General features: G+C 42.1%; 1 protein-coding gene across 5 annotated transcripts; it reads left to right on the top strand.

The window, feature by feature from the left end:
- The first annotated feature begins 11,264 nt into the window (after window positions 1-11,264).
- On the top strand, window positions 11,265-117,168 carry CHN1 (chimerin 1). Of its 5 annotated transcripts, none has more exons than XM_072874894.1 (14): window positions 11,265-11,281; window positions 11,718-11,839; window positions 34,049-34,087; window positions 39,107-39,162; window positions 46,784-46,815; window positions 47,711-47,824; window positions 63,902-64,190; window positions 84,805-84,882; window positions 97,995-98,079; window positions 110,068-110,241; window positions 110,951-111,028; window positions 112,197-112,334; window positions 113,363-113,468; window positions 116,286-117,168. In XM_072874894.1, the coding sequence occupies exons 2-14, from the start codon at window positions 11,734-11,736 to the stop codon at window positions 116,455-116,457; spliced, it is 1,467 nt and encodes a 488-aa protein (XP_072730995.1). In that variant the 5' UTR covers window positions 11,265-11,281; window positions 11,718-11,733; the 3' UTR covers window positions 116,458-117,168. The 5 variants fall into 5 exon arrangements, with proteins under 5 accessions (XP_072730995.1, XP_072730994.1, XP_072730998.1 ...); XM_072874893.1 differs by lacking the exon at window positions 11,265-11,281 and adding an exon at window positions 11,390-11,496; XM_072874895.1 differs by lacking the exons at window positions 11,265-11,281; window positions 11,718-11,839 and adding an exon at window positions 22,117-22,224.
- Window positions 117,169-127,228: the final 10,060 nt, after the last annotated feature.

Raw genomic sequence — 127,228 nt, 5'->3', positions numbered from 1 at the left:
AAAGTTAATAGTTCACTTCTCAGTCTCCTGTTTTGCTGCAGAGTAAGGGAAATCCTCTTGCTTGGTTTTAATCTGACATTGAGAGGCTTAATGGATGTTTAACAGGCTACCTACGTGTCACCCCAGGATGTGCCCAGTAGAACTTCATTGCCCCTCTGGGTACGATACATTGTGCCCTGCAAAGATTAAGAATGGAAATGTCATCTTCTACATTACAGCTCATACAAGCTGAAATTAAAATGAACCGGTGCAAAGTATAATATTCAGAAGTGAATATTATGAAACTATTATTTATACAAATTATACAAGTTATTATTTCATAATAATCAAATTGTAACAGCTCTTTTCCTGAATGGGAATTATTTTTTGTACTGCAATCTGTATTAAAGATTTATCCAAAAATAACACAGGAAATACTGTGTACACTTGCTGGAGCAAGGCATTTCTGGCAGATTTCCATGGCATGCTCAAAGTCTGTGAACTGGCCTACATTTGTCTTTCACTTAAAAATGTGGAAAAGATTTTTGGTAAGTGCTGACTACACTTACCCCTACCTACTGAGCAGAGGGCTGAAGAGAAGAGTCACAAGCTATAGTTAAATAAAGGGGATTTATAGATTTCCAAGAAAAAGTGTCTGTGTTAGTGATGTCTTGCTTATACAAGACAATGGATAATAAATTATTAACCTAATGAGGTAAGTAATTCCATTTCCTACTGTTTCCTGCTGTCTGCAACAAGTAATTCAAACCCTGGGAGTTTCTAATTTCTCAGGATCAAAATGCCATCTAGTGGTAACTGCTAAATTTTTTGACCGAATACATTCTTTATATTGTCATAAAGGTTCCCCCCCCAATATTCTACATTTTACAGCACATTAAGCTCTTGAGAGAGGAAGATAGAGAGGTTGCAGAAAGGTACAGCTTCCCCAGGTCGGCACCTGCAGTGGCTGCGATGCCGTGCTGCTGCTGCCCGACGGCTTGAGAACTCCCTCCCTTCCTCTGCTGCCAGCCTCGGGCACGTAGTGGAGTTTTCCACTGCTAAGCGTTGAATAAACTTCCAAACAGAGTTGGCAGGCTGCACCTTACTGTTACTTGATAATAAAACACAAAAATATTAATTTGGCCAGTGCCATATGAAGAGAAGCTGAAAGCCACCTCTGCTTCACTGACTGTTCAAGTGTCTCTCTCCTGGCAGGAGGCTTTTGCCTCTGGCTCGTCATTCTCCAGGGAGATAAGGGGAAACTATTCCCTCTGCTCTTCTGATGAACGACCAGAGAATGGTACAAGCCTCTTCATAGCACAATCTGCCTGCTCCACTCCTTAGAGAAGAATATAAGCTTTTAAAAAAATATCAAAATAAAAATTTGGCCTTCAGAATAGACTCTTGAAAAAGTAACTGCCATAAACCAGCTTCTAGAGTTGAATAACAGACTTTGCTTGTACAGCAAAAACAAATAATTTTTAAAAAAACCCCACTGAAACTATATTTAAATGAATTCATCAATGTAAACTGGGGATAGGAGACAGCAGTCACGCCCTGCATGTGGTTTGAGCCCGCTGATGGAGATACTCCCACTCCAGAAACAGAGCTGACTGAAGAGAGCTCTGCAGCGTTTCATCTTTCTATAGTTTCGCTCTCCATTGTGATAGGGGGTTTGTTGTTGTTGTTTATTCTGCTTTTTCTGCTTTTTCCATGCGCTATTTGAATTTGTCCATCTACTGGCCCATGTTACCCTGTTCCATTGCAAGATGCTCGCAGCAGCCGTCGCCAGGGCTGTAATTAGCCCGGGGGTCTCTGACAGGTATTCTCCAGACTGGTGCAGAAATCTAATCCGCCCTGCTGACGTGCCTGTAGAAGTCGATGAAGATGGCATGACATGGATTTGATGGGCTGTGAAGGAGTTTGTGGATGGATAAAGAAATCCTTCATTTTGATTCTTGTTTTCTATGATGTTTGAAGTAAACTGCAGCAGACTAAAGAGTCTGATTAACAGGGGCACTCACAGCACAGCTCGCCAAGAGGGTCATTTGAGGGTTCACGCTGCTGTGGGCTCACCGCCCTGGCTGCGAGGCCAGCACTGGCACTCCTGCCCTCCTCCGGCCCCCCAGAAGCTGCTGGCTATCTCCCTAGGCCACGGTGTCGGGCGACGGCCAGTGCAGCTGCGAAGAAAGAGGAGGGAGCAGAAGCAGGACTGGAGCAGCACTGGTTTAGGTGGGAGTAAATTGTCATGGAAGCACATTTTGGTAGACAGGACAGGAAGAGTTTGGGGAGTGTTGGCAAATGCAGTCTGAAAAGCATCAAGAAATCTGTCTTGTTTGTCCCAGCTAAAAATACATGAGGAAATCCCTAGATCTGGAACATTTCCTAAAGCTAGAATAGTGGCTTTCTCTAACAACTGTGGTATTGCAGGTGTTTGGCTGCATCTGCCCTTCACTCGCAAGTTTTCAGAGCAGCAGGATGCTTTGAAGAGAATACGATTCTTCGCAGGCAGAAGGAAGGTGTTCTGTTGTGCACACAGGAAAGAAAACAAATCTTAGGAGTAAATGGCCACGCGGTCAGACCTTGAAATAAAGGAGAAAGAAGAGTGAAAGCAATCTGATTAGTAATGATCCATCTGAACTTTGCATCTACGTTTTCTGAAGCTGTCAAGCTAAATACAAATGTAAGTGAATCAGTACATAGTGCCTACACAATGTTCTTCATTCCTTCAAAGAACTGGACAGAGCATAGGCAATGTTACTTTTAATGGTTTTTTTGTCTTTATATGGGTAATGATTATATGCTATAAAGAGGAAATTAATTTTAATGCTGTATAACATGATAATCTGGATTAACGCTTTTGATTTTGACGCTCTCAGAGAATAATTGGATTTCTTTGTCCCATGTACCCTTAAAACAGTTTAAGACACATTCTTCTTAAAAATATGTCCATTTGAGAGCAGAAAGGAGAGCAGTTTTCCCTTGGTGGACCGAAGAAGCTGTTTTCTAAGAACAAGCAGCAAATTGGCAGTTGAAACTTTGCTGCAGCCAACACGGAAATGGTGAGGGCCTACGTCCCCCTGCTCATGCACTACTGTACGGTGTTTGCCCACGAGCTTTGCTTGGTTGCATCTTTTCAACACATATTTCCTTGACTTACTGGGGTTCAAGGAAAAAAAAAGCAAGCTCTTTGGAAACTGCTCCTCTTATCAGTAAATTGTTCCTGCAGATAAACGCTGAATTCTGAAGTAATCATATTTGCACAGGCTGAAAGCATTGGTATCACATCGCTACTGCATGTAGAAAGCCACTAGGAACTGAATTTTGGAAGGACTAAACCAGGAATTAGTTTCCTGTATGTCTGTCTGATTGGAGATCGCATGAGTTTAGAATTGAATTTGTGAGATTGAATTCCAGATGTGAGGTTGGTGCGGCGATGTGCAAGTCAGATTGCAAGATCAGTTGTGTGATCTTTGATTTGTTTAAAATAGAACTGCTGCATGCACAGCTGAAAAGTCACCGAGTCTTAGTAATTGTCTCTGGCATTGCCAATTTAGGACCTGGATATCTGCTAATTTAGTTTTGCTTTGTTGAGGGGCTTTCCACGTGTCTTGGTTAACAATAAGCAAAATGTGCACAACCATGGGATGCAATTATTTTATTATTTAAGGAAGGGGAAATAACACTTTTTTCTCCCTTCCCCCTCCTCTCCTCCCCCAGAAAAAACAGTGACATCAGGTACAGGAAGGAGAATCATAGAATCATAGAATCATTAAGGTTGGAAAAGACCTCTAAGATAATCTAGTCCAACCGTCAAACCGTCAACCATCTCCCCACAGAGAGAATTTCTCTCTGTGGGGACCACATAATTTATTATGCTTTTTGGCACAGACAAAAGGGCTCAGAAGGGATCAGATAATTTTGTCCTTTCATAAGGAATCTTATTGCTGTAAACTTACAGTTCACTAAAACTATTGTGAGACTGGCAGATCAATTAATGAATAGTGAAAATCTCAAATTCTAATTAAATCCCACTATTACTTCCAGAATTGGTTTATCTCCTCTCCAGGAATATTTGATTTAAACAGCTTGTTTAACAGGAAAAGCTATTGATCCCTTCAATAACACTTTAGAATCATTAAGAGGAAAAACTTTCATCTCCTTCAGCTCTTTGAAGTTGCTTTGGTTAATGTCATCCCTCTGTGATCCTGGAGAGCTAATGCTGGTCTTGAAAGACATTTCCAGCGTTATTCTATGCTGCTTTTTGTGCCCTGCTGCCATTACCTGCCTGCTTGCAGTTAGCTGTGGTAAGTGCGGTAAAGCAGAAAGGTACCACTAGTGCATGTGTTTGCCTGCTCGCTCTGTTTGGGAGGTGTTATATTCTCCTTCAAACGTCTTGCTGGTGGAAGAAAATACGCCTTTCTTAGAGATTCGTTGAACTGCAAATTAGTTAACTGGTGCTTCTGCTATCTCAGCACTTTGAGACTTGGATGTAGAAGCATCTTCAGGTCATTAAAGTTCATTCTACAAAGGCACTTGAGAACTAGATTGCGTATGTCTATAAGGCAGGAAATTCTCAGAACATTTCCAAAGTTCACTTCTTATTCGTATAGTCCATTTTCTGAACTATCACATAAAATTCAACTTCAAATTTGATGCAGTTTGCCTTACCAGGGCACATACACCCTTGTTCACATAAAGCACATTACTGAGCTTTAAAATATCCTTAAATGTTTCGTGTGTTCTAAAACTTGGACATTCTTTCAAAGGACCCTAAGTATCCTAGAAGATGCAACTCTGTCTGAGAAGCAAGTTGCATGGGATAACTAATACCCTCATTAAAAACATTCTTTTTGAATGGCTTTAGTAACACCTACATTGGCTTCTCTAAGAAAGTAGAAATCACTTTGAGGGCTCTGGTATTAGAAAATCAAGTAATTGCACTAAGAGCGTGTAGGTGCTATATAGCACTTCAGAACTGCAGGTTTGGGTTGCTTGTGAGAAGGTTTAATTTCTTTAGCAATTCTTCAAAGCCATCCAGTCGATCTAGAAGTCTCAACTGACTGCATGAAGAACCACCGCCAATTCTGTGGCATAGCTCATGGCTTCAAGTAGGAGATCATCTGCTCAGGGTTAAAGACATTTTGAAAGTCAGGACTAGAAGTATCTTGCAGATTTCTTTTTGCTGGCTAGCTTGTTCTTAGTTTTTAGTGTTTATAGATTAAATTATACTCATAAGAGTTTATTCCTAAGACTATTTTGCCAATGGCTTGCCTTCTGTTTTTTTACTTGCAATTTTCAAATTTTTTTCAAATACATACAAGCACTACTTCAATTAATGCCTTAATATGTATTTCTAAGCATGGTATAAAAAGGAAATATTATGGAAGTTAAATAGAAGCTATAAGCTGCATTTTACAGCCAGTATAAACACACTTGGGTGTTTTATAGCCATCAGTATTATCTCCTTTGACACTTGAGGCTTGTCCCTAGGAGACAGAAAGCAGAAACTTCCTGGAATTTCTTTAATTAGGCTGTTCATTTCACTTAATAAAACAAGCAATCAAAAACATATTGTGTTTCATACGCAGGACTCTTAAAAATGTAACTTAGACTACGTAGCTCTTACATCTGAGCAAAAGTGCAAGCAATTTTGACATTTCCTAGTATTTTAATAATTTTATTAATAACCGATCTCGCATTATAAGTCTGTGCTGATGGGACATGCTAGTAAGTGTGCATGCAAGCAACAAGAAAGCTCATAAAAACTCTGGTGTTAAAGTAGAGTCAGACCAGCTGCAAATAAAAATGCCCTTGTGCAGTTATAAATAGTTTAGTCACTCGCCTATTTTGATATTGCTTGCTCTAAACATCACCTGGAACGTGTCGTGAGAGGAAAGCTCTGAGTGTCAGCATAAACCCCAACACGCTGAGTGACCACAATCCACAGTGAGAGTTAGGGTGACCAGCACCTTGTTTGCACGCTTGTACCCTCAGGAAGCTCACACCCTAATGGAAGGTAAGTCTCACTTAGTTTTGGTCAAATCTAGCAATTTATGTGACAGTGATTATCAAATAAATTTGGGTAGCTCTGCATTTTCCCTTTCCATACAGCACACTTCATTTTCTAATCCTTTTCCAGCCTCCGTCCTTAGACATGGGGGAGACAGGAAGACCAGTCCTTCCTCGGCACAACTGTAGTGCTGGAGGTACCTGTAAACTTGTGTTTGAAAGTATTAGAGGAGTTCATCAATGTTTATTAAATAAATAATAAGGTAAAGGTGAAAGCTTGGAAGGAAATAGGAATGAGGTAGTTCCTGACATGAAAGACAGGACAGGACACCTGTCAGAGAACCTGAAAGTAGCCACCTAATTCAGAGGAAAAGAAGGGGTACTTCAGATGTACCCAGCCCAGCATTTTCTGTTCTCCAGCCTACTTACGTCAGCAGCGTTAGAGAAGAGATGTTACCGAGGGGGGCAAAGGTGATGTTCTTGGAAAGTGCTGCTGGTTTGATCTGTTGCATTGGAAAAGCTGGCTATGAAGAGTAATTCAGGTGCAGGTTTTCTTTTTAATGGAAATTACATCAAAGATTAAGATCATTTGATTTTGCCAAGATATAGAGATAGCATCTACTGTATCCTATCCATAGTACCGGTTCATGACGTAATTCTCATCACATTCACGCACAAGTCTTGGAAACCCAATTACGTGGGAACCACAATGTAGAAGTCCTTACGAATTATTTTGGAAATTACTTTGCACAGGAAGCATAGGCAAGAGTGAGCTGTTTTCCTTTGATGCGGTTTCATTCAAAAATGGCATCACATCTCATAACATCAGTCTAAGCATAGCAAATTGTTTAGATGTTAAGCAAACAGCTTTAGTTTAGTTTAGTTTTAAAATTAAGATTGTGCTCCTGTGCTGCTTCCCCTTAGATCTTGTGGCATTCACTTCTAGTGTAACCAGGAAAAAACTCTAGCTCTAAAGGTTATCGTTGTCACCTATGTCTGTTAAACATTTTTTCATGACCCAGAGAGCCAAAAGCAGGCATGTTAAGCCCATTTTTTATTTCATTGATGTACGTCACCTACTGTGTACTAAACTGCTCTAAGTTATTATGGGATATAGAGCAATTCCTATTGATCAGGATAGGATGCCAAATGTGAGTTTATAATGTGGTAGTTGTGATTTAAAACTGAAGATATGGTGGATATGTTACACATATCTCGCTTTCTTTGGCAACGATCATAAAATTCAACACACAAGTTCCTCCTAGTAACTGTTACTTTGCTAGTCTGTACCCTATAGATAAGAGAAAAAAAAAAATTACCACCAAAATCTGCAGACTAGCATAGATCCCAGTAAAACACTGATCGTGTCTGGTTTGCAAAGGTTGCTCGTAGCTGCTCTACTTGATGCAGGGATTCTGTCTTCCTCTATGCCTGTACAGCGTTGGGTAATATTGTGGTTAAATGACTTTGCCATTAATAATGAACAACAACAGTGTCCAAAAGATAAGCTCAAATGCCAGTTCTCTCATCAAAGGGAGAAAGATTATCCAAAATGCTGGTAATGTGCAATGGCAATTCTGGGTTTGGTGATAGGCTTGGTGTTATGTTCAAATAGCTGTCATCTATATAAACATTAATTTTAATGAGCAAGCTTGGTAGTCAGTCTTCAAACTTTTTATTGATGACTTTTAAATTAGATAGAGCAATTAAATTTATCTTACTGAACAAGTGGTAGAGATCTGCCCTGCTGTTTTCCAAGGAGTAAATGTTCCGTTGCAAATACTGCGAACCCTGAATCTGCTCAGCAAGGCAGCCCTTGGCCACCTCCCCGTCTGCCCCACAAAGTCCCAGCAATTACGCAGTAGAAGCTAAATTGAATCCTGCACATGACAAAGCTTCTACGGTGCTTTTTTCCTGCTGTCAAGGGGGTCTGTTGCAGGAAGACACTAACTGTGATAAGATGCTACTCCCTTATTCATCAGGTAACATCTCACTGTGTCTTCACTTTTACTGCTTCCCATTAATACAGGACAGCTTTAATTTATGGGGTTTTTTTCTTCACACAACATTATATTTACTAGCTGAGAAGCTTTCTTTACAGTTGTGTATAAATCTTTAAAAATGTCAGTGATTAATTTTAAAATCTCATTTATCACTATATGATTAGTGAATTAGTTAAGGTTTGAAGAATAAATGTCTGGTAATTAGAAGCAATTTTGTACCAGAGCCTCAGACAAGGTGATGGATCAAAGAAAGGCCACTGTGGGAAATGGGCCATTGCTCCCGCAGTGCTCCGCACCAAGAGCAAGGGGGCAAAAGGAGAGAGGCTGAAATAAAAAAACCTGAACACTGGAAACCAACCCCAAATCCCAGTAATTACATTTTATGTGAAGAATGAAGCAGTAGCAACTGACTGCAGTATTTAAAGAGCCTTGAGCCTTGGGAGACAAGGCAAGAAACTTATTGAAGGACAACGAGCAGGCCAGAAAATTGCATGCTATGTATATATTTCTCTTCTGGAGACTTTCTTCTCGAGGTACACTTTGTAAATACACCCCCAAATATTCCTACCAGATGGCAAGTAGAAGAGTGCTTTTTCTACAGAATGTCACGCTAACAAACCAATTTTGAAAAGGAGAGCTTTTCAAGGGCTAAAGATCCAGGGGAATAAGACACCAAGCTCATCCTTGCTGCCATTTAAATCAAGGTTGTGCAAAACGGGGTCCTCTTTTGTGCTCTCCCCTGAAAAAGAGCAAACGTACGAGCTGGGGCCTCTCCGAAGGAACAGCCCCTCCGGCTGAACAGGGCCAGGCTGGGGCTTTGTGCTCGCTGCTCCGGAGCATCCGCGTTTCCTCCCCTCGCCCCTGCGCAAGGCGGCGGAGGGTTAGTGCTTGGTAAACTCCAGCTGTCTTCTAACGAAATTCCCAGAGTTGTAGTTGCATCATTGTTATTGCTGGTGCGCTAAGATGTGCTGGCCTGATAAGGCATTATGTAATTTAAAGATAATGTTGTTGTTAAACAGGAATCGCCATGAGGATTTCGGGCCCATTCAAAAAGCAGGGTGTGGGGGAAGGGACCTTCACCTAGTGAACTTCGGGCTAATTTTTTTTCTGATTTGCACCTTTGATTTCTTCCTGCTGTGTCAAGGCTATCAGCCTTTGTAAAAGCCAGAGTTGCCATCGGGTAAGATGGTACATACTGCGTACGGCCGCTCTCCTTGCTACCCCCAGCACCTTTCTTGTGCCAACACCTGCGAGGGCCAGTCGAGAGCTCTGCGTATGAGCCTGCCTGTGAAGTCCTTCCCAAATCTGCTGCTGTTCTCTGCAGGCTGCTGGAGCCCGAGCCAAAACATCCTCCCAAACCAAGCAAATAATCTAATCAGAAATAATGATTGAGCTCAGTTTGTTTTGAAAACTCAGATCAGCTGCAGAACTCTTCCTGGCACAGTAAAATACAACTCTAGTAACTCACTGTGAAATGACCAACACACTTCCCCAGGTTGTAGCCATAACTGCATTAATAGCAAAGGCATTATTAGACAATTGAAATGACTAATCAAATTACTCAGAGTGATCTTAACAACTCCAGCAGTGATAATGCCTATTATGAAAAATAGTGTTACTCTCTCCAGACAGGAAAACATTTCTAATGTAAATATGCAGTTCAGTAGATAGCAATAAAGATTTTGGAGTAGTGGAAGAGTAAAAGCTGGCTATTTAATTGAAGGAAGTTGGAGTGAAAGCTTGGGATTTAATTCCAGGAAATGTAAGAGAAAAAAAAGCTGTATGAAGATCCAACTTATTTCCAAAAGCAAAGCAAAACACTCCATGCACAAAAAGGTCAAATCACACGGGCAGAATGGCAAAGATTTTTTGGTGTTGTTTTTTTCCATTTTTCATCTATTTTTAACCTCCTTTTAGCCCTGCAATTAAAATACTATTTCTCAGTAGTGCAGCTGCTCAATAAACTTTTGCACTTTATACATGCAAAACAAAAATGTTTTGTGAAATCAGGTCCATCATGCTAGAATTCATTTGGGAAGGAATAAAATGAAGGAAACAATCACTCTGGGATAAAATGTTTATTTTTTTTAACTTTGCACACTAAGCAAAATATACCAACATAAAACCCTATGTTTTGAAATACTTGACAGACATAACAAACCCCCATGTTTTTCTTGTTGTATTAAACAAGACTTAAAGATGTTGAAAACTTTCCCACGCAATCTTTCCCTTTTGTTCTCTACAAAAAGATTAGGTAGAATTCAGAGTATGAAAACCCGTGCGCAGCTAACTACATAAACCACCCATTTTTCAGACAGACCTTTATGCTTTAGCTGCCTTGTTGAAAGAAAATGTATTCTATGTACTTGCTGACCCTGAGCTGCATTCATCCAACCGGAACCATTAATTGCAGTGGCTGTAGATGCAGCCTACGTACATGCTCTTCCTCCTTCAGGCTGTCCTATGGCAAAAACCTTGTCTTGAACGCATGCCTCCCACTGCACACCCACTGTGGCAGCCACCACAGTGCCCCAAGCGAAGGTGGGACAGGCTGTATGATGCTCATGAAAACACCTGCACAATCTGCTTGCCCTGGCTGATGCCTCCAAAGCCTCTGCTGAAGGTTGTGGATTTGCACAGCTGTAATGGATTACATTTGAGTAAACAATTTGTGTCGGTGGTGCTCAGGCTGCATTTGAATTCTCGGCACACAGCTCGCATCGGAGAGGCGAAGTAATGCTTGCAAGTGAAAAACTACTGTATCGCTAAACAAGGCGGGTCTGGTTATCCTACGTATGCTGGGGAAGACCTGCTGAGTACTAACCAATCTCTGTTTTAAATATCTGTTTTCAGGTTAAAAATGCAAACTGTGTAAGTGAGTTACAGCGGGCAGGATGCTGTCTTTTCAATTAAATGCTTTTAGCTCCGAAATTTACAGTCCTGGACAGCGAAAAGTGACGGCAGCTGGGCCGGCTGAAATTTCTCACACCAAAACATTTTGAGGGGAATTCCACAGTTTTGCTCTCTTCATGCTTGCTGGCATTTAAGTGGAAATTTTCATCTCGCTTTAAAAAGTCACGTTCCTCACAAGACCGTTGGCTCTTCTCCGGCACCAGGTAGGCGCGGGCCTGCCCTGCTAGGCCGCTCCCGGGGGGCAGCCCGCTCCGGGCCGGGGCAGCCCAGTGCCCCGATGCTGCTTTCCGCAGAGAAGCTCCCCAGCGGAGAGGAGTCGTCCGGGACGGCCCCGGCGGGTGCCCGAGGGACGAGCCGGGCGCTGCCGGTGCCACGTACGTGCGAGGAGGTGGGGGCCGGGGCCGCCGTCCCCTCCCGCGGCCGGGGGAGCCCCGCCGGCCGCCCCGCGTGAGGGGACGGCGCTTCCCTTTGTGCCCCGGCGGGCGGCGGGCCGGCCGCGTTGCCATGGGAACCGTCCCGCCGGCTGCGGCGGGAGGAAGGCGGGTCGTGTGGCGGCGCAAGATGGCTCCCCGAGGCGGCGGGCCGCAGCGTGAGCGCGGGCGGGAGGGGCGGGAGCGGGGAGCGCCCCGCCGGTGCCGCGCGTCCCCAGCCGTCGTGTCCCCCCCCCGCGTCCCTGCCCTGCCCTCCCCTCCGCTCCGCTGCGCCGCGACCTGCGGCCGCCCCGCTCCGCCCCGCCCCGCGGCAGCAAGTGGCAGCGGCCGCCGGTGCCGCGGGGCGCCCTGACAGCCCCGCGCCCAACTTGTGTTGCAGGTGCGCCCCGCCGCTGATGCGAGAGCTGCCGCGCCAATGCCAGCCCCGCGCCGCCCGGCCAGCCCCCGCCGCCCCCCGGGCCCGCCCCGCCGCTGCCGCCGCGATGGCTCTGACCTTGTTCGGTGAGTAACCGCCGCCTCAGCCCGGCGGGCGCGGGGCTGCCGGCCCCCATTGTCTGCCGCTCGGCAGCGCCTGGGCGTGGGCGCCGGCCCGGAGGGCTGCCGGAGGCCGGGGCCCGCTGTACCGCCCCACGCCCGGGAGCGGCTGTGGAGAATAACGCACCGCGGGGACAGCCCCCGGTGCCGGCCGCGGCGTGGGCTCGGGCTGCCAGCCGGCTGTGGGGCGTGATGGACGAATAAAAGTTACGGTGCCTCCGCGAGCCCCCCGGTCGCCTGAGGAGCTGCGCGGCGAAGCCGTGGGCTGGCTAACGAGGGACCCCGCTCTCCTGGGAGCGCTGGGGTACGGGGCTTAATTGCCCGTGACGATCAGATGCGTTTCGGTAGCTGTGTTTAATAGCAGAGGTTCGTGAAAGGACGGTTTCGGGAGGTTGGGAGCGTGGCTGTGGTTGGCTTCACAGCCTGAGACAGCACGGTGGGAACCAGCGTGTGAAAACTGTAGTTTTAACTGTTGAACATGTGGGTTCTTTTAAGGAAGGTTATTAAGCTTGCTTATGCTTAATACGCTTAATTTTACAGCGGGGGGAAAAAAAGCTACAAACTGCTTCTAGCAACATTAGGTAAATGCAACAATGCAAAGGAAAGCAGAAATTAGCATGACTAACATCAGTAGAGAATTAACAGGATAATCAGGATACTCTTTCTCCTAAGAAGCTCGTGCACCAGAAGAGATTTCTAGTGAATAGGTTTAAGTGATGATATGAAGGCTGTTGGTAGTGTTTAGGCTGTGGATTTTACTTCCCATGTAAACAAATTACTTGCTTTCATTCATCTCATGATTCTTGGGCTGGTACAATTTCTTAAAAGAATAAAAATGGTTTCCTGGGTTTTCTTCAAATTTGACACCTGTTCTATTATTGTGGCATATTAAGCCCTGTCTAAAAACAAGTGTAGCACGTGTTGCAAGATAGTTCTCTGAAGAGAAAATCTATGCGGTATTGGATTTAGCTACAGTGCTGTCACTTATATTTATATTTCCTGCCTGAGTTTTTCAGGATGCAAAAGGTGGTAAATCACAGTGGAGTAAACCGTCTCCGTCATTATAGGCCTCATCTTGTTATTGAGTTCACGTGAGCCCCCGGACTTCTGGAGGAGTCGGTGCAGGTACGGGAGCCCTGCACGTTATCAGTTGCAGGGTGACCATCAAGCTCTTTAATTTACAAGCACAAGCCAACATAAAGAGTGCTCAAATGGCAGATCTGCTTTTGTAAAATAGCCTACTGTGCATATTACATTGTATCATTGTAACTTCAGCTTGTTAAGAAAAGGTGTAGGTTGTTACACAGGTGCTCGAGGTAAACACTGTAGTTGTCCCTAATCAAAAAATCAAATTTTTAGGCTATTGAAAATACGCGCTTTTTCCATGGTGAGTAGTTAATGTGTTGTTACAATCTTTGGCTGCAAAAATTAAGAATATTTTAATTTCAGCTTTTAAATAAAGTGGCATTCCTAAGTCAGGTACCTGTTTTTTTAAGCTTAGGTGATTCTTTTTTAGTTCACGTGTATTTTATCTACTTAATGGCATTTTTCTATTAATATAAATTTGCATTACAAAGTAAATTGAATTAGACGATTTTGTGTGCTGTCACATCTGTTGTTGGAGTAAATGACATTGATACGTGTAAAAGATAAAAAGCAAAGAGAAGATAGAGTGGGGTACCCTGCTGTGTGTAGATTTTTAAAAATATCTTGCCAAGGGTAAAACCTCAAGATTTCACCCTTTTAAGAAAACACAAAGTGACAGTAAAACAATGCAACAAATGAGGCTAATGTGTGCCAACAAATGAATGTGGTGCCTTTCATAAACGTCAAAGCTTTATAGTATGTCTTAAACTATGAATGCAAGAGTGTGAGTGGGAGTTGTGTAAATGCAGAAAATGTGCAATAGGTTTGCAGATGAGGTTGTGATTAACTTACGGTTGAGTTAGCACAGCTTACTGTGGTGCTGTGTGTCCTCTGAGCTGAGGTAGCTTGCCACATTTTGTCTCTTAGCCTATAACAAAGACAGACCACAATATGCTTGCTTTGAACTTCAAGAACAGTGTTCAGCCTTTATCTTGAATTTTGGCTGCCTGTGGATGGTTGCATTTTCAGTTACTGCACCACAGCTGACCCATAGGAACTCATGAAATAGTGTTTTTCAATTTGTTTCAATGTAAGCCCCTACCAAAGCAACATCAGCAAACCTGGGGAAAGGCAGAATAAATGTGCCTGAATTAATGTATCTGTTTTGAGGGATTAAGCGGCTAAAATTGTTCTATTTTAAATTCACACCTACCTTATACCAGTAAGACTGTCCTGAGCAAACAGGTCCTGAGGGAGGTCTTTGCTTTGGTTCTGCTCACTTACATAAATTCTAGGCTCAATATTGCATTGTTTTTTCTAACCCATAATGGTATATCACACTGAACCAAATTTCACACATTCTAGGGCTGCTTCTAATAGGGTGTGCTGCAAAGCGTGTAAAACTTGAGATAAATTGCCATGTCAGCTTGGGGGGGAAAATCCAACAAGTTTGCTGGGTCCCTTTCAATTAATGTGTGTATGTGTGTGAGCACAGCAAGAGAGAAGAGAGGAATGGGAAGTGTCATAACATGTTTTCTCCGTGCTCTTGACGCTGTTTCATGGCTATTTTGGTGCATAGTCCAAAGACTGTACTAAAAGGGGATAGGACTAGAAAGCAGGGTGACGTCGTGGATTCTGGATTAAAACAGACATGCAGTTATCAGGCAGTTGAAAGGTCAGGTATGCCTTATTTTTTCTACTTGGCGGAGTGGCTGGGAGTTTCCCACTCCTGTTGGAGGTTGCCCTTTGCCGCTCTCCTCAGAGCAGCACCATGTAGCCACTGGAGCACTAACTGCAGTTTGCACCTTTGAGGTGGCACCTCGAGACTCTTTGGAAAGTTGGTTGGAGAAAAGAGCTTCTGGTATATCAGCAGCATTTTTCTGCTACAAAAAAAGGCTGTTACCCTTGGGGCTATATGCGTCTCCTGACTTCTTATTCCTTTTCCTTTACAGCTTATTGTCCAGATCATGATGCAACATTAGAGCACAAAGGAAGAAAATGTTGACTCTTCACTTTCTCAGTCTTAGTTGTTTTAAAATTATTTTCTTCATCTTGTCATATTCTCCCAGTCGTGACCTTCCAAGGTATCCTATGCTGACTGTTGGCTGTATGGAAAGTGGTAGGGAGCTGCCCATGTTTCCCCAGCACAGTGGTACAGCTGATGAGTCTGTGTGTGATGTGGGTTATGAGGGAGAGGAGGTCAACTGTTCCACAGAGATGGAGAGGAAGAGCAGTCCCTGTTGGAAGCAGAGGTGGGAGACCATGGAAGTTGTTGGCTGAAAACATACCTCTGTTACCTATCAACCACATTGGCCACTTCAGGCAAAAGTGTCATCCCAGCAGGGTTCATAGTTACACAAAGTTTTGGTGGCAGAAATGGCCTGTTGTGACCATAGGTGGTAACCCATATGTGACATGGCTTTTTGTGATACCAGTAGAAGTAGGGTTTCACCAGTACATTGAGTTTGTGTTCTAGTTGCCAAGCACTTAGAGTGCAGGTTTGATCTAACAGAGGAAAGCAGATCTTGTGCTAGGACTGCATCAGCAGAAGACTGGAAGACAGTCAATATATCCAAGAAGTGAAAAAGAAATGCTGCCTGATCCAGTTGTTTGTTGTAAATAATATATGCAATGAATTTGATATCCATATTTGTGAATTGCCTACCAAGAGTTGGCGGGGATTTTAAAAACATCTTTGTCCACAAAATGGTGCAGACTTTCACGCCTGGTGTGTATAAATGTCTAGAACTTGAGTAGATATTGAATTCTAGTGCTGTTTTTCGTCCTACAGCAGATTCACGTTCCCTTACAAAAGGTTGTGGTGATTGCAGGTGTAGCCTCTTTTTTCTCTCTAACCATTTCTTTCTGCCTGCTGCAGCAGCTGGAATGGCGTTTAAGCCGGTGTCCTTCTCTGCCTTTCAGCACAAAGTCCAGTGGCTTCATGCCCAGCCTTTGTGGAGCTGGGCTGAAGCCACTTGCCTGGTTTATCAGGGAAGCAGCTAAAGGATACCCACCAGTTCTGCTCTGCCGAATCCCTGCGAGGGGTAGCTGCTTCATAGAGACAGGAAGAGCAATCGGTTATGTTTCTATGGCTAGACTTCCTAGAGCCCATCTGTTAATACCCTAAGCTGTGAGATCTCGCAGTGACATGGCTGAGGTGTGTGCTGCCATTCCACTTGGCTGACTCAAGTATGGGAAAGATAACAAACAATGTGGAGGAAAAAGGAGGGGAAGTGCGAAGTTATCCCACTGCTACTGCTGTTTGCTTGTGTCTTTGAATGTCCTGAGAAGTATTTAAAGGAAGTCAGCATTGTACTTTGAAAGAAAAATAGTTTCATGTTATGTTTTAATGCTTATGAGCTGTCCTTACATTTTATGAATACCCTTTCTGTTCATTTGTTTGCTCATCAACTTTCTTGTGTGAACAAAGGAAGACATTTCAAAACAGCCAGGAGAGATCTTCATGGACATATTTGTCATTAGTTATTCATGTTCTTGCCTTCTTGCTCAGAGCCTGCCAATGGATGAAAACTCACCCTCCTGAATGTTGGTGGTTAAGAAATGACAAGTGAAGCAATTCTCTTTTAATCTTTGAAGTGCTTGCACTCTGAGTGGCTGCAAATGAATGGGATTAGAGGCAGAGCTGTACTCCACGTGACAGATACGTTTTTTTAAGGAGATGATGAACAAGGACAGTTTTTAGAGAAATTTATAAGGAAAATATCAGAGGAAAAGAAATAAGCAATACATTGCTACAGTCAGGAAGGGTAGGGACAAAAAAACCAATTATATCTCCATTTCAGGTGTCCATATGTTGCTGAAAGAGCACACAAATATTAATTTGCCCACTTAACAAAATTCCTTTCCACAGCTGCAAGCTCTGGTGTCGTAATGCACAGAAGTACTTTTCTATTAATCTATCTACTACTATGAGTATGAGACAAACCTTTTGAAATAAGTTCTTCCATACAGGAAATGCTAATTAACAGATTACTATTTTAAGTTCTACGCATCTGTGATTACTGTTCTCCATGCAAACCATACTTACTGTCTTGCAGCTGCTTCAAAAAGTAGGGTATGCTTATGTTGGTACAAACGGATATTTTCTAATGTGACAATCTTAAAGATATTGTAGAGAAATTAAATTAATTCATTGTTCCCTAAATAACTTTTGCTTGCTTAGGGAATGCTTTTAAATTTTACAGTGCTTGGTTGGCTTAGTCACAGGAACATAGAAAGTAAATGTTCCTCTAAAAAATGGCTCACAACAAGTAATGCCTGCGGATTCTCTGCAGGATAGGAAATACTCAAAAATTAATCCGCTTATTTCTTGTCTTATGTGCAGAGCCTTCTAAGAACAGGAGGTAAACAGATCACCTACTATTCAAGTTGCTCTTCTCTGAATTTTTGTATGTGGCCCTGAACTATGCTTAGAATTTGTGGCTAGCTGTGATGGTAAAAGTTTGCTGGCAGAGCCCCTTAACTAAAGAGTCAGGTTGTGCCAGAAAAGCGTTCTTTGAATCTGTTCCTTAATTGAAGTAGGTAATGGAAATTTGTTCATGGAATTGGGGCATTTATAGTAGGGCTTTTGTCGCTACAGGGAACATAAATGTGGAGTGCTATAGGAATGGTACCCACCACTGGTGCTTCTAGGTCAAAAAAAAGGCATAAAGAACTTCATTGCTCATCTTATGCTCTTGAAGCCGTTTTCAAAGTGAATACGGACCCCACGTTGCACTGCCTATGCTAGATCTTTTTCACCAGTAAAGCAGTGAATTCAAAGTGATCTTTTTAACCTGGTTACAGTAGATGCTCTTGAAGTGTTTAGCCCTTGCTTAAAATACTTGGGCTTCATTCAGTACCAACTGACACAGGCTAATTTTAAAGGAGATTTAAGCAATTCAACATCTAGTCACAATAGGAACTTCAAATAGTTTAACTAGACAAAACAATTTAGGGACATTAGTACAATGTTTGGGGGTTTTTTAACAAGATTTAAAAATGAAGATGATTTGTTAAAAATGGAAACCATGTTAGAGATGAACTCAATCTTCCGACTCTCATTCATGTATCTGGGAGGGAAAGTGTCCAAGTGCTGAGAATCATAAGATTATTTTCTCCTGGGTGCTGTGCTAACCTTATCTAATTTATAGAACCTAATGAAGCAAATAAGGAGAGCAACCTTGAAAAGGTTTTGCTGGCAATGCAATCTCAAGAAAAAATCTAAAGGGAAACCTGCATAGGAACTAGGAAACGAAGATGGATCTATTAACTAGTAAATTGGTATCAATTGATCAAAATATCAGAGAACTGACACTAACACTTACAAACGAGGATGAAAAAATTGCAGTTATGGCTTCTCAGCTAGCGCTTAGAAGTGTGCTTCATGCAGTGGCTGGTATAAAATTGTTTTCTATTAATTGTGAATATTGTATAAGAATCTTAAGAAATCAGAGGTTTGAGGATTGTTGTTGAAACTGGAAAGGTCAGGTCCAATTGTGTGCACAAGTAATGAATTCAGATGAGGTTTTAGAATTTTCTCTAGAGACATTCTCTTGCAATATCATCAGCTCAGGCACAGCATTGCACAAACGCATCCCATTCCTCCTTGGCTTCAAGTGACCCACTAGGAAGTGGAGACAGTCTGCATAGCACAGAATCTCATCCGATGGTGTTGAAGTGAAATACACTCTGGATCCGAGGATCCAGGAAGAGTTCCCAAGCTTTGCTGATGCACACTTCACATCAGCCAAGGACTGATGTTTCAGGTATAAATCTGAGTTTTCTTCTATTTGTTTTGGACTCAGCTGATCCTTTCTGCCTTGTTGGGTTTGGGGACTTTATTTTCTTCAGAACTCTTGGAGAGAGTTAGTAACTGTTTTTTTAGATGTACTGAAGGGTTTCCATGTGATAGAAAGCATGTCTCAGTGTCAAGAAAAGAATGTGTTTACATATAATGGCAGTACCATAGTTATGGCTTAAATACTACTTTAATCAGTAAACTCAAAGCATAAACCGACTAGAAGCCTTTTGGAAGAGTATGTTATTTTTGCCAAATACAAGCACAGTAATCGGCATCCTCCAAGGGTGCAGGCATGGGTAACTGCTCTGTGCAGTCTGACAGTCAGCTGTGCAGTGTTAGGCGATTCTTTTCCCTTTTTCTGAACTTGGGGCTTAGCATCTGCGTCTCCGGCTATTTAGCTGCTCCACCTTGTGGACAGAGATCGTACCGTTCTGCGGAAACGTGTCTTCAGGCGAAACGAAACCAAACCGACCCCAGACCTGGCCCAAGGGCACTTTTGTAGTTATGAACACAATATGAGATGCTTCCTGCTCCCTCGTAAAATCATAAACTGGCTCGGTTGTCATTTCAGTGGGGTGGATTGTATCTGCCTTGTACATCTTCATAAATGAGTGCAGAAAATTAAAAACCCTCTAGATTTTGCTTTTTTGAGTCTGTCTTGAAACAAGGAAAAGCGTCATTTAAAGTCACTGAAATATTTGGTCTTCTAAAGCATTTAGCAATACAGCTACGACTTTGTAATTGCATGCATCTGGGCCTCAAGCACCCTCGCTGGCCAGACCCAAGAAGACGCTGGGAAGAGTTCCCGCAGTTCTCATGCTGTTCCCGAGGCTTTAGCTGCACGGTGGAGTGGTGGGTCAATGTCCTGGTTCTAGTCAGGAGGAAGGTTGATCGAAGCCAGAGGTGTTCGCTGTGTCTGCAACAGCCTCTGGGAATGTGAAAGAGCCAACTGACATCTGACATTTCCAGCACTCAAAATATTTGTTCATCCTCTGTCTGAATGAAGAAGGTGACATTTCTGAAGTGATTTCATAGTTACTGGAAAATGTGCTCGTAAAATCCTATATATTCCTGTGGGAGTCTGATTTCCATGATATATTTTGATACACTCATCCCCAAATTTATTTTTGTGACTTTGTTAGCAGTTTTGTGATAAGCGTCGTGGAGAGATTATCAGAGCTGGTTAGCTTTTGGTTAAAATTTTGTTCAATGCTGACAGGATGTGATAATGTGGTCTGGTTTTTCACATGACCAAATCTTAGTCCCCTACGAGAACGCATTAGGAAAACTGCATCCTCTGGTTGTGGGCCACTGTCGAAGTTGCAAGCTAGACCTTGCTGCTCACAGTGAGCAGGTAACTGTACTTTTGGTGTCGGTCATCTCTGTGAGGAAGCCCACTGTCACATCCATCTTTGCGGGTGGCAGGATCTGGCTCTGTTGAATACATCACATGGTTGGGGATGGATGTTCCTGGTGCTGATAGGAGGTGGTGGTTCCCTCTCTACTGCACTCCTGCTCCCCATCTCCATCTCCTTCCTACTTCCTTTGTTGCAAGAGCAGCTGCTTATGGGTAGCCTTGCCATTTAAGAAGGCCATTTATGAAATAAAAACATAGTTTCTGACCTTGATCAGAAACTGAATGTCCTGGGGCAGCTTGCTTGTGGGAAATTCCTACTCCAAAAGTAAAGGTAAAACACTGTTTCCTAAATGCTGGAATTGTTTTGTTACCTACTGCATGGTGGTATGCTACAGTGGCCAGCAGAGCCACAAGTGCAACCAGTTAAATTATATAGCAAGTACAATAGAGCATCATGTAGCAAAGTCTTTGAGTACTGCTGCAGCAATGGAGAAGGAGGTATGGAGTTATTCCTTGTGCAGACTAAATGGGGGACTGTGAAAAATAGAGTAATAGTACCAGCTCTGAAAAACAAACCCAGTGCTTTAGTGCAGTACCTAACCGTTCCTTGCTTTCACATTGGCAGGGTACGAACCGGTCTCCTCAATGCTGAATTAGTATCTGATATGTATACAATCCAGAGCAGACTATAAAAGTTGCTGATAATTATTTGGTAGGGCCAGTCTTCCATACTTTTTCATCTGCGCTTTATGGTTTCCATATGAATCTGGACACAATGCTGCAGTGCAATCTTGGATCATTTTTCATTAAAAAAAAAAAAAAAATCCACAAAAATACCCCAAACAGGATGTAGCTCTTCCTCACCTCTGCCTTACTGGCTGAACATGCACACATGGGTATATCCTTCCAATAAAGGAAGCATGATTTTGACACAGCAATTAATTTTACTGATTTCCTTTTCAGGTTTTTCAAAGAGTATATTTATAAATGGGACATGAAAGTGTTGAAAAAATCTTAACTGGTTTAACAGAAGCAGAGAAGTATTTCAAAATAAAATAGTGATTCTTCCTGGTGAGAAAACATTCAGAAACTTTGTGTTGCCTATTATCTCAATGCCAAAATTTACATGGTAAAGGAATTACGTCAGGTACTTTTTTTACTGAGAAATGACATTTGTAGTATAACAAGGTAAATATTTGCAAGTATGTGAAGGAAAATTACCAACCCAAAAAACCAAGAGAAGGAGAGGAAAGTTATCATGGCGTTTCCAGTGGTGAGCTCATGTGCGTATAGCTGTGCTGTTGCTTTACTGTGGTCCTCGGGGAGCTCCTGGCTGCACTGCGTATGTGCCCACTTCCACGTGGTGTCAAAGCAAGCTGTGGTCACAGTCCCCTCCCAGCACCTTTGCCTGTCCCTCCTCAGTGGCAGAGCAGCAAGCTCATCGGTAACTCGGTGGAGCATCTCCTATTCCTTAGTTTTTATTGAAACTGTGCTGTGTAAGGAGATACCTTCCACCCCGGTCCACCTCTGACTGCATCAGACCAAAGCAAGATGATTGTTTTGTCCTAACTGGCTCTTCTGCAGGTTCAGAATTTGCAGGAGGTGAAACGTAGCCCCAGTGTCACTGCCACCCCGAAGCATGGCGAGCCCCGGGGCGGGACAGAGTATGCTGCGCTCCTGGGATGGTAACTCAGGGGGATGCTTCCAGGCAACCTCTGAGGTGAGAGAGCTGCAGACCCCTCTGTCTGAGGGAGAGCTCACGCTGCTGAACTCAGCTGCTAAGCTTGTTGGCATTCTTTTCCACTTAGTAGAAAGGTCTGTGAGAAGCAGGAAGAGCTTTTTTTCTGCTTCTTAAATGCTTTGCTGATGGGGTAGCCCTGCTGTTAGTCATGAGTCTTAAATGTAAAAACTCTGCCTTTTTTGGAAGGCATCTTCCTTCTCTCATTGCTGTGCAAGAGCAGCCGTGGAAGACACAGGCAGGGCTTGCAATGTCTCAGAGCTGTATTAGCATTTGCCCTTATTTCTGTATGCAAATCCTGTGTATCACAGTCTCTGACAATTGCTTGCAGCATTCTGCCTCCCAGCAGTTCCCATCTAGCCACGTAGGTAGGCCAGGACCATTTTGAAACTAAAAACTGGATTTTTGATCTGTCACATCCTATAACCCTCTGTGTGTCTGTCTGTATGAGTTTTCCTGTGCTGCTAGTTGCCACGACTGGGTTATTTTTATAACGTCAAAGTGGAGCTAAAGACACCAAAAGCTGTTACCGAGACAGGCAATGCTGGCTGGGGGATTATTGGGTTGGCAAGACTTGGGAATAGAGATACTGATCTTTGATCTGTAGGATGATCTCATCTACGTGGGCCTCTGCTTCTCTTGCCAGCAACTGTTCCTATTTTCTGTTTAGACGTCTCGTTCTGTAGGACAAAGTCTGCTTTTCACTTGTGGACATTCCCGTGGGATCTCAGTTCCAGTAAGGATGCATCAATATCCCAGAAATGCAGCTAATAATTGTTGAAAACCTCCTGTTTAACATAGTGCCATGACAAAGTGAGAGGTAATAAACCCAAGTTTCCATTATTTGCAGACCAATTTGTCTTTCTTCTAATTAGTGGGAAAAAAGGAGAAAGAACTTCAGAACAGAGACAAGAAAACCATCTGAATTAATTTCCTAGAGGGGGGAAAAAAAACCTATGGAGTTACCCAGAAAAGGTCTTGGAGGTTATCTCTGAGCATTGATCATATCGAGCTTTCTGGTCAGCTCTCCCATTCCTGCTGGGCGGTGACAAACCTTTGTGTTCAGCTCTCCTTCCAGTAGCCTGTTCCCAGCTCCCCTGCTCTGCTTTCATCCTTCCAAATACAGAGGGAACTGAGGACAAATGGGGAGCCCATGCAGAAAACCTCTCAGTGCTTGCAGAGCTGCTAAACCACCTTCGAGATGATCGTTTAGCTGTTGCTCCAGCCCCACAACGTGCTGGGTGGTGCAGGAGTGGACCTGGAACACAGCTTCTCCACGGACTGAACCTCACACCTGCTCTCTCTCCTTTCTCTCATTCCTGCCTAGTGCAGCAGATGAACGTGCTGAGGAGGAAAAGAGTTATGAAAAAAGATGGATTTAATGCTATAAACAGGGAGAGGCTGGTGGGTAAATATCTTTTGCCATAGTTCTTTGACTGCAGTTATAATAGTGAGCCATGGAATTGCCAAAAAGGAATGTGAAGTGTTCAGCTTTTCTAGCTTGAGCATCCTACTTTGTGCCATTGGAGACCTCTTGGATGTTTTATATGAGAACAGGAAGAGGTAAGGAATGACACTTGCAGCTTTCAGATTGGGGAAAAGCTCACAGCAACTGGAGAATGACTTTTGGAGTAAAAACTTAATTCCAATTCAAGAAAAGGCATCCTACCACATTGTGTCCATTTCCCTTTCCCTGACTCTGCCAGTAATGTGTTTTAGGAGTTTCCTTCATGACACTATAAAAAATGATCATGGTTCCAGACACGGGTACTTTACTTGGTAGTCTGTCCTCCTCCTTCCAACCATCAGTGTTGATGTATTGCATCTGTTCTGGAAATAAGGACGTAAATACAAGCCATATTTTTGCATGAGCAATGGCGTGTGTTATTGACGACTGTTTTAGAAAATGAAAAATCTGTTTCTAATAAGCATCTTAATAGGTTTGTTATAACTCTGATGGTCTAAGAATTTAATGGGTCAAGTTTGGGGACAGAGAGGCAACAGCATCTATTAGACCATCTGACCCAGTTAGAGAGAGACGTGCTTTGGAACATGTGAGTCCATCTTGAGGCCAGTTATAACAGCAGTCAGAAATCAGATCTGCTCTTAATTTTCTTCAGGTGACTCTGATTTTTGCCTGGCCTGCTAATGGGTGGTTTTGTTTTGTTTTTCCCCCAGGAGGCTAATGAATGCTCAGCAGCTATCTTGGTCTAAAATGCAAGGGAGGACAAGTTGTCAGCAGATTTTTACCAATGGATAGGGAGGCAGGGTCAGTGTTGTGCTCTTTTGTTGTGGTTCAGCTTTTGGTAAAACCACAACGCTCTATTTAAAAGTGGATTTTAGAGCAGGAAAGTTAATGTATGTTCATTATCTCAGTGCTGTGTGTGGAAAAAAAAAATTCAAAGCAACCAAGCGAACAGTGATAAAACATGCGTCCCCATTCAGCAAATTAGGGCATTATGCAATGGATGGAGGGGTTGTATTTCAAAAGTGCCTGAAAGCTCGTCCGTTCTTTAGGGTCTCTTCTGCTCAACCTTGACTGGACAGACTTCTTATTCATGGGAGGGGATTAATTTACAGCTAGAAGACACTTTTATGCCATATCATATTGTTCTCTTTCATTATTAGGGTGACTGCTCAGAATATTTGTGTAATCAAGCTCCAATCAATATTCCCTGTTGGATATGTTAGAGAAATCAAGACAAAAACGTATTTTTGTGAATGCCTTGAGACTGTGGCTATAACAGTTGTCACTGGCTTGAAGGCATGGTAAAACTGATGTACCCTTGTTGGTATTATTAATGTTTGGAAGAAGTAAAACAAGTGATGGGAAATGAGCTCAGTCTCTGTGCAGGCAGACTTTTAAAGTAGGAGACAAAGAAGGATTTGTGGAAACAAAAAATAGGAAAGGAAATGTCGAAGGGTAAATGTTTTCTCTTACATTATCCCATGCCATGGTTGGAGTGAGAGCAGTGTAGGAGTAATAGCCTCGACAGGTATTTCTCCTGGCTTCCAAGCAAACTTCACTGACCATGATCACAACAGTGTCTCCAATGAAAACCAGTCTGGATTTAAACCAGGGAAGTTTGGTTACAGTGTTCAGGCTTGTGTTACCCAATGTTACTCTGAATTGCTCTAAGACTTTACTGTACTGATATAGACGATACTTGGACAAATTATCTGTCAAATCTAAAAGATGCGATTCATACAATGAAGGCATATTTCTGTCAATTTTTAACTTACAAAATTAGTTTGCAAAAGACCTTTCAAATAACCCTGGGGAGGATGGGAAACTGCCTAACTCATTGATCCAGCACTTCAGGGCTGTAGCCAGCCACAGTCAGTTTTGCCACAATTAGTTTAAAAAAAAAAAAAAAGTGACAGGCTGTTTTTCTTTGAAATAGATAAATTAAAGAGGCATATTTGATTTTGACAACATTTTCAGTTGGAAGTTGTTTACTGTGTAAACCAGACATTTCGGGATACCTATGAGTCTGTAGAGCTATTGTAACTCCTATAGCGAGATAAATCAGAGGGTTACAGACAGCTGGTGGCCTGACTCTGTTGTATGTACAGCTAACTCACAGAGCCATGTGAGGCAGCAGTTCCCATCGTGTCTGTCTTTTCTCGGGAAGTGAAGATGGTGTTCCCAGAAATGCTGAAAATTGGCTGCAGCCTGTTGTCTGGAGCCTGAGATACCCCGCTGGAAACAAAAAGCAACATTAAATTCTGTCTTTGTTAAATGCCCACAAGGTGGCACTTGTAATCTTTTTACCTCTCTGAGGTCTAAATTTTTATACTTGCAGCAAAACTAAGAAATAATTTTAGAGGTTTTGAAACTTTTCTTAAACAGTAAGGTAACTGTGCTTTCATGGCATGGGCATTTTCCACCCCTCCATTAAACTACCATCAAGAAAAAGAGGACAACAGCTGTGTTTTGCTTGTTATCATTGCACATGTGAAAATTCCAGCTTAAAATTTTAATTTTTTTTGTTATAAAGGATTTTTAAAATTTTTATTTGTCATAATTCGTGTAGTCAGATGCCACTATTTATCTGGCAAAGAGGAAGAAAAATGAGTACTTGCTTCGCTTGCTTTGGTTAAATGAAAATCTAGAAACAGATCATTTGCAGCCTAGTCTAATCACTTAGAAGATGAATTCATTTAACAGCAGCAGTGCCTGTGATAGGCAAAATATTACTCATTAAAATTTTCTCATCATTCATAAAGAGGCAGTAATAGTAGACCTGCTAATAAAAGGCATTGAACTCTAGCTGTTTTCAGTGGGTCTCTCATTCAACCCCATTAGAAGCATTCCCACAGAATTTATTGTTGCCAGATCAGATGTTTGTAGAAACCAGGATGGTAGTGTGATCTTTTTTCTCTCTCCCCCTCAAGACTGATGCAATTATGCAGAGCATGCCCTTCTTTAAGCCCCTTCACTTTTGCTGGGAGTGCTTTCTTGTCTGCCACTTGGTCACATCAGAGAAATGGCAGTAGCCCTTGTAGCTTTCTGGGGCATTGTTCATACTAGGTTTCTCTTAACTATTTTTACTCCAGTAATAACTAGAAACCTAATTGTACTTGTTTGGAGTGGTATAAGCAAAACCATGTGAGGACAAAAGAACAGAGAAAAGTAAGTTTTGTCCCATTAAAAAATTCCTGGGACACAATGTGTGTGATGTAGTGCCATCTTGCAGCCAAAGGGATGCTTTTGTTATCTGTGCCTGTTTTCACTGGTTTGTATCTTTCCCTTAGATTGTATTGTACTCTTTTTCTCCTCCCAGATGGGAATGCCTTTGGAAAATGTGAAGAAAATACATTCTGCTGTTTTCATTTTCTTGCTTAAATAACTCAAATACAGTTTAATTTCAAAAGTCCAAAGCTGCCTAGGTGCATGGGTTTTTATGGGCATTGAGGAGTGTTGCAACCTGCACCAAAGGTCAAGGCAACTGAGTAAAACTTTGTGTAGGGAGAGCTGTTGCTGGTGTGACTGTGCCTTCTGCCCCGCAGGCTTGGGCATGTCCCTGTAGATGGATGGTTTTAGCGGTGGAGTGACTTAACTTGCGTGCCAGCTTCTCCAGGGCCAGCCTGGAAACAGTTGGGTGTGGTTGAGCTGGCTACCTGTAACCTCTGCCTGCCAGTTGCTGTCCCCTGGCAGGAGGTGAACTACGTAGGCGATAGCTCCTCTTTCGACCTAGAGGCCATTTGTCTCTGGGATCAGACTGGGCTGTAGTTTAACCCTTAGCAGCTGCCCCACTCCAGCTCCCCACCGGCGTGGGTTGTGTCAGCAGCACGGCAGGCTCGGAGCAGGGGATCCTCTGCTGGGAGGCTTAGCAGTCCGCATGCAGCCGGGATGCGTGCCGAGCTGTCACATCTGCCTGTATGTTAAAGCGGACGCCTGTCTGGCATCTTTTCTCCACCTGAAGAAGGTGGAGAAAATAGATGGTTTATTTGGAAGCTTTTGCACTGAAGCTTCTTACAGTAATGGTGTCTGCCTGCCTGAGGAAGAGCCTTGACATGTCTAAAAGTTTTCAAAACTTCTTTCTTTTTCTTAATTCAAAGGAAATCGTGTAAAAGGATAACACTAAATTAGCATCAAAGACTCAATAACAGTCTAGAAGTATCAGTCATTGTTGCTGAGTGTCATACAGTATATTGTATATTTGGGAACTGTGAGAAAGTGTGGTGCTCGCTGGGGTGTTCTCAGCCCTGCAGGGATCTTCCCATAAACAAAGGAAATCTGTGACGCCCTAGTTGTGAAACCCTGCATGTTTTCCACATGGGCCCAGGCCATGCGTGCCAGCAGGTTCTTGTCATTAATGTCCTTGTTTTTAGGGACTAATAGAGAAACATTACTTTTGGATTAACGTTATTTATTGAGTCACTTTTAAACCCCAACATTTTTTGTAAAGTAACAGTATAATAGTTTTTATTTAAGAGAGAGGGAATATACCAAAAAGTTGCCTGAGATATCTTAAAAAGAGTGGTATACGCCTGTGCGAGGTATTTTGGTCAGAAATAATGTTATCCCTGTGCTATGGAGAGATGAAGACAGGACAAGACTGAGCCAGAGGATCATTTCCCTTTTTATATTCATGTGGAGGAACCAAATGCTGAAGAAGTGTTTGTTCCTAAGAAAATATTTCATGCAAGGCAAGAAAGGTTGACAACGGCTTTCTCTCTTGTTTACTGAGCACCGGCTGAAATTAATTTCTCAGCAGCCTTTGGCGGCAGTATGCGTGGTACCCTGCTTGCCAGGGCAGGGATGGGTTGGTTTCTGCAGGACCTCGTGTGACGGGCAGGTAGCCACCCACGGCGCTTCTTGCTCTTTGCATCAAGACTCTGCCTCTGCCTGCCACCCCATTATAGACCATCATTTAACTTACTGGCTGCTCATAGCGGAGGCATAGCAGAGGGGTGGAGAGAGGCTTTGTGGAAAAAAAAATGTGGATCCCAAGGTCTCGTCTAGGAGTGACAAAGGACCTTTGGTGTGTGCCCTTCCTTCTTCAGTACACATGCAATGAACAGGAATATTTTGGCTGTTCTCTGCACCGTCCGCCTTGCTGCCCCCTCTCCGGGAGGCCCTGCCATTGCCTTCCCTTCCGCCTGCTGCCGGGAGCGCAGGGACTTCTGCAAAATGCTTCTAGTGCTGCTGGGTGCTGCCACAGCCAGCGATCAGCTTCTCGTATTTACCCTGAAACCATAGTATTGTAGCCCATCTGTTTTACTACCGCTGCCTAGGGCTGTGGCTGTATTCATCCTTTAATTACTTTAATGCTCTTTGAGTTTTATTTTGGTTGGAGTGCATAAAAGCCCTAACTGCTAGGGCCTGCTTGGCTGCTGCTTAAAATGTTTCGTGATGGCTTGAGCTTAGTTTCTGAAATGTTGTTGGCACTCGTACTCTGAAAAACAGAGATGAAATGACATTTTTCTGTTCAACTGTGCTGGTTTTGTGGCTTGAGAATCTCACCAGCAAATAAATTATGGCTTTATTTCTGTAAGTTGAGTGATTTTATGTGCATCCTTTGGGCATAGAGAAGGTGCTAACAAGCAAGATTTTGAGGCTGAGGAAGAATTTTCTAGAAGTTGTTTTTTGAGCACAAAAAGGAGTCTGTTGTATGGGTGAGCAAATGGCCATGTCTGCTGGTCATGCATCTTTCTAGGAGTTAAACTTTGACACATACTGCTGCCAAACAAAGCGAGATTAGCATCTTAAAACACATGTTAACGCTTACTGGTTAGTGCCTAGGCCGTAGCTTACAGAAGAATATTTTATACTTTCTTGCATCTTTTCATATTTATGACTTGCAGCATTCCTTGGTCATAGATTGGTTCAGAAAACATGAAATTGGATTTTCTTCTCCTAATCATGTTGATGTTTGGTCCACATGGCTAAGAACTGGCCTCTTCCACCAGGTTCACCACCTGAGGCCTCACCTGTGCTCAATAGGGATATTGCCAAATAAAATCAAAGTTTGGGGCAAGATAGCTTGTGTCAGCAAATAGCTGATTATTTCCTCCCACACAGCCTTAAACTAATCTCCAGCATGATGTTACAGATCACCATGCTGCAGGGAATGACATACAGTAAAAGAAAAATAAAACTGAATTCTCTACAGGAAACCTCACAGTAAGTCCTAAATTGCTTTATGGGGTTACCATGCGTAGTTAAGCTGCTGCTGCTCTACCCTAGAGCTGGCTGATCTTCAGTGGGGAGAGAGAAAGAACCGTTTCAAGCAGAGGTAAACATTTTTATTCTTTCTATAAAAGGAATACACAGAGACAAGCAGTCTAAACAGTTTGAGGCAATAGTAACAGTTTTCATATCTGCAGTTAAAATGTACACTCTGAAAATACTAAAGTTGTCCAGATTTATGTAAGGGATAAAATGGAAATGGGTAAAAAAGAAGGAAAATAACGAAGGGAAATGCTACATTGTAATGTCACAATTAGTCACATTTGTGTTTATGGAAAAATCTGAGATGCTGTCATAGCATTTGTGTCTGTATCTGAACTTCTCCTCAATGGCTGTATGATTTTCTATTGGCAGAAGCCCTTTTCTGTGCAAGCGTATATTTCTGATGATCACTTTGTGCTTTTCACTTCTTAATTGCAGATGGTTCATGCCCAAAACGCATAGTTTCCTTTTTCTTTCATTAATTTGTGTGCTTAAAGGAGGGCACGCTGAGCCCAGAAAGCAACGCTCCTGCCCCACTGTGACATTTCTGCCTGTAAAGGGGCTGTCACCAGAACTTGCCTGTTGTGCTGTTCTGGGCTTTTCTGCCTCTGTTTTCTCTGTATTTAGGCAAATTTCAAGGAAGCCTTGAGTAGAGATGAGATGGCTTGAGAATGAGATGCTGAGCAGATAGAGTGGGCTGGGTAGGTGAGTCCTAGCAGGACAGCAGTGGAGAGCAAACCAAAGTGTTGCTCAAGGATGAGGGCAGAGGTCTTGTGTGCAGATGAAGATTGCTAAGGCTGGGGGAAGGCAAAGTCCTGGAAAAGAGAGGAGAGTGTGTTTGGGAAGAAAGAAGATGATGGCAAGAAAGTGCTGAGAATTTTTTAAGAAATAGTTAGGGATCACTCCTGTCCTTGCCCATTGGAGAGAGAGAGCGAGCTGGGCTGACAAACCCTCGCCCTTGGAGAAGCAGAGGGACACATAACCTGTCACTTAGGGTATGTAAGAAATGTAGGTCCATGCCTGAATTAGAGGCGCCAGCTGTTACAGGTCTCCAATGAGATGCTTGCTTCAAAGATGAGTTTGATTTTGCTGTGGGTTCAAGAGCAAAAACTGAGTCCACAGGGTAAAGGACTGTAAATATATTCTCATGTGTCCTGCAGCATTGTTTCCCCCCCACCCCTTAACCTTGCCTATAGCTTTGGGTCTCAGTGGGATTTCAAGTGATGAATCAGTTTAAGATATTCTTACTCTTTTCTTTACACATACATACATATTTATACTATGACAGGTTTATTTAGGAGCTTGAAAGTCCAGATTTTGGGCAGACAGCTGTTTCTTTTCTGATCTATTCCAGGCTGGAAAATTATTAGATATCAGTATGGATTCAGGGTAGAGAATTTGAAGAAGTCCCATTATATTATGTAAAAATAAAATCTTATACATATACCCTTCAAATCAGACCAAAATTCTGAAGAATTAAAAAAACTGTCATTGCTTGGGATAATGGGAAATGGTCAAACATTTTCAGTTTTAAAGGTTAGGGAGACTATTCAGCACCAGCATCTGTCAGCTTGAAACTGGTCTCAGTTTGAAATTGCAATTTATGTACATGGACAGTGTGCCTGATCTAAAATGTCCTTGCTGATGAGAGTGTCCTCATGCTGGCAAAAGTCTCACCAATGCTGGTAGGATCACATCTGGACAGAGCTGGTAGCATCAGTTTATGCATTTATGTTTTCTGTAGTGCTCTAGAGCTTTGGAGAAAAGCAGCTTTAAGTTGAATTGCATCTCACTTAAGGCAGAAAATACAGTTAAGATAAAACATGATGCACAGCTTGTAGAAAACAATTTTATTTTATCATGGAAACATTTAGCAGAGCTGAGATACAGTGCTGATGGGAGCTGTAGAAAATCTGAGAACTGACAGCGTAGAGTTTATTGCGTTAATTAGAAAGTGGCGCAGCGTTAGTGAGAAAATGTATTTTGGGTTCAGCATTTTCTGTGCGTTTTTTATCATGCCTTAAAGTGCTTTTCGGGTACTTTGGATGCCTAATTGGAGATGCCATACATGGAAGCCTGCACTATCTTAAAATCAAGCCCTTTTCCTAATAACACATTTCAAAATACTGATGATGTGTTAAATGGGACTACATTGATGAATCTTTAAAAAACGGGTACCTAACAGATGGGTCTGATATTTATTCTTATTCTGTTTTATCTTGGTGTAGTGGGGTGGTTTTAGTAATAGAGACATTCTTGCACAGAAACAAACACTACAGACCCTCTGCTTCACCATTGTTACTGCTCTGTACTTGCTGCTACAGTATTTTATATCAGATACCTTTTTTAAAAAATTTTTTTTAAGTCACAATAGAAATGACCTTTTGTTTTTTCATTACCTCATGCAGGATGGCCAGAGGGTATTCGCACACTGTAAAGGCAGTAAAGCTCACCGACAGATTTTTCTAACAAAATCCTTGTGCACAGCTGCATAACATAAATCATTCCTTCCAATTTCTGAATGTTAAATGTTTGTTGTATGAAAGTTACTGCTGTTCTTGCCTGACTTTAACAAGGTTTGGGGTTTTTTGTTTGGCACAAATATTGTTGCTTTTCAGTTTTATAATCATGCTGCCCTTAGTTGTAACAATTATACGGCTTGAGTGCGAGCAAGTATAAGTTAGACTGCCAAGATATTTGTATTTTCATAACAGTCAGCTCATATTTTACAAATACAGTGTGTGTTTTCCTTTACTTAAATTATTTATTTGTAAATCCAACTGATGCGTATATTGCCAGAAAAAGACTATAGGAAAAGAAAATTCAGCTAGTGGGGTAAGAATCGTCTTCTGGGACTAAACCCATTATTTTTACTTACAAGTTTTGCCCTTTTTCCATGTGACATTGCAGCGCTAAGGGATCACATTACAATGCTTCTGGAATGAATCGACTTGCACTGCCTTAATTAAAGGTATCAAAGTAGGAATGAATAACCATGGCTGCATCTGTGGCTGCTGGCTTTCTTTCACTGCCGTAGCATAGCGCAGGCCACTGAAGGTCCCTGTGCAGTTGCGAGGTGCTCTGCCTGATCCCCAGGATGCGGTAGCGCATCCGCAGGACTGTCCAAAGATCAAAAGCCATCATATTCTGGGGGATGGCAGTTTGACTAAGTGCTGCCTTAATAATAAAGTCATAATGAATTGTATTTATAAAACCCACTGCCACCGAGGTAGTCCATAAGGACTGCACCCTCTTCAGCGTAGCACTAAAATACAGGGTAAAAAATTGAGCAAAATGGTAGCTCAGGCAGGGCAGAGAGAGTGCTGAGTGAGTCCGGGGAGGGTCTGGGCAAGTCTGTGGCAATTAAACTGGAAAATATCTCATTCCACTAAGCTCTAAATTAGACATATTTTGACATGACTGTAGGTGGGAGAGATGGACTAAAGCAAATATCTGAAGAAGGCAGATTGCTTATCCTAAGGGGAGGCAAAACAAAATCCTTTCCCAGCTTCAGGCTCCGTTTTGGAGGCCTTAAGGACTCTCAAGCGGAGATGCCACTCAGGCCAAAATTCAAGCAACAGGTTCCCAGATTGCTTGATAAAAAATAGAAATTAGGGGTTTGTTGGATGCAGCAGGTAGTTCCAGTGAGCAAACAATTGCAAACAGAGCTCAGAAATGAATGCTGCAGTGAGAAGAGGCTTCAAACAGCAAGGCTGGCTGGGTGGTTGTCTCGGCTTGTGACCCTGTGGTGTAATGAGTGCTGAGTAACTCCCACCAGCTCCCAGGCAGGTAAGCACAGCATCTTGCAGAAAGCCTCGGGTCCTTGTAGCATCAGAACTGAAGCTGGTCAGAGTGGTAAAACAGTGGATCAGAGACGAAGTTTGCAACAGAACCCTGAGCTCAAAATGTCAGATCAGTTGTCAGCAAGTCATGAGGGAGACGGGACTTAGAATACACTGGGATTCTTTTTTTTCTTTTTTTTGAGAATTAAAATTTGGGATTAGAAATATACTAGTACTTTTAATACATACTGACTGCTTCCAAGTAGAGCTTGTACTCAGTATGAAAAAAACCCCTCCTTTTTTGCAAAATATTTCATAGTATTTACATACTCTGATTTTATTTGAGGAGTTGTTAATTGCTCTCCAGAAGAGGAAAAAGCTAATGGCAGGAATAAATTGAATGAAAACTGATTTATCGGAGTATAAATTGAGATTAAGAAATCTTTCTGGTGTAATTTAAAAGGGAACTTATGGATATATCCATAGTAAAATAATATGCATATATATCCCCCCCCCCCCAGTATTTTGGCTTCTGATCTACCTTTTCATATTTTCATTTTAAGTAAAGAGGGGGAACTTTTAACAGGTTGTTCTATACTCCGATAGTAAAAAATAATTTCAGAACCTAGGTGCAATATTTATTTTAATAAATCTGCAAGTGCTTTGCAGGGTTATTTCTGTGTTAAAATGTTTCCAACACAGCATTAAGATTTGTCATTTTTCTTTCAGATACTGATGAATACAGACCACCTGTCTGGAAATCTTACTGTAAGTATCTCAACGTATTTTTTATTTATTTTTTTCCCCCAAGTCAGAGCTGAAAAAGTTTAAGTTGGGTGCTTTAAAAGACTCATTTTTCTTTTCATCAGAATGTGAGCTTAAGAAACATCAAGGGGTTCGTTACTATTTAGAGATAGGTGCAGTTGTTTATCCTCAAGGAAAGGTGAGTGCGGATTATTTGGAGGAGTATTCTCTGCACCTTACTAACATAAGTGGTCCCACTCCTGTGTGGGTCTGGCTTATATTGTTTTGGCTGCCTAGACTGGAGCTTCCATAAACTCCATTCATGCCTTAAAGTTGGTATCACTTGCAAACTTTTAGTACTCCTGTGCTCTAGTACTTTGCATCACTGGAGTTGAGACTTGAGATGATTAGAAAAACTCAAAATAAATAGTTTTCCCCCAGAATTTGCTGATGTAGTAAAACGAGAGCATTTGTTTGGCCTGGTGTGACAAATCACAAGCAGGTTTTTTGAAGCCCTGACCAGAAGACCAATCTGCCTGCCTGGGCTCTGCAGCTCTTCGATGTGTGTGCCCTAGCTCAGAGGAAGCTGGCCTTGCAGGCTGCCTTAGGTGTGCAGGGCAGTAGTCCAGGCACGTTGCCCTGAGATCAGAGCACCACTCCCTTGGGAATTTCACAACTTGCTGGCTTTCATTCCTAATTAAAAAAAACAAAACAAAACCAAAACAAAAAACCAAACACACACCCCCAAAACAAAACAACAAAAAAAACCCAAAAACCACAGCAAACAAACAAATTTTTAAATACAAAAAACATCCATGTAAAGGAATAACCTGTTGTTTGGAAGCATTGATGGAGGTTCAGGGAGATTGAAGAGAACACAAGACAAATGGCACTATAGCAAAGCATCATAGCTTCCCACAGTGTCTCACCCCTAAATTCTAGTTCTTTGTAAATAGAAAAGCTAAGGTGCGAGACATTTTGAGACTTGAGGATCCACAGCAAGAAAGAAGAGTCTTCTGTTAAAAGCAGATTTTGAAAGCAGAATGTTTGTGTGTTTAACACACTTAACAGTTTAGGGATGTCAAACCTACATTTGCATTTTCTTTTGTATATATTCCCAAGGCTTGGTGTCTTCAGGCTGGCTAAAGGGACTTGCTCAAGCAACAATTCACATTATGAAAATGTTGCTCTCTAAATGTTGGGGAGATTTAGCACCTGAGAAAATGTAGTTATTTCAGAAAGTTTTCCATCCTGCAGTGGGAGATTCTTTACAATCGGAGATTTTAGGTTGGTCTTAAAGGCTTGGTGAAAACCAGGGTTAAAAAAGAGAGTAAGTGTAAGAGAGCAGATTAAAGTATTTTTGTCAGCTAAAGTATATATAGTAGAATTAAATGAGCACTAGAAAAACAGCTTTTCTGTCACCTAGACCAGTATTCTGTTAATGGCTCACAGAGGTCAGTTGTTTCTATTCTGTCCCTGCCATTGCCAACCTGATGCATTCAAAAATCACAGTTAGGCCTTAAAACTCCTAAATCGGCCTTAAAACGCATAAATCAGCCTTGTTGTTTGGGTTTGATTTCCAATTTTTGAGTTGTTAAAGTGATCATGAGTTACATAGTCAAGATATTCTATGCAATATGAGCATTAGATTACTTCTGTAAATTAGAACATGTCTCATAAGAAATTTCAAAGAGCTTAGGCTGTAAGTAAATAGTCAGATATTGTGAAATTTGTACTAAAAATTATGGCATATCCCTTAACAGTCTAGGAATGTCAGGGTCTCTTAAAATACAGTTATATTAATTGAAGAAAATAGAAAGGCAACAAGTCTAAAAAAAGGCTGAAGACTTTTAATTTGTCAATCTTCAGTCTTTTCTTTAGATCATAAAATCGTAGAATCATAGAATCATATAGGTTGAAAAAGACCTTTAAGATCATCGAGTCCAACCGTTAACCTAACACTGCCAAGTCCACCACTAAACCATGTCCCTAAGCACCACATCTACATCTCTCTTAAATACCCCAAGGGATGGTGACTCAACCACTTCCCTGGGCAGCCTGTTCCAATGCTTGACAACCCTTTCAGTGAAGAAATTTTTCCTAATATCCAATCTAAACCTCCCCTGGTGCAACTTGAGACCATTTCCTCTTGTCCTATGGCTTGTTACTTGGGAGAAGAGACTGACACCCACCTCGCTACACCCTCCTTTCAGGTAGTTGTAGAGAGCAATAAGGTCTCCCCTCAGCCTCCTTCTCTCCAGGCTAAACAACCCCAGTTCCCTCAGCCGCTCCTCATCAGACTTCTGCTCTAGACCCTTCCCCAGCTTCGTTGCCCTTCTCTCGACACGCTCCAGCACCTCAATGTCTCTCTTGTAGTGAGGGGCCCAAAACTGAACACAGTATTCGAGGTGTGGCCTCACCAGTGCTGAGTACTGGGGACAATCACTTCCCTAGTCCTGCTGGCCACACTGTTTCTGATATAAGCCAGGATGCCATTGGCCTTCTTGGCCACCTGGGCACACTGCTGGCTCATATTCAGCTGGTTATTGACCAACACCCCCAGGTCCTTTTCCACTGGGCAGCTTTCCAGCCACTCTTCCCCAAGCCTGTCACGTTGCATGGGGTGGTTGTGACCCAAGTGCAGGACCCAGCACTGAGCCTTGTGGAACCTCATACAGTTGGCCTCGGCTCATCGATCCAGCCTGTCCAGGTCCCTCTGTAGAGCCTTCCTACTCTCAAGCAGATGGATGACTTTGAATGGTTTTTAATAATTGCCAACATATGCAATTGCTGTCATGTAATTGAGACGGCTGGGACCTCAGTCTGTGAACCTGGTGGCAAAGCCTGTCTGTGCCTTTTGAATCACCATTTATTATGCCAGTAGCTTGTCATATGCCAAGTCAGCCAATTACTATTAAAGAATTTGCACACAGAATTATCTGAACAAGGTTTTTTCTTGCAGTGGGAGGCTACAAGATAAAACTGAGACACTTTGCTCCTTGGTATTAAACATCATTAGTCATGATTGCAATACTTGTTACCAAGATCTGTGTATTTTGCTCCCGGTTGTAAGCAATAACAGTGAATCACACCTCTGTACCTTCTGTGAACATAGGGAACACTGCCTCTTTGTTCGGTTTATTCCATGCCATAATCTATAACGGGGGGGTCCAAACCCTCTAATACCAAATCTTCATTGGCAGCTTGCCAGGAGCTGAAGGCTTGGGTGCGTGCAAATATATGTGCACCCACTACACCATCATGGTTCGCCATGGTGAGCTCTTCCCATGGTTCAGAATTAAGCGCAGAGTCATGGGGTTTGATTATATTTCTGTCTCATGATGGATGAAGAGGAATGTCTTGTTTGACTTCTTTGGCAATAATTACAGCAAGGAAACTGGTGTTGAACAGTTTGAATTGCACACATCAATTAGAGGAGGAGGAATAGGCATCCTGTTTTGTAACTTAACTAGTCTACCTGCTGTGCTTCTGACTGGAAGAAGAGAAAGGTACTGCCTTTGGAGAAGAGGGATTTCCTTCCAGAAAATCTTTTCAGCATGGCTTGAAGTAAGGTGGGAAACAGTTATTTTTTTAGCCAATTTCTGTGGATCATGCTGATTGTGAGTCTCCACTGCTCTTCTGTGAAATTCAGAGAAATCCGTATTTGCTCTGTGATTTTTATTTTTTTTTCCTTTGAACTTGACTCTACAGTTCTCAGAATTAGATATGGACAAGGCCCAGTGCCATCAAATACGACTTTTACAATAGAAGCTAGGGATCCTGTGTGCTGGCAAAATAAATGGTCATGCTATGCTTGAAATTAAAATTACTGTTTTCTATACTAGTGTGCTGTTCTTCATCACTTGAAAAAATCATTTTTGTAATACCAATACAGAATGGTAAGGATTGGTTTTAGTAACATCAGAAAAAAAATTAGGTTTTTTTGTTTGGAACAAAAGGAGTGAATTTGTCCAGTTTATTTTATGATTGCCATATAATTGGGTATCTTGCCATTTTCTCCATTCCCATGTAACTTAGCACATAAATACAGCATTTGTCAGTGGAAAGGACTTGTGATCAAATGAGAAGTGTAATGAAGTAAAATCTTATTGGTTAAATCAATCAATCTTATTACCTGAAGCAGGTGACAGCACATGTTATTAGACCTTGGTGTTAGTACTAATGACTGAAACATAATTTAATTTTAAAATATTACAATTCCAAATGTCCATTTTGTCAGTTCTAGAGTACCACTCAAATGCTAACTTAGTGTTGACAGCCTCATTTGAAGGTGACTTGCCAAACCAAACGCTTTTTGGGATAGAAGTTGAAAGTCACTCCTTTGGTATTATATTAGAAAGTCTGCACATTAGTACCATTAAATTTACAACTGGCTCCTAAGATTTATTCTGGCTTGATGAGGCTTATTTAAAAAAAAAAAAGAGGGGGGGGGGGGGGAGGGAAGATACTACTAAGTGTATGTCATAATTTGGGCCTTAACTGTTTTACTCTGCTACTCAACTCCTGATGTCTTAAGGCTTTTGCATTTGCAGATCTATTTTCTCTTTGTTCAGAAAGGTCATCACTGAGCAGTGGCAAAAGCAGAGAGTTTGATTCTGCAAGGTTCTGAATGATTCTTGTGAAGTTGTGACGTATTTCAGGTGACTGAGCGTGTGCCCAGCACAGTAGGATGGGACTCCATCTGCTTACTGAAGAAAGTCTGACAGCAGCCTGATTTGACATATAATAAAATTTAATTTGCATTTATCATGATTCCTTTTCTGATCTGCTTGATGGACACTTGACTGGTGTCACCTAGTTACTCCCTAGTACTCGATCAATTAATTGTAAAGATAATCAATAATCCCATTTTGGCTAGCAACATTCTTTTTTCTGACCACTTGTAAGTAATTTTTGATATATGTATCCTTGCATTAAATGTTGCAGAGTCGTCTTTATTTAAACAGCAATATTTAATGTTAAAATGCCTAACTTATACAATGATTCTGTATTAATCAGAATTTAACTTCTGCCTTCTCCTAGTGTATCAGCTGCAACAGGAAGCTCCCCATCCTAGAAGGATAACCTGCACTCGTGAGGTGGGTGTTATAAAGGTTCAGTTTTACAGAGTCCAGTAATTCCAAGTCTATACTTAATGGTGTCCAACCCAAACAGCGGTTCCTTGGGATGCTTGGTGCTGTTATTAGAGTAAGTAGCCTTGGGGGCCCTGGTACCTGGAAATGCATTTGCTCTAAAAATTGAATTAAAAAGCATTTTGAGTATGACGTGTATACCTGAGAATCATTTACTGATTTTTGATTCTTAGATACACAGAAACATGCCTTTTCTCCTCCCTTTTAGGGTCAGAAATTCACAGAAGCAAGAGCAGAGCTGTACAGGGGAACTATGCACCTGTTTATACACACATAGCTGCTAGATGCATGCAATAAATCAACAGAAGGAAGACTGAAACCTCCCCTGGTGCTGTTATTTGAGTCGTAGTACTTAAGACTCATTAATACTAGTAGCTAAAGTATGCAGAGCCACATATTTTAAGGATCCAAACAGTAACAGCGGGATCCTGTTGATATACAGTGATACAGAAGCACCTGCTCATGGAGTCAGTTGTTGAGGCAGACCCCAGATTTCTAGTGTGCCCGAAGCTGCCATCCAGCAGAGCAGCACCTCTCCAGAGCTGTGGTGTGCTGGAGGGTTTAACTGACACCAAACATCCATGCCAGCAAGATTTTACTCATAACTGCATCTGTCTTGCAGCTTCAGTTAGGAACCTGGGAAACATTAATTTCAATTTCAAAAATGCTGAAATGTTAGGCTTGACTTGTTAAGCAGTGTTACAAAACACAGCTCTTGCTGAATAACCACTGCAAGTTATTACATTGCTGCAATAAAACTTAAGCATTTTCATCATGTGCCAAGGGAACGGAAATTAATCTTTGAAATATGTTAGCCACTTTGACGTAGTATTAGATACAGAGGAACATAGCACTGTCAGGAACATCAATAGCTTACCGTCTAGATCACAAGGAGGATTACAGAATTAAACAGGCGTTTCTCTGTCGTCTTTTCAAATGCCCAATTGTGATTCTATGAAGTAGTCTGTCAATTTTTAAGATAAAAAGTAGAGATTTAACAGAAGTGAAATATTGCATTTAGTGGAAGCACTCTTGTTTTCCTTTGTTAATTTGATAGATTTGTATTTTTATGAAAGGTATAGCTACAGCTGATTGCACTTAAGCAAGACATAGCTATAGGAAAGAACAATACATGAATTTTACAAGAAGCATTGTAGCAAAAAGTTTTGTTTTAACCAATGTTACTGAGGGTTATTACTGTTAATGAGGGTCCAAGCCGGGGTATTCTTGTTAAGATTGTTGTGCAGGTATCTTATGTACATCACATAAGCTGGGATAGAGATTTGAAGGAGAGATCTATAGAAGATAAGATCTGAGCTGTGAAAAAATGGGAGATTTTCCAGGTTTTTATTCTCATTGCAACGTTATTAGGAAGGTTCTCTTCTATTTTGTGTGTTCTCTATGATAGGGTTTTTCATTACATTAATATACAAAATATCTGAAGTCTTGCAGGAGCTTAGTCTTATAATACAGGTTTGTGATTGTATAGAGATTGTACAGAGTGCTCACCTGGACAGGATGAAGTATTTTACTCCCTGCCTCCAATGGATTGTGTTTATTGTTGTTAAGTGCTGTTGAATAGTTGCTTTTTCCTTCCTCTCAGAAGTATTTCACTGGTGGAAGAAGTGCTAGTATGTGTGTAGGTATATGTAGATTATGCATATTGTAAAATGTATGAGGAATTTTTGGTAGCCTTCTGATGCTGTTCATTGAGGTGCTGACACTATGCCTGTACAATCACTGCAGTGTTTTATTTGCTGAGTCTTATCTCAGAGCCCTGCTATGGTTCACTCATGTAATGACAGACTTTCTTATTGTGTATGCTTGTAAAGTTGCCTGGCTTTTTTGTGGTGATGAGCGACAATTCTTCAGTTTCTTCAATTAGATGCTTTGAAAGCCTCAATTGTGAATGTTTTAATTCTTACAGAATTAGAACCTTCATTTTTCTATATATCTTCCAGTTTCTTTAAAAAAAAACAAAAACAAACAAACAAAAACAAACATAAAACCCCCCTTATAATAGAAATGTAAGGAGTGGGAAAGTACCAGCACCGTTAAGGAAATCTTACAGCAGATAACAAATGTAATGGTTTTGCATGTCGACTGTACAATGCATACGTACCCTGTAGTCAGGGAGAAACTAAACTGATAAAGGGGTCCAGCATATTCAGTAAGTTCTGTTGGCATTATACCCCATGCTAGTTTGACTGCAGAGAAGTGCTTTGGGGTCTTTTTGCCCTAGATGATAAGAAGACACAAGCAAATTTTATACTAAGATCTCCTTCATAGTATTTCGTAGAATATTATTAGCCTATCCAGTCAAATAAGCAGAGATATATGTGTGTATACACTATCTGAAAATATAAAATGTCTCCTGCCTCTGGAGTGCTGGGAATCCTTCAGCTATTGATCAGATCTAGATTGCCTTCTTTTTAGAATCAAACAAGAGACCTACTCTTGCCAGCCAAATATAAAAGCGTCTGTGTAAAGCTTCTTCAAATACGAATCACACTGACCACTATAATTTTCTCATCCTCATTATCACTGAATTTTAATACTGTTAATTATAAAATTTTATTAGCTATTATACAGGTGGCAAATTGATAAGTTGAACTGTTTTAGGGAGGAAAATGTGCTGTGGGTGAGTGGTGTCCTGCATGAACTAATCATCCAAGCACTTTGGAGGGTATCTGAGTGTACTGCATCCCTACATAGAGAGGTCCTCCTGGTCTAATTCTGTGAACAGGTAGTCTGTTAGAGTCAATCAGGGACTGGCAAAAGTACCACAAGCAATCAAAACACTCTGGTAAGTCCTGTCATCACTGAAGAAATAAATGCAACACATTAGTGTCTATAATATCATATTTCTACAAATTTATTCCAAAACAAGATTATAACATATGACAAACTTTAAGTGTAAAACTTTCCCTGTGCCAGAGGGAACAAAAAAAGAAGAGACATTGTGTTTTAAAATAGCTTCATCTCAGCTCCTGAACTGCAGAGTAAACCTGTGTCTGCACCATGAACGTTGTTGTAGAAACTGAGAAATAAAATCTGCAGTTTTTAGAAACTAGTGAGAATTGAACTACATAAAATAGAGCTATGAAAGAACCAGTCAGTTGCAGGTATTTAGCTGCAGAACAGAACATATTAAATACATATTTTCTCATTAAAGAATCCATTTACCAAAAAAAGCTCTTTGAAGCTTATTGTTGCCTAATAAAGGTAAAATTGAAAGAATACATTATCCGTGTGCATTTTCCTACTTCTGCATTAATTCGTTATAATGCAGATAAGTGTTTTGCATTATAAGTATTGAACAATTCATGCAGCTGAGCTAGATTTGAAGTGAAAATATATTCAGCGAGCAGTAACATGTTTAACCTTTCTCTCTGGTCTCAGCCTCTCCTGCTAGTGTTGAGCTTTGTGATCTGCTCTTTCCCAGCTGGGTTTCTATTAGCCATGCATGAGTCAGTGGGGAGCAGAATCTTCTCCTAAGTGGTTGAATTATTCAGCTGTATAAACAAATTCATAAATATTAGGAAGAGGATTTTGGTCCAAGGAACATCAGAGAGGTCAGTGGGAGGGAACAACATGTAATTTGGTAAGGTATTAGCACGTAAATTGCTCCTCTTGCCTTACTGTACTCCACTTGTTGACATAACCAAGAGTGATGATTAGGGGAAAAAGCACGTGTTAAAGAATAATTGGAAATCACACCGTAAAAAACCCCACCTTTGATTTAAGGTGCAAAGGCACATGTGGTACAAGTGCTGATACTGAGAGGTGTATTCAACAGAATGACCTACTTAACATGAAATGCTTCTCAAATACAGAGAATTTCAGTTTCTGCTCTCTTACACTAGTTTCATATCAGAGCAACACACAGTGGAGTTACACTGAGGTAAAAAGAGCATTGCATTCATTTGGGATTTTATATTGTGAAGGTGCAGCAGAGCCAAGGCTTTTAACACTGTACGATGTTCACTTGTAAAGTTGATGATTCCATAACATTCTAAAGATGTGTGACTTCTGCATGAGGCTTACATCCAAATTGTAATGTTTTTTTGTCCAGTTAAGATTGTATTACCTCCCTGGAATTTGTATTTGTTGTGCGTATGATCTTTTACATACACACGTGTGCACATGCACATGCAGGCATATTTAGGGCATCCTTGACTGCTATATGAAGGCACTCCATGATAAATTTTAAATAACTATGTATGAAAAAATATCAGACAGACAAATGATGGAAATAATAAAAATCACTGGCCTTTTCCATCCTATTACGAGGCTTCATCCTAATTCGGTGCTAGTAGTTAACAAGCCTGCTAAACAGCATCTTTACGTAGTCTTGTGAAAATGGCCTCTGTGAGTAGTCAAGAAACAAAGCATAGACTGGGCATATATAATGCACATCCTTATTAGAGCTGTTCTCAAAGATGGCTTTATCTGTATGATATTCACCCAGAATGACTTCCTAACTTTCATGGTAACTAAGCTCTTTTCCAAAGGAATGGCTGCTGTAAGGCACTTGCCAAGTCTGCCCCATTTATCTGTTCGTAAACTGGGTTTTGTTGGCTTCACACCTCACTTAGAAAAAAAAAAAGAAAAATAATTGTGAGATATTTGTTTCAATGTTCTTATTTGTATAGTACTGATGCAGAGGCCACAGGAAAGATTCAGGTGTCACTATGATACCTGCAAGAAACGCAAAGGTCAGTGAGATATCCACCATTGCTTTCTTTCTGATTTTTTTCAAAGTTAGAAGCAATTTCTAAAACTGTGCCAAACATAGGCTAAACAAACAGCAATAGGAATTTTTTCCCATAAATAAAAAGTCCTGAGAAGTCAAAAGACTTAGCATTCAGCTGATCTTTGCTGGATACAGAGAAAATGAAGTAGCTAAGGTTACCTTTACTCATGCTCGACAATACTTTGGTCCAGAAATACTGCCAAATCAGAAAGAAACTCTGCAGAGGATAATTACACTGTATTTTCAGCTAACAGCTTTAGTTAAAATGACCGTTTTCTTGCTGCTGCTTTGATTTTATTTAAAAATGTATTTCCTTTCTTAGGTGGGTTTTAGTTCCAGTCCAGATGGATGGTTTGGTTTTGTCTCCTTAACTTAAGGCTGACTGTGAAAGTTAGGCTAATGAAGCTTCTGAACTGAACTGTTTTGGCTTTCAGTGCTCACATGCAACTGGAGGATATGTGGGCGCCTGCAAGTGTAATTTGTAGAAATACAGTGTGGCAGGATCTTCGTGAAGTCCAGACAGGCACAAAAGACCAAGAAAGCTGCATGTCGCTTCTAGTTCTGGTGCAGCTAAGGATACCTAAAGTAAGAACAAATGCTACACCGCCTTTTATGCCTAAGTTGCTATGAGTAAAGTTGGTGTCATGATATTTGTAGGAAGCATTATAGAAAGCTGGGGAGCAGTGTTTACTGTCTTACATAGTAAATTTGACTTACAGTTAATCTGTGTGTTTTAGTAAGTTCACATGGACTGCACTAAGTGTGTATGTAGCCTAGCTAATTCTGAGTGAATTAGAAGGCCCCTGCTGAGTTCTAATGGAGTTGCCTTAGAGTCTAAATGTAGATGTCAAAAAACCCTAATATTATCATAAATTTTAAAAGTTATGAAAAAAACCAAAGCACCAAAATCCAGGCAATAAAACTGGGTGAATTGAGGTTCCAGTTGCACTGAGTCTTATACAAGCCAACAGTGTTACACATCAACATTTATACTGAAGTTTTTGCGAGTAGGCAAAACTGATCAGTAGAGACTTAACGTTAACGGAAGTGATTATTTTCCTCTTTAACTCATCATCCACCAAGATGAACTGCAAACCCAGCTCCAATTGCCTGGAAGTCCAGTGGAGCTTTTCTCTGATGCTTTGCTCCAGTCATCTGCCAGTTCACATTTTCAAATGTTTGCACACAGAGTATAATATTATAATTTGTCTTAGGATTTGCAAGTACTCTGAAGATGCCCTGTCACATTACTAATCCATTTGTGAAATGGAATGCTTTTGCCTATATAAATTTTCCAGTTCTGTCATATAAATTCACTGTATTCACTGAGATAAATATAAAATCTCAAGAGACAGACAACAAAATCTTATTCACAACAGGATTCTTTTTTTAACGACTGCCTGAGACTAGTGACTTATCTTGAGGGTTTTAGTTAGGAATTGTTGCAAGTTTCTATAATAACAACAATAAAATGTTTTCACTTTTTCTCCATTTATGTTGCTATCTTCCTATGGAAGAAATAGCCTACATTTAAGAAAAAATATGTAAGACTTTTTTTCTTAAGTGATCCAGTCTCTTCAGGCCCTTTGAAAGCAGTTATCACACTGGTTAACTCTTGTTTGCTGTTATGTAGGAAAAGGAAATCTTTTAGAACATTATAAATCTTTCTAGTGATGGAATGATTTTTCAAAAGTGATGATACATCACAATAGCTTTTTCTTTGCTGGGAATGTGGAAGAGTTGTTATTAGGCTGTACACCAGGATGTATTTTTTGTTGTTTTGGACATCTGAAATCTTTATTTATACTCCACTAAGATAACGGGAGAGAAGTGCTAATTTTAATAGTTGTTTTTGGAAAAGATGGAAAAAAGAAACTGAAGTGGCAGTTTACTGTGAGTGTTTTGTGTTTTATTATAGCTGGATTGTTTTATACTCTTGTTGTTCAGGTTGTATAATTGTTGAATTTTACTCCCCAAAGAGCTTCCTCCTTTAAATTTAGCAAGGAGGGATAATCTGGTGGTTTAGATTGTTGAGCTGATTCCAGGGAGGTCTGCAGTTCCTCACTTGTCCATAAGCTTCCTGGACAATTGCAGGCGAGTTACGTCGTCTGAAATACTTAGCAGGCAAATTGTGTTCTGACACCCTTGCACGTTGTGTGCACTTAGACTGTATGGTCTCTAGAGCACGGATGGGCTTGTGCTACACAGCATAACACATGCATACCCACTGTGGAGGGCTTTTAGGTGACACTACAGATCGCACAGTTTAGTGAAGTCAGGGAGTGCAGGACTTAGGCGCTTGCTAATGATCGTTTAATCTACCACTTGCCTTCACTCTGAGGTGATATGGTAGTGGCTTAATTTCTCGCAGCAGTGGCACCAATGGCTTTATGATGGAAGATAACTTGTAAATTTAAGAGTTTTATAGATGTTTCACTGCATTAGTGCACTTAACAACATTGTACACTTACACCCATGAAATGAATCTGTTGTTTTGCCTTTTTGGCAGTTTGTACAAGCAATATTTAATGTCATCAGTTTGTATTAGCAGAGCCCTGAGGATGGTGTGATCCAAGCAGCTCATTCTTTCTCACTCTGTTTTAAGCCATTCAGAAGTGCAATGTTTCCCCAAGGTATACCATTGGTTTCCCTATATTCCACCCACAGGTAAAATCCTGGAATGCTAGATGATTTTTTGTGTGTACTTTCGCATTATATCCCTTTCTATTTTTAGTACTATGTTACGGACAGTATGTTTTCTGTATGGGTTCACTTGTTATGAAGCATTACAGTTTCTGTTGTTTCTTCTAGGTAGAGAACAGACCCAAGTATTATGGAAGAGAGTAAGTAACATACAGTTCTGAAAGTGGTTTATCCAGACATGTTGATTGATAATAGTTACAGAAAAGGTTGCAAACCTTTGCTCTGGGCCCTGTGTTTCTTCTGTGTGTTTTATAGCAGTGTGTCTTGCTCACCAGCAGATTATTATTGCAGTACCATCACTTTTGTCTGCCTAAAATTACAGCTGCATTTTCTGATGGATATGGATATCACCGAGTGCTACCTTAAGTGAGAAAAACATGTTTCTGTACTTTCAAAGGGTTGTCTCTACCTCCCCCTCCAGTTGGCTTTTGCAAAAGGTGTTTGTGTGCAGGAAAAAAAAAGATTTTGATCACGAATGCAATATAAGTGTACAGTATATATGCGTCTTCTATTTCAGATTGCTAAGGCAAAGATGGTTAGGTTTAGTGTGGAGAAACAAAGCAGACCTTATTTGTGTTTATTTTGGTAAAAGATGTGTAGTGTTGCTAGGTTATTACACCAGTAATTACTGAGATTATATGCAATCCCCAAGATTTTAGCAAGTTGCCATAATATCCCTGAATGCTGCAAAATGTTGGATTGCATGCCACTGGCACAAAACATGTGAAGCCAGCAGGAGAAAATGAATTTATTTCTACATATTAAATTGATAGATGCAGATTTAAAAAGTGATGCCGATTTAAAAAGCACTATACTTGTTTCATAGATATTGTTTCACAGAAGCCTTTCTAAACCATTTAAAGTGACTTCGAATGCAGGCAGAAAGGGAGATTAATTTAAGCTGTAGATTCCTGCAAATCAGTCATTTTATGTTTGTTTCTTTTTTAATTACCGTGGTTGGTGGTTTTTAAAAGAAGAGGAAAAGGGGATTTAAAAATGAAAAGGCATGTGTTTCAAAAAGTCTTTGTTCCCTAGATTCCATGGGATGATCTCAAGGGAGGAAGCTGACCAATTATTAAGTGTTGCAGAGGGAAGCTATCTCATTCGTGAAAGCCAACGGCAACCTGGAACCTACACTTTGGCATTAAGGTTGGTAATTAATATTTCATTTTTAAATTTATAAAATATTCAAAAGATTGTATGGTGTTGATGACCTTAGTGCTTAAACTTCCTTGTGATCGTTTTAATTTTTTTAAAAAAATCATGGTCGGCATTTAATGAACTGGTACTTTTTTAACCTAGTTAGAGATTTGGTATCTTTAACCTTCCCTAACCCTTTTTGAAGTGCTAACATTCCTTATTATTTGCACCATCAGGATAATAGCAATTGTATTTTTGCTGGTGGTGCTTCATTTTGCGCTTTTCCCGCTACGTTACAGATGCGACCCCATGTAGACGTTGGGAGAGCAGGCAGTCAAGAAATAAAAGGCATCTTACGAGTTCACCTGACTAGTCTACTGTGTGGGTTACTAGCTGGCTAGCTGTTGTTGAAGAGCAATTAGTTCTCTCTCATCCCTCTGTGGGAAGGCCAATAAATCAGGAGGGTTTTTTGTCCAAACACCTGTTAGCTAACATTGTATGCAGATCTGTTTCCTCGCTCTGCAAAATTCTGGCAAGTTGATCAGATATAAATAAAAAATGGAAATAAAAACTGAAATAAAAAATAACTTAAATAATTGTAAGTTTTAAATAGTTTAATTACTTTTAAGGCAACGGAGGTTATTTTGGCCTGGGCTGTACACCTAAGTACTCAGATGGGAGATGGTGATTATTAGCGATGTTTTAAATCTAAGTGGGACAGAAAAACATTGAAGGAGAAGGTGCAGTTACTGGAAGTTTTATATGGGTAAAATAAGATTACGATTAAAATATCTTGAAATAACAGGTTGTGACGAATTAGTTTTCTTTTTTGGGGAAAAAAAAAGGTATATTTTACGGAGATATTTGTTTCTGTAGTAATAAGATTCCAAATATAGAAACATTATTGACATTTACACTGGTTTGCATTAACAATGTTTATAAACTGGTGTTGCTTATTAGAGTCTAATACTCCATTTCATCTACTTCTGCTCTTGCAATATTAATTTAAAGCTAAAAAGAAAACAGTTGTCATAACACCTGGCTGGAAGACAAAGAACTTCTGCCCCTTGCTTCTGATGGTGCAGAAGGCACAGGGCCTATAGACTGTGACAGATGAAGCTGCTGAGCATCTTGCAGGATGTATTGATACAGCTTGTTTTACAAATGCTGCTCCAGTCCAGCAAGTCAAAAACAGGTCTTTTCTAGGTTTGATGGTATCTCTTTCAAACTGGAAAACCTCTTTGAAAGCCATAAAATCTATTTTTATACCCAATAGAAAAGAGAATGGATAACTGTTGGTGATCAATTTGGGAAACAGTTTCAAATGATAGCAAAGCTGTTATCATTAGTTTATTTTGAGGAAATTCAGCATTTGGCAAAACACCTCAGAATCTGAAACTGCAGCATGTTGCAGCCATTTCATTATGTTTAAGCACTAGCTGAATGACTTGTATATTACGAGTGGTGGTCTAGGTGGCTGCTTTCCATCCCACAGCAAGTAATGCTCTGTTGTCTTGTTGTTGGCTTTTAAAGTATACGAATGACGGTCTTTGCTCTCATACCTTAGGTAAAAGTTCTCTGAACTGCAGCATTCCATGCCCGTGTGCCTTCCACACGTGGGAATTTTACCACTAGGATTTCTTTCTCTCTCTACTAGGAAGTGTAGCAGGAGTCTGTGTTTCCATTGACTGGAGGCAGAGTTTTGCTCAGTTTCCATTTTTCCTCTCCCTTCAATTATATATGCAGAATATACCCGTTAGCCAATATTCCCACTGAGTGTGTTGCTGACATTGTAACATCTCTTAAAGGCTAGGTAATTTCTGCAGTCTGTCTGTTCATCCTGATTGTGAGAAGTTTGCTGTGATTGCTGTGATGAGTTTATGTAATTTTATCTGTAATTTCTAGCATTTTTTGAGACCATCATTTGTGTTTTATGTCACTACACTGCCAGGTGGCAAAGGTAGCTCTGCCTGCAGCTTAGATAATCCCAGTAGGAATTTCAGAATGTCATCTCCATGGCCAGAAATGGAGCTTGTCAGTAGGGTGGTATGTATGGGCAAAACCTTTCCAAGTTCGATGGAAGACTTTGAATGACTTCAGGGTCTCCAATTTCACCCTTTCTTTTCTAGCTGTGTGAATCAATTTGATCTTTTCATACTAGGCTTAAATGCCACTCTGTCAGTCAAGCAGTCATGTTAATTTTAAGATCACTTCTGTATGATTTTTGCTTTTCCTTCTTTACCTTTGTTTTACCCTTTAGAAGGTGTGGGAGGAAAGAAAACTTGGTCAGCTGTTAGTTTTATATGAAGAAACAGACACAGAACAGGTTACACAGCATTTTACAAAGCTAACCCAGCAATGCTGAAGAGGTGCTCTAATCCTGCAATAAAAAACATAATGACAAAACATAAAATGGAATATCCATGTTTTCTGATTGTTTTTCAGACATGCTTTGGAAAATGAATGAAAAATGTGGAGTAAAATTTAGGTGCTTGAGGGTATCCATTGATTCTTGACATAAATACTGGGTTCCCTCTGTGTTTCTGTCTATCTGCTCCATCTATCTCTGTGTATGTTTGTTGCCCAACTTGTCTGTCTTTGACAGTGTGTCAGTTGTGATTAGGACAAATTGGAAACTATCTATGAAGTGCGATTGCATCATAAAAACCCAGTGCATCGAGACCTGAATGCCTTGTGGAAACATTGGGTACGGTCAGCTGCTGTTGAGACTGAGACAGGGTTGTTTCCTGGCTTGTAGTTCCCGGTGGTTCTGCTGGGGGGTAGGCAATTCAGTAATACAGATGGCTCAGCACGCCCAGCTCTGGCAGATGTCTTCTTCCTGCGTTTGTGTCAGTGTGCCTGGGAATCCTGAAAAACCCAGTGCATCCAGTCATGAAGAGCAGTTTAGTGAAACAAGATCATAACCCTTTCTGTGGCAAGGTACGATGTCTCTGTAATGAAATGTTTCTAGTCTTCATATCTGCAATGGAAAAAAAAAAGCTTTTCGTGTTTTGTCCTGAGGACCTCCTCAAATCATCATGGAACAATTTGAATACTACATTTGATTCCACCAGCTATTATAGCTGATGTCTAAAATCTCAATGGTATGTTCATACCAGCTATTAGTGAAGTCATTTTGAATTTAGTTCCAATTGTAGTTTTGTTTTGTCTAATATTTTGGTTTGGTGTTACTAAATTAAGTGGAGGCACTGCGTCCTCTGCATCCTCAGAATTCAAAAAGGAAGATATCCTGGTGTTTGTTGTTTGATTTATTTATTTTATATTACAGTTTACTTAACCAACTTCAACATCAGGTATCTGCTGTGTTGGTAAAGTTTCTAACATAGTTATTGGAAGTTAGAAAAAACACTATAAAACCCCTTGGCTACAAAGCAAGCTAGGTGAGAGATAAAGGTAGAACTCAGAATCCTTACTATGACTGCCCAAACATTGTATTTGTGAATACATTATCCTCTATGCTGCAAATCTGATAGAGATTAATGAACTCTAGCTCAACTTTGTAAAGTGAGTATTTATCTTCTTCTGGAATTATTAAAGAAGATCACCTCACAGAAGGCTATATTACGGAGGAAAAACAACCACATTCTCTCTTGTTCTGTCTCTATCCTCATTGCTTATTCCCTTCTAGACTGTACTTATAGTGGGCATCTTCCAGAGATGCTCAGATTGTCTTTGCTCTGCACTGAAGATTTCCACTTGTTAAACAGCTTAATCTTTCTAGAAGATAAAGAATAAACTGTTAACACCACAAATCATAACTCCTTTTTAGGCAGACAGAATTCACAGTTATAAAAACATATTTTTGTGAAATCTGGAACAGATTGGACAATCACACTAAGCTACAGCCAAAATGCACAGAATGCAAATGCAGTTGGTGCATGAAGGTTCTTTCATGGACCATTCTACTCCTAACACGGCTCTTCTGCATCTCACTTCTTTTTAAGTTACTCTAAGGGATGCCTTAAGTCATCATAAAATGGGCAGATCTGGGGAGAGATCTGGGTAATTGTTTGCAAAGAGTTTCTCCCCAGTTACAGATCTCTGTTACTGTATTAGCAAGTTCTCTGACTATGAACACACTGGGTCAGATCAAAGGACCAGTTTGTAGTCCAGTCCTGTATCCACCCTTCGGTAGCTATTGATAGCAGAACTGAAAGAAAAGTGTAAGAATAAGATGAACATGTAGTAGTAGTTCTCTGGTGTGCTCTCCCAGCCTCTGAAGATTTACTGTTGAGGAACTTCTGAGCAGAATTGTTATCTTTGCTATTTTTTCAGGCTTTTGATGGAGAGATTTTTGATTTTTGTCTAGTGGCTTTCTGAGCACATTTTTGAGCCCTCATAGACTTTGCTGTCTGCAACTGTAGCATGAGTTCCATACCTTAACTAGGTTTTATGGGAAGCAGCATCCCTTTTTTGAACATTCCATCTCATAATTTTATTTGATGCTCCCTAGTGTTTGTATTATGAGAAACTGAACAATTGATCTCCATTTAGCTTTTCCATGCCACTCACGTCCCTCTTATTGCTCTCTTTACAGGTTGATGGGTCCCAGGCTATACATTCAGGTTTTGTAGTGAAGCTGTTCCATACCCCTCATCACCTCTGTCATCTTTCTCTGCGCCTTTCTCTTGCTCTGTGATGATCTTTGGAGATGATGGGACCAGGACCGCACATCCTGTTCAGGATGAAGTGGGCCATGGAGTTTTCTTTCTTTGTTCTCTAAACCTTTCAAAGTGAATTTTTGACAGCTGTGGAGCATTAGGCTTTGAGGCTTTTATAGAACTAGCTTTAGTAAATCTAAAGATCTTGTTCCTGAGCTGCAATAGCTACAGACATAGCCTAGCACTGATTAAATAACCAAATATAGGACAGGACAAATAATAGCTTTTGCAGGCTTAACCGAGGCAGTCAAATATTCTTAGTGCAATGCTATGGAATAGTTAACTGAGTTCAAAGTGAAGACTTTTGAATATTTCTTCTTCTTTAATAAGGTAGAAAAAGTGATTCTTACCCCAAAAAAATTTTCAGTTACTAAGGTTGCTGGTGAGTTACTGTAAAATCTACTTTCCACTTATATAATAAGCTGCATTTTTATCATCTTCTGATGAGCTATTTTTGTATACTTTCATCCATTGTTGTGCAATTAATTTGCATCATTACTTTTTTTTAAGATACACTACGTTTTAACTCTAAATTTTAAACAAAAGAGGTTTCCTTATCGGAAAACAAATTTCTCAGAATTGTAACAGAGGTAGAAGTATGTTCTTATGGAAAAAGAAAATGATAATGTAAATGTTGTTTTAAGTGTGTGAGTTTGGCTAAATATTCAGAGCTGTCCTTCACATAAAATCGATGTTCAGAGCCTAATAAGGCCTGTGAAATTGTATCAGTTCAGACACCAGATAAAAGAGAATGAAGCATAAACACAAATGAGAGCAGCAAATCAGCACCCTACTATATTTAATGCCTGTACTTAATCATGGATATGGTTTCTCATAGCTTATTTTTAAGAAAAGAAAAAAAAGAAAAAGAGCACAGCAGAATTCACCAATGTTTACTAATTAATTAATCAGAGAACGGCACTGAAAATTTTTTGCAACCCTGAGATTTAAAAAAATTACTAACAAGAGAAAATTATTGTAGGTATATATGTGTGTCCATACATATCAGCAAGTCTATGTGACAATAAAAAAATATAAAATACATTGTAATGTTAATTAGATGTTCCAAACAGATGAAAAGAACTGAAAATTCCTAATTAACTCCTGGAGGTATTAGATCTGCTTTTAAATTTGGCAGAAGAGTAGTACAGTGCTTAATGCTAGGACCTATAGCAAATGACAGTAACAATAAGACATGGTTCGCAATGTAGCCTTTTGTGGTTGAGAGCTTGTTTAATAATTAGGACAAGGATAAAGAGGAAATGGGTAGAGATTGTACTAGTGGTAGGCGTTGAAGTGTGATGGTACTGCATGTTCTTTTGAGCAGATATCTGCTGTAGCACGTTTAGTTGGTTACCATGGTTTCCCTTCCTGCAAATTCTATTGTTGTGATACTGAGAATGAATCGAAATAAGGTTCTGCAGCATGATTAAAAAAAAAGGTAATAATGTTGGCCATGATTATGAGTCATGCTTTCTTTATGTTTGGGGGTTAGGGCACATTCAAGATTATGTGGCATCAGGAGAGAATTCTTGAGGAGAAATAAATGTCAAAAATTAGTAATCCTTAGTTTAGGCGACCAACTACATGCATTGTGCAAGAAATTGATACACATGTTCTCTCTCCCTAAATTATGAAATTGCGTTAAGAAACCGGCCACTGGTATTTTAAAAGGAGACATAATTGGTAGGCTGTCAAAGCATAATGCTGCAAATGAAGCTTTTTAATTTCAGAGGACAATTGCTTTGGTAGCCAAATGCTGTTCATTTTCAGTGGGCTCTTTTGGGACACACATGTAGTGCTCTTCCAGAACATGCATTGATTGCCGTGGGATTACTTATGCATGTAAAATTCAACATCTGCAAAAGGCTTCTTGAATTCGGAGGTTAAAACTGTGCATCTGCATTCTGCTGGAAAGCCTTGTTGTACAGGCTGGGACATGGGAGAGGAATTGGGGAAAGAAGAATTGTTTGAAACAACTTTTTATGTGATAATAGCTGAATTACATTTTTTAAATTATGAATGTATCAAAATTTGGTCGTAGTTTATCCTGAATCCACAGCTGATCTATAAGTAGTCAGAAAGAGCCCAGCAGAACAGTGGCTGACTGCATCCCTTCACTTTACCGTGGTAACAGTATTCTGACATCATGCTACTTGGTAGGAAAAAATGATAAAGACCCTTTTAAAGACTAAACTTTGCATATCTTTCTAGCTGTGTTTTATTTTACCTGCTTTGCAAATGCAGTGATCTGCAGTAGCAAGGGCTGAATTCAGTTTCTAGAAACCTTTCTAAAATATTTACACAACATTCCTTGGTCGCTAGCTGAAAAACCTGGGAAACTATATATACATATGTGTATACACACACATGCACACACACCAACTTAAAAGCTTAGCTGGGTTAAACAGAATTTCTCCAAAATGTGATCAAACCTGTCTGTGGGATAAATGTTTCAGCCTGACCCACTTTGATCAGTTTTCTTTATTCTGCATGAGATGGCAAAAGAGTGCTCCTTCCTATGTGGCCAGCTGGAGCTCTCGGGGAGAGACTCTTCCTTCTGCCCCAGGCTTAGCTCGTCACACTTCCATAGGCGCAGCATTCAGGCAAGTTTCAGAGATTGGCCACTCAGGTATCTGCAGCTTCTTTTAGATGAAAGAAACAGTTCATGCTTAAAGTGATTTTAATAGGCTAACACAACAGGTATGCCAGCTAATATGCTGGGCTGTTTTTTTTTTTTCTTGTGAAGAGCCAAATACTTCTTTTATGAAGGCTTAAATTCTGCTGAAACTAAAGCTGTCATTCTGTTGGCTGGGTATATCACATGAGCTAGTGTTAGCCCCAGGGGCAAGTGTGCTGATAAATTTTGGAGCTTGCTTTTCTGCTCTAAAGTAAACCAGTTGGACCTCTATTTAAATGATCCTCCATGTAAAAGAAGTTTCTTTTCCTATATAAAATTTCATACTAAATAATATACTCTGTTACTTTGTCAATAACATGGAAGGTTCAGTTACCAGTAAACAGCATAGCTGTCCTGCATGTCATCTGCCTTATGTAAGTGCACCTGGGCACTACTGGGGTGGCTTTGCTTAAGTATTTAGAATAATAATAAATAGCTACTAACCTTAATGAGTAATTAACTGGCTACCTAGGCCCTCCCACAGACTAGAATGCTTTTTTCCTTATGGTTCACGTCTTCTTGCTGTGTTCCTGTTCTCCATCCCTCCTCTTCCCATCTGTTGTTGTTGTCAGCTCTCTTTTCTTTTGGCTAGAGTGTCTAATTTATCTTTGGCAATTCAGTTTGCTGCAGTCTTTCTCCTGCTCATGTAAGTTCAGCACTTCTCAGAGGAATACTCTCTGCTTTGGTGGTGTTGTGAACTTTTTGGTAACTTGTCCAAGAGCTGTCTGTGCTCAGTGCATATAGCTCATGTTCATTTTATGCCGTGTCCTTCACCTCTGACTATAGCTCCTGCTGCACCACAAAGATCTACTGTAATCTGGTGCACAGTAGAGGCGTTGGGCTTGTGAGGCACTGTGGTGGAGCTCAGAAGATCTGGGCTCACTTCCTGGCTTCACATATGACTTCGCTTGAGGCTTTTAAGTTTTCCATGCCTCATTTCTCCATCAGAGAGGATATTTTCCTTCCCATAGTCTCACATGCCTGTTCAGTACAAAAGTCTAGGATCTCTTAAAAATGGCCCAGACAAACTGAAAGTTGTACCCCATCTCTCAGACTACCCCCAGTCACGGCTCCTGAGCAGGAATCTGTGTTGTACTGTGCTATTTTTGTGGTGTATAATGTCTGCCTGGTTTGAAGCTTCTAGGCACTGTTGGAGTTGAAGTAGTAAAAAGTCAAATTATAATGCAATCTGTTGATAATTAAATTGTGTATACGTGTACATAGCATACATTGCGCTCTCCTCTTCTCCCCTGTTCCCTCCTCTGCCAAAAGGATACATATCTTTTCTGTCTTCTGCAGGTTCTACTGGAATGCCTTTTTGCTCTATTGCTTTTAGAAAATGCTAGTTAGAAATACATCTTCAAGTTAGTCCTTTTGGTTGGCCTCTTCTTTTGTATGCTTTTGAAATACGTATTTATAAATTTTTGTGTTTGGAGAAACAACTTTTTTCCTGTGCTTCATCAATAAGCAAAGTCATCCTTCAGCTGTAGATACTATGGATGCTTTATAAATATGTTTTCAAAATAACAATAAAAGTCTCCTATTGTTGTTTAATCTCATAATTGTTTTCATCAAAACATTTATGAATTATTCAAACACTAAAACAACTGACAGCAATAAATGTTATCTGGCCTAGTTTTCCTCTTCCTTCTCCCTCTTTTATACTTGATGTAGCTCAGCTGAGTTAAGTATAGTTCCTCCTGATTTGATAAGTGCTAGGAAGAGAATCAAGCTTTTTTGTTTTCTTGTATAGCTTGAGATGAGTAAATGAACTCTAACAGTTTCAGTAATAAATTGAGATCTGCCCCACCTACTGCTGCACTTGCACGAAGGAAGAAATTGTATTCTAGAAAAACAGAATATAATAATAGAAAAGCTGTCGATCTTTACTGATAAGCTGTTAATAGCCACAAAAATTCTAAGAGTGCTTATTGCATATGCAGGAACCATTTCATTTTGCATTATTATGCTTGTTTATTGTTAAGGAATGCAACTTTGAGGAAAAACCATTTTAGAGAGCAAGATGAGTATATTGGTGAATCCCACTGTTTGCAAAAAAAGTAGTGAGTAATTACTAGAAGATCAGAGGTAGAATACATTGAGAAAACGACTTAAATAAGTAGCAAATTGTGTAATAGCTTTAGGTAAGTTAAGTAAACCTGCATTGTAAGCTTGGGATTAACAGTGGCTTAAGGCAAATCAGATTTGACAAAATCTCTCTGGAACAGAAATCTTACTGTAGCTATTTTTAATCTAAGGGAAATTTTTAAAATATTTCTTTGTTTTTTTTAAAAAACATATAAACTTTGAGACCTTGAACAACAACCTGTAGAGTGTACATTAAAAAACAAGACCAAAACAGGAATAACAACAAAAACAATGTTTTTCCACTCTGCTCTCCAAAAACCCTTTTTGCGCTTGCAAAGCTATTTTATGATAAGGACATTTCTTTAGGTTTTCACTCGATGTCTTCCACTCAGGTTTCCTTGATATACTAAATTAAAATATGCATATTGTCTTAGTAAGATAAATTAAGAGCAAGTTGCTTTTAGTGTGAGAAAACCTATAGAAGCAAAAAAGAAATGTGACAGTCATGAGTAACTTAAACCCTTGTAGGAAAAGCTGCTGTAAGTGAAACAAAAATGAACATGTTTGAGCATTATTCTGTGGCAGTTCTCTCTCCATAGTACGCATGATTGCAGTGGAATTTCCATTACAGATCTGATGATGTTCTACTAAATTTACCAGAAAAACAATGTCATATATGACCTAAAATGAAAATGTTATACATAGGCAGAGTAAAATTTGCACGCATATTTTGAAGTTTGCTGAGCAGACACTGGTGAGGGTTGATATCTTAGCTTAGAAGAATTAAAGCACAGTTCTGCTTTAAAGTAATAGGAAAGCTTTCAGTAGCATGAAGCCGCACTGTAAAATTAACTCTTGGAGAGCATTGCTTCAAAATTTTTGGTAAAGAAACATAACTATTTGCGTAATACGAAACTGTGAAAGTTACTAACAATCCTGCTAGTAACATTTCCAGAAGATGTTTATTCCAGGCACGTTGACATAGGTTTCCAAATACTGCTGTCATTTAAAGAGAAGATATCAGGCTTTTACTACTTTCCCGTGTGTATATAGACTTCAAATGTGTCTTAATCACTAACCACAGTGAGTCTTTTCCCAGGAAGCATGAAGGTTTCCTCAGGTAGAAAACGCAGTAAAACATTGTCCAAAACATTGGTATTGATTCGGATTCAATCATCAAATCAATTCCAGGGACTTATATCAAGTTTAAATGGAATAGGGCATGCAAGCGCAGTACTAAGAAGAGGTAATACATCTGTACAAGAGCTTCTTTTCAGAACCAAACAGATTATTTTTCAAATGATCTATCACTGATCAAGAACATTAAGAGTGATCTTAAGTGTTAAGTGATCTTACTGCATATTAATAGCATACATGGTCCATACAGCTGACATTTGTTCAGAGTTTGAGATGGTTAAAATCAGCTGTTAAAAGCTGTTAAAAGTAAAATAAGACATTGAGACAAAAGAAGACTTTTCTTATTATTTTGTTAGATTTATTTGTGAAACACACCATTACAGGTACCAAGGACTGATAACACTTTCAGTCTTGATCGTTTTCAGCAGTTGTTACCTACTGCCGATGCCCTAGAGCAGTTCTCTCTCACTTGTGTTGTCCCTGACAGTGCTCATGATCCACAGGAAAGTGCCATTGCTCTGGTCCTCACTGCCTGCTGTTTGTAGCATGCTATTTGCACAATATTGTTTCCCTCTTGGACAAGGAAGTCTGGGCAGTGATGCAGGTAAACAGTCTTCAGTCTCAATTGAGAGAGACTGCTGGGAGGCTGTTGTCAACGATTCAGAGCACTAGTTCTGATTTTTTTTTACTTGATCCCGATTAGACAGAGTGAGTTGAAGGTTGTGTCTGCATTGGCATGGGGTAGACACGTTGCAGTTCCAGCTGTGGTATTTGTTTTCTGTTCAGAGGGATGCCACACTTTTTCCATGCTAAAGTAAAATATTATGCATTCAGCCAGCACATGGGTCTGATCAGGATTTAGGGATAACTTTATACCTAATAAATGTTCATCAAGCAACATTCAGCCAGCCAGCCAATGCTGCCCTTCCAGATGGCACAGGAAAACTCTCCATAGTGACTGTACTCTGCCACATTTCTCAGCCATATCAGCCAAGGAGGATTTTTTGTCTCCACTTATATATAATGCACCTTTACTTTCAATCCCTACTGCATTTGATTCCATTTACAGATATTGTGCTCTTGTAAACTACTGCTAAGGTTTTGGAGATGATGCTATTTGTCAGGCAGGTACTCTGGGAAGATGGCAAGTTTCACAGTTCCCTGGCCATCCTCAGAAATGTTGTTGCCAATGAAAAATAAAAAAACCCCAAAATGAGCTGCTCTCAGGAGTTGGAGACCTTCAGTGATAACTGTGCAGAAGAGGTTTTGGCTGCACGCAAGACCTGTATTTCTTTGACAAGTAAATGTGCCAAAAGAGGATCTGTGGAATAATTTGTTTTCTTTCACATGAACACAGCATGATTAGGAGACGTTCCTGATTGCAAGTTTGCTTATATTTCTGTGGGGTTTTATGGAGTGTCAAGACTCTAGTCTTACGTGTTGGTTGAGAGTTTTCAGAAGTTAGAGCTGAAATTCTGGCACCTAATTTTAAGTGAGTTCTACCTTCTGGCTGTAAAGCACGTTAAGACACTTTTTCTCCAAGGGAAGATTAAGTCCAAGTGACCTTCAGGCACATGTACAGAACTTAAGATTTCCCAGCGCAGTGTATGAAGTTGCTTGAAACTAATGAGGACACGAGCAGCCCTGAGGGGCGTTAACTTTGTGGTCTGGTTGCAGCTACACATTTTAAATAATGCCTTTGTCTAGATACTCTTCTCATCATAAAATAGCCTGTGAAAGAGGTGAATAGCTACTGTACAAGTTTGTATGTGGACTATAAAATCCATCTTCTTAGATGGTAAGAAAGTGCGGATGGGCTCTCGGTCCTTCACTTCTTCCTTTTGTTTCATCAGTGAATGCTGCATACAGAGTAGGTGGCTGAGTCTGAAGTCTGTCTCTCTCATGCTATGATACCTAATTCAACTCTTCAGTCCTTTATTACTAGCCACATTTGCTCTACCATTTAATCCGTTTTCCCACGTTGTTATCCACTCTGCCCCACTGGCAACCAAAGGGACTAGACAGAGTGATTGCTTTTCAGACAACTTGGAATAAAAAAAGTCTTTTATCTGTAGTCCTGCTGCTTGCAAACAAATGCACAGTGGACACAATGAGGCTGTTTGACATGTCAGAGGTCTAGTTCTTTTTCTTGGAAAAACATCTAATGTTCGCCTGTTTAAATGAAAAGAGAACATACATTATCTGTGTCCTGCTTTCTATTTCTTAAACAAAAAACAGCTGGTACTAGTGCTTGCCTTTAGGAAGAGACCATCAGGAAGTTGAAATATCAGATCTTGGCTCTACTTAGTTGCCACGGTGATGTATAATTTACCAGGCTGCAGTAATGTTATAGACAGTAAACATAAGGAAATATTCTTGCTAATGGAAAAATTTAAACCATAGTTTTAAGTAAGACTGAAGGGACTGAAGATTAAATTTTAATTGATCATTTGCAATTGGACATGTATGTTTGTATTTATATTGTAATTTGATCAAAATAGTATCACTGTGTGGTCAGAAATTTAAATGAGCTTGAAAGAAATAAACCAGGATTCTGAGACACATTTTTGATGGTACAGTCTTTGTAAGAGATTGGCGTTTCATTGATTTGTGGGGATTTGCTTTTTTTTTTTTTGTCCTTGTTGCTAATAGGATTCTATCTGGAAAACAATACATTTCCCCACAATGTATCCAATAAGAAATTAATAGAGAGAAAAAAGTTTGATTTGGAACAAATGGGAAATCAGATAAAAGCAAACCATTCAGTGTTCACCTCTTGCAGCTGATATGCAAGCACCTTTTCCAAGTGGTTATGACACTGATGCAGAGTAATTTGTTTGTCTAAATACCTTTCTTTAAGTGGTAATTGTTAAATTATCCTAATGTACTTTAAACCGAGAAAATTGTATGTACCTTTGGAAGGCCACACAGAAACTGATGTGCAGTTCCCCAGATCCATACAGGAGGAAGTTTCCGTCTGTTTGTGAGGTTTACGAGAGAAATGAGTTTAGGTATGGGATGCTGTTAAAGAATTAAAACTGTGAGACGTTGTCTATGAGACACTCGTGTGCTGAAATGTGGGTCAGAAGCAGTAGGATAAAGATTATGTACTTTTGGGAACCATATTCCTTGTAGTATCTCTCAAAGACATGCTTTACGTGCAGCAGTCTGAACAGATGTACAGCGTGGGGGCTGCTCAGTAAAACATTGCTGGGGTAGAACAATGCACCTACTGACCCTGTTGGGAAGAGGATTACTCCTTTAAGAACTTTTGTTCGTCCTCTGCACTTGGCCATCTTGTTCTTCAGCACTTTGTTTTAATCTCTGAAGGATGTTACTAAAATCAAGACACCATGTGTACTTAGTAATAGGCCCTGAGAAGTTTTTCTGTGCCTTATCTTCTCTTGATAAGATTAGTGTAATTCTTTTTCTTCTAGAAAGCTAAGAGCAGTAAGTGACCTTCAGCTTGTTTAAAACTCTGCTGTAAGTACTGTCAGAGCATATGTTACTGATTAGAGCAGCAGTTCACCTGCTACATCTCTTAATAAAAATAATTCTATTGCATATTGTCATTTAAGCCCCATTATTCTTCACCTTCAAACTTACTCAGTTCTCCTGTCAAATTTTAACATCACAGTGCTTGTATGTGCTCCATGTGCATTATTCCCACTGACTTGAGCAGAAGGCAGTGAAGGTTGCTCACTTTGGCACTGCAAAATGCTGAGCACTCTTGGCTTGCGTTGACTTCTCTGACAGTGGAGGGTATGCAAGGAGTACGTCTCATGGTCACAGCTCGTTTGCCACACGCTACGCTGAGGAGAAAGATACTTTGAAGAACGAGCCTGAACATGTTCTGACCCCTTCTGCTGTAACTTAGGGCATTCTCTTTCTACTTTCTGAATGACTTGCATTCACTCAGAATTGCATCGTGATGAAATTACCATTGGGCAAAAATGTATTTCTTTCTGTCATTTTGTAATTTCTTGCTTTGCAGTTTGATTCAGTGAACTTTTAGTTTGTGTGGCATAAAAATATGCATAGAAGTACCAATTAATTTCCAGTAAAATGCCCAGGTAGTTCCTACACGTCGTGTCCTCTTGTCTTACTCTGCACAACACGGATTCCTGAGGGCCCCCTGACATTTGAGTGTTGTGTAAAAATAGCAGCTCCTGAAGTTACAGTCACTGTCAGATTATTCATAGGGGGATGGGAAGGTTTGGCATTTTGATTCAGAACACAAGGAAAAAAAAAAAAAACCATCACAGAACGAGTGGTTTTGCCCATTTTTGCAAGAAGAGTGCATTAGTTCACCTAAGGCAAGGTCTAAAATTATGCTTTCCCCTGTTTGGCAAGGCCCCATTGAAAAGGAGCCACTTAGCAAAGCACCAGTGTTTACTTTGTTCCTTAACATCTCCTATGAAGTGTTTGATTGTAAAATGAAAGCAATCCATCCTTTCAAATTTAGTTTTTAGTATTTATTTGGCAGATCTGACCTCACAAGGGGGCCCAATACCCTGAGCAGGCAGCCTTGCTGCTGCCTGACCAAGGCATAACACTGGAGTGAGCTGTGAAAGCAGCTTCTTGCCTCCATCTTCTCCACAGGAAATGCATTGGTTGTTGCCAAGTGCAAACACTGGTGTGTTTTCACACATTTAGGTTGCTTTCAGGCAGAAAATTGTTGCAGATTCAAAGTACAGTTTTTTAAAATATGCTAGTATTCAGGTAAAATTGGCATTCTTATGGTTGCTAAGAGGCTGTATCGAAATCCTATTCCACCCCAACTGCAGAATTGCTAGCGTCAGATAGCTTACGCATTATATATCCTGTATATTACAAAGATTTGCTTGAAGCTCAGGACTTAACAAGCATAACACAGAAGGACTTTTGTACAAAGCTTGAAGAGTTAGTCCTTGGCCTTCGGCCAGGAATAAAGAATGCTTGCCCTTGTGCCATTTTGTCCTGTGCTGCTCCAGTTCTGGCAGTGGTTCTGCTTCAGTGTAATTGTTGGCACTGAAGCTCAGCTGAACCCTGAATGGCCTCTTCCTGCAAGCAAGCAGGGGTGCAGAGGTCCGAGACGGCATCAAAACTCCGTATTGATCAACTGTAATAGAGGACTCTATTATGAGAACTCTTCATATCAGAGCCAAGCAAATTGACTACGGCGATGAAGTAGTAAAGTACTAAAAAAAGCCATAAAGGGTGTGAAGTAATTTTCAGTTTTTCCACGGGATAATGGAGGGGCTAAAAGAATAAGAGAACAAACAGCTCCTTCTGGGACAGTCACTGTTTTGGCTCTCTATCTACAGTTGTTGTTGGTCTCTCCTTCCTATCTCTGCTAAGTAGTAGTTGAGTTTTTCATTCTTGTCTGGACCAGACACAGAGCATAGTCACAGCCTTAAGTGATAAAGTGTTTTTTTATTGTTTGCAAAGGCTTGCTTACTCTTCTTTATTCTGCTTACTGTTCTTTAAAAAAAAAACTTTCCCATTTCATTGAGGCAGATTTGGAAGTCAAACCAGAAACTTCAGACTCTACTACGATGGAAAGCACTTTGTTGGGGAGAAACGTTTTGAGTCCATCCATGACCTGGTGACAGATGGATTGATTACTCTTTATATTGAAACGAAGGCAGCTGAATACATTGCCAAGATGACAATAAATCCAATTTATGAACACATAGGATATACAACTTTAAACAGAGAGCCAGCACACAAAAAACATATGCCAGCCCTGAGAGATGAACATGATGGCAAAGAGTCTACAGGAGAGGATGAGGTAGCAGAAAAGAGGGTAAGCAATTGTTAACCCACACTCTTTTTTCTGTTAGACTTTTTATTTTGTACTTTTAACCCTCCCCCTCTACTATAAAGTGCTAAAGGTATCTGTAGATATTTAGTCTACATATTTATTTCCAGTATTGCATTAATAGTAATATTTAAACTGGTTATAGGGTTTTTAATGGTAATTTTTGCATATTGCAAATTTCTGTGATTTGGAGGTTAGTTATTTATCATTGTGAGGTTCCTTTCTTCAGGTATTTTCACAGTTATAGATGTTACTGTTAAGCCACTCCTTTATTTCAAACGGGCTAAGAATATTTCATCTTAAAATTGTTTACAGTGTCTAAGACAACTGCCCTTTGGTCAAAAATTATATTTCTTTATATACTCAGCATTCCCCAAACAAATGCATTCCATAATCTATTCAGCAGTCTGCATACAATGACAATAAAATTGTCCACATTATAAATAAGCCTGTTCATTAAGATGATAAAATGTTAAAACATTTCACTTGGCTAAGTTCAGCCTGTCAGAAGCTGACAGAGCTATTTTTGGCCTCAGCCAGACTTATGAAGAAGGATTGCTCTCTTCAGAGAGTTGCAGTATCAGCTGAGAACTAACTGTGTCCTGGATCATAAAAGAAAAATGAACAACAAAGAAATCTTGGAACCGGTGAAAACAGAAATATTAAAGGAGGTTGGGAATGTATCAAACAGACAAAGCAGCTGCCTGAAACTTCATTTGTGTGACAGGGACTAAACTTAAAAGGAAAACATAATGTAAATTCCATCATGTTGAACTAAATACTTTGTTTATTGAAAGGCTGACATATGAAAGTCTTTTTAAAGTGTATTTTTACATATGTGTAGGTGTTAATGCATGTATAATAGTCTGATATGCTCCCCTCTTTCACAAACTTCAGAATGACTTTAGAAGTATCTAATATGCTTATAGTGTTTAGAAGAAATGCTAACCTTAGCTGGGATCATCTGTTTGTCTTTCCCATCAGAAATATGTCTGTGACTTCAGTTTTTCTTGAGGTGGAGGAAAGGTCTCACTGACAATTTCCAGCATACATGACTATTACAGTGAAACTAAGCTCCATACAGAGTCCACAGGGAGAGGAGGCTCCCAGTTTTGGTCCTTCAAATCCTTCTCCATCAGAGTCTGTCATCCTGCACTGAATTTGCTGAGAGATGAAGCACCCAACTTAGCTTAAATTATGAATCTTCACTATTATCAGATCATTTTGACAAAAGAAATACTGGTGGGGATATTGATGCTAGCTGACCACATTAAATATCCAATTTCTTGCCTGTTAGGTACCAGTAGTAGAGGGATGAGTTATCAGTTACAATTCCTGACAGCCACTGACTTGCAGCGTGCTGTTTCAAAAGGATTTTTTTTTTGCATGTTATCATAAAGAATTCATTATGATGCAAAGCCTGGGTAAAAATCTTCTGTAGGAGTTCTGGAAGTCACCGCTTTGGTTTCTTTCGTAAAATTAACTCTTCCTGCATTTAGCAACTTACAAGTGACAACAGAACTCTGTTCTGTCACAACATTTTTTAGACCGATTAAAAAGTTTTCACAGTAAAGGGATTTCAATGATTATTATTGAAGAATGCTGGTTTTTCCATAGATTACATGGTGTTATGTCAGACTCATCAACAAGGTATGCCTATTGTTTTGAAACATTTTTCATTAAATAGCTCAAGAACTACTAAATATTTATCACAGATAGAAATTTTAGGTGAAAAACCTTTAGGGAGGTTAGTCATGGAATTGCAACATCCCACCCCATTTGTCTGGAAGTTATAAGCAACTAAAGAGGCTTCATCTGCAACATAGTTCAGCAGCAATGGTGTTTACTGGCCTGAAGTCCAGCTTTTGAGCCTTTTCTCTTTATTTGTCTTGGACCTATGTTAATGTGGACACAATAAGGCACAAAGACATCTCCACAGTTAAATGTGGAGATTTCAGTTTAATTTTCACATCATTATCCAGTTGGGATTACTACCTGTGGCTGCGCAGGGAAGGCACAGTGTGATCCTTTTTACTGTGGAGTGGTGCAGAGGTGACATCTTTGCTGCTTTTACACCTCTCAGGGTCTTTGCTGGAAGATGACACAGAGTCCTGAGTGTCGCTTCAGCCAGCAGATCTCCAAGGGGAATAAGCATTCAACCCCATAACCAACACCCAATCCCAGTAGCAAACTCAGCACGTGGAACAAGCCCCAGCATCCAGCTAAGGCTTGCCAAATCCCTTCTCCCTCCTCTGTAAGTCACAGGATGTGGGTAGCATGGGAAGGGGGAGAGATACGGTGGTGGCCTCACTGAATGCCTCATGGGGGGTGGTGGCTATGTGCAACGTAGGAGTGGTGGGGAGAGGAGACCTCGGAGGGCTTTCCCAAGTGTCTCCCATCACTATCTGGGGGACTCGACTACTTGCACACCCACTAAAGCTGTCACCTTGACAGCCTGTGAGAAGTGTTTCAGGTTCAATCGGGTGAACATAACTGACTGGCTGGAGGACTTTACAGGCAGGTGACTGAATCACATCTGCTGGTTAATTTTATAAAAAAACATTGAAATAATGAGATCTATACCTCTTTGACAAATAATTTGCATTTAAAGCATGAGTACTGGATGACAGGAAATATTTCTCTGGCTTTTTTAAAAGCCTACCTACTATAAAAAGTTAACATGCTACCACGAGGAACAATGAAGAGATTACATCTCCGCTTAAACAGAAGACCCAATCTCTCTGCTAGTTTATAAGTTTTCTTTGGTAAAATAATAATAATGCAATAAGAAAAATATACCTATCCTCTGCTAAATTGCTCAGAAGGTCATTTTACCCTTTTTGTGCAGGCTCCTGCTTCTTATTGATATTTACTTGAAAACTTCAATTAATAATAATGTAGTATTTACCTTATTATGAATCACTTAACCATGATATAAGGAAGCTTTCTTATAGGACATTTATAATAGGTTAAGTAGTTTTTCTTTCTCTTTGATGGGAGGGATGGCAGAGTGATTCCTGTTGTCCACTATAAAGAGAATGTCACTGAATCGATATTGACAGTTCTAACAAAGAACGCAAAGAAAATTGTCCATATCCAACAAGAAAAAAATATTGTCTTGTGATCCAGACAGCAAAATCTGTGTGCTACATTAGCCCATTACCTCCATGGTGAGGATGAAAATTTCTGCAGGGTACAGTACTTGGCAATTAATGCATCTTTATCAGTTTTATACTGTAGCCACACAGCTTCTCCCTACGCTGTATGCTTCCTCCTCCGTAAAGAGAGGAAGTAGTCCGGGTCTTGAACATTGATCCTCCTGAGCCAAAATACGTTCCCAGATATGCAGACTCTGAGGCTGTTCAGACCCGAATCTAAACTTTGTTCCTGCGACTGTTGCTCAGTCCTGTGGGGGGGGGTATGAAAGATAAACCCTTCAGAAGGAAAGGAGAGACACACAGCCTCTGACTGGGGAACAGCTGGTGGGAATGTAGTTTCGCTTTCTGCCATAAAATCAAGTTGAGGAAATTGGGCAGCCAGAGAACATACCTCAAACTTGAGAGTGAAATACTAAAGAGCACTTCACCTAGCCTTGAATTTGGTGTGGGGCAGCAGCAGGGAACACCACAGATTTGTGTTAGATGCCTCCTAGCATGCACTAATAATACTTTATTTGTTCCCCACTCTTTTCAGCAATTAATTTATAGTAGAAGAATTCAGCATGTGCTGGGTGACTTGACAAGGCAATACATTAAAAATGAGCCTTAGTAAAGGGGAAGGATTTAAAGACCGTAAAAGATGAAAAGACAAAAGTTATGCAATTGTTAGATGAGGATTGTAGGACACAAATCACAATACTCCTGAGTCCTGGAAGAGACCATATTGTGGTGTAATTTAAGATGCAGTTTTTAATAGGAAAAGCATGAGAATATAATCCGCTGCGCAGCATGTGCTTCACTGATTATGAGAAGGAATTTGACTGCTTACCATATAGAAATATATTTTAAAAATTAAAATTAAAATTCCTCGTTAATGATTTATGATTTTCATAACCTATGAAAGAATTAATAAATAGTCAGAGATAACTGCAGGAGGGGAGATTGAAAACAGGAGAGTGTTTGTCATGCTTGAATGCCCTGAAAAGATATTTTAGCTGCTGTGCTGAAAAGGTAATGCTGGTTCCCAAAACAGTCTGCAGATTGTTCAGAACTCAGTTGTACAGCCATAGTGGTCTGTGTGTTAAGAGAGGGCTAAGATTCATTTGAAAGAGGGCTTCCCATGTGGATTCAGTCTGCGTGGCCTAGCGTGGAAGTGGAAATAATACCCAGCACAAGATTTACTGTTCCTCACATGCCTTGAATACTGATGGATCTCTGAACATTCTCCACTCTCAAAGGTAATTATGGCCTTGGAGCAGATGACTTGATTCCGTTAAATACCTTTATAAAAATGGTAGCACTCAGAAATTAATAAATACCTATATGCATATATCAAAGTCCTTCTTGAAAGCCCTGCAAAACATGATTTTTTTTTTCATTTTGACATGCTTTTGAGATATTCATGTAAGTAGTTGTATTAGTGATTTTTTCAAGATTTAATATTTGTTATGAGAAAATGAAATAATCGGTTATGAGTTATCCCATCTTTCACAATGAAATGCTGAGGTTAATGTTAGGATAGCAACTGAATCACATTTATTCGTGTTTGTTTTGGTGATAAGTGCTATTTCTTCAAAAAACTTCAGTGGCTACAAATCAATTGAAGAGTGCTTCTAGACTGTACTACATTCAGTTCAATTCCTACAGACAGAAAGAATTGAGAGAAGGTTTGTGGCAGCAGTCACCCGACAAAAGCATTCTTTTGTTCTATTTTTAATGACCCTAGTGCTGATACTATTTTTTCCTCCATAGTGATGAAGGCTGATTGTCTGCAACCCTATGCCAGGAGATCTGGAAATGTAAATCTGTGTCATTTTAGTAGGAAACATGCTTTTAAGCCTGCCTCCAAAGATAATCCAGACCACAAAGTTAATTGCAATCTCTGTGTACATTTCTAACGGATTCATAACAGCCTCCACATACGAAATCAAGGGTCATACTTGCAGGTGTTTGCGGAGGGACCAGTCTCACTTTCCAACCTTGAACTGACACTGATGTTTTCATTAATGACACTACTACTTTTCTACTTTTGCTCTCAGTCAAATCTGTTAGTAAGATCTGCTTTAAACCTTCCTTCACCAAAGCTTATTTTGTCTTCAGTGAAAGGAGATCAGAAAACATAGCCGAGGAAGTTACAGTAGTCTGTCGTAGAAGCATAAGCCCCCTTAGCAAGGTCTGTGATGGAGGAAGACAGCTTTGAACAAGGCTGTTTGGAGCCTAGTAATGCCAACGCTGGGAGCGATAGGAACTAAAAAGAAGACGTGGTCTCAATAATCAGGGAGGAAAGTGTGCTTTGAGAGTGAAGAAATCTTAATGCTGGAAGTTGTATATTTCCATTTACACAAATTAATTTTATTAGAAAAGATGGGTGTCTAATGTATAAAACTCTAGACAAGCCATAGCTATAACAAGGGTAGCAGCAAAGCAATAATGTTTGTAAAAGTACAACTAATAAATGTTTACCTTAAAGTACATTTAAAGACACAGGAGACTGAGCACTGAAGAATCCCATGGGTTAACTTGAGGAGATTGTCAACTCTTTTCTCACAAATGTTCCTTTCCAGTCCCTGCGCGGGTGTCCGTGACAATCACTCTGTAAGTTTAATGTAATTTATAAATAAAACATAACTCTGTGGAAGGCAAAAACTTCTATTTATTTCTTCTGGGTTTAGCCCATCTTTCAGCAGAGACTTCAAAGCACAGACAATTTTGTCAATACCAAGAAAGTTCCTAGCAGGATGAAAGACAAGCCTACTTTTTAGGTAGCTGCTCCAGCGTATCGGCAACGTCATACTCTGCAGAGATTGCCCCAGCCTCAGTCTTCCTCTTCTTCCCTTTCCGTGCATTAGCATTTATGGCGGTAGGGATCTAGTGCCATATATGTCATTATGTATGGCACATACAGTTCAAACTAAGACTGCAAGTGTTTCTCATGCCTTTTTATAAGCATATATGTTTTTAACTTAGCTATATGTTTATTAAGACCCAAGAAAGGAGAGCTAATTGCACATGCTGTCCAGTGTGCAGATACCAGCACAAAGAAAATTCTTTCCTCCAAACTGCAGGGTGCTTTTTCTACTCATGATCACCGATAGTAACCTAAGCCCTTATTTATGTTCAGTGTGGCAGTAAAATTGATACACTAAAAAGATTATATAAACTGATCTTGTTTTAAGATTCAGAGCTTCCAAACGAAGCATAAACTTTGCTAATTTAATCCCCAGGTCACAGAATATCTACTTTTTCTCTTGTCAGTGTCTCGTGCTTATAAAGGTTAAATTAGCAAGCCAGATTTGTTTTTTAAGGGTTTCTCATTGGACCTGTACCTCCAGTGCTAAGCATGGTCCCATATCTCTGCTGGTTTTCCCAGGCCAAATTCTTTCTTCTTCTCTCCTTGTCCAGCTCTGGTCAGTGCTCAGCTGTGCTCTATTAGTTCCTGCGGGTTACAAATGGCATCCCAGCTGATTCCAGTTAGCCTCGCAGGACCTCACCTGCCTGCCTCTGTGTGTGTGTCTGTGCCTCCAAAGCACATTAATTTAATGCTCACACAATAATGTGTGGGATTAATGTGAAATGAAAGTTGCAGGCTTGTCTTGGTAGCCTGATTGCATATTGCTGGTCTAGTATTACAAGGTTCAAAACAAATAAGGCTCCACAAACTTCAGACAGTGAGGAGTGGCTTAGGTCAGGTTGCATTTCAAATGCACAGCACGCCTCGCTTCACGATGCTACTCCTGTAGGGAGGTTTCCTCCATTTTGTAGGTAAGCACAGTTGAGGATCAGCATCCCGCTTCAGCTTTTTGGCATGGGTACAAGTCACTTGACTGCTCACCGAGATGGCTTTTCACGTTACTTTCTGCTTTTTCATGTAAGTGTGGCTCTTCTATGATCTGGCATGTGCGATGTGTGCACACAGATGTAGTCTTCAGAAAGTCCAGTGTCTAATTATACTGAGACAGGCAGCTGCCGTGTGAAATCAGGGGGTCTGATCTCTCAGACTCAGAGACCAGACCCTCAGCAAAAGTGTGGGGAGTAATTACCCTCAGTGTATGCCCTGTGCCTGATTGAGCCTTTGTAAAATGAATAGTGTATATAACTGTTAAAAAGGCTGTAAAGCAGTACAGTTGCTGTGCAATTAAATCTGAAGAATACTGGTTGTGTTGTTACTGACAAAATGAAAGCATTAGCAATGAATAAGCTCTTATTCTTTTCCAGTGTTGTGAGGTAAGGCAGTGTGAAGCCCTCACCAGCAGTTCTCTCTAGGGTTTCTAACGCTTGGTGGTTTGGATCTGGTTACATTTTTAATGCCCTTCAAAAAGCAGCGCATAGCCTTAGCTTCTCTTATGTGTACTGGCAGAAGTTTCCTTCCTTTGTAACTGGGATAGGCTAGCGCAAGAAGGATTGCGTGGAGGGAGGAAGGAATCTCCCTTAGCTCTTGAAGAGCCAAAGAGGATAGCTTTCTTTGGGCCCTCTTCAGGGGGAGAGAGATTTTTCCCATCTTGGTGGACCTTAGTAGATGGGACACAGAAATACAGAGGTCCAGCTCAGCTCCTGATGAGCAATGGAGAGCGGTCACGGTGTCAGTCCTAACACACTGTAGGAGTCTGCTGCTTACCTTCCCTATGGGCCTTATACTTGAGGTTTCCAAAAAGGCTGCCTAGATGTATAGTGGGGAAGCCTCATAACTATATAGAAGGTTTTTTTAATTATTTTTTTTTTTTAAACTGTGGTTTCCCTTGACTTTTTATGCCTTCTCACAACTGAATAATCATGCAGTGGCCACAGAAAGGAGAAGGTGGGTCTCTTTCAGAGCAGTCTCTAAAGCAGGCGTGTGGTTGTCATTTACTGCTTATGCAAAGAGCTTCCTGAACGGTGAGGGACTGCGGTGGGTTGCTAGCTGGCAGCTCCCTCGTTTGTTGTTCTCTTTCCTTAGCTGTGTGAGTTTTGGGTCTTTTTTTTTTTTTTTTAACTCCTCCTCCCATCTGGCATCTCCTAATTATTTTCTATTACTAATCACTTCTACAGGAAACAGACTGGACTGTTGAATTAAGAGCCCTATAAAAGGATAATTTTGTTATTTACAAGTTTCTTACCTCACTTAGACTTTATAATGTGACACTGTATAGCTGGTGATAATCACCTTGGGCTACGATTGTGTCTAATCTCATAAACTAGGCAGGGTCAGGTCTGGTCACTAGCTGAACATGAGAGGCCTGAGGAAAAGCCGGGGCTGCGGGAAGCGGGCTTGGGAGCACCTTTGGCTGTGAACTAGTATCGGACATGTCTTATGTTTTATGCCCCTGCAACTCTGTGTAGCCTGCATACATCTGTGCTAAGAGTCTGACTACCAGGGGTTTTCTCCACTTACCTCTAATGTTATTCAGATAAGCTCCTTTTTCTCCTTACTGTTTGGGGGGTGGGGTGTTTTTTATTTAGATGGGGGGAAGCATTTTACATTGGTCACTGTTTGCTCCCAAGTACAAATACACGTCATTTGGCTTCTGTACAAGCCAAAGATGGAAAGGACGTGGAGCTGTGCCGGTCTGGTGTGTTGCCCCCTGTTCGGTTAGAGAATCCCCTGATAGGCAGGCACATCTGCTCCACTAATAATTGCCTATTCGTAAGTGGTTACCAAACCCTTAAGACCCATGAAGAGTGAAATGCTTGTTTTAGAAGTGGTAGCAGAAAGAGAAGTAGTTAGAGGTGCCTAAATGGAGTATCAGACTGTGAAAGAAAAAACGAACCACCATTTATCCTGTGGTTAATGCTGCAGAAGCTGATCTGTTCTAGCCCTTGTTTCTTTCCTTTTAATCTTTCACAAGAAGAAAGATATTTTCAGATAAAACTTCTCATGCTTAGTTTTAGTCTCTAGCTGAATGTTTTTCTTTTCTGAATTTGAACAGAGTAAGGAGAGCAGTTTTGTTAGTAAGCTCAATAAACTGCTTGCTCTTATTACTTCAAACCTGTCACACTCATCATCAGCGAAGACAGCAACTCTTGACAGTTTTGCAAAGTCTTCCTTTGATCATTAACTTTTAGAACATTAAACTTTTCCATATTTAACCTTTTTTCTGCATGGCATCAGCAGTTAGAAACAGTGTTGCTTCTGGCATTCACTGTTCTTACAGTCCTGATGTTTAAGCAAGGTAAGAATCATCACGCTGAAAAATCTGATTCTCAGCTGATGAACAGTTGTTGCTCTAATCCTCGTCATCTTAGTATTGATATTCCTCACATCTATACAACTTCCAAGATAACTACAGGATGATGTGTTTCTAATAGTGAACTTTATATTATAATGCACTTAGACTATATTGCTTTTTAGTGGGGATTATTATTGCATTTGGTTAGAGCTAAAGCAGTTTGAAGTAGTTTGCCTAAGGAACGTTAGAGCTAGTATCACAAAGTATAATGTCCTCTATTAAACCTTAGTCATATGTTTATGTGATTTAGTAATTTTTTTTATTATTTCCAATTTGTGAATTAGATTAGTAGCACTTAGAGGCAAGCAGCTTTTTCCCTTCCTGAGAGAAGAGTGGAGGAATACTGTGAAAATATGAAAGGCTGTATTCCCAATTTCCATTTTGCATGTAATGGTGAAATATTTTAAAAACTCTGCGCTGTATATCATGTATCAAGTAGTTTATTGGTTGAAGATTTCTGATGATTTTACATTACTGGAAATGCCTTGAAGCATTTACCAAAGTTAATATGATAATGAATTACATTTGCATTCAGGCATTTCTGTGAATTGGCTGATGATTAGAGTAACGATGTGTTTAACACAAATGCACAAAAATTGCAAAAAGTATCGTGTGTTGTTATCTTTCACAGAATTTGAAGTGCTCAGTCTCTTAAGTGACAGCTTCTCGTTCACTCCAGCCTCCAAATCCTTGCTAGCATTTGTCGCAGCGCTGCAGCCTGGTGCCTGGAAGCTGCCAATCACCTTTGTCACAAACTGGAGTTCGCAAGGCAGACTCACTGCTCAGCAAGCTGATAATGCTGAGAGCTTACTGGATAATTTTTTATGGGCCTGATGGGTTAATTCTCTTGGGCTATTTTTATTGTGGAAAATTCAAACAACCTCAGCGTTAGAAATCTTATGAGCAGTGCCACTTAAAGTGCTAGTTGATGGTGGCAGTACAAATAAAAAAAAGCCCTGTAAGATGAGGTGAAAAACGTGACTAAGTAAGAAGAAAGCAGCTGTGCTGGATAAACATTTTGTTCATTGCCAATAATTTTGTTCATTGCCAATGAATTTAAGAAATGGAACTATACCCCAAACTTAGTCTTTTACCTTCGATGTGCCTTATACTCAAAATAAGAGCTTCTGTCCAAAGATCATACGCCTCTGAAATCCCAAATGTCAGATCTTTGAGTTACTGATTGGGACCAAGGACTAGTGTATTTCAGCTGAAAATAGACATCAACTAAACATTATGTTGCAAGAAACCACAGACTTGCTGGGGAAAAAAAAAACCCACACCAAAATAGAAACCCCCAAAGTCCCTCCTGTGTACCAGAAGCCATATAACCTGTCCACATGCCAATGCCTGCTTTTCCCCCAAAAGGTAAATAATCTGCGTAGCCCAAATTTATGATGGGGAGTTGCATTGCCAGCCCCATTTTGAATCATTCAAAATGATTCAGTTTTCCAGTTGAGACATTATTTAAATTTGTTTCAAAGATGCTGGGTTTGACCATTTGAGACAATAGTTTCTTGAGTGCCTGTCTCAAGTAAGAATTTTTAACAGTTGTAGCTTGCTCTAGGGAAATGGGATGCTTCCTGCCCTTATATGAAAATTTTCATGACAGAGGCATTTTAAAATGTTAATTAGGAAACTAAGAGGGAATAAATTGGAAAGATGAACCATATGTGGAAAAGGAGGAATGAGAAAATTGGAACGCTGGTCAACAGAATGTAAAACGAGCCTTTTCTGAGAATGTGATCAGGGATTAGAAGATTTTATGGGTGGCAATAAACTGATAATTTGATAATAACTGATAATTTGGGAGCAGAGTATAATTCCACTGCCAATTCCACTCTGGTTTCATCCATTGCAGGCTTCCAGTCAGTCCTGGTTTAAATAGAGATTTATGCAAGGATAGTGGGAGCCTACATGAGAGACTCATTTGAAGGATGATCAGCCTACCTCATTTTTGGAGTCTGCCTAATTGCATTGTATAAAATGAACGTAGACCTTGTGCCACAGCGCTGGTGCAGCTATGCCCGTGGACGCACATGCACCTAGAAAACTGGTAATCAGGGTCTGCAAGGAGTGCTGATGGACGCTGGGGGTTACCCCATTTTGTAATTTTTCTGCAGTGAGGTGGTCCATAAGCAGGTTTTCACCATTATAAATTTTCCAATAATGTTGCGTGTCCATGTCACAACTCTAGTATTCCTTCAGGTTAAAAATTGTTTTCACCTTGATTCATGGGGTTGAATCAAGTGATAATTAAGGAAGGATTAGGAGACTTTGCAGTCTTAGTCTTATTTATGCTAAATAAGTATGATTATGGACTGAAAGTATGTCGAAGAAAGAAACTGTGACAGCACATGTATCATAGCAACATAGCTTATTCAGGAAGAAGTGGATGGATTCAAAACAGAGGATGTGCCAAAGGAGCAGGTGTAGTCTGAAATACAAAGAGTGTTTAGAAATTAATGAGCTGCAGTTTTCAATTATAACATACACTGAATTACTCTAAATCGAATTACTGTGTAGAACAAAAAAGGCTAATATTAGACGCATTAGACTGCCAGACAAGGCCAATGTGAAATGAATATTATACATCAGGTAAGAAAATATTAATGAGACATAAAAAGAAATTTCCATACTGCTTGCTCATGTTATACCAGTAGCCAAAGCTCCTGTTCCATGAGGAATACATTAAAAAAACCCTAGTAAATATAATAATAGAAAGACCTTGTGGATTACATGATAGTCATTATCCCTAAGTGTATACATTTTTAGTTACAAAAAGATATGAAGGTTTATTATAAAAACTGCTTTTATCAATATGATTCTTAAATGGATATCATAAAGGAAGTGTTCTAAATTATTTATTTCATAAAGTTTGGCACCGTCAACATTTTCTTGCTAGGAGACAGGTAAGGTTCCTCATCAAAAGGGTATGGTTAAGCTTTTTGATGTGCCTTCTCTTTTTTTTTTTTGTTTTTTTGTTTTTCCTTTTATTTGAGGAAATCCTTATAACAGCGTGGGTCCGACGAGAAATATACTATCACCAGTCCCTTGTGGTTTCAGAAGATCAGTCTAACAGCCTGTTTTCTCTTATGATACTTAAATGTAGTATATTAGTAACAAAGAGTATTTGCCAAAAGAGTAGCAGTCATGCAGCTGCCAGTTTGCATTACATTTTGACTATTATCACCTCTGTAGAGCACCTTGTCTTGTGGCATTTATAAATTACTTCTAAGGTCTTTTTGGAATACAGTCTGCCTTGACGAGTCACAAGTCAAGAGGCTTTTGCTGGAGTGACCACTCGCTGCCATGAACATCAGATGTGCCTCGGTCACAACAGCACAGCTCCCTGCAGGCCAGCGAGGAGACATGCCACAGACCAGGGAAGGGAAGAAAACGCAATGCTGTTAGCTGAAATAGAAAATGCTGACTAAATGGGAGCAAGATGGAGAAGCTGCTGAGGAGCAGCCTCTGCGTGTTGCTGGCCAGTGTGAGGGTTGCTCCTTTAAGCGGAGCTCCTTGCCCCATCAACTCCTCTTACCGTAGGTCTCACAGCTGCAAGGCAGACCTCTCTAGCCCCCATTTAGCAACGCGTTAATGGTGTAATAGTTAAACTATGTGAGTAGTCCTCCCAGTCTCTCTGCTTCTGCCTTTCCCAGGGAGAGGAGTACCTGGCACAGGCAGCTGCTTTAAGTCCCTGTTTAGCTTACCACCTCCATGGCCAGGCTCCTGGCAGGAGGAGAGGAAGACAGGATGGACCAAAACCAAAGCTATGAAGGATGGAAAGGTGGATGGAAAGGACTGAAAGCAAAGCTGTAAAGGACAGGCGTTGTCTGAAGGATTTACTGGAGACAAATTCTGGTGTTTCATGATGCCTCTCTCCCTGCTCATGAACTGTCTTGCATGCTTTGCCTGGGGAACAGTGATGCTGCCAGCCCCCTGAGGCAGGGAGGTGGTATCTTCTGTGCTCCAGCAGCTCTTGGTCACCCTCTGTACTTACCAGGTTTCGCTGGGGTTGGCCCCCTTTTAATGCAGCTTGTTTTCCTGAGGGGAAAAAAAGGGTTGTGGTACCGAGCTGCTGCAAAGCAAGGAGTAGAATTGCTGAGGCTGATACCTTAGCTTGAACTCATGGTCACGGGGAACTGCTTTCCTTGCCACAGTCAGAGTTAGGAGTGAAAGGAGCTCGTTTCTTAGCTTTCTGGGTAGCTTTTATGGTGGTGTTTGATTGGCATATCCTGCCTCAGTGTCACACAGCTTGGTAGCAGCTCTGCTTTTGTCAAGCAGTCATATCTTGCCCCTTGCAAGCGGGCTGGTAGTCTCTGTCTTTAGGGGACGGGCTGGAGCAGCTGGTTATTTCAACAGGGGCAGCCAGGGCGATGGGGACATCCTGCATCGAAGTCTGTAGGGAAGAGCCCTGTGGCTTTGGCCGGCTCAGGACCAAACCAGGACAAGGCAGGAGCCCCGGGAGGGGGCCAGGACCGCGCCGTCTCGCCCAGAACACGACCCTGTGAGGAAGCGTGTTATTATTTATACAGCATAAATGAAGTTGTAGCTATTGCTTGTAAAACCCAGCTTAGCAGCATTATTGACTGCAACATCCATGTCCCTGCTTGTGTGCATTCCAATGTGCCCACATACACCCCTGTAGTGGTATTTGTACCTACGGAGCATGAAGGAAGTCCCCAGAACTACCTCCCCTCCTTCAGTGGACACAGCAGGCCAGTTGCTGACCTCGCTAAAAGCTAAGTCGCTTGATGTTAGCAAAGCCCTCCAGAACCAGAACAAAAGCAGAACTTCTTACTGCAGGTACGGTGAGATTTTTATTTTATTTTGCCATGGCTAGGCCTGTGGTTATATACCAAAATAGCCCCCTCCCTCAGAAAAGAAGTGTGTCGTTTGCCACTGAAAAATGCCTTGCTTTTGTGCCACTAACCAGAACAGCAAATGCTAATTGTTTTTGTCTTGTCACTTATTGAAAGAGAGGAATAGTCACAGTGGATGCTTTTTGCCAGTGCGCAGTTTCGACTTGTCATTTCCAAAGGCCCATACTGGTAACTGCCAGGAGCAAATCTACAACCCATCATGCCAGTAGGAACAAAATAAGCTGGCTGACCTAGGTCTGAATCAGCTGCAGTGACCAGTAGGTTATAGGACTAAAGCTACAGAAAAACAACTTTCCTGTCGGCTTCCCCTAAGATCTCTCTGCTTTTTTACGAGTATGCTCCCTTGTTATGAAAACAAGGGTACTTCAGGGTATTTCTGGTAAGCACATCAGTACGAACATAAAATCTTCCCAAATAATGCTGATACACTCTAATTGTATTGCACAATACAGTACCAAATGAACTCACTTTTTATGCAGTAATTTCTAGCAGCAATATTGGGCAACATTTTTTCCATAATTTAAACCGGTTTAGATTATTTATTTCTTTTAATTTAACAATCATACTTTAAACCAAGCCAACACTTTGGCTGAATTTGTTTAATTAAGGTTTTAATTAAAACATTTTTTTTAAAACTTCTTTTTAAATTCTAGATATAAAAATGTTCATTACCTGCTGTGGAAATCACATACACTTTTATCAGAAATAAAAATTCAAAAATATAAATAGCCATTTCTTTAGATTTTGCAGTAAGTATTTCACTGGGGGGTGGGGGTGGGAAGGTCTGATTTAATTAGAGCCAGTCCATTTGGAAAATTTTGTTATAAAAAATAGAACTTTTCTCAGCAGTAAGTTTTCATCATTCAACCATGTCTTAAACCCCAACTCCCCTGGGGGTAACTGCAGACTCAAAGCGGGGTTGTGTGTTGCCTGAGGATCCCAGTATACTCTGAGCATTGTGTGAGCCTGATGCTGTCCATGAGCCAGGTAAATGTGGCTGGGTTGGAACGGCAGCAAGAGAAGTCATACCCTGGTGGCTGAGACCGCGTGATGGTCCTTCCCACCCAGCTCCTGAGATGTCAACTTTCAGGTTGAACTTTTTCTTGAATAGCAGTCCCACCCTCCAGTCTCACTGTCTATATGTGGGCAGAGGCTATGCCTGGCATCAGCATGTCTACAAGTGAAGAAAATGAAATGAAAACAGCTTATCACCAATTTTAAATAAAAAGTAAAATTTTGGGCTCCCCTTCCCCCTTGGAACAATTCTGTGAAAACTATGACTGTGAAAATTACATTTAGCATGGAACAAGCCTCCACTGAGGACTGCATTGAGGAAATTGGGCTCAGTTTCACAATCTGACTGATTAGCTTTTGAAAATCGTGTACTGAGCCCATAAAATACGGTCATAAAGTGTTCAGGCAAGGAAGGCTTTTCTGAGCATGTACATTTGGCTAAGTTAGCTATACAGTGAAACAGAACACAACAAAATATGCAATGGCTAACCGCATAGCAACCCAAATATCTTGTTTCTTGAGATATGTACAATAGGGCATCATCTGATTTTTAATAAAATGCGTGCCATATAACTGCTGGTTATTACTATTACTAAAATACATTCCTTAGAGGGAAGGGATCATATTAGATATGAGGTCTGAAACAATAAAGGCATATTTAGTCATAACAACATGAAAATACCATATGAGAATGAAAAGGCTGCAGCACATTCCCAAGACTGAAGAAAACACGATACTGTGTTTGAGAGAGGAGCCAGGTGGTCATAAAACTAAACACTAAATCGTATTGGAAATGCATGTGGGCTTCAGGAGGTCTGATCAAGTTTAATCTGGGCATTTTAGGACTTGTTGAGCTTAACCTAACTCTTGAATTTTCTGTTTTATTGGGGTTTTTTTCTGAAGTGATTTTGGTTTATTACTCAACAAATGGGAAATGCATCGATTTGCCTTTTTAGAAAGATAATTTGTCCGATGTTGACTGAATTGTGTGACTGGATTAAACTTACATAACGTGTCTTTCAGAGGGTGACTAATTGGAATTTACTGCAAGCCATGGATGACTTTAAAATTAATTCTGTGGAGTCTTCATAATAAGACTTACTGATTGTGAGATTAGTACCAGAAAATATGCATACATTATCCAGCTAACACGGAGAGCAAATAGTGCTCAAGAAAACAGCTGTTTCTCCTGCACCCTGAAGGACTACTCCAGGGGGAAGTAAGGAAAGCGGAGTCCCGGTAGGACCTAGGCTGAACCACTCTTATGGTTGAGATTTTAGAACAAATGAGAACATTTGAAATAGCAAGTTACAGTCTTTTTTTTCTCTCTTCCCCCTCCCCCCCCCCCCCCTTTAGTCCATATGTACAATGTAGAACCTCTAAACAGATGTCTTGGTTTAAAGGTTGTCATGTTGCTGGGTTTGGTTTTTTAGTGCTCACTTAAGTCACTAAAATGTACAGGACTGAGAGGTTGCTCTGGTTGCATGCTCTACTGAGAGGTTGCTCGGCTGTTACTTCCAGTCGTTCCATTTTCAGTTCACCTCAATCCTGTGAAATCACATCCTTAAATTGAATTTTAAAAAGACAGCCTTGCAGTTTCCTTCCTCCTGGAGTCTGCACAGCATATTGCTCCCTACACATGCAATGATTGCAAATGTCTGTCACAAACAATAAAAAAATAAAATCAGGACTTCGCTGAGAAAAGTGGAAGAGAGAAGACTTGCCTCCTCAGATTTCTACCTCTCTTTCATCTAGTATGTACCAGACGGTATCTAATAACGTACTAATCTCACATACTGTTAAGCTAAAGATCTGGACCTGCCCGATGACCCAAACTGTGGTCAGGAAGGTGTGTACAACAGAAATTTCATTCGTCGTTTTGGTTTTCAAAAGGAAGGAAGAGGGCAGTGTTAAGAAGAGGACTAGCTTGCAATGCCAAGCTCCCAACGTTAGGCAATGGCAGAAGAATGAGCATATGCATTATAGAATTATGTCACCTGAAAGCAGTTGTATGAATTTTAAGTACAACACTACTTTATGTTGGGGAAACATATGTAAGAAATAGATAACAAATATATATTTTTCATAATTTTTTAGTTGATAGCTTTATGGCTTTAACTTTCTTTCAATCTAGGTTTCTAGTGTGCACACCTATAGTGCATATAGCACATGTGAAGGGCTGTAAGTGTAGGTGAGCCCAGTATTCCTGTATTTGTAAACAGCAGAAAATGCTTTGCACTGAACAATGGGAAGCTGATTTATGTAAAACCAATAAGCAGTCTGAGTTAGACTACAGTAACACAAAGTAATGTTAGAATTAAAATTCATAATCTTATAACTGCTTTCCAGATTATAACACGTTTTCATAATTACAGCCATGAGATAGGACCTTTCCCTGTTGGGTAGTTTTGCTTACCTTTTTATTGGCATTCTTAAGATTTAATTTTCCAGGATCCAGAGATCAGTTTCTACTAACATGACTCTAAAGTGCAATTGAAAATAAATCAGTTCTTCAGAATTGGGAAAAAGGAAGCTGACAATTAAGGGATAAGTATGTCAAAAAACAAATATGCGCTCTACCAACGATTGAAAGGAAAATTCAGAATACTTTATCTCGTTTCTTAAGTGGAATTATACAAAAACTAATAAGGGTTGATTCTGATAGTAAATGTACTCTTGAAAACCGCTGGGTTATTTATTTTCAACAAATTCAATTTCCAAAGAGTTTATTTCCTAATATGAAGTTTTAGTGATTTATTTTTTCCCTTTACAAAAAAGAGGAATTTTGGTTTGCAAGGAAGCGTGTAACAAAACTACATTTCCAAAGCTCCACAATTTGCTTCCTGAGCCTGTTGTCACTCAAAGCTGTTTGGAGAGGATGACTCCTCTGGGGCAGGTTTAGGTCCACCTTGTTCCATGAGGACTTTTACCTGATGTAGTCCTTGGAAATGAAACCGTGAAGTGGCTGTAGCTAGAAAGAAAGGAGAGAATGAGCTCGAAAGCCTGTCTGCTTCCTCCTCCCTTGACTCCCTACTGTTCTCACACTTCACATAGATGAGGTGGTCAGTTATTGCCATCTCTTACTCCTCACCTCATTTTTCTTGATCTCCTACTGCCATGGAGTGTTACACTTAGAAGGAAGTGCAGAAAAATGCGAGAGAGGGGCATTTATTCATTTGCAGCAGAAAAGAGCGGTTAAAGGCAAGACAGGCAGACTGAGGTAGCTGTTGGAAAAGTATTTCTCAATAGGATGGACCAACCAGCCTCCTGTTTGCATTGAAGCTGGGAACTGAGCCAGATACTCCTAAGGTCCCTGTATGAGCCACTAATGCCCGACAGCTTCACCCGGTATAATCTATAGCCAGTGTTTTAGTTATTAGCTATTAACTTGCATTGCAGATTAGTGGTTGCTAAGGTCATATGTTGATCCTTAATCTCTGCAACCAGACCCTGTGCTGAAACCCAGCAGATTTTTAAAACCTGTAGAAAAGGTACTGGTGGCCATGCAAGGGAACAGAGGAGGGGCTCACGGTAAGCATTACTCTCAGCTGTATTGGCAGGATTGAGCTAAATGGTAACACTGTGATCCAGCTGCAAAACGCACACCAATTCCACCCAGAAGACTGCGACAAACTGTGCCTGTCTTTGGTTGTTACTGAGTCATGCGAGATAAAAATACCTTTGCTGCAGAAGGGAGAGCGGTTGTGGTGCTGCAGCCTGTGGCAAGGGAAGGGAGGGCTGCGCTCTGGCCAGCTGCACAAGGCAGGCTGCACATGGAAAGGTCCTCTTGCGCCCCAAATGTGGCGACGGTGGTCAGCCCCACGGCGTGAATCACTGCCACAGCAAGTCGGACCAAAGGGCCATTTTTGCAGTCTCTGACAAACGCTGTTGACAAGTGCTTGGAGAGCACTAGAAGAAAAAGGGCAGGAGTCGAGTGGCTGTCGTGGTGTCCCCTCCCAGCTGCTAGCGTGCAGCCGAAGAGAGCCTCCCTGAGCCGGGCCGCCCCGGTGAGCAGCTCCGCCTGGACGTGGCATGGCCTGCCCGAGTCCCTTGTGAGCCCGTTACACTTTGACTCCGGTGCATCCTCTGCAACGCTTTAATGATGCTGGTGTGAAATACCGTTGCCTTCGGCTTGTGTGAGGGGTAGCGAGGACCACGTTGTCCTGTGCGTGTTTCATCATCAGTCGCCCCAGTCCAAACAGCAGGTTTCAGTCTGATTTAAGACTACGTGTCACTCACCTTCTGTTAAGGTTCATAAATCCCTAATGCGGGGCACCGCAGCAATTCGGGGTTTAGGTCTTAGGTGGAAGGAGTGGCGCGGTGAACTTTTGGTAGCATTTGCGTTCACATCACGACTAGAAGAGGCTGATGCACGATGTGAGTTTGACGAGCCTCTTTTTATACGAAAGGCATTGAAAAATGTAACTCTAAAGGAAGAGCGATGAGCACCAGCGGCTGCGTTAACTGCTGCCCGCCTCGCCGCCTGGTGCCCAACCCGTGTCGGACGGGGGGGCCGGGGAGAGCCGCCCTCCGCCGCGTCCCCCGGCGCTGCCGTTCGCCGTGTGCGCCCTGAGGCCGCCCCGACGCCCCCCGCGCCCCCAGGGGCGACGCGGTGCCATTCCGTAGCGCTGCCCGCCTCACCCCGCGCCGGCGGCCCTCCCGCCGGTGCCGCTCCCGCAGCCAGCCGCGCAGGGGGAGCGCGGCCGCCCGCCTCGCCGGGGCTCCATTGGCCGCGGGGCCGCCCCCGCCCGGCCCCCGCCCCGGGGGCGGTGCCGCTCCGCGCCGAGCAGCGTCGGCCCCGAGCCGGGCAGCGGGGTGCCGGGGCGGGAGCAGGGCGCCGAGGCGGGCGTCCCCGCAGCCCCGCCGGCGGCCGCTGATGGAGGGAGAGGCTGCGGGCTGCGCCCCCCCGCCGCTGGCCGCCGCTGCCGCGCACGCCCGGCCCGCCGGCCGCCCCCCGGCAGGCCTGAGCCCCCGCGCCCGGATCGGAGGGGAGCCCGCCTCGCTGAGTTAGCCGCGCGGTGAACGAGTGCCCTGCCATGGCCGCGCCGCCCTTCCGAGCGGTTTAGGTTCCCGGAATGGTCCTTGTCGGCTCTGCGAATCGAGTCTGACAGACGCAGGGCGCGGATCGGTCCGGGGGGCCGTTCCTCCTCCCGTCGGCTCCAAAATGCCGTCCAGAGAGTCCTGGTCAGGGCACAAAGCGAACAGGTCTGCGGTGCACAACTCGAAGCGGGAGAGCCGTCAACAAGATTTACTGATAGCAGCCTTGGGGATGAAACTGGGTACTCAGAAGTCATCGGTGACAATCTGGCAACCTCTTAAACTCTTTGCTTATTCACAGTTGACATCGCTGGTCAGGAGAGCAACTCTGAAAGAAAATGAACATATTCCAAAATACGAGAAGATTCATAACTTCAAGGTAAGAAATTATGCTGCTTACTTGTTTTTAAGGCACAGGGGCTATAGTTTTTATTTTAAAATGGGTCCGGTATTGCAAGGAAATAATATATATGCAGACGGTGACTTTCTGGGAACTTAAATGCTTCAATTAAATCTCCCTGCCGGTTAAGTCAATTAGACATCTTTAGAACATATCAGCAGAAGAACGAGGATTTTGTTGTTGACTGCTTGTATGCATGCATTTGTTTCAGTAGTATTTGCCGAATCTAGGTTATCTCTTTTATTTAGAATTGTTTTATACCGAGAGAGATGCTAAAGGTGAGAAAAACTGGCAAAGTTTTCTTTCACTTCAAGTGGATGTAGTTCAGTTTTACTTATGATGATAGGATGCCAAAAAATCTTTTAGATCTGTGATTAGAGGATTAAACTGATCTTATCTCAGTTTGTCGCTGGTAAATAGCTTTGGAGGTAAGAAGCATGTTCTGCTGCATCTGGATGGAGCAGATGGTCTGCATTTCCCTTGGTTTCTGGCTTTTCTCCTGTATTAATGAATTGAGTGTGTTGAAAGCAGCATGGCTTATACCATGGCGCTATTGGAGCTGCTGGCATGAGCATCTACCGTGTGTTTTAATAAAATTTACTTAGTCTTCTATGTAGCTTCTAATTATTATTTTAATTATTTTAAATAAACGGTGCTCTTTGGTAAGAGAGACACATGTCAATACAACATATGCATGTTTTGTGTCTGTATCTGTAACAAGTGTCCAGTAAGGAAGGATTTAGTAATTTAACCTTTTGGCGGTCAAATGCATTGCATAATAGGCAGTCTTTATTTGTAAGACAAAGTGAATCGATGTGATGCTGAATTCCTGTAGATGATGGTACACACTTCATGTATAGTACCTGAAGCCCAGATTTTACCTTTAATGTGTGGGGTTTTTTCCCCGTCTACCTTTTGCTTTTATTTATTTTAGGAGAAGGAGAAATCATCAATGTAATACAGGCATGTGATGATATAAGCATCTGTTAATTGTCTCTTATCTTCAGTTTTGATTTCCATCACGCGCATGTGCATGTGTGAATGTACACGTGCGTGCACATATATGTATTTATCTGTCATCCATCCGATTTTATTTAAACCACCTTCTGGCTTTTGAGTTCAGATAATCACTAAAATGGGAAACTTTGTATGATCAGGATGTTTTGTTTGACTTGAGTTCTTCAATAAAGCACAGATTTGAAAACCATGTACAAAATGTTATATAAAAAAGTGCTTAATGTGAATGCTTGGCATAAAATAATCCTGCTGGCTGTCAGTTAAATGCAGAGCATTTTTTCGCAGGCTCCTGAGGTGTCCTGGAGATCTGAAATGTCTTGCAACTTATATTTGTTCCTTAGAGTTTGAAGATAATTCTTGCAGATGCCAGCAGATAGCGATTTTCCATGTACTACAGTGTATGTAGGATAATACATATTTAATTTTCCGCACATCTGTATTCCTTAGTTGCTTTCCTTTAACAGCCTGAAACACATCTGTTTTGAAAATAATCCAATAACCTGATTTTCATTCGTTTGGGCTTGTTTATTTGTTTTTCTTCCAGAAACTGTTTCTGGAAAGTTTGGAAGCTGTGAGTTTTCCAGTCTTTTTTTAAAAACAAACTGTGTGTCTGATCCAAGGTCATAGCTACAGCACAAACTTTCCATACAGATTGTTTTCTTTACAATAGTTGTACTGTAGTTCCTCTATACATACAGTTGCCAAAAAAATATACCTTGAGAAGTAACTCTTTTCTCAAGTCAGTGGAATGGAGTCACCTTACACAGATAATTTTTGCTATAAAAACATAGAAGGGAACAAACTCCTTAGCCCTTAAAGGGTGTGCAGCAGCCAACCTACCCGCTGAAGGAATGCTGCTGGCGTTCACAAGCTCTAAAGGTGGCCACTGTCCTATTTAAAAAAAAATAACCATAAGCCCATCATAATTATTGCGTTATGGATCTGAAATGAATGGCCATCGTTAGCTCATGTGCTTCTCTCTTTTATCATTCCTTGCATCTGTCAAATTTTTCTTCTCACATGTATAGATGTCATCATTTAAAATGTCTGCAGAAGTCTCCTAGGTTGCCTGCCAAGCAGCAAATGTGCCACCCATGTGGGAAGGAAGGAAATGTCAGTCCCAGAGTCTTGAACCTAGACTTTTGAAACAAAACAAGAAAAAACAACCCAGAAAAGAAATAAATTTAGATAGTTCAGCTAACCAACAGTGACTGCTGTCCCCAGAGGCTCCACCAGCAAAAAGGAGGACACATGCTGCTTTGTACTTCTGCGGCTGATCTTCTCTTCGCTATACAGGCACGAGGCAACAGATAGGGACCCCTAACCCTTTCCTGGCTGCTTCTTTGATCAGTCACATCGCTAGTCACAGAAATGAAGGAGTCTCAAGAAATCCTTTTATACTGGAAGTGCTGCAACATCCCAGCAGAGGGAGGAGAAGTGGAGAATCATTAATGCACAACAACTAGCGCTGTTGTCTTGGAGAAGGGAAGAGGCAGCAGCCGCTCCAGAGGCGGGCTGGGGTTAGCAGATGCCCCAGAGGCTTGGCCACAGGTTAGGAGATCTCGATTCTCCCTCTGCCCCGCACCTCCTGTCCCTGTGGGGTGGGTAGGTGGGGACGCAGGTGGGCTTTGGACCCTCAGACTCTGCTGCCTCCAGCAAAGCTCAGGTAGAGGAACACAGTGGCAGAGAAGCAGTGCAGTGATGGTCCTCACAGGAGTGCAGATGCCTAGGGGAGGGGTGGACACAAAAGCTGCTTTTAACTCTTAAATCGTCAAGAGGTCTCCTGAATAAATCCGTTAATCTATGTTTTGCTCCAAGGGTTGTTTGAAAGAAGAACGTAAACTGCTAGGAGTGCTGACACGGCTGGGTTTTTGAAAGGTTTTAATCTTACTGAAATCTGCTGGAATGTGAGTTGTCTCCTGCCTGAAGTGAGCAGGCTGGCTAGCCGGGGTGACGGGGAGCTCTGCGGGCAGAGCTGGCCGGTAATGATCTCCTCCAGCTCCATAATATTCTCTTGACTGGGGAGATCTGGTCTCTCATGAGCACATCTCAAATGCAAATACAGAGTGGCTGAATTCTCTTAAATTAATCTCCATAAGTAAAGAAAGGGATGATGATTTATAAATGTCAGATCTGACTGAGTTTTTAATGCCTGTTCCTCAGGATAACAGCAAGGTATTAAAAATACTTTATTTCTTTAAGCGTATTTGGGCCTTTTCTAATTTATAAAAAGTTTTCAATTAATATTTCTGTATTGTCTTCTATAAACCTAATATAAAAGATTCATTTTCTATTAATTCGAATGTATCAACTAAAAGACATCTACATTGTTTGACACAGTATTTTATTTAGCTCTAATTGAATAATGGGATTTGAAGGTGAGCTAAGACTGTGAGTGACTTGATTGGGTCTGTCTATTTGCGTATTTGATTTCTTTTGCTTTCCCTCCATATACTCTGCTTTTCTGAAATCCAGCACACCAAATGAGATCTCTTGTAAAATGAATCGTTATCAAATCAGAACAGTCACTTCACCGTCCTCAAAATTTCAGCCCCACCTTCTTTCACAGAAAAGCTTTTCTTCTCTTTCAGTTTCTTACCCATTATGGGGAAAAAATCTCCCCACGCTCTCTGGTACATGTGTATCTATATGGACGTGTGTGTGCGTGATGGATATCAAGCTCATTCTTCCACCCAGTGTAGATGAACAATAGCATCTTCTATTTGGAAGCTCTGAGAGATCTGTGGGGTGCTCTTTGAAGTGCTGACAAGGAGCATAGCTGAAGCCAGGGCTGTTATTTTCTTACAAAAAGAAGCTTTATCATAGGGGAAAGTTCTGTAACATTTCATAGAAGTGGACAGAGTAGATTTATACCTAATCGTTCCCATAAATTTATTCTACAGCTGGACTCTACCAATAAGAACGCTTTTTTCTGTCCCTTATAAATCTCATATTTGCTTATCTTGTCGCCAAAATGCAGCAACTGTGATAGCTTGTTTCTTAGCTAGCTGATATCTGATCCATTCAATAATTTTAAGGGGAGGAAGCAGCTGGGCACCTCCTGGGCAGGAAGGTGAAGAAGGAGCTTCAGGCAAAAGCAGGAACCTCAAATTTGAGGGGAAAGGGGGCCTGTGGCAAGGTGCTATGTGGATTGAAACGTTCCAGGTTGGTTATTGAGAGGAGGACCGGGGGAGCTCTGGGTTGGGATGTGTGAGGTGGGCTTTAGGCCAAAGGACTTACACAGCAGGGGAATCCGAGTTGGGTTTAAGGTGACTCCATCTCTTCTCTCTCCGGTGAGGCAGTTTTTGTTAGGGTACTAAACACACAGGTTTCCCCTTGCTCAGTCCTCCAGGCTTTCCTTCTTTGTATCTCCTCATCTCTCCATCTCCCCCTACATCCCATAGTTTTTTGCTGTTAAAAAAAAAAAAAGATACGCCTAATGAGGTACCTTCTGCCCTGAGTCCATCCCTACCTGACATGGAACATCTTCTGCACCTCCTCCCCACCTGGTGCCATGCTTTGGGCTTGGGCACTGACCTTGCTCCTTTGCCTGCTGTTTGTGTGGGGTTGGAGAAAACAGTGAAACTATGCTTGAAAAATGTTAATGGCAAGGAGGGCAGTCATGGAAGAGGAGCATTAGCTGGGAGTTATGGGATGATAGCTTAAAAGGAAGAGGAAAGGGAAAATTTGAGATTAACAGCAAGAAATCTCCTAGGTGGTGAAACTTGTTAGTCAGTGCAGTAACCTCCCCTTCACTTGGCAAATTTAAAATAAGCCTGGACAAAACACCTTAAAGGTCTTTACTCCCCTCCAGCTTCTGTGACTCATGGGCCCGGGGGAATTTTTAGCTCCCTTGGCTGGTTATGGGTATTCCTTCAGACACCTCTGGCTCCTGATGACTCGAGCCAGCGGAGCACTCTGCAGGTTTTTCGTAACTGCTGATAGTCCAAGGCATAAAACCACTCTTCTGCCTAGATTAGTGCTGTGGTGCTTCACTGAAGCAAGAAGTTGTCCGTGCCTGTCAGAGCTGGACTGAAAGCTGTGTTTCCATGCATCATTTTCCCTAGGATATTGTCTTATTTCTCTCTTGCTCTTCACAAAATAGGTATGTCTCCAGAAGACTATTTTTTTCTATCTTTCTGTGCAGTATTTGGTACTGTCATGCTGTTTCTTAATCACTATCTTACTAATGCCTGAGACGGCACAGTCAATTAATTGTAATAAATAACAGTTGCAAGGCTGCTTGGTGAATCAGTGAACATTCAGAACATAATTCCCTTTCAAGCCAACACTTCTTCCAGAGAGGAGAGATGTTTTTCCACGGTTGCTTAAGCCAAGTCAGCAGAGATGCTGATGAGTCTTGTTTGTTGAGATTCCTCTTCTCCCTCCTCGACTGAAGCAACATCCTGGCTTTCTCTTTGAGGGTGACCCATTTGAAAGGCCGAACAGGGAGCTTCAGAGCAGAGACAACATGCTTTTCCAGAAATAACTGGGGGTAGAATATAGCCTTAAATGTGCACAAAAAGTGAAAGCTCAGGTGAGGACCAGTCTCTGCTGGAAAAGCTTTGCCAGTACAGACAGACTTAAGCATCACTTTAATGGAGAGACTGCTGATTTTAACAAGAGTTACTCTGCTGGTGAAATTTGTACTGCTTCTTTGAAACACATAGGCTAACCTGGCCCTGGCCCAGATTTTACTGGTGTAATTGCATCTATGCTAGGTGCTTTGCTAGTGTAAAAAGTCATAGCAAATTGCTTCCATGCCAAATCTTATTATTCTAACGAGCTGCTCGGCAAAGCTGTGCCTGAACACTGGGAAACAGACATGGAAAGTGCACAAGAAATGCTGCAAAAAGACCAGAAACTATAACAAACTCTTACTATATTAAGCAGAGCCATTTTTCTGTGACTTCTAACATGAACTCATTTCTATTTCTGATCTTCCGAAAACTGGGGCAGATGCTGATTTGGGGTAGATTGGTCTAGCTCCGCTGAAAAGAGGATGCTGATTTTTTTATTAGGTACGGACCTGGCACTGAACATATTTTCAAAACATCTTTAAGTGAGTCACTGCACTCAAATGAATATTCAGAAAGAGAGCTGGGTGCCTTTAGCACAGTCCCCAGGGAGAGTCTCTGCGCATTCTCGCAGATAAGAAAACCTCAGGAAATTTGATGTTTCTTTTAGACTCCTAGAACTTGAGGGGGAAAAAATGTTCAAAGGCAGGGAAAATATCTGGAGAACAAAGCTGGAGAAAAACTTCCACAAAACTTCTGAGAAGATCTCATCAGCTCTATGTTGTTGCTTCTGAAACTCATAGTGTATTATAAGACAGTTCAAGCCAGAAAAGCTTTTAGGCATTGATGGATTTTAGTCTCCTAAGGTATTTATTTAATGTTACTTTTACTTTTTTACTTTTTTGGAAAAGCCAGGGCTTTTCCAAAGCAGATTCCAAATAGCACAATATTATTTAACCCTTTCTGGTTTCTTAGTGCTAGTCCCTGAATTCAAGCTTTGCCTCTGTTTAAAAAAAAAAAGCTCCTTTTTTCTAAATCCGTAATTTACTGAAGCTGTAATTCCTTCCCACCACACCAGTAGTTTTATTAGTCCCCAGATGTGGATCCTGTGAGTCTTCCATGTGGACAGCCCCAAGAATGGACCAGCTCGTATCTGTGGTGAAGCTTAGAAACGCTCTGCTGGGGAGGACTGGGAGTTTGCCTCAAGGAGCACGTAGTGCATGTCATGCTCTCTCATCAGCAGCAGCTCTTCCTCCAGATTAGCCTTAGCATCATTGCAAAAGCATTTCTGTAGGAATCTATTGGGGTTTTATAGTCTATTTACATCATTACATATATTATATTTACATCATTGCATAGAGCGTATGTAGTATGTGTGTGTGTATATATATATATACACACAATTTTAGTTCTAAGGCTTTTATTCAATTTTCACCTCTAGTTTCAGAATTTTTTGCATGGACACGGGTATTAAGTAACTTGGGCCTGGAATAAAATGGACAATGTTCCATTTTATAGATATCAATTTAAAGAAAATCTGCTATTCCATCCTGAAAGAAAGGTGGCCATTTTCATCGAATTTACAAGCAAAAAAAGCCAACAGCCTGCTACTCTCAGTTTTTTGCTTTGGCTCTCATAGAGCACAGCCCAGCCACAATTTCCAGTTGTTCCCGTCTCTGCTGACACCATCAGCACAAACCAGAAAGTAAACAAGACATGACAGCGCTTCTGGCTCCAAGTGGGTGAGGACCTGGAGGACGGTTTGCCTGCTCAACGTTCGTGTCAGTGTACCCACTGGCGATCTCGATGCTATTTATACGCCATGCTCTGAACCATGCAGCGTTCAGCCAGCATCTCTCCTCTCGGGAGCTGCTGGACAAAGTCGTTGGGGTGGTCCCAGACTGGCTCCCCACGTTAACACCCCAGCTGGTCTGGGCAAAGTCAGCTCTCGTTTTGGAGAAGGTATGTTCCAATGGTCTCACTTACTGTCATTTCTGTTACACCTTTGCATGAAAGCGATTATCTTGCCGTTAGGGCTCTGCCATGTGCGTTGTCATGGCAGTCTTTTAGCTTCTCAGATTACTCAGCAGCAGCAATATTTGCCTCACAGGAGGAATATCACGTACTGGAATATTGGGAGTGCTTGAGACCCTTGTTTTAGGGCACTGTCTAACCATTGTAATATATGCAATGATTAAATTGAAGCGTTGCCCAAACTGATAGTTGAGTCGATTGACTTTCTCACTGATAATCTCTTCTGTACCCTTCACGTCCAGGCAATCTCTGCCTGGACCAGGGATGGACAGATGAAAAGGGCATGCCTGGTGGGTGTGCTCGGTGCCTGATAAAATCAACTGTGACAGGGAAGACAGACATTAATAATACAGGCTGAGTTCATTGTTTTAATTGAGACTTACGATATCTCCCATATCCAATTAAAAGCTTGGTAGAGTCCCAACAGCCAGAGTTCAGTTGATGGAATTGCAAATCAGCTAGGACCACTGAGCTGACAGCCTTCATCAGCATTGTCCCGTCATCCTTGGGAATTTGTTTGAAAGACAGTCTAGCCAACAGAACTGTACCTTTGAGCACCCACACAGTACAAATGCTGGGTGTGTGCCATTTATTCAGTCCCTGGTCGGCTTGGTCTCCTCCCCAGGCACCAGCAAGGCTTCTACCCAGAGCATAGGACTCTGGTAGCCCAAGAGGGTAGATCAGCAGTGATTTTTTCCATCCTTTTTCAAGTTGATGTATTTCATCCCAACACAGGTGGCAGTGCCTGGATTTTCCGAAACCCATTATTCTCACCAGCAGTTCAGCGTGGAGGGCCATGGAAGAAGCTACGCTGCTCTGTACAGAGCAGGGCTCCTGATGGAGCGGGCGTTCAGGGACACCGTGGCAGCAGCCTCTCAACAGGGAAGGCTTTTTTGTACACTGTCACAGACTTCTGTTTTCTGTGTTTGGTGTTGATTTTGCATATCCATAGTTTGTCAGATCCAGCCTTGCTTTCTCCCAGGAGTGGCTTTGCTAAAGCTCTGCTGATCCATCGTGTTCTTTCACATGATGTTTGCACAGCTCTTTGCTGATATTTCCTCATTCTCTTCCTCCCTGCCTTGACAAGTGATATAATGTAAATCTCCCAGTTACGAATACTAATGATCTGCTGGCTCATTCTTGGTTTTCAAATAGCAATCAAGGCTAGCTGAACGTCTGCCTAGTAAAAACCAAAAGCGTAAAGAATAAGTGGAGTTACGAGATACATGGGTAACTAACTTCAACAGTGACCTTTACAGAGCCTGAGAAATAATGGTGGGAGATCTGCTTGAGGAGTTCACAGCTTGTGGTATAATCTGTTGTCAGAGCCACCGGATCATTTTTAATTTGGTTCTCCTAAAACTTTGTCTCTTTTTCTAAGAAATATTTTAATTACATGCAAAACAAAAATGAAATTCTCTAACACTTACAGTTATTAATCACAGAAGTTAAGCTGTTTTTCCCTGTGTATAAGAAAACGTCTTTCAAGGCTGAACAAAAACCTGTCCTCCTACATAAGATCACAGTAGTTGAATGTTTATTATACCTTGCTGATGTTGCAGGAGAGTTCAAAATAGAAATGCCTAGGTGTAAGCCCAATATGGGGCTCTCCTCTCACCTCAGACTTGCAGGACAGCTTAGTAATAGGATTTTATGTAGTTTTTGAAGCAGGTATTTTCCTTTAAAATTATCTAGATTTTTCTTTTAAATTGAATATTTCCCTTGGAATTTTACAAATTAAGATTAAACCAGTTTATCTTGCTCTCCTGCTCACCCATTTTCCACATTCTTAAAAAATCACTTGCAGTTGAAGCCTTATGGAAAGAGAGAGAAAAAGATTTTTGGGGCAGGAGTGAGAATGGAAGGGTTGGGAGATATAAAGCCACAGCTGACAATCCTGCTCTCTCACATTTTATAAGACAGTAAAATCTGCATATGGCAGATGCTCTTTTTATAAGGGGAAAGAAACCCCTTGTAATTTAAGTCAGGATCTCTGGGATTCTGCTGGGTGTGTTTTCAGAAGTTTTTCTGGAAAGCATGTTTTAGTTTTGAAAGCAAGCAAGTCGCTTGGCAGATTTTTAGAATGGGGAATTAAATATAAAAATCAGAATGCTGTATTAAACAGTGTCGTGTAATAAATGCAGTATTGTTTGCAGGTGCTGGCTCTTGAACTAGCAAAGGGATGCAAACGTGTTTCTTTTTAGCATGCTGGCAGGTCCCACTCTGCAGGATGAAACAGGATTAGAGGCTGTTCTGACCTCAGAAGACCAATTTTTCACTATTTTCTGGCATCACTTACTGTGTCTGATTTCATTTCCAGAGGTGGTGTGTATTCAGACCAGCGCAGGGTTAGCCGTCCAGTTCCGCTCCATGGCAGTGGGAAGATTAACACTCCAGCATCACTGAGCTCTGGGAAAGGACAGCAAAAACCCAAAAAGTTTAGAAACCCCAAAAGAGGCTTCAGAGCTGATCCCGCGGGGTTGTGTGCACCGGGGACGGAAGGACATTATGGCCTTTGGGCCTCCTAATTAATATTGCCAGAGAACCTCCCTATTGCGTGTCAGATAAAGGACGAAGCAAGTTAGAGCATTATGGAACATAGAAAAACCTACCCTCAGCTTTTAATTTGTTCTCAGTTTGCAATCAGGATAATGGATACGAAAGAGTAATTTGGATGAGACCGTGTAAAGCTGAGCAGGCTCTGGGTAAATCTTCTAACAGAGAAGTTAATTTCTTAACTGATGATATGGAAAGGCATTTCAGTATTTGGATGAAGCCTGGGTGCATGGGACGAGAGAGCAGTGCTAATGATGCTGAGACAATGATCCTGAAGGGCAAAATCAATCTTGATCTTGTGAAGGGTGACCAATACATGCAGTGTTGGTAGGCAAGAGGAAAGTCTGGCTTGCCCTTGTCATTTTTAAGTTGATGAGTCATGTAAACTTCTCTGAGGGGTGAGCTGAGAGCCAGGATAATGTCAGGGGAACTGGCTGTAGCAGAAAGGTAATATTTTTTGTATCTAGGTGGATAATTGTTATTAGAAACGTAAGAGAAACTGAGCTCATTAAAAAAATTCATAATAATAAAATAAAAATTAAAATGAAGGGAAGCAAAAGGTTGGCGTGGCAGATCTGGGATGTGGTAGAGCCTGCAGAAGAGTTCCTAGGGAGAGTCAGGAGGAGGTGGAAACGTGCAGACCATGGTGGGGAGCAAGATGCCAAGGAGGAGGGGTGTTCCCTGCTAAAACAACAGCCAGGTAGAGACCGGGCACCTGAGGTTCGGTGGGTATCAGCACTGGAGACGGACCTGGAGAGGCCGGGATAGGACCCCACCATCTGGGCAAAGCATTAGAAACGCTTCAGCAAATGGCGTCTTCAGTGAATTTGATGAATTAAAATCAGCAAGTGGAGAAGCACAGGATAGTATTGTTCTTTTTATTCAGCAAAAATACTAATGTGTCGGAATTTGTTCGTGTTCTGCCTAAAGAAAGAAGTTAAAATGTCAGCATTTCAAGGAACAAGACAAAATTCCCCCTCCTTTACAATCCGAAATACTAAAAAAAAAAAAAATCTCTTATAAAACTGAAAAAAAGATTATTTTTTGCTCAAACTTTTCAACTGTCTTTTTTTTTTTCCCCCTTAACAGAAATTTTGACAGATATTTTAAATAAGTGTTTTGGGGGGAATGTTCCTTTGCCAAAAAAAAAAAAGATGGTGACTGAAAGGAAGCTGTTTTTTTTCCCCCTGAAAAAGTTCTGTTAGTCTGCAGGCATTAAAGCACAGCGTTTTGCTTGAGGATATTAGAATGAGCTTATTCTGGGAAGGGAAAGCTGCCAAAGACCTGGAAAAAAACACAAGGCTGAGGAAGAAAGCCAAGAGGATGTGGGTAACGGAGAGGAAGGTGTGAAAAATCTCTTTGTGGTGAGAGGAAAAAAGAAAATGGAGATTACAGCTGCTGACAGTCTTGTCATCGTTTGCTTTGTAGCAGTCAGCTGGAGCTGTGGGGAGAAGGGCGCTGGTGGAGCACATGGCACCTTCAAAAGGTGCGTGGGAGCGGGTGCGGACGGCACCTGTGCCAGCGCTGGGAGAGCGTGACGCTTCGCACCATCACGCTTTCCCCAGGGATGCTCGGCAGCGCGGGGCTAGAGGCGATTATAAGCCCAGCTTAGCCCAGGCACGCGTGTGTATTACTTGGTGAATTCAAGAGTAACTTTCCGGACTAATACAGCAATCTCCCTTACCGCTGCTTCGTGGGCAGCAAGCGCCCCGGAGGCTGCAGACCTTCCCATAGCCAGCACTGAGACGTGGTCTGCATTGCTGGGTGCTGCTCTGGGTTGTCACTTGTCTGAGGTAAGTGCCACCGGGATCCAGCTGCTAGTTAGATCAGCGGCGCGGGGGATGCTCGCCACCTCGGTCAGGCTGCCTCACGTGTTGCTATTTATACCCAGAGCCCTGCGTGGATGTCAGGCACGCGCGTTCCAACCAGCTCCTTCTCCCTTCGGCTCCACGCTGATCCGACCAGGCCGTGCAACGTGCGTGAGGTTACTGCCTGCTCTGGTACCCGCTCTGTAACTCTGGAGAACCGAGTGACTTAAGCCTAAAGCATTTTTATTACATTTCACTCCAAATTTTGTTTCTTTATGATCACCAGTTACTGATTTTTTTTGTCAGCCTGTCTATTCTGTGTAGAGGCTTGAAGACTTTTATGCTGGCTAAGGAAGTAATGACTTTCTCTGCAAAGAATCCTGTGGTTTCCTACAGCGGGAACTCTATCAGAATAAAATCAGAAGCAGCTAATGGTGGCTGCAGGATTTGTAACAAGCATGTGAGCTGGGATCGAAAGCACTGTTGGTTTTTTTCTTCTTAGCTTTGAATTTTTTTCCTGGTTCAGTGGATTCTTGTTTCCATTTACTAGATTCATTTGGATTTTCAATATGTAGCATTAGTCTGAAGAGAATAATTTCCTTTTAGAGTTATTCTGAACTGGAAAGCCCCAGAGTGCCTTTGCAGTATTTCTGTGTAGCACTGGTATTTTTGCCTGGCAGGACTCCCTCCGCCCGAGGTGAAATCTTGCAGCCCCCTACGCATTTCACACAGTACCTTATGGAGGGGAGGGCAAAGCAGAAGACATTTTAAATTGAGAGGTGAACTCTTGCACGGTCACTGCAAAAGCCTCGCCTCATGGCTAAAATCCTGCCCAGGCGGAGGGATGCCGAGAGGCGGGAGAAGGGCTGCGACCTGCCACTGCTCCGCTGCCCCACGGTCTGGGAGCAGAGCCCCCCCAGACCTGGTTCTGCTGCTCCGGGCCGCTCAGGATGAAGAGCTCCCGTTCCCCAGAGGTCTGCAAGAGTCTTGGCAGCTAAATCTTTCTTCCTTTCCTGCTGTGATAAAGGGAAGCTTCGAGCAACTGCACATGGTGCCTTTGAAGAAGAGGAATTCTGCCTTGTTTAGACACATTGATATTGATGTCTGTGAAATAGTTGGGTCATTTTCTGTAATTTTCCTTTCTGCTACTGTCTTCCAGGTGCACACGTTCAGGGGCCCGCACTGGTGTGAATACTGCGCCAACTTTATGTGGGGCCTCATTGCTCAGGGAGTAAAATGTGCAGGTAACCGTCATTCAGTCTTCTTTTCCTGAGACAGTCCTAATGTTGTAACTATTTAATGTGCTGCCTGCTCCACCGCCACACCGTGTGGCAAGGGTCTGATCTGACCCCGGTTAAAACTGAAGCCGGAAACGTGTCCGCTCTGCTGCCGATGGTTTCGGGTGCCTGTTTCACTAACATCACTGCGGCCACGCAGAGCACCTCTAAAGCGCTCACTGGGGAAATGATATTTCAGGGATGGGGTTTTTGCTCCTCTCAGAATAGAGGAGAAAATAGACAGACGCATTTGTTTCTTTTATAACGCTTGTATGTATTAGTAGGTGTGAGAAACTCGCTGAGGGTTAGGTGTGAGAAACTCACTGAGGGTCTCGATGTGCCAGGTGGGCGATCGGCAAATTTCACGCTGCTGCTGTGAAACAGGCATTCAGCTTAATTTTACGTATAAGCCAGCAGACTCCCAGTGTGCCATAGACCCGAAGTCGTGTCCCCTACTTGCAAACTTAAAAGAAAGTAAGAAACGGGATGATGAATAAGGGATGCGTACTGAAATGTTACATAAACATTCAGGTGCTGGTAGAAATGTATTACACGCATGGGTGTCACTGCAGGCATTTCTGGGATTAAGCCTCTCTGAAGTAAAACAATTTGACAGTTTTATTGATATGATTCTTCTGAAAAGAAAGGACAGTCAGCTTTTTTCAAAGGCAAAAAGGATCAAAGTGATCAAAATAATTTACTGTATTTAAAAAGTATTTTATGACATTCTAGCAGGCAACCACATTTATAAAAATGGTGCAAAGAAATGTTGATGTATGAAGACCTGCATATGTTGCCCTGGAAACTGAATTTTCAAGCTAATTTAAGAAAATCTGCTCTGTCTAAAGCTTTCTGAAATCTTGTCTCAAGCAAATAAGAGGGCTTTTTATCACAGAACTGCAAAATAATGTAAAACTTAAAATAATTTATAGCCAAATGTGATTTAAATATTTTAAAATCCTTCCTCCCTAATTATTTGAATGCAATATTCTGTCGTGATCGATATACTCTGCACTGTCCACGATATATTAGAGAGCGCAGCTCTGTTTTAAATAATGATTATGTAAAAATGGCGTTTTCTTTCTCAGCATTTTCCCCCTACTAAGTATTTAGGGCTGCAGCCATGTCCTTCACTTATGAGTGAAGATTGTTAGTAGTTTTTACTGCTGTTGATTTTGCACAGGGTGTACAGTGCTAGAAGAGAAAGAGGAAGCCTGATTTTGAATTTTCTTGAATTGTTTTCTGATTACAGTATTCATTTTTTGGTGACACGTGAGCCAGTAAGTGTGCCATCTTCCTTCCTTGCATGAAGTAGCTTCCTCGGTTGTGGCATTTAGGAGGAATACCAAGTATTTTCAGATTTATGTTAAGTACATTTGATCCAGAAGATCAATAAAAACGAACAGTATGAAGGCTCACAATGCTACATAGCACTGTGGAATGAACAGACAATATGCTTTTAGAATTAAACCCCAAGTGCTTATGATTTTGTACAGTTGTGGTTTGGTTTTGGTGGTTTGTTTTTTGGTTTTTTTTTTGTAACTAAAGTAGAGCTTATTTTCTGGTTTTATGCAGATTTTTCTAGATTACGAGTTTCCAAAAACTTCCAAAGTCTGGTTTTCTTTCCTCCTTACGGGGATGGTAATAAGTACTGCATGTCTTGCAGTGCAGAGGAACATATGTGTATTAGATTACTTCATAGGTTCGGAAACTATAATTAGGGCTTTCTGTCTTCTGTAAGGCTTCATATTGGTGTCGGTAGCTTCCAGTAATTTCGATGATCTTATTTATATTTTAAAATCCCATGTTGTATGACTGCACTTGCTTGCTGAAGCACGAGGGAGGGGCTGGGGCGGGGGGAGGCTGAGGTTTCTCAGGCCACGCTCAGGGTCGTTGGGCACGACCAGGCGAGCTGTCGACGTGCGGCATCGCCAGCCGGGCTGCAGGGAGGAGCAGGTGAGGAGCCGTGCGGCGGCGAGGCTGCCGAGCAGCGCTTCCTCAGCCTGGCAGGTCTGGCTGCCGCAGCGTGCCCTGCCCGGCTTGCTTGGGGTTGAGGAGCACGGGGTTAGGGCTTTCCCAAGGGCGCGGGTTGCAGCCAGCCCACTGCGCTTGTCCGCCCCTCACCGCAAGGCTCGCATTTAGCCACCAGCCAACCTCAGCAATAGCTGACAGAGAACTACGGGCCTCCCAGATGATTTTATTCTCATAAATTTCATAGAAATCAGTGGCTGGGTGGAGGAGAGGGGCTCCAGGCACAGCCCCACAGAGGTGGACGTGGCAGGACAGGCTCAGCAGTTCCCTGGTCTGCCTTGTGCTGCCTTCAGCTACGGGTTCCTGTCGTCAGGCAGCAGGGGGGCTGGAGCTGCTGTGGTGGAGGGATGTACAGGACATTGGCAAGAATAAAAATGGCAACAAGGTAAGAAACAGCTATTCACAGTAGGATTTTTTGCTTTGGGTTTTGTTCTGTCTTTTTGCAAATCAGCGGAGGAGGGCTGGCTCATCGGCGTGGCTTAGCCTGCGTTTTGGGGTTTGAATGTTGGTTGTTTGGTGAGGGTTCATTTGGCTGGATTTTTTAATTTGCTTTAGTCCTCTGTTGTTTCATGCAAACAGTTAAGCTTCTCGGTTTCTTTCTGTGCCTCATCTGCAGCAGTGTCTACCTGCTCCTGTCAGCTGAGGCTGTACAAGCCATCAGAGCCAGAAGCTGTACCGATCTAGGAATAGATTTAAAAGTGATCATTTTGCTTCTGAACTGAGCCATTTTAATATGGAAACAATAAGGCACAGTAAACAAGGAGCCGCATGAGGCCATTGCTTTTCAGAGTAGGTTCGTACTTCAAAAAAAATTACAGCTTTTAGCAGGAGGCGGCCCACTTGCATTCAGATGGGGTTCAATGCCGCTCCAGGGAAATCCACAAAGTCTGTTTTGTGGTCTGTATAATCATTTTATTGAGAATACCTATGAGCAAAACTGCACTGATCATACGTAATTTTATACTTTTTAAAGCATGTGCTTTTTATAGCAAACAGTTGCACATCTCAAGAGGACTCTGTTTGCTGTACCAAAGTGATAAGTTTAACAAATACAAATGGATTACTGCATGGGCTACTCTCAACCATTTTAAATCCTCTACTCTGCAGAAGCACAAAAACATGCAAGAGGAGAAGTGTGGGACAGTCCAAGACTGGACAACACCGATATATGTCATCCATTTCAGAAAAGAGGAGGAGCAGGAGGAAAAAGTGGAGCTTATTTCTAATGGCTGATAGATTAGTTTTTGTTACACAAACAAGCCAATCCTTTGAAAAATAATAAACCAGAACCAAACATTCATAACTACACATGCCATAGCAACCAGCGAGGATGCCTTAGCAACTTGAACTGCCTCGACTCATGCTTTGGTGCAGTCCGGCATGACTGAATGTGTCCCTCTCCACCAAAGTACAGCCTTGAGTGTGTTCAGTATCTTGTCAGGTACGCTCATGTATGATTGACCCCTGGAAGGTGGGTTCTCCCTAGCTTATCCATGTTCAGGTTTTATGGCAGACAAAGGAGGAGGAGTACGTCTTTTCCCTTCCATAAAAATGAGAGGTAAAAGTAGGCACCGTGTTTGCTGCCTGAAGGGTGGATATTGGTTGAAGTAAGATATTGGCTGTCATGTTGACTACAAAGGTTTCGGGATTAATGCAAGCCACCCAAGATGGGAAGACTTTATTGTCTTTCAAAATTAAAACCTGGGGTGATGTCCAGGATTTGGATCCTGTAGGAAATGAATTGGTGAACTTAGTCTGACTTCTGCTGGTGGTATATCCAGAGCAAAACAGGAATAATTTATTTTTCCTTAAATTTTATTCTCTGACATTTGAACTTTATTTCATCAACAACTTTAAGACAGGTTTGCTTCCTTAGAGTGAATCCTTATAATAGACATCTGTCCTACTGCCTCGGAGGGTCATGCTTCCAATTTTTGCATCCTAGCCACAGGCCCTTAAAATTTTTGTGAGATGAAGACTCATCTGTATGCAAGGAATTTGCCTTTTCTGACGGCATGCTCCATCTCCAGTGTGCTTTCCTGCAGGTTTTTGCCATCAGTAGAAAGGACTGAAGAAGTGTTTGAAATTATAATGCCACCAGCTTGTGTAAACACTGAAGCTCAGTAGAAGCTAATGAAGACGTAAGAGTTTACCCCAGCTCAAAATCCAATGCATTAACTTAAAAAAATGTATTTTTAATTACATTCCTCCTATGTAAGGCTCCCCTGTGCTCACAGGGCTCATCCCATTGCCCAGAATGTGGTCAGGAGAGAAACTATAACAATATCCAAAGAAAATTTGCGGATAAGCACCAGGGAGTTCATTTTATGAATGATACAAGCATGTAACACCTGGTAGCATTAATGGAGAATAGTGTATGTTATCAGGGACTAGAGCATGGCATTAATGATGCTGGTAGCGCACTGAGTAGACTTGTAGGCAAGCAGACTAGTAGACTTGTGAAGCTGCTGCGTGTGTCCTGTCCCCTTCCCCAGCCCATCAGAAGTGTTGAGTTACTGTATAATCTGCTCTTTCCTCTGTACCCTTTTGCTTGTAGTTCTTAATGAATAAGTGATTTAATCAGAAGATTTTTTGAAACAGGCTGGTTTAAGAGCATTAATTAGCTTATCTTAAAGGAAAGATAATTTTTTTGGCTGTATTTCACCGGATGCTTTTGATAGTGTTTTGGGCTGCTCCTTTTAACACCAGGCAGCACCAACCCTCTGAGGCTGTACATGAAGCACCATTTCTGCTGCCTTGATAGATTTGCTCTGAACTGTCTCAGCCTGCCACCCATGTAGCAGTTGCCTATCTTTTGTTTCCCGTAGAGTAGGTAACTTCTCTCTGAAGAACTGATAGAAATAAACTTGCAACTGAACTCTCAGTGTGGGGGCCACCAGGTGCCACTGGCTAAGTCCAAGCAATATTGCTGCCAGCCCTGACCACAGTAAGCCCCAGGAGTTAATTTTCAGAAAAGCTGAAGTACAGTCTCAAAGCGGGATTGTTTTGTGAATTACTGCTTAGGTGTTTAATTTCCCCGTTTCATCCATTTCCTTCTCCAGCAATTGAAAAATGTACAACTGCCCCATTTCCTTTGCTGTTGTGTTTTGCCTTGCTGTTAAATCCCTTGTGTTGGACAGCCCTATGTTGCTCCACTGGTGTGTAAGGACGAAGGAGACCACAGAGGAGCCTGCCTGTCCTCAGGCATTGGTTGTGCAGGCGCAATGCTTGTGCTTTTAGTGCCTGGAAGAACGACTGATGCCCCTGTGACAGTAACTCAGCAAAGGGGAAGGCAAGGCGTGCTCATTGTGGTGCCCACTCTCAAGGTATTTTGCATGCCTTGGTCATTATAAGCTCCCATTCTGCCCACACCCGAACCTTAAAAACACATCCAAGTTTCTTCCGAGATGCGCACCCAGATTCTGCCGGTTTCCCTGACCACGTGGGGCACGGACAGTCAGCCCGAAAAGGGAACAAGAGCAAAGCAAAGCCACAGATGTCCGGGCTGTGGGAAGGGGACTGTTTGGAGCACGGTCCCTGCCCACCTCAGGCAGGTGGTGATGCTGTTGGAGAAGATGCGTGCTGCCTGACAGGCTGTTCCACCAGCTCAGGATCTGGTGGTGTTCCGGCGAGGAATGAGCTCCAGAATTTTGAAATGCTAATCAGGCAGCGGAGCCTTGCTTCAGAGCCGTTCCCATGGGAAAGCTATTCTGGAGCTATATATTCTTGAAAATGTAAGTCCTAAAAGCAGCTTTATCTCCAAGCCCACACAGAACTGGAAGCCTTGAGCAAGCCAGTGGCCCATGAGGGGAGCTGTCGAGGAGGTAGGCAGGTGTCGTGGCAGGAAGCCAGGGAAGTTTTTGAACAAACTGTCTGTGATCTTTCAAAACTTCCATAAAATCAAGCCATCACCACCAAACGTGTTCTGCTGAAAGAACATTTCACCTGTGTTTTCTAACCCACTTTTGGAGGCACAGAGATATGTATTCTTTTGATTTGGGTAAGGGGGGATTGGCTTGTTGGATGGGCTTTTATTCTTTTTATTTCATAAGCCCTGATTTTTCTGTAGTATTAGGTAATTTTGTTGCCAAGTAACTAGCTGCCCTCTAGACATTCCTTCCTAAAGAATAATGTCCCCTATAGTGCATGATATAGTAGTATGGATGATAGCAGGTTTGGGGGAGCATACACATATGTTTGGAAGCAATTTTTGCCATGGCGCTGCTTAATTAAGTGGCTTAAGACTCTGGTGGGACCAAGGTTGCTTCCAGATGTGCATTGCACATTAGCAAATGGCACGTATGTAAGGCAGTGTGGCAGCTCCAGCGTTGCCACCCGGGCTGGAACAGCTCTGCTGAGGAAGAGGAGGAGGAGGGCAGACCTTCATGCACCCCCCTGCCTTGAGCTTGGAAGCACGAAGTGCAGCGCACGGGGCCGGTGGGGTTGCTACGTTCACGTGCTTGTTCGCACACACTGCATCCGAGGGAACAGAAAGCATTGCTTCCTCTGCTACAGAAAAGAGCATTAAATTATTAAAGGAAAGCTACTAGCTCATGACTGATTTATGAGAGCAAATTCCTTTCTAACCTTTTCACCCTTGCAAAAGTAATGATGCCAATACTTTGTGCTTTTGTAGAACCCATTGTCTTCGTACATCAGCTTACCAAAGGCGGCGGTGTTAGCCCGTCTGGCAGGTACCGCAGCGGACCTGCCCAAGGCAACGCACGGTGCCAGCACCCCAGCTCTGCGCTTCCCACCCTCCCACGCTTACCAAAAACCTCTGAAGAGTCTTTCAGAACTTTTTGCAGATAATGTAAATCTACCTTTTAGCTCTTAAAGCTGCTCCTCGGAGTGACAAAATGCATAAATTTTCTGTGGGATAATTCAAAAATATAATTAGAGTGATGTATGTAGCATACGGTATCGTTCCAATGGAGCGTGATCAGCAGCCATGTTAGCCAGTAAATCATAAACCGAAGGAAATCTAAAACTGACTAAAGTCAAATCAGCAGTATAACAAAAAGTGACGGCTAAGTATATTTTAGTCTCTGCAAATATTTATAATGTGTGCTCATGGGGCGGTATTAACGTACATATATCTTTTGGCTCTGCTCATGCATTAATATGAACAGGTTATTTGTTCTTTCAGCCCAGTGGACTAACATCAGTATTAGCTGTTTCTAAAACATTACCAAACCTTTTTCTAGGCATCATAGGAAAGTATTGTCAGGCTGGTTTTAAGTTTAATACCTCTCATAGAAGTAATGTCACAGCCCACCTGAACTCCTAGATCAATATGCTATTAAAGTCAGGGCAGCTTATCACAGACTTTTAAACCTGTCGTCTAAAATTACTCTTTTTTTTTTTTCCCTGAATTTCCAAACTTTCTATAAACTCTTGAATTTATGACTGCATTTTTTTTGGTCACATTTGGTATATTTGAAAGGTAGCCACAGTTTGATAGCACTGCAAAAAGGAATAGTATGTATAACTTACAGTTCTAGTCCTGACAAATCATCTCTGTATAAGGTGAAATTCTGATTAACTGAAGTCAGCAGAAGTTTTCCTATTGACCTGCAAGGGTTCATGACTGCATCTTCTAAATCTGTCCTGTATTATTACAGGATTTATCAGCAGATACAATGCTTTAGGGGGATTTTTCTTTAGGTTCTCCCCAATTTGTATAGCCAGCCAGCAGATAAGCTCTGATGAACTTCTGTAAGAAATGGATAAGGCTCCTGGTTACTTTAGATCCGGAGTGAAGCTGCTAACGCCACCTTAGCTATTCTGGATTTATTTTTATATAACCAAAAGTAAATAGACCCTAAATTTGAAATCAAATGAATCCTCTTGGTCTTAACGAACCCAGCCATGATTTGGCTCAGAAGCTCATGTGTGAACAAGGCAAGCAGTCCTAAAGCTTCACCACGTGGCAGCACGCAGAGAGATTCAGGATTCGGCTTTCTTGTTCCTTCCTAGTTGATTCTAAAAATAATGGGTTTCAAAGCTTTCATGAAGCATCTGCAATGAGAACAGAGGACATTTTTATTTAATAATACGCAATTTGCAGCATAATTCCTGTCTTTTAGTACTGACAAGGAAGCTGAGTATAGAGTAGAAGGTTGGCACTTTCCCAGGGCTCAGTGGAGAGGAGGGCTGACCTCCTGCCCGTGTGCCTTTTACCTTGTTGGAGTCAGCAAGACAGATGGTCATCCTTCATCCATGCGTGGCTCTGGTTATCAACTGAACCAGAGACTCGTGACCGAGACATGGCTGTTCTGCATTTCACAAAGCATTCTTAGCTCAGGAGAGGGGCCCACCTAGTAGGAAGCATGGCGCTGGTGAGTTTCAGCTGCTTTATTGGAAAAAATACAATTTTTCTGTTGTAAATGCACTGAAATCTTCTAGAAGTATATATTGATGCAGAATTGCTAAAGTGAGGTGCTCCCCTACACGGACTTAAGAGGTAAAGAGCCTTGATTTTTAGGAGAATACCACACAGCCCAATAATATTGAACCTAGTGCTCATGCATTTTCTAAGCATTAAGTATCTGAAATATTTCTAGGTTTTAAATGTTTCTCAGGAGTGTTTGTAAGCCCTTAAGCAGTGGGCTGGTGCATAAAGTCTAATCAAATGCAAAGGAAGAACAAACGAGAGAGGAGGAAAATTGACTTTTGCATTTGTAATTATTATTCTGGTATTAATGAGGTCAGATCCAAAGCCCATTTGGATCTGTGGGATTAGAAATGACACAATTATTTTCAGAAGCAAGGTTTTCACATTGAAAACATCTCTGTAAGTTAGATATTTTAATGAAATGAAACTTTCTTGTATATAAATACAATTAGGATGATCTCAGTGAATGCGATAATTGCTTTAAGTATAGATACTTGGAAGCATGTTCTTCCTTTTTTTTGTATATTTCAGTCTTAGTTATCCTTGTATTCCCAGAAACATAACTCTGACCTATATTGCTGTCTGTGCGAAGCAGCTAATTTGCACTCACAAAATCGGTAGTGAGTCCTCATGAGCAAGACGCTGCCATTCCAGTCTTGTAGACATCATTTTTGACAGACATACTAGACCGTTTCACACATGTTGGAATAGGTGCTTCTTGCAGCAGTTGTAGGAATTCTGTGTATAATAATTATATTTGCATTCGTAAATACTATTATTGCAAAGTTAGGGTTTTGAAATAAAGGAAGTCAAGAATTAAGATTTCCTATGTCGTCTTAATTTGCTTCCTTTCTGTGTGTGCGTTAAGGTGTTGCCTCTAATTATTTGACTACTTGTTATTTTTACTCCACAACTTCATCCTCATTCTGAAAGCAGGATGGATAGCACATGCTTAATAGCACCTATTCAGTATCTTGTCGTCTTGGTGTTAAAAGTGTAGCCATTGGTCTTATTAATGGCACAGTATTCAAACCTTACACCAAAGATGAGTAATTTCTCCTCTGTATTTCCACAAACATCTAATGAATTTGTTTCTACAAGACCCAGAGGAGGCAAGAATAGCTTCTCCTTCCCATGTTACAGCTGAAGCACTGAGACACTAAGGGATTCAGGTCACGTGTTTCCAGTGAATTTGGGTTCCCTATTTAAAGCACAGAGGGACCTGATTTCTCAAAGTTCAGACAAAATGTCGCGCTGGTGATAGATATTTAAAGCGCAGGTGGAGCTCCCCTTGCCTGCACTGGCTGGCGTGCACAGGGTTTCTGCGTTCCACACCCCAGAACCGCAGGTGGGGTAGGTGCTGTGCACGAGGGGGTTGTGTGGTCGTGCACCTTCCAACGAGGGGTCTCGGAGCACTTGGTTCAGTAAATGGTCAGGGGAAGCAAGTGCTTTGGCTGGTACTATTTCCTCTCTGTCACGAATGAGGCAACTGAGCAAACACTGACGGAACCCGAGTGACCAAAGGGAACTTCTCCACACCTGGGGGCACAGCCGTTGAGCCTCCCACCGCCTGGGGCTCCAGGACAGCCAGCTGTGACGAGCAGCTTCTGGGGCGAGCCCAGGGGAGGGCTGTGGGCCAGCGCAGGCGACCGAGGCTGACCGGCGTGGGCCCCACGGTACCCCCGGCCATACTGCTTGTTTGCAGGGGGCCAGGCGTTGCATTGCATGGCTTTGCCCGAGGTGGGGTTCGCAACACAAAATCACAACCAGGTGGGAAATTCGGCATTCGCAGCTCCCTGTCTTGCACATTAACTGCTCCTCGCAAGGAAGGGAGTCGCTCCCGCACAGAAACAGCTAAAGAGAATTTTAATCAGCCACTTCATCTGGATCAGGATCTGTGCGAGTTTTGACTGATTTAAGGTGACGTGCTGAACTTTAATTGCAACCAGAGACTGGATTTTTTACAGAGGATCCTGAGTGACAAAGCTGGTTGCTTTACAGGGCTGTTAAGTAAACAAAGTGCTTTTAGCAGCAGGCTGCAGCTGACTTAGTGGAAATTAAACTTAGCGATGAATTCTGGGGTTTACTGGTTTGGAAAGAACAAGGTCAAACAATCTATGGAGCATTAATGAAAATACAAGTATTGGCAAAACCAGCAGGAATGAAATATGAAAGGAATCTATATAGACAGATACTCAGTACTGCAATGGGAGAGGAGAGTACAGATTTTCATCAAGGCATTGATCCTTCAAGTTCCTACATCCCTTAATTCTGCAGAAATCCAGGGGACTCGGTATGGCAATGCAGCAATGTAGAGAAACGCTTGCAGAACTGGAGTCTCAGTGTATACCGAGTGCACGTCAGAGCATGGCAGACGCCCTGGCTGCGAAGTGTTGCCTTTCTTGCTGGCTGCTATTTCTTCGAAAGCATCTCCCTTGAGTCTCTGTTGCAAAACAGGAGGAATGGCAGTGAAAATAGTCACTGGGGGCTGCCCTGGGCCCCAGGCAGTGGGGGAGGCTGCCTGGTGGTGTTGACTGCAGTGTCTGCTTAGCTTGAAGGGGACTGTATTGCTCTTCCCATCTTCACTGTATTGGTGGTGCTTTCCAAGATTTTTTCCCCAAACCCTGAGTATTATGTTTTTGAATGGTTTTGGGCAGAACAAACGTTTTTCTGTAACCTGATTTCCGTTAAGTTTCACTTAAACTAAATCTCATTCTCAGTATGTTTACAGTAAAGCTGTGGAGTTGTTTGTTTATGTTTTTTAAAAACACAACAAATTTTCCCAAAGTCATTTTTAAAGTAAACAGAATTGTTTCCGTGCCTGCCAACACTTTTTTTCAGAACCAGCCTGTGAAACGGCATCAGAATTGCAGCCGCTGTGACTTAGCAAAGTCCTTTGTAAACTGCTCGGTAGCAAGAAGCCACCAGCCAGCTTGGTGACCCCTGCGTCTGCTTTTCAGCTCCCCTCTGAGCTGGGGAATGGGCCCTGTCACTAGCAACGCCGTGCATGGGCTGCCACCCCTGGCAAGAGCGTGGGGGTCCCTGAAGCGGTTCGGCTCTCGGAGCTGCCTTGCCAGGCTGCGCCGCGGAGGGGTTGTCGCCTTCTGAGGCCCAGTCCCTGCTTTCGTCTCCCCCGGGAGGTGTCCGAGTGCCACAGTCCAGCACGACATTAAAACTGTAGGTGCTAGGAAATCCACAGCAACTTGGGAAGAATGTTTAGATCGTGATAGCGACATATGCAATAGTGGTGGGGAACATAATTGCCCCTTAGATCCTGATTCAAAAAAACATGTGGAAAGTTTGTCACTTAGTGTTAAGTCTTCTGTGGATAGAAGATGGGTAGAAGATCTGTCTTACTTCAGGTCTGTCCCTACCTCGTGCATTTGATGGTTAAGAGGTCTCAACAGAAGTAGTGGTTGCGAGATCAGGTCGGATCCTGCCGGAGCCGTACGTACGCTGCAGTACTGACCTCGGGACACGCATTTTCACCAAACAGCAGCCTAATCGTCTTCTCATTTTTCTCTCAGATTGTGGTTTAAATGTGCACAAGCAATGTTCCAAGATGGTCCCAAATGACTGCAAGCCAGACCTGAAGCATGTCAAAAAAGTGTACAGCTGTGACCTTACAACGCTAGTAAAAGCACACTTCACTAAGAGACCGATGGTAGTAGACATGTGCATTAGGGAAATTGAATCTAGAGGTAAGGCATAGTTAATGGACTTCTGTTGCTTTAGTGATAATCCGTTTAGATTGATCTGGGTCATCTGGGTTTCTGCTGAATGTATGATTGCTCAAAACAGATTTGCACAAGACATTTTACGACTGCCAATTACCCTGCACAGCTAATATTATACTTTGCGTTATTTCATGGTTTGTACCCATTTATAATTTTTATAGATTCTGCTAGAAATTGCTTAATGGACAATTACTGCTTTATAGTTATATATTGGCACCTATCTTTCCAGTAATATTTTTATTAAAAAAATTGAGTGTGCTAAAAAAAGGCAGTTAGTATTGATGAGTTTCCTCTTGCTAGTTTCCCTAGCCCACACTGAGTATCCTTTTCTAGAATTAGAGGGGTTTTTTTTTTTAGTCTGAAATAATGACTGAACATCAAGTATGCTAATCTCAGTTATTTTTAAATCGGTTGTAATTGGTTTAATATGTTTCTTCAGCTCTGAAATCGTTTGCATAAACATAGTTTAGTGCTGATGCAACAAGGCAGCTAATGCAAGGGCCAGGGTTAAAAGGCCAGGATAAGATTTCATTCTGAAAGAAAAGCCTGATAAGGCTTTTAAAACGTGCCTTCTTTTTCTGCCTTAAATGAAGAACCTGGCAAGGGAAGAACTGGGTGGAAGGAAACTGTAAAATTAAGACTAATTTTAATCTTGTTAAAATGTTCATTGCAGGTCTTAATTCCGAAGGACTATACAGAGTCTCAGGATTTAGTGATCTTATCGAAGATGTCAAAATGGCATTTGACAGAGGTACAGTCTTTCCTGCATGCTGGAACTTTGTGCTGATGTATTAAATATACACGATTTTTCTGCGCAGCCCCTGCCTGTCTCATGCTCCGCTGCATCAGTGGGCTGAAGGAGTCCAGCGGCTGCGCTAGCAGAAGGGGAGTCTCCCCATCAGAAAAGTGGTATCAGCTTCACTTTGGCCTTCATTACCAAAATCTGCTTTTCTCCTTCCATCAGTATCTGTGCTTCAGCAGTGATGTGCATAGGAAAGGACACAGCTTTCTGAACTGCTGCCCTAGTTTGCAAGTAAAACCACGCTCAGGGGGGTGGGGGAGGGATAGAGGTTAAGTGGTGAAGTGCCTTAAGAGGGCTGTGCAACTTAAATCCATCTTTCTGGATGAAAGCTCCAAAATAATAAGATGAATACAATAGTGCAAACAAAGTTTGAATTATTATGGTCTAAAAGAAGGTCAGTGAGAGCAAACTCTTCTCTCTGAGAAAAGGCAGTGGGAAAATTAAAGGCTTTCCAGCTGCAGTCTCCCCATCCCAGTAGAAATGAAGGCCAAAATCCATGCTGGAAACTCTCTCTCCTGTTTTTCCGGAGGACTGGACCTGTTCAGACAACATCTGCCTCCTCTGCAGCGTTAGCAGGGTGGGGATGCGCTGGAGAAGCCAAGTTCTGAATCTGTGTCCACTGCGGTCAGGAGTAGGTAGTATGCTGTAACTAAATGGTGAACACATGTTTTTCCTATAAAATGAGGAGGCTGTGGACTAAGTTGGTTTTCTTTCTTTTACTTTTTTTCCCAGACTCCCCTGATTTCTCATTCAGTGCTGACAAATGTGTTGTTTGGCAACGCAGTGTGTTCAGAAATAGCTAAATTTCCACACGTTTCTACAAGATAGATACTGCTAGATCAGGCAGGCAGGTTTTTTCCCCCAAAAAAACCCCTGCATTTTTTATAATCATTTGAATTGAAAAAAGGATAGGTTTCTTTATAAAATGCTTGAGGTTTTCACCCTGAAACAATGAACTTCACAGCCCAGTAACTCTGTTTTGCTTATAAAAGCCAAAATCTGTAGTTGTGTCCCTTTTAATAATGTTTGCCTGAGCAAGTTATTGTTTTTCTTTTGAATGCTGTTTTACATCTGTTTCCATTTCCAAGGCTTTAATGTCAGTGTCTTCTCCACACAGATGGGGAAAAAGCTGATATTTCTGTGAATATGTATGAAGATATCAATATTATCACTGGTGCACTTAAACTGTACTTCAGGGATTTGCCAATTCCACTCATCACGTATGATGCCTACCCAAAGTTTATAGAGTCTGCAAGTAAGTATAATGCCTTTTCTTCCTAGTTTTCATTCTCATCCTTTTCTTCTCCTTTTTGTGCAGTACTTGCCTATTGATTTAGTAGCTGTCCCATCAGCTCTTACCCTGCATGCCCTATTTAGTAAGGATTGCAGGAGTAAATATGTACTGCACATTACAACATGACCACGTGGTGCTACGTGATCATGCTTACATTTTTCTTTGCCTTTGTCACCAGGAATGCTTCCTTTTCATCACGCATTACGGATTACATCGCTTCTTATGTCTTGCATGAATCCCTAGTCCTTGACAGTGACATTTAAAGTCTGTTGGTTTTGTGTTGCCAGAAAGAAGGAGAATTATGAATATGTTTAGAAATAAGAAGTCATTTGTTTCTAGAGGTGTCCATTTTGAGTGTTTTTACAAGCTGATAAGTGCTCATCCGAAGGCCACCTTCAAGTCTGGCCTCGTAGACACTTGAGTCTGCAAGCGCAGCGGTAAGCCCAGCTGGAACACCTCTCCCAAGCATCCTCGCTGCCTGAAGCATCTCTGCAATGTAGCAGTCACACCAGCCACACCTGGAAAGGTGTGAGGTAGCCGTGGGTAGAAAACAAGGGCCGGATGCTGGGCTTACTGCTCCTCTGGAGAAGGCTCTTTCCAAGTAGTATGGACACAGCCAGAGACGCTGATGGCAAAGTTCCCAGTACCTTCTTCTGTCCCAGGGTTGCACCTGTAGATTATTTGTGCAAAACTAGTCCAGTCAGCAAGGATTGCCAGGGGAATTTTTTTTAGTAGGCTGCACGGAATCTTTCGGTGGATTGGAGTTTGCTTTGGGGAATTTTCTTTGTCCAAAACCAATCACATCCTGACTGTGCTCTGAGCACCTCTTTGGACAGGCAAATCTTCCACTATGAGGCTTGGATAGGTTCTAGAAATCAGTAATCCAGCAGAGCTGTGAGACCCTACCTCCTCTGCAGGCCACCGTTCTTGTCCTTCTGTGCATGAATTCTGGCTGTACATGTGGTGACAGTTGAACCTTTGTGTTTCAGAAACCACCGATCTGGATGAACAGCTGGAAATTCTCCATGAGGCGCTGAAACTGCTGCCGCCTGCACACTGTGAAACATTACGGTATCTCATGGCACATCTGAAGAGGTAGGTCGACTTGCTGGAGAGAACTCTAAGCCAAACTCATTTTTAGCAAAGACCATGTTAGGAACTCCAGAAAAGTCTGGGCAAGGCCCACCAAATCCTGGAGATGGACTGCAGCAAGGAGTGATAGTCTGCACAACAGCGAATACCCAGACACTGGTTTTTATCCCACTTAAAGCACTCACAAAGTACCTGAAGGACATAAGTCAAAAAACCACAGTTTTGAAGCACACAAGTCACCTGCCTAACAAATTTGCACTACATTTAAGGTGACAGTGAATATTTATGGCAAAAAAAGCCTTTAGTACCCCTAGGAGTAATAAGTCACTCCCTGGGCACGGTACTAATACAGCTTAATGGCTATAGGTTGCTGTCTTCTTCTGCTAAGTCTTGTCTAACCTGGTCATCCCTGACACCCTAAAAAAGACGACACGCACTCGGCTTGAGCTGATGCCGATTAGGCACAGTGTTAATTGGCCCTCCAGCCACACGTCTGGTGAGGTCTGCCAGTCATTCCTCCTCAGCATGGAGCCCCTCGTTCCACCTGCCACCTTCTCAAAAACGTAGGAGCGCAAATTGTCTGAGGTTTCTCCTTCTCCCCCAGATATGACTGAAGTTGGTCAGTGGGCTGAAAAATTGTTAGAGAGGGACTGATGGATGAATATCCAGTGCAACAGCACAGGTTCTATTTCTTTCAGGAAAGTAGGGAAAAAATCGATGTGGCATGTTAGGGTATCCATTTTAGTTTCTCAGGTAACGTGAACTTACTGTCAATATATAAGAATCATTCCCTTTCCTTAGAAAAAGACTTTATTTTAAGCTCTTTTATTTTTATTTTCCTTTTATAGTTCTCCAAGTAGGAATATGTCAACTCTGCTGAGTGCCTCAGGCAAAATTCAGCTACAGGGTTTCTGCCTGATTTGTCCATTTATTTCAATGACATTTCTAATGGATGTTTTAGAACAGACACAGGGATGAGAGACTTGGGAACAAAAAAACCCCACCTTACTGCTTGTGAAGTTAATTTTTCCTTACCCTGTTCAAGAGTCGCTGTTGCTGCTCTAGTTAGCAAGTTGCTTTTGCACATCGTATTTCTGGTATAGGTGAATCATAAGGTAGAAGGGTGACAAAATTCACTCATTTTTAAACTTCCTTTTAATACATTTTCTAAAAAAGAGCTGTGGTGCTCAACAGGCTGTTCTCTTGCTGCTGAATTCAGGTAATCAGACACAGCTCCTTTATCTGGAAAAATTACAAACTGAAGACACAGCAGCTTGGAAACGTCAGTCTGACTTGTTTCAAAATAAAAATTAAGGCAGAAGGGGAAAAAAGGAAGAAAAATCTTGAAATTTTTTTTATATACCAAAGGATTTCTTCATGCAATGCAAGATGCCACAGTGGTGAAAAGAGAAATAATTTAGCCAGACTCTTTCACTTGCTCTCCCTGGATTCTTAGTTGTTTCTGAGAATCCTTATGGATTCTTTAGACCATAGTGTGCGCTAAAACATTTGCATAATCTAAATTTGTTTCCTTGAGCAAGGCAATTCACCGGGATAAACCAAGGCAGAAGCTCAGGCTTTGGGGCGCGTTGGTGTCGGCCGTGTGCGTTGCAGCGGGCGGCAGCGAGGGGTGCGCTGGGCGTCGGGACAGCCCGGGCAGGCTGTCCTCCTCCCGCGCGGACCCTGCGTTCCCCATGCTGAGCCAGAGCAGCACAGGAGAGCACAGGCTGCCGCTGAGCCCACGCCAAGAAATACCATCCTGTGCCCGCGGAGACCATTGCGGTTGGGCAGCAGCGACCCTCTGGCATTTGCTGAGCAGACATGTTTCTGCAATAGCCCCGGCAGAGGATGTAGGTCTAATTCTTGGGCAAATGACATTTCTGGAGGGGGCCTGCAAACCTGCCCCGCCGCAGGGCCTCAGCCCGCAGCTTTGAGCAGGTCTGATTCCTGCGGAGCAGCAAAAGGAGGCCTCCCCGCCTCCTCCTCCTCTGCAGATGGGAACCAGGCGGCGGGAGGCTTCCCTGAGCGGGGGGCTCGGCTGTTCAGCAGCTGCTGAGGACCCCAGAAGAGGGAAGGGTGGAAGCGGGCCTGTCAGAGCACAGGTTTGATGGCCTGCTCAGACTGCCGTGCAAATGAGGTTACAGTGAGACCCTGGCAGTTTCAAAGCCGCCCCAAAGTGATAATTCACTTTTTTTAGTACACGCCACAGGACATAATTTGTCTTGAAGAGGAACCAGGTGTCCAGCTGAGCACGGTTAGCCTGTAGTGCCTAAAGGCAGGGAATTCACGTGTGATGTGCTTCACCCCCATTGCCGTCGTGTGCACGAGAGAAGAGCAGCGTGACCACGTGCAGCCATGCCACCGGGGAACTGGGCAGAACCCCGCCTGGGTGGGCACAAGAGCACGTCTCTAGTGACCATAAAACTGCTAACGTAATAACAAACACGGTCTGCTCCCCATAGGAACGGCCGCCGAACGGTGCCGCTGTAAAGAGCGAAAGCAAAATTGTTCCGATTTGTCTGAATTCACCCCTCAGCCCCCTCCCTTGCCGCGGAGTACCAGCCCCTCCTGCAAGTAGACGTGGTCTGTGTGTGTGGTGGAGGACAGACATCTGACTCGCTGTAAACCCGCACAGCATTTGCACTCACTAACTTCTGAGTGTTTCACCCGACACCTCCGAATATATCCTGCTGGAAATGGCAGCCTCTCCTAGGCTTTGGGGAGAGGCAACCATTTCTGCCCCGTTTCCCTGGTTTTCAAGCATATGCAGGCATAGTTTGGCACCGCAGGAATGTGAAAAACACTGTCCTTTTTTTACAGAGTAACACTCCATGAAAAGGAAAATCTGATGAGTGCAGAGAATCTGGGCATAGTTTTTGGACCAACTCTTATGAGAGCGCCAGAACTGGATGCGATGGCTGCATTGAATGACATCCGTTATCAGAGACTTGTGGTGGAGATGCTTATAAAAAATGAAGACATTTTATTTTGAATATTTTGGGGGTTTTGTAATAACAAAGGAAGCAACAGTGTTCTATGGATGAAGGAATATTTTAAAGTAATTTAATGGCTCTTGTCGCTGAATTCCATATTTGCTAGAGCTTTCGATGTATTCAGGATAAAAATGAAGGAACTCTTTGTCGTTTCTGTAGTGCCATTCAGCTGATGTTGAAAAAGGTTAACACATACTTTCCAGTACTAGTAATCCTGGGTGTTTATCATGTTAAAATAAAAAAACAAAAAGCCTAAAGCTATTGCATGATTTGCTCCCTGTTCTCCCTGTTCTGGTGAGACTCATTCCATGAAGAAAACAACTGAACTGGTGCAGCATCTTTGTTCTGGATAGTTTGTGATTGTAATTCAGCATGTTTCTCCGTGTAAACCTGTTGTGAATTTGCTTTTATGTTCTATGTAATTGGTTTCTGATACTAAAAAGAAGGACGACTTATGTGAAATGGAGCCTCTGGCAGTTTATTGACATTTCATAGCATTCTCTGCCACTTTTGGGGCTGATTTCTTCTTGGGTTTCTTTCAGTTTTTTCATCATATAGTAATTTGTTTTTAACAGAAACAAAATGTGTACTTTAAATGTTACTTTAAGTAATTCTCCATGATGTTTATGGTGGTTGCAGTGAAATCTGCAATGCTGAGCAGTGTTCCTTTATTATTATTGCTATTTCAATGGTAATTTTGTATTTTTATCTGGCATGCATATATTAATTTATTAAATTTTGCTTTTAGAACTCTAACATTAAGCTATTTATTTTTACTTAACGAACACGTTTCAAAAATACCGGGTTTTTTCCTTTTTTACATTGGCACTTTAACCCTGAACAACCTCTGACTTAAAAGAAGTGAGTTAGCTCACTTCTGATCAACAAGACCATTCTGATCTAAATACTTTGGAGCCTGACACTTTGCTAAGGTTCCCACAAATTCCTCTTTAGTTTGAAAATTTCTTTCTTCGTTGCCCAAGATGCCTCTCAAGAATGCTTCAGAACTCTTAAACAAGCCAAAAAAGCATTATCAAGCCATCTACTACTTCGTATTTTATATATATATAGTTACAATTACCTATATACAAACTGGAATTGCAGTTTACCATTACACAGTTGTAGCTGCCCAGAGTAGATGGATACACCACTGAATTTCGAACGCAAATACATCACAGAACACTTGCTTTGCGCTTAAAGCGTTCAGCGCTGGTGCAAGCGCTCTGGCCTGCCCTGCAGACATTTCTTAGCTGCCTACTGGGGTTCAACCATGGCACCATGTGAAAAGAAAATGACCAAAACTTATAAACAATTTCTCTGTTCGCTCTGATAAAGCAGCACGTAACAAATCACTTGTCGTCAGCCTTGCTGTGGCCCCTCTGATGGAGACGCTCCATCCGCTGACGGTCTGTCCCCAGGAGCGCTTCCTAGCATGGCAGAAACATCCGCCCCAGCGGAGAAGCGATCCCTGGGCGGGTGCACGTGGAGTTCCACACTGGGATGGTCTGCAGTCCTTACAAGTGTTAATTTCTCCGTTTCTAGAGTTTCTGACCAAAAAAAATGGTATTGCCAGTGAGTTTGGTTTGGCATTATTGGAATTCTCTGTGCTGTAATCCTCCTAACTCTAAACCCTCCCTCTCCTGTCAGGGTTTCTGGCGGCACTGCTGCAGCCAGGAGCGGTGGCCGAGGCGGCAGTATCGCTTGTGCCCGAACGGTATCGCCGTGTCACCCACCCGGCTCTCGTTCTTCATCGCCTTGTGCATGGGAAAATACTAACATCAGAGAAGATCAATGGCAAATGGCACATTGATTCAATTCACAACTTCCAAGGAATGCTTTGGAGCCTAATTATTTTGACGAACAGTGGAAATGTCTAATTATCAAGGAAAGCACAACCCCATGGCAGAAGACAGAGGGGAGGAACCGGGGTAAACAGGGATAGAAAAGAGGTGTGAGAATGAAACAGCAGGTCCTGGAAAAGGGGCATAGCTGCCCTCAGGGAGGCAAGGACTGGCAAAAGGCCCAGCTTGAAGGGCTGGCAATAGAAGAAGGGAAAAAGGAGAAAGGAGTGAGTGTGTGTGGGACCAGCAGGGAAGAAAGACATAGTGAGATGCTGGGGTTAGGGAGATGCTTTGGTGGGCACCTTCCCTAATGCCAGCCCCAACAGAGAGCAGCCAGGTGAGGCTGCTTGGGCAGCTCGGAGGTTTCGTCCTTCCTCTCCGCTCGGGCAGCCAACACCATCGGGAGGAGGAGGAATAACCCCCTAGCAATTGCAGCCAGCTGTGCTCCCTTCCTGTCAGCCATAAGGTGCCTCCCTGTAGCCCAGCCCTTCTCTTATGTGCCCGACCAGGAGAGGAGGAGGCAGCTCTCCCCTGCAGCTCCCCGGAAGCGGGGAATGAAGGATCCCAGGAAGGAAGGGGTGAAGGTAGGGGTGCGTGCTGGTAAGCGTGTGGGGAGCGCTGCTCTGGGCTGGGAGGCTGCTGAGGGCTGATGGAGAGGCAGAGCAGGGGGAGGTTTTGAGAGAATCTAAAGTAGCTTTTTCTTCTGCCTTTTTTTTTTTTAAATCTTCTGTAGCATTAAAGTGACTTGCTGCTATAATTCATGTCTTAATTAGTACACATTATCACTTTATTTGTCCCAATGAACTGACACAGCTGGAAAACTGTATGTCTTTGACCACAGTCTTGCCCCCGCCCTCAGCCCAAGAGCAATGGCCCATATGCTCCCCAGTCACATCTGCCTTGCATTCTCCAGCAGCCCCGTATGTTCACCGCTACCTTGTTCCAAGCCGACTCCTAAACATACTGCGTTTCCCCCTGCTGCCTCGACAGCATGCGATGCATTTCCTCACTCCTGCGTTGCCTAATGGCCCTGTGTATCCCAGTCCTCAGGCCGTCCGTCACTTCTGCCTCCCCGTCCAGGGTACCTCGCAGGGGCTCCGTAGCTCTGGACGGCCCTATCTCTGCAGTCAGCTCCTGGTGTGGCACGCTCCCATGGTTCTACTCCTAACGTCACCAGGTCTGTCAGATGGGGTTTTTTTAAATAATGCTGGCAAGGTTTTGCTCGTACACATTTGACCCACTTGTTGCACTGCTGTGTTTGCATTATTTGTTACGTGCTTGTCCCTGACACCTAATGCCACCACAGCCAGCTGTGGCAAAAGCAGCCGGGGCATGGCCAGCGAAGGGCATGGCTCTGGCTGTGGTGGCGGCAGCCTGTGTCCTTTGGCACCCCGGTGAGCCAGAGGAGCACTCCCTTACTGAGCAGAAGGCATCCGCTGTTCCTCGTTGCCGAGCAAGCAAACCTGAACCAGGTAGCTGAAGTCCCACTTCTAAAGCGTATAGCAGGAAGCATGTAGTAAATAGGAGTCATTAGGATAATTAAATTTTCTCCTTGTGCGAAATATCCAGCTCCTCTGTCTCAGTGGAGCGCAGATGGGTGCTTCTGACAGTAATGGCTGCTCCCCTTGCTTTACAGATGCTTTCGACTGCCTTTGGGAGCAATGATGATAGGTGCAAAGCTGGATCAGAGTCAGAGGAAAAAACATCCAAAATAGCGAGCCTAGATTTGCTCTGGGGATAGTCAACCCCTCCAATGCATGCAGGGCAAACAAGCTTTGTTAGCTACTACCACGTGCTGGTCTCTTGCTGGAGATGCCTTTTTTCCAGCAGAGTTTAATAACTGACTTATGATCGTGGAAGTTCCTGCAGGAAAAGAGAAAACCTAAATGGGGACCCACTGCTGAGAGAAGAGCAGTCAGTTTGCTGACCAACTGAAAAAAAAAAAAACAACAAACAAGCAAACAAAGAAAACCAAGCAAACAAACAAAAAACCCCCCCAAACCCAGCTCAAGAAGCATAGCTTTTCCTTAATGCCTGTACAGCCCCTCCCCTGAGAGCTCCCTAATGAGGAGTGACTGCAGCCAGCAGGCATGGGAGCACGGAGGTCAGGCAGCCAAGTCCCTGCCGTAATAAGCACGCTTTATTTCCCCTGAGTCTCAAATTCTGATGAGATATGAAGGAAACTGCATGCCAAGTGATGATAAAACTTCAGAATATGTTTAACACCAAATAATCTCAGTATTCAAATAATTAAGGCTTGCAGTGTCTGGTAACCACGCTGCTCACCCGAGGTGGGACAAAACCTCCCGCCGCAGAGCGCGTCTCAGGTTCCGATACACAGGTCGTGTGTTGCGTTAGGGACAGGAATGTGGGATGGAGGACTCTAATGGTCAATGAAATACTTGCTTGACCTTGAATCCCTGGAATCGGTATCCAGCGACTATTTTTTTTTTAATCTCTTTAATTTAATTGTGATTTCCTATTAAGTGTGTAGGCAAAGCCTCTATTTTAATCTTGCTTTCATTTTTGTTACTATGCTAATGAAACTCTGATCTTTCCTGAGCGGTAACCGTTAAAGCAGGTAGTGCAGAAATAAATGTTGTCTTTGCAGTAAATTTGATACTTCTTTTTGCTAACCAGGAAGATACTTTGCCTGGGGATATAAGCGATTATGTGATTTAAGTTACATTTATTTGAATTTTTAATTAAATGCAGAAAACTAGTATTTTTAGTATTTGTGTTAGTTAAATGACAACACAATAAATAACATGGGTCTATAAAACATAAAGGTTACCACTAAGTTGATTTGTTTTCTAAATGAATTGATTTCCATGATGAATGCGTGTTATCTCTAGTTCAGGAGCTGGCCTTGGTGTCTCCAGTGCCGAGGGGTACGTGTCTGCAGCACAACGTGGGGCTGGGTAGACACGGGACCCACCTCACTGGCAACGTCTTATTGAAAGGCCACAGTCAAAAAGATGGGAAAGAAGGGATTAAACTGAGAAAAACTACTTCCTCGGACTTCTAAGGAAGAACTGAGGGGCACTGGCAAGAAGTATGAGTTGGCAGCAGCAAAGGAACTTGCACAGAATATGAGGGAAAGCAAGTCTTCAATGCGGATAAAGGAAAGCAAAATTATTAAAAATTATGGAGGTAGTGACTAACTGTTAAAAATGTATGCCTAGTAAAAGTTAAATGTCAGAACTATTGGGGGAAAAAAGATATTTAGGACAGTGCTTGGGGGCATAAGTAGAAGCTTTAGGATGAAAAGGGAAAAAGGGAAAAAAATCTTGCGGCAATTTCAGGAAAACATCCCAGCAGTGAATTAGCTCAGTAGTTTAGCACAGGGTTACTTGAACCTCTTATCAGCTGGGCCAGGCCTCTGCAACTCAGTGGGAAAGATGTCCCAGCTGGAGGCCGGCTGGGCACAGTGCCCCTTGGTCCAGGCCTCCACCCCGGTGGACCCGCAGCGATGCACAGCAGCCTGGCACGTGCGTGGCACGTTGGACTGGCTACGCACGGTGTGTGGCACACATGCACCCCTCGGGAGAGCGGCACGTGTGCTCCCCGCGTCTCCTTCCCTGGATGCAAGGCTCCTTCCCTGGATGCAAGGCTCCTTCCCTGGATGGGGGCCGTGTCCGCCTCCAGCTCCCTGCCGGAGGGATGCGTTGTCATCCCCATTTCAGACTGCAGGGCAGAGGGAAAAATGCTGCATGCTGAGGCCGTACGCAGGGAGCTTGCGACCAGGCTTTAGGAGAGCTCTGTGACGAGGGAAGCAAGCTGCCTTCTGAAACAAGAAAGCGAACTTCTGTTTATGCCAGATTAGCTGACATGATGGAAAAACCTGTTATTTATGATTTTATGCAATACCAAACTTTTCCTGTCCTTCCCCCTCCAATGGCAAAGGAAGAAGTAAAGGCTTCTAAAAAGCGTATATGATATACTCGCGCTATTCCTGACCTAATTTTTGCATGCTGATGAATGTTCTGCAATGTTTTTATTATAGCTATAATTATATTGCAATAAGGGAAAAAAACATTTAGTGAACCTAGCAATCATGGATTTCTTTTTTAGTCATGCAAAATTACTGCTTAGCAACTGCACATCAGCCCTAGAAAGCTTATGTCATGCAAGAGAAGGAGGGTTAGGAAATGCACGGTGGATTGAAGCGATTGCTCAGCAAACCGTGTAAGGCAAGAGTGCCTTCTGCTTTGGTCGTGTGCTAGCAGGAGTGTAAGTAAACGGCAGAGGACGTGTGCCTGAGAGCAGGGCGCGAGAAGCTGGGTGCAGGGCTTGTTACTGCACCTCCAGCAAACCTCCCCAGGGTCCCCTCTGCAGCGCTGGACTGGTTAGCGCTGGGAGCTCTGCCTCCAACAGAATCCGAGGATGCTGGGCTGATGTGCTGAGAGGAAGAAGCCTTACATACACATCAAGTGATCCAACTCTTCTTCAGTTCTTCAGCACACTCTTCCTCTGCCTCTGGTCATGGGCATTTCGGGTTATACTGTTCTCCAGAGCCCTTGCATAGACTGATCACTTCTTCATGCTGGCCTGATCTGCTCTCTATATAATCTGGGCCGCACCACAGAGACACTCTTCTTGACGCCACCTTCTATATATGAATTTGGACAGCATGATTCATGAACTTCTCTAATGTCTGTTGCTGGTTTCATGGTCAGAGTACCATTTTCTCTTATTTGATCTCTCCCAAGAGTGATGTCAGTAAGCTGCTCAAGGAATTTGTTTAAGAGCTTTTAGTTAGGTATCCTTTCCTATTTCTCATGTAAGTATTTTGTCTCAAGGACATATATAGCTCCTTGTATTACTCAGGTCTTTATTGCTACTCTGCTTAGGTGGATTGGAGCAAACGGTTCTTAGGCCTCTGGGAGCCTTTGATTAATGTATTTTTCAAAACAATGCCTAATTGCCTCAGGAAATACATTTGGCAGCCAACCAGGATTCATTTTCAAGCACTACGATGCCTGTAATTTTTGTTTCTTGCTATCAAGCCTGGAGTTTGAATGCTAAGCTTTTTCTCTTTGCCTTTTTTTTTCTTAATGTCTTATTACTAACCATGTCAGTAATGAGAATAGGATTGTCCAAACTATTAAAATTACTAATTTTGTGGATTAACATTCATAAGGTGGTGTATCCTAAAGCTTACTTGAAGGATCACTCACTAAACCCAGAAGAACTTAGCACAGCACGATGCTGTTGCTCACTGCTTGTCTCCAGCACCTACTCTGTTCTCAAAAAGGGGAAGGGGAGAGATGCCTTTAGTTGCTTCTTGTTCTTTTATCCCCTTTCATGTTCTCCAGCATCATGATGCTGGAAGTATGTTGTTGGTACCATGCAATAACTCTCACATATCTTCCAGTAAACTACTGGAATTCAGGTACACTGAGATTGCTGCAAGGTGGGTTAGACACCACCAACATGGTACAGTACGAGCTACCTCACAAAAAAGAGGTTCAAAGCCCAGCTGAGCACCTTTATTGAAAGAAGGTAGAGGCCAATAATCAAATACATGTGGAGGAGTCGTAGCATCTGTCGCAAGCTGTTTCCTAGGTGAGTTGCAATGACACTTGCAAATCACTTCCTCACAGAAAACTGTGAACTTCTCCTGGAAGGAGGTCCCCAAACCGCACACAATCTTTCAGGGAAAAGGCATAATTTCCAAATGTGTTACAATACAGTGGATACATTGGTTTTCAGTCTTTTTTTAAAAAAAAAAAGTCCATGTGCAGCAATTCAGATGCTCACCCTTCTTAATAATTTCAAATATGATGCAATGCTGAGTCTCTACAGCTCCTTCATGCCCCCTCATTGGAGGAAGAGTTGTGGTCTGCCCACAGCTTACTTTGAAGTTCTCTCTCCATGATGTAAATCAAGAAGGGTTGGTCCAAAGTTACAGCAAAGAAGCGACTTGCTGTTGCCTGGTGAGGATATTGGCAGTGGAGGAGGCTAAAGAAGGAGTTGGAGGTACTGCCTCGGAAAGTGTGGGCTGGCTTGTTCCATGGTCTGTGTCCATCCTTGGGTTGGAAATCTCTCCTAGCATTAGGAGGGACCTGACATCCTCCTCCTCTTGCACTGGTGGGAGGAAAACCCCCGCTAATGTTCCCTTTTCCACCTGCAGCTCTGATATCCGGTTTAGCCTCACTCCTAAGCCGTCATGTCAGTTTGCTAATAGTGTTAATTAAGAACAGAAAACTAATCTGCTAGTGCACCTACACCCAAGTCTCCTTCCGTTATGAGTAACATCAACAGCAAGCTTTGACCTAGCTAAGCCCCCCTCCTAAAGCTTCCTTGGGCTCCAGTCAAAGACTCCTTTCAGTATCACAAATGAAGAGGCAAATATGCTTTGGAAGGTGAAGGTAACAAGCTGAACGCTTCGCTTCACCTAACAGTGCGGGCTGAGAGCTTCCCAAGTGACTATGGCTGCTGGTAGGTAGGGACCAGCAGCAGCCTGGGCGTACTGGCACCGATCCTTGCTGTCTCCCTCAGTGCTCTGAAAGAGGCCAGCACAGTGTCGGTGGGGCATCCCACCCGACACCTGCCCCCTTCTTGTAGGTATGTTAATTTTGTAATGGGATGGAAGGTAGCTCATCTGCTGGTGAGTGTTTGCAACATACATGGAAATTGTATCCTCCGCGTCATAAAAAGATTTAAATGGCCCAAACCTCCCTCTTCATTTCTTTGGTTCTTTTTAGTCTGCTTATATTTACTTAGAAATACTAAGAAGAACCTAGGAGTGCAAATGTTATCTTATCTCAGCTGATCTCTGCTGGATGGCACCAGTGATCTGTGTACCAAAAGTAACATGTTGATTTTTTTTTTCCCACCCCCTCGTTACGCTGGCACATGAGTACACTGGATGCAGTCAGAGAAATTAGGCTCTTGCTGCTGTCATAACCTTTCTGGAGAGCCAGCCGCCAGTGTAGCATCCCTCCCAATACCCATCCCAGTACATCACCAGTGACCTGCAAGTGCAGGGGGCGCAGAGAGAGAAGAAAGGAAAGATATCATAAAGTTTTCAGAATTGATTATCTAAAGTAGCCAGGAAAACTGAGCAAGGAAAATGGTCACGTGGAGTATTCTCTTGTTTCTTAGTGAAGGCAGCATGGATTGGCTGGATGCTGTACAGAATGACACGTATCAGCTGGACACAAAAGGCTGCTAGCACCACAAGCCACTTGCCACGCCGCGCTTCAGCGTGCTGTAAGCTTTTATGTGAACGCAGACTCTTTGCTTGAAAACAAAATGCAAACTCGAGGGCTGTGTGACAAGTCAGTGTAGATGTGGCCTTCGTCTGCTAGGAGGAATTTCACTACTCGGCTAATCTGAAAACTAGACCTTGTTTAAGAATCATTAAGCTGGAACTCTACGCTTTGTTCCAACGCCAATTTCTCATATGTGGCTGTTACTTGTACTGCTTTCGCTCCTGCACTGCTTGTGTTACACTTCCATTGCTCCCCTTGCTGTGTTGTGCGTTTACCAAGATATTCCCCCAGCTGCCTTGAGTGTGGTGTTTTGAACTCCTGTCAAATCCCAAATATTGGTAAGCAGGGAAATCTGGAATTTGGCTTCATGTGCAATCCCAAGTACAAAGTTAGTGAGGGCTGTCAGAGGAGTGGGAACCACCTCCTGACTTCTGCCTGGCCTTCAGTCCCACCCAAACATGCCTCGCTGCTGCAAGCCCCCGCCCCTCCTCGGGGAACCCGGAGCCTGCAGGTGCTGCAAAATATACTCCAAAAGTGGGGGGGGTTAATACTTCAGTTATGGCTTTGAAGGTGTTTCTTGAGTTGAGGGTATGTTTTTGTTTTTCTGTTTTATCAGTTATAAACACAAGCTTATAAGTTCCCCGCTGTCCAACACAAGAGGAACATGGCAAAGATCTTGCAGCCTGCCAAGGAGGCAAAATAAACTTTGTGTGACAGGTGAGAGCTACACACCAGGAACCACAGAAGTCAGTCTTTTCCACTAATTACCAACAAAATGCTGTATGTGTGCTGGCAAAGGCCCCAACCTAAGCAATAAAAGTGCCTATTTTGGCATGAGGTCAGTCCCGGCTAAAGCACACATCAACAAACCCAAGCGTATCACGTGCAGGAGTAGAAATCCGTCCCTGGGAGCTAATGGACAGCACGGGTAGAGGATGGTGTTTCCTGCTTTAAAACGCTGTGATGGCTCAGACAGCGCAGTGAGGTAAATGTTGACTTTTTAAAGGCAACCACTGCAGCTCTGGGTGAGAGGGATGCTTTGCAGAGATCTCTGTTAAGTGTTTTCTGGGATCAGCGAGGGCTTAGGGAGGGGAAGCACTGTGTGCGAAGGGAGAGAGCATGCTGCCACTTGGCCTACTTGCAGAATTAAAAATAAAATAAACTTGTTTCTACATGTTTATCCAGCTAATACTAGCAATGAGAGAATCTGCACCTCGAAGCTAGATGTCCCAGGGCTCTCGCAGGGTTATGGGAGTGTTCTCGGGATGGCAAAAGTTTATCCTAGTTACACTTAGCACAGGGGTGATGTGGGACGGTTTAGCATGCCTGCCCTCGCTGCGGCACGGGCGCTCCCCGGGAAGCAGCTGACGTCTAGATGGATGTTTATGCTCTCATCCCGTAGCTGGGGCTGTGTGGGGAATGTGCCGTGGGGTGCTCCATGTTCCAGGAGTTAATTGCTTCTGTCTTTGGGAGTGATGACATTGCAAAAGGGTTGTAGTCAATTATATCCTTATGGGCCAGCAATCGGAGAAGAACCTGTGTCACTTAAGAGCTAAAATGTGATTTTTATCTTCCCCCTCCACCCCACTGCCCTCTGTGAACTGTAGAAGAGAAGCAGCTAACCAGTGCAGCGGCTTTTAAGCATTAACGCATACTTCCCACATTGCCAGTTCCTCTTCCCACTGGCTGTGTAGTGGAGCTCCCCTCAA

Source organism: Ciconia boyciana, chromosome 10, assembly GCF_034638445.1.
Source record: "Ciconia boyciana chromosome 10, ASM3463844v1, whole genome shotgun sequence".
In the NCBI taxonomy this organism is placed as follows: Eukaryota; Metazoa; Chordata; class Aves; order Ciconiiformes; family Ciconiidae; genus Ciconia; species Ciconia boyciana.
This window is presented reverse-complemented; position numbering and strand designations above follow the sequence as displayed.

Coding starts and splice junctions, on each gene's coding strand:
- CHN1 (XM_072874894.1), top strand. CDS start 11,734: ATGCGAGAGCTGCCGCGCCAATGCCAGCCCCGCGCCGCCCGGCCAGCC. Junction 98,080..110,067: donor TCAGGGAGTAAAATGTGCAG/GTAACCGTCATT, acceptor TTTTTCTCTCAG/ATTGTGGTTTAAATGTGCAC. Junction 112,335..113,362: donor AAAGTTTATAGAGTCTGCAA/GTAAGTATAATG, acceptor TTTGTGTTTCAG/AAACCACCGATCTGGATGAA.